The 144179-nt window shown below is 41.2% G+C and overlaps 1 protein-coding gene across 1 annotated transcript; it reads left to right on the plus strand.

Moving 5' to 3' along the window:
• Positions 1-19602: 19602 nt before the first annotated feature.
• steep1 (STING1 ER exit protein 1) lies at positions 19603-76329 on the plus strand. Its single transcript, XM_060832052.1, has 7 exons — positions 19603-19820; positions 43516-43633; positions 44076-44117; positions 49102-49240; positions 71932-72021; positions 74907-74999; positions 75941-76329. Exons 1-7 carry the CDS (start codon positions 19697-19699, stop codon positions 76001-76003), a joined length of 669 nt encoding a protein of 222 aa, XP_060688035.1. The 5' UTR covers positions 19603-19696; the 3' UTR covers positions 76004-76329.
• Positions 76330-144179: the final 67850 nt, after the last annotated feature.

The following is a 144179-nucleotide window of genomic DNA, read 5'->3' on the forward strand; positions in this document are numbered from 1 at the left end:
GAGCTAGCCTGGTGAAGCTATAATGCAGGACTATGTGCATGCTGAGCAGCAGAAGCAGCAAGTGATAGACAGGGTTAAGTTAATCCATCACCAATGGATCAGATCTAAGCTTTGCAGACCCACCTCATCCAGTTATGAATGGTGTTGAGCAATTAAGCAACTTTCTGCAGGAAGAGGGTCCACAAATATTGAATGGCAAAGAAGTTGGGCAAACCACCTTAGCCAATTACCACCTCACCTGTACATTCTCAGTAATCAGTAAAGTGATGGAAATGGACTACCGAGTAGCACTTGCTTAGCTATAATATGCTCATGATGCTCTGTTTAGGTTCTGCCATGCACTCAACTCATGCCTTGATACAGCCTCATTACAACCAAGGATAAAGGAACTGTTCTCCAGAAATAAGATTAGAGGGATTACACTTGTTAGCAAGTCTGTGTTTGACTGAGTTTGTATTAAGAAGCCCCAGCTGGTTGAAGTCATACCTGGCACATCAGAAGATGCAGTTGATGAAGATGAGTCATTTTGGTTCCAGGATAGCTCTGCAGGAGTTTCTCAGGGTAATGTCCTCGATTCAACCATGTTCAGTCTTCACCAATTACATTGTCTCCAACATAAGGTCAGAACTGGGGATGCCAGGTGATGATTGCATAACATCCAGCACCATTTGCAAATCCTCAGATACTGAAGTAGACTGTGCCTAAATGCAGCAAGAGATGAAAAATCCAGGTTTAGGCTAACAAGTGGAAAATAACATTTTTTATGCCACACAAATGCCAGCTCCAGCAAGAGAGAATCTAAACATTTCCCCTTGACAGTCAATGGCATTACCAACGCTGAATTCCCATATAAACATCCCAGATTTATCATCCATCAGGAACAGAACTGGACTCGCCATTAAATACTTGGCTAGAAGACCAGGTCCAAAGTTAAGAATCCTGTAGTGAGTAACTCATGTACTGACTCCCCAAACTCTGTCCACCATCCTCAAGGTATAAGTCAGGAGTCTGATGGGATATTTTCCACTGGTTTATCCTCAGAATAAAGCCCCTTCATCCTAAGATGTAAGCATATCTGTCCGTTAGTAAGGAGACTAACATTGTACAAAGTATTCTACATGTGGACTCACCAATGCCCTGTATGGATGTAGCATATCCTCCCACTTTAACCTCTATTCTCCTCATAAACTAATAAAGGCCAACATTCCAAGTGCCTTCCTAATTACTTTCTGCTCCTACAATCTATCTTTTTGTGTGATTAATGTACCAGGAAACACATGCTTCCAAACGTCAGTATTTTACAATCTCTCTATATTTCAATAATAGTCTGCTTACATATTATTTGTATAAACCAAGATGCTTCCTGCTAAAGTGGACAACATCCCATTTCCCACATTATGCATGTTATCTCCCAAATTTTCATTCACTCACTCAATCTATCTGCATCCCTTTACAAATTCTTTGATTCCCCCTCATTGCTTGCCTTCCTATTCATCTTCATTCATCGGTAGATTTGGCTGCAATGTAATCAGTAATGTCGTTAAGTTATTAGTATAGATCATAGATAGTTGAAGTCCAACCATGGATATCCATGGCACTCTACTAGTTATTGTTTGCAAATCTGATAAATGCCCATTTATCCCGATTCGTCATTTCTTGTAGTTAGCCAATGCTCCCTCCATATTAATATATAATGTAAAATGATTGAAAAGTTTAAACATTGTGGAATGATGTATAGTTAGAATTTAATGGTGTACTTAGCCATAAATTGTGATGAACAACCTTTTTGGGTCTATAAAGCTAATCTTATATTTTTAGAATGTCAAATGCCTGATGCTAAAATGAAATTAACATTGGGAAAACTGAAATTAATGCAACAAAGATTTCTATGGCTATATGATCTCTGATCCTTCAAGGTCAGCAGTAGATTACATTCACTTTATCATTGACAGAAAAATCTAATGATTGTGATGCTAACTATCAAACCATAAACTCCCTGATTTTCTTCTTAGCCATCATATTAAAACATTTTTCAGCACATAAATATCAATTTTTGGATGCTTTTAAAGGCTTGCCAGTTACTCTTCCATGAATATTATTCCTTCGATCACAATTCACTTAGAAGGTATGAACAGGATGATAAAAATATTTAAAAGTAAATTTCAAAACCTAAATTACTGTGACAGAAATATCTATGGAATAGAAATATTCTGATTAAAAATGAAGAACAACTTATTATCCCTTAATTGTTTGAAAATAATGACTCAAATTTGAGATTAGAATTTGTTTTTCACTTCAATCTGCATGTAGTTATTAATCTTCACTCTAGAATGTGCAATAATAATGCTAATCAAAATTCTAGAGACAGTGTTGAGACTGTTTCCCAGAACTATTCATCTGTTGTTTCTGGAGATAAGTTAATAGCCTATTTATAGAGTAGAACTACTCCAAGAAGTGTACCTGATATTTTGCCCTAGGTATATAATTAAAAGAACATATAGTAATTCATAAGAGAATAGAGAGAACTACAATGGTCAATGAAAGACAAGCAAAAACAGCTATCAGTGCTGATGACAGTACAGGAGCACAAATAACTCCCACCTCATGCGACTGACTGTGTGGAGTTTGCACGTTCTCCCCGTGTCTGCGTGGGTTTCCTCCGGGTACTCCGGTTTCCTCCCATAGTCCAAAGATGTGCGGGTCAGGTGAATTGGCCATGCTAAATTGCCCATAGTGTTAGGTAAGGGGTAAATGTAGGGGTATGAGTGGGTTGTGCTTCGGTGGGTCGGTGTGGACTTGTTGGGCCGAAGGGCCTGTTTCCACACTGTAAGTAATCTAATCTAAATAAGAAGCTAAAAACTAGGTATATTCAGTCTCACAAGCCTGTTCCAAGATTGAATGAAGTTGTGGCTAAAACTTTACATTTTTTATGTTTCTTGTCCTTTAGGTTTCTTGTCCTGTTCCCACATTACTTCATTCTTTTGGTTCTCACCAGTCTCTCAATACAATCTTGACGATATTTAACATGAATGGAACATCCACAGTCTGCTGTGGCAGAGGATTCCATAGATTCAGAGCCCTTCAAGTGAATAAATTTCTCGTATACCATACTTATAGCAATTCTGCAGAAGAGTCATGCTGGACTCAAAATAGTAACTCTGTTTAATAAATTATTAATAAGGCAATTAACTAAGTAGAGATGGCTGGGCAGGTGATGTGCTGTAGCTGTAAGATGCGGGAACTGGCTAATCCCATTGTGAACTGTAGCGACCACATCTGCAGCAAGTATTGGTTGCTGGAGAAACTCCAGCTCAGAGTTGATCATCTGGAATCTGAGCTTCAAACACTGCAGCATATCTGAGAGGCGAAGAAGTTCCTAGATGCTTTGTTTCAGGAGGCAGTTAGTGATCAGGGACAACAGGGTGTGTTTGCAAGAGAGGCTGGTAGGGGGATCCTGAGTTCGGGAATGGAGGACACTCAACTCTTGACCATATCCAACAGGTATGAGATGTTTGCTCCCTGCGTGGATGAGGAAAAGGACTGCAGGGAGGATGAGCCAGCTGACTATAGCACTATGGTGCAGAAGGCCAATCAAGAGGGGGGGAGCAAAAAGACAAGTGGTAGTTATAGGGGATTCTATAATTAGGGGGATAGATAGTATCCTTTGTGAGCCAGATGGGGAGTCCCACATGTTACATTGCCTGCCCAGTACCAGGGTGCAGGATGTCTCTGAGCAGTTGAAAGAATATTGGAGTGGAAGGGGGAGGATCCAGTTGTTGTGGTCCACATAGGACCACAACATAGTTGTTGGGGATGATCAAGCACGAAGAATGAAATTAAGGAACAGGCCATTAAGGGTTATAATCTTTGGATTACTGCCCAAGCCACATGCAACTTGGCGTAGGGATAAGAAAATTAGGGAAGCAAACATGTGGCTAAGGGTGTGATGTGGGAAGGAGGTATTCCATTTCATGGGTTATTGGTTTCAGTTTTGGAACAGGAGGGATCTGTACCGATGGGACGGTCTCCACCTGAACTAATCTGGAACCAGCATTCTAGCGAAAAGGATAAACACGGTCGTCGCTAAGACTTTAAACAAGTGAGTCGGGGGGAAGGGAAAGGGAAAACAACAGGAAGTATGATGCTAAGTGAAAAGATAAGCATCAGGTTAACATTTGTGCAGAAGGGTTTAAGCTTAAAGCAGACTATGAAAGAGGTAAAAAGGAAGGATAACTCTGGAGATATTACTGGAGATGTTGGAAATCAAGAGGGTATACAAACTCACTAAAGGGCACTTTACCTGAATGTTCAGCACAAATCATTGCAAATGATAATGATTTAGTAGTCATTACAGAGACGTAGTTACAGGATGGTCACAACTGGGATATCCAGAGGTATCAGACTATTTGGAAAGACAGACAGGAAGGTCAGGGAAATGGTGTAGCTCTGATATTGAAGGATGACATTAGGGCAGTGCTGAGAGATGATATAGGTTCAATGGAGAATAAAGTTGAATTCGTTTGCGTGGAAATTAGAAATTCTAAGAAGAAAAAGTCACTGATAGGGATAATCTATAGGCCACCAAATAATAACATCACATCGGGGCAGGCAATAAACAACGAAATAACAAATGGCTGTAAAAATGGATGGCAATTATCATGGGATATTTTAATCTACATGTCGATTGGTCGAACCAGCTTGGTCAGGGTAGCCTTGAGATGGAGTTCGTTAAGTGTATTTGCGATAGTTTTCTTCAATAGCATATAATGGAACCAACGAGGGAGAAAGCTATCCTAGATCTGAGCCTGTGTAACGAGACAGGAATAATTAATGATCTCATAGTTAAGGGTCCTCTTGGAAGGAGCAATCACAGTATGGTTGAATCTAGAATACAGATGGAGAGTGTGAAGATAAAATCCAATCCAATCCTGTGCTTATGCAAGGGAGACTACAATAGGATGAGGGAGGACTTGGCTAGACTGGAAACAAAGATTTTATGGTGGGACAATTGATGAGCTATAGAGGACTTTCAAAGCAATTTTTCAAAGTGCTCATCAAAAGTATATTCCAGTGAAAAGGAAGGACTGTAAGAAAAGGTGTAATCTGCTATGGGTGTCTAAGGAAATAAGGGAGGCTATCAAATTGAAAGAGAAGGCATACGAAGATCAGTGGGAAACTAGAAGGTTGGGAAACTTTAAAGATCAACAGAAAGCCACAAAAAGAGCTATACAGAAAAATAAGATAGAACATGAGAAAAAAAAACTAGCACAGAATATAAAGACAGATAGCAAAGGTTTCTCTAAATATATAAAATGAAAAAGACTGGCTAAAGTAAACATTGGTCATTTAGAGGATGAGAAGGGGCATTTAGTTATGGACATGATGAAATGGCCAAAGCATTGCATAGGTATTTTGAGTTCCTCGACATAGTGGAGGACACTAATGACAGAGACAAAGGTAGGTGACCTCCAGGAAACAATCATTATCATGGAAGAGCTAGTATAAGGGTAGACAATCTCCTCACCTGAATGTGATGCATCCCAGGGTACTAAAAGAGATGGAGGGAGAAATAACAAGTGCACTTGTGGTAATTTTCCAAAATTTGGTGGATTCTGTGGCAGTACCAGCAGATTGGAAAACAGCGAATGTCACACCACTGTTTAAAGGTGAGGTAGACATCAGATGGGGAATTATAGACTGCTTAGCTTAACTCCTGTATTGGGGAAGATCCTTGAGTTTATTATCAAGGAAGAAATAGCAAGGCATCTCGATAGAAATTGACCTGATGGGCAGACACAGCATGGTTTCATGAAGGGCAGATCATGCTTAACTAATTTTTGGAATTCTATGAAGACATTACGAGCAAGATGAACAATGGGGACCCAGTGGATGTAGTGTACCTAGATTTCCAAAAGGCCTTCGACAAGGTACCATATAAGAGTCTGCTGTGTAAGATAAGGATGCATGACTTTACAGATAATATATTAGTATGGATAGAGGATTGGTTGACTAACAAGAAGCAAAGGGTGGGGATAAATGAGTGCTATTCTGGCTGGCAATCAGTGACTGGTGGTGTGCCTCAGAGATTGGTATTGGGACCGCAATTATTCAAAATTTATATAGATTTGGAGTTGGGGACGACATGTAGTGTGTCAAAGTTTGCAGATGACACTAAGATGAGTAGCAGAGCAAAGTGTGCAGAGGACTGTGAAACTGTGCAGAGGACCATAGGTAATTTAAGTTAATGGGTAAAGGTCTGGCAGATGGAATACAATATTAATAAATGTGAAGTCATCCATTTTGGTATGAGTAACAGTAAAAAGGGTCTTTACTTGAATGGTTAAAAAGTTGCAGCATGCTGCAGTGCAGAGGGACCTGGGTGTCCTTGTGCATGAATTGCAGAGGGTTGGTCTGCAGGTACAGCAGATAATTAGGAAGGCAAATGGAATGTTGTCCTTCAATGCTAAAGGGATGGAATTTAAAAGCAGGGAGGTTAATGTTGAGGCTATATAGGGTGCTGGTAAGGTCACACCTGGATTACCATGCAGTTTTGGTCTCCTTACTTGAGAAAGGGTGTACTTGTACTAGAGGGGGTGCAGAAGACGTTCACCAGGTGGTTCTGGAGTTGAGGGGGTTGTCATATGAGGAGAGACTGAGTAGACTGGGATTTTATTCATTGTATTTTAGAAGAATGAGGAGGAATCTTCAAGAAACATATAAAATTATGAAGGGGATGGCTAACATAGAAGTAGAGAGGATGTTTCCACTGGCAGATGAAATTAGGAAAAGAGGGCATTGTCTGAAAATTAGGGTGAGCGGATTTAGGACTGAATAGAGAAGGAACCTCTTCACCCAGAGGATTATAAATCTATGGAAATCCCTGCCCAGTGAAGTAGTCGACATTACTTCAGTAAACATCTTTAAAGCTAAGATAGATTTTTTTTAACAATAAAGGAATGAAGGGATTCGATGAGAGGGTGGGTAGGTGGTGCTGAGTTCACAAAAAGATCAACCATGATCTTATTGAATGGCGGAGCAGGCTCAAAGAGCCAGAAGGCCCACTCCTGCTCCTAGTTCTTATGCTCTTAGGTTCTTATGTTTATATGTCCACAGATGCTGCCAGGCTTGGTGAGTTACTCCAGCATTCTCTGTGTTTGTCTCCTAAGTTTATATCGCCTCATTCTAGAATCCCCAGACAAGTTGTCACTGAAACATATCCATTTCAATGAAATTGCCTGTCATTCTTGTAAACACAAGAGAATATTGGCTTGCTTAAACTTTGAACTATAGTTTTTGATTTAAGTATACCACACTCAAACTTAATATGAAACTCTATTAAATTATGATTGCACTTCCACTGATGATCATATTGCATAAGATTACTAATTAACCTGCCCCATTACATGACATTAGCTTTGAAATAACTTGTTTTCTAGTTGCTTTGCCTACATGATATTAAGAAAATTTACTGGAGTACTTCCCACAAAACTTCCCGTAGTGGAAGGTGATAGTCTAATGGCATTATTACTGGCATGTTAAACCAAAAAGCCAAGTAATGTCTTGGGGATTCAGGTTCAAATGCTGCCATGGTAGATGGAGGCATTTGAATGTGATAAAAATCTGGAATTAAAAGTCTAATGATGACCACAGTTCAATTGTCAGGAAAAACACATCTGGTTTACTAATGTTCTTGAGGGAAGAAATTGTTACCTGGTATGGCCTACATGTGACTCCAGACCCACAGCAATGTTGTTGACTCTTTCTGGATAGTTAGAGTTGGAGAATAAGTGCTGGCCTAGCCTGTGTTGCCCACATCTCATGAATGAATGAGAACAAAAATTATGTCAGAAAAGATTTTTCAAATCCATTTTAGTATCTAGAAGACCAAAAAGGAATGTTAAATTCATTAAAAGATGTTGAGGAATCACATGAAGTTCCATTATATTTCAATGCTATTAAAGAGTATTTCTCATCAGTCTCCAAATTTTCAGAATCTTGTTTGATACCAGCTATATGTTTGATACCAGCTATATGTTTGACTGTAAATATAAAAAATCTGATAGTTGAGGTCACTATTCTAGGAAAAATAAAGAAATTTGAAATACATTAAGCTTAAAGTAGATTCAGATGCTGCTTCAGCTGATGTTCTCTCAAGGGTGAATAAGCAGATGAGATGTGTTTTGCAAGACCCTTAAGCATATCTTTAATAACATGCTGGAATCCAGAATTGTTCTGTCAGATTGCAACAATGTCATGCAGTTCTGAATGCTTTCAGTACAGCAAACTGTTATTATAATTGTTGACCATCAGCCAAACTTTGATATACCGAAGGAATTATTAGAGATGAAGGTTGTTTTACTTTTTAAGTCTCTGGTAGTTTTCTTTATCCTGTGTGATAAGCTTATCTTGGCCAAAGAGCGTGGTGCTGAAAAAGCACAGCCAGTTAGGCAGCATTAGAGGAGCAGGAGAATCAACATTTCCGGCATAAGCCCTTCATCAGGCCTTCATAAGCCCTTCATGATGAAGCACTGGTGGCATGGTCCACTTTCTATTTATGTGTTTATGTTTCCTTGGGTTGGTGATGTCATTTCCTGTGGTGCTGCCATTTCCTTTTTCTCAGGGGGCAGTAAATGGGATCCAAGTCAATGTGTTTGCTGATTGAGTTCGGTTGGAATGCCATGCTTCTAGGAATTCTTGTGCGTGTCTCTGTTTGGCTTGTCCTAGGATGGATGCGTTGTTCCAGTCGAAGTGATGTCCTTCTTCATCTGTCTCTAAGGATACTAGTGAGGGTGAGTCATCTGGAGGCTCACTGATGATGTTATGGTGATAAAACGTCTGAAAAAGAATCTTCCAGCTCACCGAGCAAACCTACATCAAGAACCTCAACCTGAGCTACAAATCTTCTCAAAAGTTGATAATGCCATGTATATTTAAATTACTCTATGGAAAAACATGAGGCTTTAGACTTACAGATAGGATTAAAAGAGCAGCTTCAATATCATATAAAGATCCTTTAAAACAAATGATCTTTTAAAATAAAATTGCAGTTGCCAAATTCATTTGTATAGTTTTTTTTAAGCAAGGAAGGCTACCTATAACAGGTGGTTTCTGAACAATGCTAGTCAGTCTCCTGGAGTGTGCAGAAAGTGTGTCTGGGGTCATGCATTGAGGAAATGGTTTAAACATGGAAATAAAGTTGACAGCTAAATTTTGTAACTTAATGCGCTTTATTCTCAATGGGCAGAAGCACACTGAAAAGCATGGCTTCCTCAACCAAAAAGGTGTTTCCTTCAATTTTGAAGTGTGGTTTTCTGAAGGAATTTTAAAAATTCATTCATAGGATGAGGGTGTTGCTGCAGGGCAGCATTTATTGCCGATCACCAATTGTCCAGGGGGCAGTTAAGAGTCAACCACATTGCTGTGGATCTGGAGTCACATATAGGCTAGACCAGGTAAGGATGACTGTTTTGTTCGGTAAAGGACATTGGCAAACCAAATTGGTTTATCCAACAAACGGCAATAGATTCATGGTCATCATAAGACTATTAAACCCTGATATTTATTGAATTCAAATTCCATCAGCTGCCATGGCAGGATTCAAACCCAGGACTCTGAAACTTTACCTGGAGCTCTGAATTAACAGTGCAGTGATAATACCACTAGGCCAATGTCTCCCCACGAATGAGACTCTAGATATGTACAATTACGTATTTTAGGGCCACTAAGATTTGATTCCTCTACTGTGTGGAAACAGGCCCTTCAGCCCAACAAATCTACACCAACCTTCCGAAGGGTAACCCACCTAGACCCATTTTCCCTCTGTGTGGGTTTCCTCCGGGTGCTCCAGTTTCCTCCCACAATCCAAAGATGTGCATGTTAGGTCAATTGGTCGTGCTAACTTGCCCATAGTGTTAGATGCATTGGGTACGGGAATGGGTCTAGTTGGGTTACTCTTCTGAGGGTCGATGTGGACTTTTTGGGCTCAATGGACTATTTTCATAAATAAATCTAATCTTTCTCCCAGACAAAAGCAGAATACTGAAGATGCTGCAAATACTGAGGATCTGAAAAAAATAAAAAGAACAGGAGTAAATTCATAATTCATCAACAAGGAGTGCAGTTTTGATTTCCAAATTTGAGGAAGGACATTTTGGTTATTGAGGGAGTGCAGCGTACGTTCACGAGGTCAATTCCCGGAATGGCGGGACTATCACATGTTGAAAGATTGGAGCAACTGGGCTTGTATACCCTTGAGTTTAGAAGACAGAGAGGGGATCTGATTGAGACGTATAAGATTATTAAAGGTCTGGACACTCTGGAGGCAGGAAGCATGTTTCCGCTGATGGGTGAGTCCCGAACCTGAGGACACAGTTTAAAAATAAGGGGTAGGCCATTTAGAACAGAGTTGAGGAAAAACTTCCTCACCCAGAGAGTTGTGGATATATGGAATGCTCTGCCCCAGATAACGGTGGGTGCCAAGTCTCTGGATACGTTCAAGAAAGAGATGGATAGAGCTCTAAAAGATAGTGGAATCAAGGGTTATGGGATTAGGCAGGAACAGGATACCGATTGTGGATGATCAGCCATGATCATAATGAATGGTGGTGCAGGCTCGAAGGGCCGATTGGTCTACTCCTGCACCTATTGTCTATTATAACTCAACAGATTAGGCAGCATCTGTGGAAAGAGAAACAGAATTAATGTTCCAAGTCTAACGTGACACTTATTCAGAATGGTAATGTCACAAGGATTCTTAACATATAGTTGACAAGGTGAGTGGGTTTCACTGAATGGATCATTCAGTGGGTTGAATTGCCTCTGCTTGATGAAGGGGTTCTGTCCAAATTGTCTCCTGCTCCTTGGATGCTGCCTGTCCTGCTATGTTTTTCCAGCATCACACTCTGGCCTCTGCCTCTGCCTCTGCTGTAAGATTCAACAATCCTGTGATTCTAATAATGAAAAGTAGAAACTGTGAATGAAAGAGGATTCGATCCTAGGTGCAGCGTGACCTGAGTTGGAATGTGACTAATATAAAGGTACCATCACTGTGATCTGAAATGGAGGGATATCAGATGCACTATTATTTAATGGATCTCCAGATATCTGTAAATTAGGTGAGCAACACTCTTGAGGTAGAAGGACCAAAGCTTTGTTGGCTACATTATGCATATGGAGAAAATGAGGACTGCAGATGCTGGAGATCAGAGTCGACAGTGTGGTGCTGGAAAAGCACAGCAGGTCAGGCAGCATCCAGGGACCAGGAGAATTGACATTTTGGGCATAAGCCTTTCATTAAGAATGAGCTCATTCTCCTGCTCCTTGGATGCTGCCTCTCCTGCTGTGCTTTTCCAGCACCACGCTTTTGACTACATTATACATATGCTGTGCAACTTTGTAGGGTTTTTTTGTAGATATTTTTATTGAAATTTAACATTTTTGCAAATTTACAAAAATAAACAAAACTCTCAAATACAAACATTGATGTACAATTAAATCATATATACAATAGTCATAATTTAACAAAGAAAAGAGAAAGAAAGAAAACAAAAAAAGAAAAAAAAAAGAAACGAAAAAAAGAAAGAAAAAAAAACTCAACTTTCTACTAATCTAACCTATAACTAACCAGAGTGTATACCTAAGTCTCTTACATGCTCGGAATGTATAAACATCAAATATAATAAAACCCGTATTCGCGCAGGATTCCTCTCCCAAGGGGCCCCGGAGCAGCCCGGTCTGAAATCTTCACTAAATAAAAGCCCTTGTTAGGATAGCCGAAATATCTGCATTTATATAATTCAAAAAGGGCTGCCATATTTTATAAAATAATTCAGTCTTTCGGTGCACCATATTTGTGAGGAAGTCAAGGGGGATATATTCCATAATTAATCTGTGCCAATTTGAAAGTCCAGGGGGGCCCTCAGCCACCCAGTTCACCAAAATATTTTTCCTTGCACAGAAAGAGAGAATAGAAAATAGTCTCTTCCCATGCATATCCAGAGATGAGAGGTTCGAAAAGCCCAAAAGGAGAGATACAGGGTCCACCCTAATTTCCGTCCCTAAAATTTCTGTCAGGGTATTTGCCACTTTAGTCCAGTATCTGCGGATTTTCTGACAAGTCCACAGACAATGTACAAGAGTACCCACCTCTATTTTGCATTTAGGACACATTGGAGATGCTCCTGCCTTAAATTTTGCCAGTCGAGCCGGAGCTATATGGGCCCTATGAAGTATCTTTAGTTGGATAGCCTGAGTTCTGTTACAGATAGCAATTCTTCTAGCATTTTCCCAAATGTCATTCCACATATCCTCAGAGATTTCTAGCCCCAAGTCCTGCTCCCATGTTTTAAGCAGGTCATCCATGTCTCCTGAGACTCCATCATGTAGCAAATGGTATATAGTACTAACGGAGGATGCCCCCGCTGGTCGTAAGACATTACGTTCTCTGTCTGATTTATAAAGACTATCTATTAATGTAGTCTTCCTCTGTATATAATCTCGAACTTGGAAGCAAAAAACATATCAATTCTTGTGTGACATTTATGTGGATTAGAGTAGAAAGAAAAATCTCTACCCTGTGGATGGAGACATCTCCATACATCTACCAATCCTAATTCTTTATTCAGGTCCGCCAGTTGTCTAGATCTGGGAGATACTCCAGCGGCACTCTTGGGAATCCTGTCTATTTCCGGATCCATAATACAATTAAAGTCTCCCCCTATAATTGTATGACGGGCACCAAAGGCCATCAGTTTTAAAAAAGCTTCCGTTATGAATTTAAAGGGGTGTGCCGGGGGGCAGTATACATTTAAGATCCCATATTCCTCTCCATTTATGAGGGCTTTAATCAAAATATATCGTCCAGATTCGTCTTTTATCTGATTTAGAATTTTCAAAGGGAAGTTCTTCCGGACAAGGATAACGACTCCCCTGCTTTTTGAATTAAAAGAGGAAAAAAAGGCCTGATCAAATCCGCCCTGTCGTAATTTTAAGTGTTCTTTATCCGACAGGTGTGTCTCCTGTAGGAGAGCTATATCAACTCTCTCCTTCTTAAGATTTGATAATATTTTCTTCCTTTTAACTGGCGAATTACTCCCCCTGACATTCCAGGTGCACCACTTAACCGACTGTTCAGCCATAATCATCTGGACAGATCCGAGACCCCTCGGGAGGGAAAACCCTATCTAGAACATCCCGAGCATGGAGCATACAAGATTTACAAAAGTAAAGACTCTCTGATACACTCAAAACAATATAACAAAAAACTCTTTCTAAGGATAAAAAATATAAAACATTCCGAATTGGAGATTTTCTCCCTTGTTCCCAGGGAGCGTCACTTCCTCTCCCACAGTCCATCTTACCCTCTTCCAACCAGTGCCCCACCCTTGACCCAGGTGTTCCTCAATAAAATGAGGAGAATTCAAATATAATATAAAGCTAGAGTTAACAGTGAACACCCCACCCCCACCCACACCCACATCTAAATATATTTGGGAATATTAATACCATATATAACTATAAGATTACAATCTCAACATGTAATACTTAAATATAATACCACAAAATAACAGGGGAAAGAAAAACAACCCCGCTCCTAAAAACAGAAGTAAAATAGACTAAGGTAACCACCTCTCCCCATCAACATTAACCAAACGCCCCAACATATATATATATACATACACACATAGGGGGAAAGATAAGAAAAGATGAAGGGATGTAAACCAAAATAATGGGAAAGGCAGACCAGCATCCACAATCTCTTACAGTTTATTTAAGAGAGTCCAAGAATTCCTTAGCCTTCTCCGGTGATCCGAAGTTATATATGGATCCTTCGTGGCTAAGGCGTAGCGTCGCTGGATATCGTAAGGAGTACTGGATATTTAAGTCCCTTAAACGCTTCTTCGCCTCATCGAATGCCTTCCTCTTTCGGACCAAAGCTGGGGAGAAGTCCTGGAACAGCATGATCCTGGATCCTTTGTGGGTCATAGCTTGGGGATCTTTTCCCAGATTTCTTGAGGCTTCCAGGAGCATCTGCCTCTCCCTATAGCTCTGCAGCTGGAACAGGACCAGGCGTGGGCGCTGGGTTGAGCCGGGCCCACGTACTGTGACCCGGTAGGCCCATTCCACCCTTACCCGGCCTGATCCATTATGCAGATTTAAAAGTTGTGGCAGCCAATGCTCTAAGAATGCTGTCAGCTGACCTCCCTCTTCCTGCTCGGGCAGGCCCAACAACCGAATATTTTTTCTACGACATCGATTTTCGAGGTCATCAATGTGGTTTTCTAGGTTCTGGACTCGATTCTCGAGAAAACGGATGTGGTTGGCTGTTGATTTTATCCCAGTCTCTGAGGCTGCGGCCTTCGACTCCACCTCTCTGACTCGGCACTCCAGTTCCTGAATGTCTCTGCCCTGCTTCTGCAGCTCGGCTGATAGTGCTTCTCTGCTCTGCCGAGACTCATCGATAAAAGCATCAATCTTCGCCTCCCACCTGGCAAACATCTCCTCAAAGCTCATCTTCGTTGGTAAATCTCCTGAAGTAGCTGAAGATACCTTTGTTGCAGATGAAGAGGGAGAGGGTGGGGGAGGGGTCCCTGCTTTCTTAGAGCCGCCTGTTCCCTTCCCTTTACTCATTTTCCAGCTAGTATTAGACTATTTAAATGTACTAATAGGTAACTATTTAAGGTTAACAACTATTATAAATGGTTTAGTGAGTGTGGTGGGGGTGGATAGCCCACTTTTCCCAAGTTTTGGGTAGAGCACTGTGGACTCAGTCTTGCTGGGTCGCCGCCATCTTGGATCCCCAACTTTGTAGGGTTAACCAGCCACTATATCTCAAAACTGGCACCAACTGTACATCTATCTACTATTTTAGTGAGGAGGTCAAATTAGACAAAACTTCTTAGTGTACAGCAAGGAGCAGATGTGCAGGCTTGCCGTATGATTACACAAATTTTGTAACAAAATGCGAAATGTAAAGGAAAGGCAGCAAAATATCCTACAGCATCTTCTGACTATCACAAATGGGGAATAAAACACTGAGTGGCTATGAAAGAAAAGAGCTTCAAAGGACAAATTGGGTGTCAAAACAGGGTACAAATGCCCTCTCCGCATCTGTCAATGCTTTGTTTCCCTTCAAAAAAGATATTGACTAAGCTGCATCTAATAGCTGCTTATGCTCTCTGAGTCAATTTTATGTGGTTTTCCATTAAATTTCAGCATACACTAACTGGGAGATCACATGGAATAAAATTTCTTTAATCCTGGAATTATTGTCAAAACACATAAATGTGCCAGGTCACATTTTTGAATATGTGTGAGCTGGAAGAAAATCCTGAAGAAGAACATTGTGTCACAGATTTTGAAGACAGAAAACAATCCTTGTGTTTTGGTGAACATTGAGGGGCTTTTTCCCAAAACGTTGATTTTCCTGCTCCTCGGATGCTGCCTGACCTGCTGTGCTTTTTCAGCACCACTCTATCTAGACTCTGGTTTCCAGCAGCTGCAGTCCTTGTTTTTACCCTTTTGGTGAACATTTCTGACTTCAGAACCTTTGCCATATATGAGAGGTGTCAACATGACTAGCAGTAGCTTGAGGGATAGTAAGAGCTATATACCCACATAGCCCTTAAGTATAATGATTGGTTCATGCTAAGTTATCTGAACTCAACCCGGATTGAATCGGGGGAAAAAGCTGACAACAAGCATTTCATACGTGTTGCAAGCAGTAGAGCTGAAATTTACAGAAGATGAAAGACCAGCTAGGAAAGCATGGCAATAGTTAAGTTGAGACGCATCCAAAGTTTAGATTAGGATTTCTGCAGCAAATGGGCTCAAGGCTATTATTTTGAGCAAAGAACAGCAATCACTACACTCATCTCTCATTGTTTGTGTGGTGAAGCTCTTCAGATGTCTTGAGGTTATTTCAATTTAAGTACAATTAATTTATTGCTGACTTTTATTAATATTTTTATATGAAAACAAAACCCTGCCAGATCATTGTGACATTTTACATTTATTTGAGAAGCTGAATTATTTTTGTGTTATGAAATTATTAAAAAAAAGCTAAAAATGGTAAATGTCAAATAAAGTGACATTTGCAATTTTATTTAAGATCATTTAGATTTCTTGTAGGGAAACTTTAGAATTTTTGTGCCTTATTAAAATAACATGCCATTTCTCCAGAATTGAATACATTTCCATTTGGGCGTGAACTCAAGACACATCAAGCATTCCCAGATCAGACAATATGATGCTTTTGTTATCCTTCTTTAGACATATACTTGAAACTCCAAAATGCATTGTTAATTCCAATGTTCTGATATGTTTTTCTCCCCCCACCCCCTCCACCCATTTACCCTACCAGACATCTATGGAGTACCTATAGATTATGTTGTCACTTTGTGCTATATCAGGCAATGTTGTGATGTGATATTATTCTCAAAGGAAACTGTTGAAATTGCTAAAATTAGTTTTATGAACATTTCTTGTATGCTATTAATGTATTTCAAATTCTGATGAGGAGTAAAGTTCCTCTTTAATAAGGCTTATCATGGGTTATCCACTTTGGTAAAGAAAAAAGACCAAGAAGATAGAGTCACAGAGATGTACAGCATGGAAGCAGACCCTTTAGCCCAACCCGTCAATGCTGACCAGATATCCCAACCCAATCGAGTCCCACCTGCCAGCACCTGGCCCATATCCCTCCAAACCCCTCCTATTCATATAATATTTCTTAAATGGCAAGACATTGGGAAATGGAGTCGAAAGGGACCTGGATGTTCTTCATGAATCATTGATACTTGGAATTCAAATGCAATAAGTAATAATGAAGGAAAATGGTATGTTTGCTTTCATTACAAGGAGATTTGAATATAGATTTCTAGCTGCAATTGTGTAGAGCCTTAATGGAGACACACTTGGAGTGCTTTGTATAGTTTTAGCCTCCTAATCCAATGAAGGCTTTATTTGCCAGAGAGTGAGCTCTACTAAGATTCACCAGATTACTTTTTCATAATGTAGGATTGTCCTAGGAGGAGAGATTGACAACACTGGGCCTACATTCTCAGTTTTGAAGAATGAAAGGTGATTGCATTGAAACATAGAAAATTCTTACAAGGCTGGGCAGGGTGAATACAGGTAGGTTGTTTCCCCTGTCTGTTGAAAATGTAATATAATTTCACAATAAGCAGTGGGCCATTAAAAACTAAGATTAGGAGGAATTTCTTTACCCAGAGGGCTTTGGAAGTTCAATCATCGAGGATGGTCAAGATAAAAATTGATAGATTTTTGGAGACTAATAGCAGGCTATTTCAACTGTAGTTTAAAAAAAAACACTAAAAAGAGAAAACAGAACATAACACTTGATAGCCTGGTAGTGACATGATCTAGTTGAAGAAGAGATACAAAAGAGAAAGATCCCCGCCTCAGGCGACTGACTGTGTGGAGTTTGCACATTCTCCCCGTGTCTGCGTGGGTTTCCTCCGGGTGCTCCGGTTTCCTCCCACAGTCCAAAGATGTGCAGGCCAGGTGAATTGGCCGTGCTAAATTGCTCGTAGTGTTAGGTGAAGGGGTAAATGTAGTGGAATGGGTCTGGGTGGGTTGCGCTTCGGCGGGTCGGTGTGGACTTGTTGGGCCGAAGGGCCTGTTTCCACACTGCAAGTAATCTAATCTAATCTAATCTAATCTAAACTTGACATTTTGGAACAAAGTTCAGGGAAGCAATGATGTGAGAATAATATTGAATAAGACTGAGACCTTGGATTGAGACAAATATGTTTTCTTTCACATTTTATAACCTGCTTCAGCATTATTCTCAGGTCATGTAGAATATGCAGGTGACTTAGTCTTTTTACATTAATTCATCAGACATGATCATTCGGGTTGGTTTTTATGCAAATTTGAAGGTAAATTCATCAGCGATGCCAGACATATGTTTTAGAGAATGTATTCAAAGCTGTATTATTGTTGGACTGTTAATCCACAGACCCAGACAGCGTTCTTGGAACCCAAGTTTGAAACCTGCCACAGTAAAACTAGAATTCAATAAAAGTTTGGAATTAGGAGTCTAATGACAACCATGAAACCAATTATTGGGGGAAAACCCATCTGGTTCACTACTGTCCTTTAGGGAAGGAAACTGCTTTCCTTACCAGGTCTAGTCTACATATGACCACAGAGCTGCAGAAATATGGTTGCCTCTTAAATTGTCCCCTGGAAATTAGGGGTGGACAATAAATGCTTGCCTGGGCAGCAATGCCATCATCTGAAAAACTGGATAATCTGACTCTTGAGCAAAGACCAATTATCTGGTTATTATTCAGCAGCCTGTCAGGTATCAGTAAAATATAACTCTCCAATGGACAGAAGAAGCCAGTGTTGAGCTGCCTTCTCAAACTGCTAGAGTCTTTTGGTGTAGGTAATCCCACAATACTGTTTAGGAGAGAATTCCAGGCTTTTGACCCAGTGAGTCTGAAGGAGAAGTGGCAAGTTTCCAAATCAGGATGGTGAGTGGCTTGGAGGGGGTGGTTCACAGGGTGCTGTTCCATGCATCTGCTACCCTTCTGTTTTTATAATTCATTCATGGGATATGTGAGTCACTGGCTGGGCTAGTAATTTTTGTTGACCTTGTCCTTCTAGATGGTAGTGGTCATGGGTTAAACAGTGTAAAAGGGAAACAATTTTATCTAGTATGGAAAAAAAATGCTGATTAGTTAGGCCAGTCATGACATTGTCCCTTTTTCAAACCTCTTTTCGAGTATTATTTCTGATAAGTACAAGACAAAAAGCTTCAACTTTTTGTCTCCTTTCTTTTCCAACTTTCATAACACTTTCAAGGTAACTGCCTGGGGCACACCACCTGGCATTCTGGTAGCAGTGGGATTCAAACCCATGACTGAATAAGGACAAGTAATTAAGTCTAGTATCTTAGACCATTTGGCCACACTAACACACAATTTGACCTGGAAAAAGGGTACCAAGGATGTTAGCAGGATTGGAGGGTTTGATCTCCAGGGAAAGGCTGGGGCATTTTATGCCTGGAGTGTCAGAGGGAGGTTTATAAAATAGTGAGGGGCATGAATAGGGTGAATAGTCAAGGTCTTTTCCCCAGGATAGGGCAGTCCAAAATTAGAGGGCATAGGTATAAGGTGAGAAGGAAAGGATTTAAATGGGACTGAAGGGGCAAAGTTTTCATTCAAAGGGTGGTGCGTGTCTCGAATAACTGCCAGAGGAAGTGGTGAAGGCTGGTACAATTATGATATTTAAATGGCATCTGGATGGGTATATGAATAGGAAGGGTTTAGAGCGATATGAGTCAAATGGGACTAAATTAATTTAGTATATCTGGTCGGCATTGAAGAGTTGGATCTCGGGTTCTGTTTTCGTGCTTTGCATCTCTATGACCTTTCAACAACGTTTACATTTTGTAAGGTTTTTTTATTGAAATTGTCCGTGACCCTTCTTTTCTCTTCGAATGATCTCTGTTATCACATTGTGAGAAATCATGATTGAAGCAGGAGGGAGAGAATGTGACCAGACCGGCGGGCACTTCCACTCAGCTGCACAATCCATAGGAGGATGTCTTGAGGGCTGGCTGCGATCCCACAATGCATCGGGTTTCTAACATGGCGGCGTGTGAATAGGCCCTATCTCCAGAGCGGGGTGGGGGACGGGACGGTTCGGTTCCTTCCTTTGAACCAAGATGCCGAAAGTGGTGTCTCGCAGTGTGGTGTGTTCCGACACCCGGGACCGCGAGGAATACGACGATGGCGAGAAACCCCTACATGTTTATTACTGTCTGTGCGGACAGATGGTGCTGGTCCTTGGTAAGCAAACTCGACAGGCCCTGAAGCCTCGGGCTCAAGTACTGAGTCCTTCCGGCTGAGCATGTCCCTCGCCAGGGCGTGTGAGATTGGGGTTTTATTGAAACATTTAATGCATGAGTAATGTTCATTTTTCTCGTTTTAGTGTATTTTTAAAAAAAATACTAAAGTTGAAGTTTACAATATTTTATGTTTGAGAGTTCATTAGTGTTATAAGCGAACCAAAATTATTATCGAAGTGAGAATCTGAACGCACGGCCTTGAAGTACAATGGGATGGTGTTTGTACATTTGAAGATGGTGTACAGCAAACTTGGTGAGTGACAGTGGCAGGTCTGACAAGACGTGATGTGGCAGCGTGAGAGTCTGAAATTAAACTAGTAAAATCTGGAAACAGAACAGGCTCATCCTGACCTGAGGGTGGAAATCAAGCTGACATTTTAGAGGGAGAAGGCTTGTCAGAAGTGACGCAAGAAAATAGGGACTGAAAACATCAATTACTGGAGATCATTGTGGGTCAGACAGCATCCATAGAAAGAAAGCAAGCTAACGTTCAGAGTCCAGATGACTCTTCATCAGAATATTTCTTGTTTTCAAAACTGGTTCCAGAATCTGCAGTAATTTGCTCCTACAGGAAAGTGGGGAAACTTCTTTAGGTATGTCAGGCTTTCTCATTTAGTGGCAGAACACTTGTCTCTTTAGTCTGAAGGTTGGGACTGGAAGATAGAATCTGCTCTGATCTATTTTTCTAATCAAAGATGTTGTTACACACCCCTGGAGCATGTGGGACTTGAACCCAGACTTCTTGGTCCAGAAGCCCACCAGAATCTACTCTCTCTAATGAAACATGAGGTGCACCTGTATGCTACAATTAGTTTAGTCCGTTCTTGGCAATTGTTCAAAGGAACTAATAAAGGCTGATTTAGTTTCACCATCTTTAAAAAAAACTCTCTTATTAACTCTCTACATTAAATCCAGAGCCATTGCTAACTCCATTCATGCTTATTTTAATGTCCATTCTAGTTTTATAAGAATGAATAAGGAGATAACTTTTCCACGACAGGAAAGTTAGTAACCAGAGCAAACAAGTTTAACATAATTGGAGAAGAGCCAGAGAGGAGAAGAGAGGTGTTTAATACAGTGAATTATTATGATCTGCCTGAGAGGATGGTAGAAGCAGATTTGATGGCAAGTTTAAAAAATAAATGAATAACGAATTTGTGGGGAGGCAGAGAGTGAGTGAGTGTGACTAACTGGTAGACAGAATGGCTTTTGGACTGACAGCATCATGCTGTTAGTGGAAAATAGCAGTCGTGTCCTGACTGCATAGTAGTAGAATGAAACAACTTGTTTAATCTAGACTCTTAGGTGTTGACAATAAAGGAGGAGGCTATTCACTCCAAAGTGTTCATGCTGGTCAACAAAGATCTGACTCCTCCACTCCTATTTTCCAGCCCTTGGTCCATTGCCTTGCTAGCTATGGCAACCAAGTGAATATCTAAAAACTGCTTAAATGTTACAAGGGTTTCTGATTCGACCACCTTTCCAGGCAGTGAATTTCAGATAGCTGTCATCCATAGGAGGAAAAGAAGTTCTCCTTGATTCCCCTCTTAGCCTTCTACCACTTACCATAAGTCCATGACCCAGTCATTGAAAGTGAAATAAAGTGCCTTCTTAACTATCTTGTTTATGTCCTACATAATCCCATACATCTCTATCAAGTCCTGTCTCAAAATCTGCTGCCACAAGGAAAACAACCCTATCCAATCATTTCTCAGACCATCCAATCCAGACAGCATTCTTGACCATTTCCTCTGCACCTTCTCCAGTGCAGTCACATCCTCCTTATAATGTGCTGATCTTGCTTTTACTTTACCCTCTGTCCGACTTAAGTACAAACTGGAAAAATCTTTAATTTTATTGATTTGGGGCAAACAACCAGACCTCCTTAACTCTCCAAAGCAATTCATTTATTTTTAAAGTTCTAAACCATTAGTTACCTTTTTTTAAGCTGTACTTATCACTTTGAATTAATATCCAATTAAGGAAGCAAATAAGAAATACCAATGAATGACCTGCTTGCTGTCCTGTAACATCACCATTTGATTTTGTTGAAGCAGTTGCACCACCATTCCGACTGTTTCTGGGATTTGTCAACTCTCGCTCTTTTCAATGTTGCTGCCGCTATTCCCAAATCCTACTAATGTCTGCCAGCAGCCTTTCTGGGACCTCTCAGCACTCACTGCTTCTTTTAATCTCACTGCTGCATTCAAGTATCAAACAGGTCTGCCACCAGGCTTTCCACTTCTGGACCCTTGTCTCTATTGATGCTCCCTTAACCTCACTGTCACTCCTCTCGAGACTCACACAGGTCCTTTTCCTAACTGTCTGCCTGTCTGTGAGAGCCTTACTAAACAGACATCATTCTCTGTAATAGAGCAAGAACCAATTCCAGTCAGCTTCAATGAATTCAGCTCTGTCTTTGAATGCCTTTTTTTCTTTTTCAAACATATACTTCAGACATAAAAATATCTTTTCATACATAGTTACTGAAGCAGTTTGATTCTGTACAGTTGCATCAGAAGAAACAAACAAACATTGAAGTTTGACTATCCAGCAAGCAAATCAAAGGCATTTCTTAATTGTACAAGACTATATTTACTTATATTTGAGGCATTCAGAGGCCTGAGAACTGAATTCCAACCCCCCCCCCCCTCCCCCGCCAACCATTTAACTTTGGCATATAAACCTCAGACAGTGCTCTTTCCCCACTGCACCTTAGCAGCAGCTGCCCCTAGTTTTAGTGTGTGCTTCAGCACATAGACATGGACCTTGGAATATGCCAGTCTGCAACATTCAGTTGAGATCAATTCCTTGCTCTAGATGACCAGCAAGTTTTAGGCAGATCAAAGAGTATCTTTTACCAACTTGATGGGTCTCCAGGCATAGTCCATGTTTGTCTTGGTGTGATGATGCTGTTCCTTTAACAAGTTATGCTGGCCTTGACATTTTTTTCAGAGAGGTCATAAAAGCAGTGATTCCACAAGGTCGAGGTTTGAAGGGTTTCAGAGTCAATTTGATTATAGCTAACAGATACTGCCTCAGGCAACAGGCTGTACAAGTTTAAAATAAAACACTTGTACAATGAAAGGGGAGCGGTGAGTTCTCCCAGCTCAGCTTTTCTCTGGTTTGGTTTGGTTTTTAGCAAACAGTTGTTGTGAAGCTGCTGGACCCAAAGTAGCAGGACCATGCTGATCCTCTCTCTTACATCTCTTCTGTAAGAACCTGTATTGGGTTTTTTTTTTAGTTTTTTGTAAAGGGGTGTTTATGGGGATTGTTGCATGTATTTGTAACAGCATCATTAAGTTGGCATAATTTATGGGTTTTCAGACAGGTAAAGTTATTCCATATTCTGTTCTTTTTTGTATGTGTTTCATTTGGTGATCTTGTAAATAGTTTTAATCAAAAACAGAATTTAAGTGGTTGGGCCAGCTGTATCACTCCTGGGGTATCCATCTCACACCTACTTAAAGCGACTAGCAAAGTTAGGATCCGGCCTAGTTCCTTGAAATGGTTTGAGGGGGCCTGGCCTGGTCCATAACACTCTATGGGGTACAGACCATAGAGTACAGACTCCTGCATCATAGAGTTGTGTGGGATAAACCTCAACAAAAACCCACTGCATCCTTTTTCAGACTTGATCCCATCTCATATTCTAGCAGGGATGTGTGACAGTCTCTACCCCACCATGCAGCGCTTTGAGGGCAGTGCGCAGTGGGTGCACAGAGTCCGGGTGTACATGAAGCATCTCGCTGATAGTATCCTCACCACCAGCAAACTAATGCCTTGGTGCTAGTTGGAAAATTCTGGTGATAAGCCATTCTGCTAAATGACCTTGTCAGTCTGCTAAAGGATCAACCCTCTCCTTTTCCTGCAGCGTCTTCAGGATGTTATGTACAGACCTCTTCCTAATGGACCTGTGGTCAAACGTGTTTTTCTTTACAAATTTCACCAGGAAGGACAGGTGATACGGAAGGGTCCAACTAAGCGAAGCATACCATGGAAACGAGGCCAGTCCCATCCTTCGCAACACCGGAGACAGGTAGACTCTTAGTGCTTGCATACTGAGAGTCTATGCACACTTGATACAGTCAAATGCCAAGGTGGCCATCAGGATGAGGGTGGCATTGGGTACAACTCACAAATAAAGCAGGAGAGAATGAGCAGCCCTGCCTGAGTTCAGATTTGATCAGGAAACTTTCTGGTTTTCACTCATTAACTGAGTCCACACTAACGATGTTGGTGTAGATTTTGTTCCCTAAAGGACATTAGTGAACCAGATGGATTTTTCTGCAACAATAGATTCATGGTTATCATTAGACCCTTAATTCACCACCATGGTAGGATTCGAACCCAGGACATTAGCTGAGTTTTTACATTGATAGGTTAGTAATAAAACCACTAGGCCATTGCCTCTCAACGATGTTGGTGTAGAACAGTCAGATCCAATTGCAGATTCCCTCCCCATAGCCCCTTTTGTAAAGCATATCCTATATGTGGGTGTGTGATATCCTGTCAAAGTATAGTGTGAGGCTCTGAGATTCTCCTGCTTGGTATGCCACAGTTGTTGTGGAACTGCTGGACCCAAAGAAGCAGGTCCATGCTGATCCTCCCTCTCTCTTACATCTGTTCTGTAAGAAGCTGTGTTGGATTTTTTTTGTTTTGGTAGGGGTGAATCACTGATCCTAGAGCAGGCTTCACCTGTTTGGCTATGACATTTTTTAATCTGCGTTCAACAGTGAAATTAGTCAGCCATTTCTAATTTTCTCCCCCTCCTCCTTCTGCTTGTGGATGAGGCTAATGATGCCTTTCCTCATGGATTCGCACGTGGTAACTGACTGAAGTATACGCCTCTAACAGGACCTTGTCAGTCAAGTCCCATGGAGCTGAAAGTGGCTTGGCCAGTAAGCTGTTGCTTTGGGGAGTTTTATTCTTTTCTAAGGACTTTAGGGCCTTGGTCAGCTCATCCAGAGGAAGTGGCTGCGGGGGGAACGAGACTGTCACACACCTCCTTCTGGAATGTGCCTATGCAAAGGAAGTCTGGAGAGGAATGCAGTTGTTTGTTGAGGTTCGTCCCAGCAGCTCCATGACGCAGGACTCTGTGCTCTACGGTGTTTCCCCGGGACGTGCACACAGATGAACATCAGCTGTTCCTGGAGGATCATCAACTCGGTGAAGGACGCTCTCTGGGCGGTTCGAAACCTGTTAATCCTCCAGCTGAAGGAGCTGACCCCCACTGAGTGTTGCAGAATGGCACATTCCAAGGTCCAGGACTACGTGTTGAGGGACGTGCTGAAGCTTAGGGCAGCTGCCGTCAAGGCACAGTGGGGAAAGACCACCAGGTAACGTCTGTTGGCTAAAGAAGAACAGGGGGCCCACTCAGTAAGTGGGCTCTGCTGAAGCCTCCGCTAAATATATGGATGGTAAACGTACAGATCTGTATATACGAATGATTAATTCCGATCTCTGTATGTAAAGAAATGCAAGGTGCACCTATGATTGGCACCACCAATTGACAGAAACTCAAAATATTTTATGAATAAAGTATATTTTTGAAATAAAAAAGAGGCTGATCCAGCCTCTCCCAAGTAATGTCATCTAGGACCTCCGTGTTAGAGAACATAAACATTTGGGAGGCTGTGCTGTCTGTGGGCTTTGTGTCATACAGTTTGACGTAATGGGACTTGCTGATTCTCTGAAATGATATTATTGAACCATCTTCTTCCTTGAGGCTGCTGAGCACAGAGCTCTTCCCGTGCACCTTCTGGGAGAAAAAACAAGAGCACATCTCTTCCTGCTCCTTGGTGCAACCCCTGGATTGGATTTTTATCTTGGAGGCTTCCAAGGCAAAGAGCAAGGCTTGCTGTCCCTTCACCTGGAGATCTTCCGTGACTTCAACTCCATCATCTGCAGGAGGAGTGGGTTCTGAATTCTTTTCTGGACTTTAGACAGTTTTCCCCATTGCGCTCTCACCTTCTGAGCAGCTTTGAGAATAAAGAAGTCCTTGATGTTCTCCTTTACTGTTTCCCACCAGTCCGCTGGAGACGCAAAGACGGGCTTCACAGTTCTCCAACCTGCGTAATCCCTTTTGAGCTCCTCAATGTTTTCCAGGGTCAGCAGTTTCACGTTCAACTTCCACATTTCCCTGCCAGCCTGCTGATTATCCTGGTGATAATCGGCCAGCAGGAAGCAGTGATCAGCTTGACATCATTGGATCTGACTGAGAATGTGTGGGACAAAAACAGGAAATTTATCCTTGTGGGTAGACCCGTCTGGCCATGACCTGGTGTACCTACAGTGCGCTACGTCTGCAGGGGTGCTGAAGATGTCATGCAGCTTAGTGATTTAACGTTTCCATGAGAAATTTCAATGTGGCGTCCAGTTTGCTGTCAGCCTGCCAAATTGTGCATATGTGTTGGTGATGAAGTCTTCAGCTCTATTTTTGACTGCCTGTCACAGGTCCTTCTCTTGCCTGCTACTCTTGATAATGCTGACTGATTGATTGTCTCAGGGTCCACGACTTGCCCACTCCTCTTGGTGATACTGACTGCCTCTGTCAGGATCCTCATGGATTGTCCGCATGGCTCCACTGCATCAGTTCAAACTTTTGAGATACTTCACCTTTCCACGATAATTTGAAGTTTAATTGCAGTTGATATTGAAGCATTTGACAAGGCCCCAGTGGTGGGCAGGTCAAGAAGATTAACTCACATGGACTCCATGGTGAGTTGGTAGGTTAGATACAAAATCGGCTTGGTCGTAGCAGAGTTGTGGCGGGCAGTGTTCTTCTGAGTTCTGAGCCGGACCCAAAGCATTAACTATGATTTCTTTTCACAAATGCTGCCAGACCAATTGAGCTTTTCCAGCAGCTTCTGTTCTTGTTTCTATCGAATAATGAAGGGCGATCTCATTGAAACTTACGGTACAGGTAGAAGATCCTTTATCTGAAATGCTCGGGACCAGCTGTTTTATGGAATTTGGAATTTTTTGGTTTTCAGAATAAGTGACAGTTTAATGGTGAAATTTTTAAAAATCTTACCAGAGAAGCAGACTGCTAAGTAAGGACGTGCTTGGCCCTCCCCCGCCCCCCCCCAAACGCCACTACATTGCATCTGAGTGACGTGTATCGGTGTCGACTTGGGGGTGTTCACCGAGAAACCCAAGGCCAATCCTTGCTTGGCCACGCCCCCCACGTCGCATCTGAGTGACACGCGTTGAGTGGGTGTCGACTTGGGTTAACTGTTTGCTTGCCAAACAACCTTGTTAATGAGAAAAAAATCTTCACAAAAATTCTTTGGATTTCACAGCTTTTCGGTTTTTGGATGTTTGGATAAAGGATCTTTTACCTGTATATGGAAAGGCTTGAATTGAGTAGACATGCAGAAGCGGGAGAAGCTGGTGCTCAAGGTCACAACCTCCGAGTGGAAGGATGACCCTTTCCAACTGAGATGAGGAGGAATTTCTTCTGTTAGAGGATGGTGAATCTGTGGAACTCATGGTTGCAGAGGGCTGTGGAGGCCAAGTCATTGAGTGTATTTAATACAGCGGTAGATAGGTTATTGATAAGGTAGATCATCAAAGGTTGTGGGGAGAAAGTAGGGGAATGGGGTTGAGAAACATACCAGCCATGATCGAATAGTGGAGCAGACCCAATGGCCATAGAGTCATAGAAATGTACAGCATGGAAACAGACCCTTCGGTCCAACCCGTCCATGCTGACCAGATATCCCAACCCAATCTAGTCCCACCTGCCAGCACCCGGCCCATATCCTTCCAAACCCTTTCTATTCATATACCCATCCAAATGCCTCTTAAATGTCACAATTGCACCAGCCTCCACCACATCCTCTGGCAGCTCATTCCATGCACGTACCACCCTCTGCGTGAAAAAGTTGCCCCTTAGGTCTGTTTTATATCTTTCCCCTCTCACCCTAAACCTATGCCCTCTAGTTCTGGACTCCCAAACCCCAGGGATAAGACTTTGTCTATTTATCCTATCCATGCCCCTCATAATTTTGTAAACCTCTATAAGATCACCCCTCAGCCTCCGACGTTCCAGGGAAAACAGACCCAACCCATTCAGCCTCTCCCTGTAGCTCAGATCCTCCAACCCTGGCAACATCCTTGTAAATCTTTTCTGAACCCTTTCAAGTTTCACCAAATCTTACCGATAGGCAGGAGACCAGAATTGCATGTAATATTCCAACAGTGGCCTAACCAATGTCCTGTACAGCCGCAACATGACCTTCCAACTCCTGTACTCAATACTCTGACCAATAAAGAAAAGTATACCAAATGCCGCCTTCACTATCCTATCTACCTGCGACTCCACTTTCAAGGAGCTATGAACCTGCACTCCCAAGTCTCTTTGTTCAGCAACACTCCCTAGGACCTTACCATTAAGTGTATAAGTCCTTCTAAGATTTGCTTTCCCAAATGCAGCACCTCGCATTTATCTGAATTGAACTCCATCTGCCACTTCTCAGCCCATTGGCTCATCTGGTCCAGATCCTGTTGTAATCTGAGGTAACCCTCTTCGCTGTCCACTACACCTCTAATTTCAAATTGTCTAATTCTGCTCCTATGCCTTATGGTCTTATAAGAAGGTGTTTGGCACGCTTGACTTCATTGGTTAGGACATTGCATGTAAAAGTTGGCAAGTCATGTTGCAGCTGTATAAAGCTTTAATTAGGTTACATTTGGAGAATTGTGTGTAGTTCTGATTGTCACACTATAAAAAATGTGGAGGTTTTGAAGAGGATCTTGCCTGGATTGAAGTATATTAGTTATAAGGAGAAGTTGGACAAGCCTGGATTGTTTTCGCCAGAGTATCGAAGGCTGAGGGGAGACCTGATAGATGTATATATAGTTGAGAGGCATAGGATGAATACTCAGAATCTTTTTCCCAGAGTGGAAATATCAGATACTAAGGACTTAGGTTAAGGTGAGAGGCACAGTGTTTAAAGGAGATGTGCAAGGCAGGTTTTTTAGACCGAGAGTAGTAGTGCCTGCAACAGGCTGCCCAGGGAGATGGTAGAAGCAGACTTGATTGCAGTGTTTCAGACGCATTTAGACAGATACTTGAACAGGCAGGAAATGTGAATGAATCAAAAAATTCCAGAAAATTAGTCAAGCATGATTTCCCCTTCATAAATCCATGCTGACTCTGACCTATCCTGTTACTACTATCCAGATGTGTCGGAATTTCATCCTTTATAATTGACTCCAGCATCTTTCCCACCACTGAGGTCAGACTAACTGGTCTATAATTCCCTGCTTTCTCTCTCCCTCCTTTCTTAAAAAGTGGGAAAACATTAGCCACCCGTCAATCCACAGGAACTGATCCTGAATCTATAGAACATTAGAAAATGATCACCAATGCATCCATGATTTCTAGAGCCATCTCCTTCAGTACCCTGGGATGTAGACCATCAGGTCCTGGGGACTTATCAGCCTTCAGACCTAACAGTCTCTCCAACACCATTTCCTGGCAAATATAAATTCCCTTCAGTTCAGGCACTAACAACAGTGGAGCTCAGAATGTGGCTTATTTAGGTTTGCTAAAAGCAAGGCACTTTCACAATCGGGGAAAAAAAAGAAACTGGATGCTAGAAATCTGAAACAAAAGCAAAAGTTATTGGAGAAACTTGGCAGGTCTAGAATCATATGTGGTGAAAAGGCAGAGTCAGCATTTTGGATCCAGTGACCCTTCTTCAATTCCAGTTCTGCTTTCTCCCCAAAGATACATTCATAATCTGGTACCAATTCTCTGCAAACAAAAGTAATATGTTCAAGCCTTGTGGTTTCTTTTGAATTACTCAGAAGCATGGGGAGACTGAAGTTCCCTAATGCTTTCTGTCTCATTAAATCATCGCCAATTATCATCCTTTTCTCCTGTCATATGAATTGTTGTGAAAGTTTGAAATGTGGCATTCTTGCATTCTTCATGGTCACTGCAAGATAAGCTTTGGTAGCGTATCAGTCTTTTCAGTATTCAACAAGTTCTGTACTACCAAGTGATGGAGAAAGTTTATTTTTTTTACCCAATACTTTCAAAATACAAGGCCTTAATAATGTTTGATAACATGAAAACAAAATTAATTCTTTGAGTGCGGAAATGTTAGTTGTTGACTGCAGATGCAAAGTAAATCGAAGAAACACCATGCTCAACAGCAAACTATTAATATTCTGTCTGTAGCGCATTAGTTATCTCTTCAGTCCAGCAGGTTTTAATCTGCTTTTGTGAAAATTCCACAAGTAGAGCTTATAGTATTTTTTTCTAAAGCAGCTATAGCTTCAGTAGAGATTTAATTTAATAAATAACTAACTGTGAAGGGATCTTTATTTTCCAGCTGCTTTATGATTTGCTATTGCGTTTCAATTAATTTCAATGCAATGTGATCTGGTGGAACCTTGCAGCATGCCCCAGCAAGGGGCTCTGGTAGCCTGAGATCCCTTTTCTTATATAGTGAGGGCATCATTGATCACCCTGATGCCATTTCAATTTCAGTGAAGTAAAGATTCAGTTTAATGCAGATGGACATCACCTTTTCCTTCTAAAAACTCTGCAACTTGTGGCCAGGTTCACTGGGTGCCTTAACAGAGCTGAGGATCTGGCCAAACATTTTCTGCTCCCACACTGGAAGTCTGTTGAGAGAGCAGGGATCACGAGTGATTAGAAACAGTGCTTGAGCCTCATGTACATCTAAGTGCTATTTTTGCTGTGTTTATTTTAATTTGTTCATGGGATGTAGGCATTGTTGGCTAGACCAGCATTTATTGACAATCTCTAATTGCCCAGACTCAGTTCAGAGTTAATCACATTGCTGTGGGTCTGGAGCCAGATTTAAGATTGATGGGTATGAGCAGCAGTTTCCTTCCCTAACGAACATTATTGAACCAGATGAATTTTTCCTGACGATTGATAGTGGTTTCATGGGCGGCACGGTGGCACAGTGGTTAGCACTGCTGTCTCACAGCGCCTGAGACCTGGGTTCAATTCCTGACTCAGGCGACTGACTGTGTGGAGTTTGCACGTTCTCCCCGTGTCTGCGTGGGTTTCCTCCGGGTGCTCCGGTTTCCTCCCACAGTCCAAAGATGTGCAGGTCAGGTGAATTGGCCTTGCTAAATTGTCCGTAGTGTTAGGTAGGGGTATGGGTTGGTTGCGCTTCGGCGGGTCGGTGTGGACTTGTTGGGCTGAAGGGCCTGTTTCCACACTGTAAGTAATCTAATCTAATCTAATTAGACTTTCAGTTCAACATCTTTTGTCATTGGTGTGATTCGAACCCAGGCCGCCAGAATGTTACCTGGGTCTCTGGATTCATAGTCTAGCGATTATCACTGAGCCATCGCCCTCCCCACTGTCATGCTTTTCTGTATGATTCCTGTGCTTGCAACTGCAGTGGAGCAGGTGGCTGATCTCGTTGCCTTTTTGGCTGGGATGACATTCTCAGCCATCCACCACCACCCTCAGTTTTGGAGGGCGCCCACATGTTGAGGGTCTGCTTAATAGGTGCCGCACCCTCGTTGGTACCATGACTACTGGAGATGTTGAGGCCCCTGGGGTTAGGTTCCACATTTACACTGAAGGCACTGGAGAGGATGCAGTGAAGATCTACAAAGTTGAAGTCAAAAATTTGTGCAAATGCATATCAAAAATGGATTGATAGGCTCAGTCTCTGCTCTCTGTAGCAAAAAGAAGGCTGAGGGGTGCCTGAAATTGTGAAAGTTTTGATTGAGTGGATCCATTTTGCCTTGTGGCCATAGCATAATTGGGGGATAGCAAACATAAGATAGTCAATGAGAAAGCCAGTAGAGAATACAGAAAGAAGTAATTTGCCCAGAAAATAGTGAGAAGATGAAACTAATTGCCACAGGAAGTGGTTGAGGCAACTAGTTTAAATACATTTAAGCAGAAACTAGGAATCAAATGTCAGAGAAGAAAATGTGGTTACAATAGTAGATTGATGGTTGACAGTGTGGGGTATGAAGGAGCCTATGCAAAACTGGGGTTCTTAGTAATTGGTTGAAAATGTGTTGCTGGTTAAAGCACAGCAGGTTAGGCAGCATCCAAGGAATAGGAAATTCGACGTTTCGGGCATAAGCCCTTCATCAGGAATGAGGAGAGTGTGCCAAGCAGGCTAAGATAAAAGGTAGGGAGGAGGGACTTGGGGGAGGGGCGATGGAGATGTGATAGGTGGAAGGAGGTCAAGGTGAGGGTGATAGGCCGGAGTGGGGTGGGGGCGGAGAGGTCAGGAAGAAGATTGCAGGTTAGGAGGGCAGTGCTGAGTTGAGGGAACCGACTGAGACAAGGTGGGGGGAGGGGAAATGAGCAAACTGGAGAAATCTGAGTTCATCCCTTGTGGTTGGAGGGTTCCCAGGCGGAAGATGAGGCGCTGCTCCTCCAGCCGTCGTGTTGTTATGTTTTGCCGGTGGAGGAGTCCAAGGACCTGCATGTCCTCGGTGGAGTGGGAGGGAGAGTTAAAGTGTTGAGCCACGGGGTGGTTGGGTTGGTTGGTCCGGGCGTCCCTGAGGTGTTCTCTGAAGCGTTCCGCAAGTAAGCGGCCTGTCTCCCCAATATAGAGGAGGCCACATCAGGTGCAGCGGATGCAATAGATGATGTGTGTGGAGGTACAGGTGAACTTGTGGCGGATATGGAAGGATCCCTTGGGGCCTTGGAGGGAAGTGAGGGAGGAGGTGTGGGCGCAAGTTTTACATTTCCTGCGGTTGCAGGGGAAGGTGCTGGGACTGGAGGTTGGGTTGGTGGGGAGTGTGGACCTGACGAGGGAGTCACGAAGGGAGTGGTCTTTGCGGAACGCTGATAGGGGAGGGGAGGGAAATATATCCCTGGTGGTGGGGTCCGTTTGGAGGTGGCGGAAATGACGGCGGATGATACGTTGTATACGGAGGTTGGTGGGGTAGTAGGTGAGAACCAGTGGGGTTCTGTCTTGGTTGCGGTTGGAGGAGCGGAGCTCAAGGGCGGAGGAGCGGGAAGTGGGGGAGATGCTGTGGAGGGCATCGTCGATCACGTTTGGGGGGAATCTGCGGTCCTTGAAGAAGGAGGCCATCTGGGCTGTGCGGTGTTGGAACTGGTCCTCCTGGGAGCAGATGCGGCGGAGACGAAGGAATTGGGAATATGGGATGGAGTTCTTACAGGGGGCAGGGTGGGAGGAGGTGTAGTCCAGATAGCTGTGGGAGTCAGTCGGTTTATAGTAGATGTCTGTGTTGAGTCGGTCACCTGAGATAGAAATAGAAAGGTCTAGGAAGGGGAGGGAGGAGTCTGAGACAGTCCAGGTGAATTTGAGGTCGGGATGGAAGGTGTTGGTAAAGTTGATGAACTGTTCAACCTCCTCGTGGGAGCATGAGGCAGCGCCGATACAGTCATCGATATAGCGGAGGAAAAGGTGGGTGGTGCCAGTGTAGTTGCGGAAGATGGACTGTTCCACATATCCTAGCTCTATGCCAGTTGAAGTCATACCTAATCCCAGGATAGCTCAACAACAAGTTCTTCTGGACAGTGTCCTAGAACCAGGAATCTTCAGCTGCTTCATCGATGACCTTTCCTCCAAAAAGGTCAGAAGTGGGAGTATTCACTAATGATTGTGTAATGTTCAGCACCATTTGCAACTTCTCAGGTACTGAAACAGTCCATGCTTAAATGGAGCAAGACCTGAACAATATTCACGCCTTGCATGGCAAGTGAAATTTGTGCCAATAGTGCCAACCAATGATCTTTGCCAACATGAGAAAATGTAAGCATTTCTCCTTGAAATTCCAGAAGTTATGGATCTGACTTGCCAATTTCCCTTACCTATGTTATTCTGACATGCCAGAGGCTGTTCACCTTGGAGAGCTGCTGTGAATATGCGTAGGGCACGGCATGAGATTTACACCATCTCCCCTGGATTTTCAAGGGCCATTAAGAGCTCATCGGACACTGCCAGAAAAACAACACTTTGATGCAGAGGGTGTGTATGTATGGAATGAGCTGTTAGAGAAAGTGGTGGAGACAATGACAACATTTAAAATGCATTTGGATGGGTATATGAATAGGAAGGGTTTTGAAGGATATAGACCAAATGCTGGCAAATGGGACTAGATTAATTTAGGATATCTGGTTGGCATGGGTGAGTTGGACCAAAAAGTCTGTTTCCATGCTGTGCTGCTCTATGACATTCAATCACTGAATTGCCCGTTGTCAGAAACCTCCAGGTGGTTATCATTGACCAGACGCTAAGCTGAGCTAGCCATATAAATCCTCAAGCACATAACGTGCCTCTTATCTCCCTAAAGCTCATCCATCATCAAGGTACACGTTAGATTATTTCTCAAGTGCCTGGATGAGTGCAGCTCCAACAAAATGCCATTTGAGTTCCATGTAAGCACATCTTTTCGTGATTTTCTTTTTTTTTGGAGCTAATGTACTCCTAAAGTTAGTGACAAATGTCTCGAGCGCAGAAATTTTCTCAGGATGTTGTAAAACCTATTGGGTGGGACTGCAGCTTTGGAATTTTGGCCAAGTTTGTATGCAAAAAATTTGGCTAGGCCTCTGATTTATTACATTTGTTATTCACCAGTATAAACAAACTACTGGCTAGAATTGATTTTGAATTACCCCTTCAAACTTTGGTAGATGTTATTGAATCATACACTCTACTTTAAGATTATGTCACAGTTACACGTAATGGAAACAGACTCCCCAGCTCTGAGTGATATAATTAATTGGTATTGATGGCCATCACTTCAAGCAGTATTCTCCTGAAAGGCCACTCTCAGCAATGTTGTAACTGTCACCTTCATCTAAACTGATGGGTGCCTGCCAGTTTGCTCTGCGTCATTTTCTGAGTTTTAAAAGAGCACTCTGGACAAGAGAGGAAGGTACTGGAATACCCGAGCTCTTAGCGATCTTTTCTCATTTCCTCTATGGATATCAGGAGAGCTTATCTTTTGACCGTGGTATCCTGATTTCTGTGAGTCTAGGGTGTTTGACAGAAGGAGCTAACTACGAATTCCAACCCTTGGCAATCTATGCTTAATAGAACAGCAACTATGCCCAGTGCTACAAGTGGAGGAGAAGTGATCTGCCAGTAACTCCTAGAGTGCAACGGATACCAGTGCTACTGGTAAATAGTGAGGAGGATAACTGGAAACTGCAGGAGGAAATCAAGGGATTGGTCAGCTGGGCAGAGCAATGGGAAATGTTCAACCTAAAAAGGTGTGAGGTAACGCACTTGGGGAGGCCTAACTAGGTAAGGGATTATACAATAAATGGTAGGACCCTAGAAAATACTGAAGACCAGAGGGATCTCATTGTGAATATCCACAGATTCCTGAATGTAGCAGGGCAAGTAAATAAGGTGATTAAGAAAGCATGTGGAATACTTGCCTTTATTCACTGAGGCATTGAATATAAGAGCTAAGAGGCTGTGCTGGAACTGTATAAATTGTTAAGCCATAACTGGAGTACAGCATGTGTTTCTAGAAACACATTATAAATGTAATTGCACTAGAGAGAATGCAAAAACGATTTACCAGCATGCTGCCTGGATTGGATGGCCTGAACTACAAAGAACTATTAAACAGGTTGCGATTGTTTTTCTTCAAGCGGCAAAGGTTGAGAGGGAACCTCCTGGAGATATACAAGATTATGGCTCTATTATGAGGAGCCTGGGGGTGGTAGATAGAAGGCACTTTTTCCATTAGTGGCAGACATTGCTTTAATGTAAGGCAGAAGACTAAGGGGAGAGTTGAGAAGATTTTTTTTTCATTCAGATGGTGAAGTTACTGTTTGAAAGGATGAGTCAGAATCTCTTGTAACATTTTAAGCAAGGTCAGAAGTCACACGACACCAGGTTTTAGTCCGCCAAGTTTATTTCAAATCACAAACTTTCGGAGAGTTGCTCCTTCGTCAGGTGAGGTGAAGAGAAGCACACTGGCACAGAATTTATAATTGGAGAGAGCAAAAGGTCATACAAATGGTGTGAATGGAATGTCAACAGGCTGAATAATAAATGTCTGCATTTATTAAGAGTGTCTGACGGTCTAAGTAAACTGTCAACAGCTGAATCACAAGTGAAGGGATAATCTATAATCTGATTAATCAAGGTATAGGGATAATTACAAAAAATTAAAAATAAGGTGGTGCTGGAGACTAACCAAATGATTAGAATAACATGATAGGTAGAAGAGTCACATGCAGAGGGTCTAACTAAAGTAACAGCTATGGAATATTGCCATAACCCAATTGTCATCAATTCTGTCAAGGCATGGAGAGCAATGCATCAGGGTGAGGGTACCATTTGAAGGGGGTACCTACACATCCTACAACCCTACTAACCATCCCAACCGCCCTCTTAACTCCTACCAGCTAGGGTCACACCACATACACCGACCACCCGGTAGAGAAAAAAAACCCAAGAGCAAGGTTAGGACTGTAGACAAATAAAAATAAATACGTCGCCCATTCCTTAACTTAATTTAGAAATTAGAAATAAATACTCTATCCATCCCGGGCATCATTCACTCAACTTATTACCAGAAAAGGAGACTCCACCAAGTCCCTTTTAAAGAAAAGCAAACCCAAACAGCTCTATCCTCTACGCCTATTCGGCCGTTCGACTCAAGTCATCATGTCCACAAAGATCTTCACTTTCTCTGATGAGTCAAACAAATATATAGATTCATTATAATTGATCTGAAGGACCGCTGGATATTTTAAAGAATACTGGATCCCAAGCTGTCTCAATCTCCTCTTGATGCCATTGTAGGACTTCTTTTTCCAAACCATTGTAGCCAAGAAGTCTTGAAAAAACATGACCCTGGAGCCACCACTTACCACTGCTTTCAGTTCCCTCCCCTGGGTTCTAGAGGCTTCCACGACCCACGGCTTATCTTTATAATGATGGAACCTTACCAGGACAGGGCATAATTTGCACCTGGCTTTCATGCTGCAATCTGGTGGGCACCTTTTCATTTGTTATTCTTCACTTCTGAGCCTCCAAGCCAAGGAACTCTGGGAACCACTCCTAGAAGAACTCCACTGGCCGCTCACCTTCCATCCTCTCTGGTATGCCAACAACATGCAAGTTCTCTCTTCTGCCCCTGTTTTTGAGATCGTCTACCAGATGTAACAGACCCCGGACCTGTGTTTCCAGGGCTTCAATCCAGCTCTTAGAGGAGTCAGTCTCTGCCTCTACCTCTCCAGCCCAGCACTCAAGCTCATCGGTCCTTCTTCCCAGGTCTTGCAGCATAGCAGCTACAGGAGCCAACTTCTCTTCAATTTTTTTTCCTGGATCTACCTCCCCAGGACCTCGCAGGATTTCACCAGGTCCTCAACCAGGGTTTGGTGAGTAAGCAAACCCGCTGCTTCAGAGGGCTGGACCGTGGCCCCGCCCCTGGGTGAGCTTCCTCCTTTCTTTGGCATTCTCCAGCTGCAAAGACACAGGTAAGTAAAATTTTTCAGGTTTCCAGCCCCTTTGCTGTGTTGTTACGCGCAATCAAATGTTTTGGATGGGTTCTGGCTCTCTGTCAGGTTGGTGTTGCAGCATGGAGCCCAGCGAACATGATTCTCCCAGGACGTCGCCATCTTGGATCCCCTCCTTGAGTGAATTTTAAACAGTTTTGCATGCCTGTTAATATTTCTGACCGACCTGGGAAATGCATGTTTTCACCAATCTGGATCCAGTGTTCTAGCAAAAGGTATAAATAGGGTGGTCACCAGGTCTTTAAACTAGTGAGTCAGGAAGAAGGGAAAAGGAAAACAAAGTATGATGATAAACAAAAAGTTAAGCAGCAGGTTAGCATGTGTGCAGGAGGGTTTAAGTTCAAGGCACGCTATGAAAGGAGTAAAAAGGAAAGATAATTCGGGAGATATTATTAGAGATGTTGGAAATCATGAGGGTAAGAAAACTAGCATAAAGACACTTTGCTCACAGCATTTGTAACAAGGTTGATCAGTTAACGGCACAAATCGTCGCGAATGAATATGATTTAGTAGTCATTATGGGGAGGTAGGTACAGGATGGTCATAACTGGGAGTGAAATATCCAGGGGTATCAGACTCTTTGGGAAGGATAGATAGGAAGGTAAGGAAGATGGTGTAGCTCTGACATTCAAGGACGACATTAGGGCAGTGCTGAGAAATTATATAGGTTCTGTGGAGAATAAGGTTGAATCCATTTGGGTGGAAATTAGAGATTCTAAGAAGAAGAAGTCACTGATAGGCTGGTGATGATAATAACATCACTTTGGGGCAGGCAATAAACAAAGAAATAAGTAATGCCTGTAAAAATGGTACGGCAATTATCATGGGGGATTTTAATCTACATGTTTGGGGTGGCATGGTGGCTCAGTGGTTAGCACTGCTGCATCACAGCGCCAGGGACCTGGGTTCAATTCCCGCCTCAGGCAATTATCCATGTGGAGTTTGCACATTCTCCCCGTGTCTGCGTGGGTTTGCTCCAGTTTCCTCCCACAGTCCAAAGATGTGTAGGTCAGGTGAATTGGCTACGCTAAATTGCCTGTAGTGTTAGATGGATTAGTCAGGGGTAAATATAGGGGAATAGGTCTGGGTGGGTTGCTCTTCGGAGGATCGGTGTGGACTTGTTGGGCCGAAGGGCCTGTTTCCACACTGTAGGGAATCTAATCTAATCATGTCGGTTGGTCGAACCAGCTCGGTCAGGGTAGCCTTGAGCAGGAGTTTGTTGAGTCACAGTCACTTGATAGTTTTTTCAAACAGCATGTAATAGAACAAACAAGGGAGCAAGCTATCCTTGATCTGGTCCTTTGTAATGAGACAGGAATAATTAATGATCTCAAAGCACCAGGGTCCCGGGTTCGATTCCAGCCTCAGGCAGACTGTCTGTGTGGAGTTCTGCACATTCTCCCCATGTCTGCGTGGGTTTCCTCCGGGTGCTCCAGTTTCCTTCCCCAGTCCAAAGATGTGCCGGTCAGGTGGATTGGCCATGCTAAATTGTCCATAGTACAAGGTGTATTAATGAGAGGGAAATGGGTCTGGATGGGTTACTCTTCAGAAGGTCGGTGTGGACTGGTTGGGCCAAAGGGCCTATTTCCATACTGTAGGGAATCTAATCTAATCAGTTAGGGATCCTCTTGAAAAGGGGAGAAAGTGAAGACTGCGAATATTGGAGATCAGAGTCGAAGACTGTGATGCTGGAAAAGCACAGCCGGTCAGGCAGCATCCGAGGAGCAGGAGATTCGAGCATAAGCTCTTCATCAGGAATGAAGGGGTGGCCCACGGGGGCTAAGAGATAAATGGGAGGAGGGGGGGGACATCCCTGAGAGGAAGATAGCTGAGAATGCAATAGGTGGATGAAGTTGGGGGTGAAGGTAATCGATGGGAGAGGAGGGTGGAGCGGATAGGTAAACCCATCAACTCCCACAGATACCTGTACTACACCACCTCCCACCCTGCCTCATGAAAAAACAATATCCCTTATTCCCTATTCCTCCACCTCCATTGCATCTGCTCCCAGGACGCCTGGTTCCAATGCAGAACACACCAGATGACCACCTTCTTCAAAGATCGCAAATTCCCCTTAGACTTGGTCGATGATGCCTTCCAGTGCAACTCATCTACTTCCCACACCTCTGCTCTCGAACCCCCTACCCCTCCACCCCCAACAATGACAGAACCCCCACCCCCTGGTCCTCCACCATCCACCTCAACAACCTCCGGACACATTGCATTAGCCTCTGCTCTTTTCACAACCTAGAAAAAAAGACTCCACCACCAGGGACATATTTCCTTCCCCACCCCTATCTGTGTTCTGTAAGGAGCATTCCCTCCGCGACTCCCTTGTTAGGTCCAGGCCCCCCCACCAAACCACCCTCCCTCCTGGCATCTTCTCCTGTCACCGCAAGAATTGTAAAATCTGCACCCACACCTCCCCCCTTACCTCCGTCCAAGGCCCCAAGCGATTTACCTGCACTTCTACACACATGATCTACAGTATTTGTTGCTCCCGATGTGGTCTCCTGTACACTGGGGAGACAGGACACCAACTTGCGGAATGCTTCAGAGAACATCACCAGGACATGTGCACAAAACAACCCCACTGCCCTGTAATCCAACGCTTTAGATCCCCCTCCCACTCTGCCAAGGACATGCAGGTCCCGGGCCTCCTCCACTGACGAACCCTTAACCACCCTATGCCTGGAGGAAGAATGCCTCATCTTCCACCTTGGAACACTCCAACCACATGAGATCAATGTGGATTTCACCGGTTTCCTCACTTCTTCCTCCCCCCCCCACCTTATCCCAGATCCAACCTTCCAATTTGGCACCACCCTCTTGACCTGTCCATCTTCCTTCCCACCTATCTGCTTCACTCTTCTCTCTGATCTATCACCTTCACCTCCAACTTCATCTACCTCTCGTATTCTCAGCTCCATCCCCTTCAGTCCCACCCTACTCCCATTTATCTCTCAGCCCCCTTGGACCACCCCTTCATTCCTGATGAAAAGCCTATGCTCGAAACGTCGAAACATTGATCCCCCTGCTCCCCGGCTGCTGCCTGACCGGCTGTGCTTTTCCGCACCACACTCTTCGACTCATCCACTTGGAAAGAGCAATCACTATGATGGAGAGTGTGAAGATAAAATTCAACACCGATGTCCTGTGCTTAAACAAAGGAGACTGCAATAGAATGAGGGAGGACTTGGCTAAAGTAGACTGGAAACAAAGATTTTAGAGTGGGACAGTTGACGAGCAGTGAAGGACTTTCAAGGCAATTTTTCAAAGTGCTCATCAAAAATATATTCCAGTGAAAAGGAAGGACTGTAAGAAAAGGGATAATTTGCCATGGGTGTCTAACGAAATAAGAGAGGCAATCAAATTGAAAAAGAAGGCATACAAAGTAATCAAGATCAGCAGGAAACCAGAAGATTGGGAAAGCTTTAAAGGTCAACAGAAAGCTACCAAAAGAGCTATGAAGAAAAATAAGATAGAACATGAGAAAAAACTAGCACAGAATATGAAGACAGATAACAAAAGTTTCTATAAATATGTAAAAAGAAAATGAGTGGCTAAAGTAAACATTGGTCCTTCAGAGGATGAGAAGGGGCATTTAGTAATGGGGGTATGATGAAATAGCCAATGCATTGAACAGGTATTTTGTGTCAGTCTTCACAGTGGAGTACACTAATAACATGCCAGAAATTGACAAAGAGACGAAGGTAGGTGAGGACCCGGAAACAATTGTTATTATGGAAGAGGTAGTGTTGGACAAGCTAATGGAGCTAAGGATAGACAAGTCTCCTGACCCTGATGGAATGCATCCCAGGATACTAAAAGAGATGGAGGGAGAAATAGCAAATGCACTGGCGGTAATTTTCCAAAAATTCGCTGGACTCTGGGGCAGTTCCAGCAGTTTGGAAAACAGCAAATGTGACACCACTGTTTAAAAAGGGAGGTAGACAAAAGATGGGAATTATAGACCGGTTAGATTAACCTCTGTCTTGGGGAAGATGCTTGAGTCTATTACCAAGGATGAAATAGCAAAACATCTAGGTAGAAATTGTTCTGTTAGGTAGACACAGCGTGGTTTCATGAAGGGCAGGTCATTCTTAACTAATTTTTTGGAATTCTGTGAAGACATTACGAGCAAGGTGGACAATGGGGATCCGGTGGATGTGGTGTACCTAGATTTCCAAAAGGCCTTTGACTGGCTGCTGCATAAGATAAGGATGTATGACATTACAGATAATGTGTTAGCATGGATAAAGGATTGGTTGACTAACAGGAAACAAAAAGTGGGGATAAATGAGTGCTATTCTGGCTGGCAATCAGTGACTGGTGGTGTACCTCAGAGATAGGTGTTGGGACCACAATTATTCACAATTTATATAGATGATGTGGAGTTGGCGACCACATGTAGTGTGTCAAAGTTTGCAGATCACACTACGATGAGTGGCAAAGCAAAGTATGCAGAGGAACATGGATACTTTAAGTGAGTAGGCAAAGTTCTGGCAGATGGAATATGATAATAAATGTGAAGTCATCCATTTTGGTAGGAGTAACAGTAAAAAGGGTTGTTACTTGAATGGTAAAAAGTTGCAGCATGCTGCTATGCAGAGGAACCTGGGTGTCCTTGTGCATGAAACACAGAGGGTTGGTCTGCAGGTACAGCAAATAATGAGGAAAGCAAATGGAAATTTGTCCTTCATTGCTAAAGGGATGGCGTTTAATAGCAGGGAGGTTATGTTGCAACTGTACAGTAGGCTGGTGAGGCCACACGTGGAGTATTGCATGCTGTTTTGGACGCCTTACTAGAGAAAGGATGTACTGGCACTGGAGGGAGTGCAGAAGCGGTTCACCTGGTTGATTCCAGAATTGAAATGGTTGGTTTATAAGGAGAGACTGAGTAGACTGGGATTTTATTCATTGGAATGCAGAAGACTGAGGCGGGGATGGGGTTGGGATGTTATAAAAACATGTAAAATTACGAAGGGAATTAAGTTGGAAGTAGAGAGGCAAGTTCTACTGGCAGGTGAAACTAGGAGAAGAGGGCATAGCCTCAAGATTAGAGGGAGCAGATTTAGGACTGAATTGCGAAGCAACATCTTCACCCAAAGGGTTGTATATCTATGGAATTCCTTGCCAGGGAAGTAGTTGAAGCGACTTCAGTAAATGTTTTTAAAGCTAAGGTAGTTTTTTTTTGAACAATATAGGAATTAAGGGATATGATGAGAGTGTGGGTAAGTGGCACTGAGTTCACAAAAAGGTCAACCATGATCTCATTGAATGACAGAGCAGGCTTGAAGGCCCTGGCGACCTACTCCTGCTCCTAGTTGTGTTCTTATGGTTTATCCTTTGAATTTCAGTTATATTTTATGAAATTCTCCACCTTTTTATTATTTATCACCAGGTGACATGCTTGTTTTACTTGCTGTTAAAGTAGTTTTCAATGGACTCCATTGAAAGAAAGCTATTGGAATGATTGATAAATGAATATTTGGTATAGTTTTCAGAGGCTGTTTCTTTGCTTCCATTCCCACTCCTAAAAATGTGATTGTTTGATGTAGAACCCACCCTGTGTGTCAGTGTGTCCTGGTTTTAAGATACCTCTCTCAAATCAGACAATCTCGAGGGCCTCCTAATCTATTACAATTTGTTTCTAAATTGGTTATTGTTTGAGTTGCAACTTGAAGGATGTTGCAATATGACTCCTTTCACTTTGGATGCAATGATATCGCAAGATTGAAAGTAAAAAGTGATGTATCTTTTCTTACAAGGATTACAGGTAAATGTGCATTTTCACAAAAAGATGTTTCTTAATTTCTCCCCATTCTGTCAGATTTACTCCCCTCTTATTACAAACTTCTGATAACTCACCATTGAGATGATGCTTCATGTACAATTGAGATGAATAATGTTGGTAGGCTGTTTGATTGTGAATGAAGCAGGAATCATACCTAATGTTTTATTTTCCTCCATAAGTTCCTAACCCAGGACCGCTAAGACACCCTTACCCTCTGCCCCTTTGCTGAAATCCATGAATGCCCTATAGATTAGGATAAAATTTGAGAGTTTTCTGGTTTATGTGGCTCATTCTCAGATTACTTAAGAAGTGATCAAGAAATGAAGTTTATATGTTTAACTTTTTTATTGCTTTCATTAGATTGTCATTTGGAGAAACTGCCCATGAGACCGCAAGACCGAGCACGTGTTATTGATGCATCCAAGCATGCTCATAAGTTCTGTAATGTTGAGGAAGATGAGAGCATTTATCTTCGACGGTACGTTGGCTGTGTCTTTTTGGGTAGTGGTAATGTTCTTTGGGTAGTTGAAAATGAAAGTGTCTACACTTGAATCAACAGTGACCTGTTGCAGTATGACAGATTTCTGGGCAAAAGATTTTACTGTCTGCTGTGAAGTGGTATTGTCCTCAGAAAAACATCACTTTATGATTTAGTTATAAAAGAAATCATCTGTGATGCAGGCACTTGAGCAGCTAAGGTAATGAAGAGAGATTTGCAGAATCTTCTTCATAAAAAGAAGTCTTAAGAGATAACTGACCAGCACATATGGTTGTGGGTAATTGAATTGCAGAAGCAATTTCCATTTCATTCATTACTTTCTTGAAACAAGTCAGGGTCATGTTACATGTATGTGCAAATGTGAATTCTGAATGAGTCTGATTGGTTCAAACATTCATCGTTTTATTTTTCCTGTTTGTAGGCCACAAGGGATAGAAAAACAATTCAGGAAAAAATGTGGAAAGTAAGTACCTGTCATTTAGTTATAATTGAATCATTTTTGTCAGTCCAACAGTGGTGTTGCACATGGGAAGTTGAGATCAAGTGCATTCAGAAATAAAGTGGGATCAACAGTGGTGGCTCTCTGGTTTAAAGTGCTACACTCTTGGGGAATAGCACTGTCATGGTAGTGACAATTTTATAAGCTTAAGAAATGTTGAAGTTTCATGAAAGCAGCTTTAGCAATGGAAGAAATAGTAAGACTCTGTGACAAGCAAATGAAATTTAAGGTAAGATGATGCTGTTAATTTTTATATGTGTGAAAAATTAGCAGAAAATTACTTGTTCCAAGAATTGAAAGAAACAACGTTTTTATTTTCTAATGGAAGATGTCAAATAAAATGGTTCCTTTTAAATTGTGAGAACACTAGTAGCCATGACTGTTGAGGTCATGCAATCTGCAGGAGGCTGATGAATGTAGAATTGAATTATCAGCAAGTAGTGGGTTTGAGAAAGTGTTATGTTTATCTTTTTCACAGTCCTCAATATGTTTCATTTATACAGACTTTGACAACCATTCTATGTGGTCAAAAATGTTTTATTTCGAGAGAAATGTAAGATATAGCTGGATACCAATGAGAAGTTATGGATATAAATTAAGAGAAATAGGGAGCAATTTCCAAAGCATGTGGTGGATAAGGGGGTTGAAGGGAGGGAAAGGGGAATATTGCACAAATACTGAATTCTGTAAAATGTTCGTGGTAGCACCCTTTATCAAAAGGCTTTGCATTCAAGCCGCATTGCAAAAACAAGGGCATTTCATCTAGTTGAGTGCAGCATTTAGGTATTGCTTTGTGGAAGGAGCCATTTTTGGATGAGAGGTAAAATAGACATCCTCTCCTCCTTGCATGGGGGGATGTAAACTTGGATCTTTCGGATGTACATTTACCCCTTGGCTGCAGTTACTTTTATCAAAGTCAAAGTTGTTTAGCTTTTCTTGTTGTTTGTGGAGCCTTGGCACTTGTAAAATGCTGGAGGAGAAAGTGAGGTCTGCAGATGCTGGAGATCAGAGCTGAAAATGTGTTGCTGGAAAATCGCAGCAGGTCAGGCAGCATCCAAGGAACAGGAAATTCGATGTTTCGGGCATAAGCCATTCCTGAAGAAGGACTTATGCCCGAAACGTCGAATTTCCTGTTCCTTGGATGCTGCCTGACCTGCTACGCTTTTCCAGCAACTTGTAAAATGCTGGCACATTTGACGACAGGAAATTGATTGTGAAGCATTTTGAGATGTCCACAACATGTGAAATTCACAATTTAGTTGCACGTTCTTTTCTTTCAGAAAGAAACTAGATAGCTAAGACTTTAGTTTTAGTTGGAAGGATTTGATTGGAGTTTATTTGGAAGTATCACTGTTTGTATTCAGGTATTTCATGTTTCTGTGCAGTGGCTACTCTTCATGGAATAATTTATAGATTGCTGAGAATAAATGGACTTCCAACCTAAATGTCATTACCATTACCCACTGAGCAATTAGATGAAAAATTGCACTATCTTTAACTAATTTTTAAAAATAAAATGAGTCAAGATTTCTGTCCAGTTGTCCAGGGGGTTTTTGTCTCAGTTTTTCTTAAGTTGATGAAACTTGTGCAAAGGATCTCAAAATTTTAGGTGCAGCTTAAGTGTGATCTTACATACCAGGTGAGAAAGCGTTCTATAAGAAACCAGCCCTGTGACCAAAGCCCTAGATTGGATTAAATACCATTTGAATTTCCACTAATAGCCGCAGCTTGCAGGTCTCTGAGGAAGACCTAAATGCTGAGCTTTCTTTTTAAATGCATGGACACTGGGAAAAAAAAACTTTTTTAAAAGCTTTTTAATGTGATTTTACTTGAATCTATTTAGAAACTAGCAGCTGGTTTTATTTAATTACCTTTCAGTTATTTAAAATCAGGTTACTCGTGGTGGCCTAGACAGTTTGATCAAATTGCTTTTTTCTTGTGATAAACCTATTTTAACTGCTTTATATAAATGACTCCAGGGCTCTTTAAAAATCAGTCAGAAACATTGCCCAACTGCAATGGAACGTAGCAGTCTGTGTGTTTAGTGATATGCAAATGAATTTGAGGAGAAAAATGTAAGGAAGACTAAAATCCAGTGCAACTTACGTCAGGACAGTCAGTTACACCCATGGCCGAAACACTGCTGCAGAGCCTGTTAATTTTTAAGTGGAAAGTTAGAATTTCACCATCTTTAAGTATTGGATAAGAATGAATTAGGCTTGACAGCTGGAAGTTTTGACCGAGGTGCATATATGAAGAGGCAAAATAGGCGAAGGAGGGCATACTTAGAGTGCATGATGAAAACAAAAAGCAAGTACAGGGTAATAATAACAATGAAATAACTCCTAGTGCTGAAAGGGTGGAGGCTTGATGGATGAAAAGAATGGCCTTTTAGGTAAAAGGCTTTCCCTTCTATTTTGTCTGGGGTTGTGCGTACGCTAGAATATTATCTTGTGAATTAAGAACAGCAATCAACTCCTAGACTGCTTTGAATTTTGGAAAGTTTGAAGTTATATTTTATGGTTTTCATAATGTTGTAGAGGCGCAGAAACCGACCCTTCGGGCCAACCAGTCCATGCCTATCATGATCCCAAACTAAACTATTTCCACCTGCCTGTTCCTGGCCCATATCCAAATGTCTTTTAAACATTGTAATTGTACCCACAACCACCATTCCCTCAGGAAGTTTATTCCACGTGCAAACCATCCTCTGTGTAAAAGAAATTTGCCTCTTCCGTCTATTATAAATGTCTCTCCTCTCTCACCGTAAAAGTGTACCCCTTAGTCTTGAAATTCTCCATTTTGGGTAAATGACAACTACCATTAAGTCTATCTATACCCCTCATTATTTTATAAACTTCTATAAGGTCACCTCAGAACTGCCTACACTCGACTGAAAAAAGTCCCAGCCTATCCAGCCTTTCTTTCATAACTCAAATCTTCCATACCTTGCAACATCTCTTCTGAACCCTCTCCAACTTGATAATATCCTTTCCAAAACTGGGTGAACAGAACTGAACACAGTATTCCAGAAGAGGCATCCCCAATGTTATTTGTAACCTCAGCATAACATCCCAACTGCTATACTCCAAGGACTGAACAATGAAGGCAAGCATGCCAAATGCCTTTTTAACCATCATATCTACATACGATGCAAACTTTAAAGAATTATGTAGCTGCATCCCTGGGTCCCTTTGTTCTAAAGCACCACCCATTAATTGTATAAGCCCTACCCTTGTTTGTTGTACCAAAATGCAATACCTTGAACTTTTCCAGATTGACCTCCATCGGCCATTTTTCAGCCCATTGACCAATTTGATCAAAATCCTTTTGTAGTCTTAGAAACCTTCTCCACTGTCTACTAGTCCACCAATTTTGGTGTCATTCGCAAACTTACTAACCATGTCCTCTATCTTCTCATCCAAATCATGTCATTAAACCGATTATGTATCCAATTGGCAAGCTCACCCTGAATCTCATGTGACCTGACTTTACTAATTAGTTGACCATGTGGAACCTTACTAAAATCCAAATAAACAACATTTGTCATCATCGACCTTTTTGGCAGCTTCCTCAAAAAACTCCATCAATTTTGAGAGACACTATTTTCCTCAAACAAAACTACGCTGACTATCCTTAATCAGTTTTTGCATATCTAAATGGCAATAAATACTATCTTTTATAATCATCTCCAACAATTTACCCACAACCGAAGTCAGACTCACAGGTCTGTAGTTCCCTGGTTTCTCCTTACAATCTTTCTTAAACAAAGGTACAACATTAGCCACCCTCAAGTCATGAGGCACAACCACCTGATGAAGGGGCAGTGCTCCGAAAGCTAGTGCTTGCAAATAAACCTGTTACACTATAACCTGGTGTTGTGGAATTGTTAAATTTCTGCAAGGGGTCTTGTAATTTCCTCCCTTCCTTCCCACAGCATTCCGGTACATTAGATCAGGTTGCGGAGATTTATCCACCATTATATTCTGAGACCTCTAGAACTTACTCTCCTGTAATTTAAACTGTTTTTAAAACATTAAAGTTTATTGAATTATTAATAAAAGTTACAATGAATTTGTTCATCAGATTATAAGATTTCAAAGGCAGTTGAAATGGGCCCCTTTGCAAGGTTAAAAGGGTGGTGCAGGAAGCAAGCTCATTTTAAGTTCTTACATTTCAAGAATCAAGTCAAATGAGTAGTAGAATGAAAACGATGTGATTACATAAAGTCTTTTCAACATTGTGAAGCTTCGAAAAAGTTTAATATCACAGCAAGCAAAAATAATTCCAAAAGTGCCTGTGGTATAATACATTCCTTAATGTTTAGGAACTACAAAAGGAATTTATCTTCAATGTCAAGAGTTATTTAGCCCACCTCATTTGTAAAATACATCTGTTGTGTTTGATTTGTTTCATTCCTTGTATAGAAGGAGGAAACATTTGACGAGATGATTACCAAAATAAACAGTTAAATTGGAATTTCTTGATTTTGTTTAATGGAAGTCTTGACGCTAATTTGTTAACAGCAAAGGAATGTTTGGCTCGTAACAAACCTTTATTAAATCATTTCAGTTTTTGACAGTGTTGACCTGCCCTTTTATTTTAAACTGTATTTTCATGTTTATAGCACTTTGTTTTTGCTGTGCGTGCTTCAATTGTTTAATTTACATGAAACGGCACCATGTTCCTTTCATAACCAGCTGAAAAATTCTGAAAGAAGCAACAGAATTTTGAGAATAAACTGTAAGGAGGTGATTATAAACTTTTAATTTTCTTTTGATTATTTAAGATTTTAATTATCTTTTAGCTGTTGATTTAAAAGATGTACTGTCTTTTCTAAGTATTTGGTTTATTTTTGAAATTTCACACGCTTAAGGCTTCTAGATATTTGTTTATCTCTTAGTTGTTAAAAAACCTATAAAAGTGTAATGACTGTGCAACTTTGCAGATGTGGACTGCTCCTCTTTTATCAGCATCAACAGAAGAATACTCCCGTTACATTTATTGTAGATGGTGCTTTGGTGAAATTTGGACAAGGATTTGGCACCACGAGTATATACAGCCAAAAGCAGGAACCACCAAAGAAGGTAATCCTTTAAAAATAAGGGAGAAATTTTGAATATTTATTTATTGCAATTTTCTGTCAACTGTTCAGACAATTAAAGGGTCACCTAACATCAACATTTATTTTCAGTAGAAAGCTGAAGATGTAGATAATAGACGAATAAAGGAAAGAAATATCCCAAAATAGTTGAATGTTATTCTAGCAAAGAAGACACTAAAGATTAGATTAGGTTCCTTACAGCGTGGAAACTGGCCCTTTGGCCCAACAAGTCCACACCGACCCTCTGAAGAGTAACCCACCCCATCCCATTTCCCTCTGACTAATGCATTTAACACTATGGGCAATTTAACATGGCCAATTCACCTAACCTGCACATCTTTGGATTGTGAGAGGAAACCAGAGCACCCGGAGGAAACCCATGTAAACACGGGGAGAATGTGCAAACTCCACACAGACAGTAGCCCGAGGCTGGATTCAAATCTAGGACGCTGGTGCTGTGAGGCAGCAGTGCTAACCACTGAGCCACCGTGCCGCCCTAAAGTGACTAACCCAGTAAAATATGTGTATGTATATTATCCATTATTAATCTCGAGACCCTGGTAAAGTCCTGAGGAGCCAGAATCAAAACCTGCCATGGCAGATGGTGGAATTAGAATCCAATGCAAATCTGGAATTAGGAGTTTAATAACAACAATAAAACCAATTCTAAATGTTAGAAAAACTCATCTGGTTCACTGATGTTCTTCAGGGAGGATAACTACCATTCTTAACTGAACAGAATTGAATTAGGTTTATTGTCACATGTACTCACATTAGTACATGAAAAGTTTCCAAGTGGCCACTTATGGCACCATCTTACATACGGAACCTAAGGTACAAAGAAAAATAAGGAAAAGAGAGTTTAAAAAGTTAACCATTACAGTCCTTCTTGCTAAAAAATGCAAAAACAAAGAAACATAGTTTACAGTTGAACACCACAGTCCATAAGTGCTTGGCCGTCCTGGCACGCCTTGCAAGGGCTCAACCTCCCCAGCTTTGGGCTCGGGCTCGACCTTGACCTTGCCCCTGCCGCCACCAGCTGCCTCCAACTGCCTGTTCCCGCTTTCCCTGCTGCCATCAGGATTTGTTTGCTCCCGCATTCCCGCAGGATTCCCATGCTGGTACCATTCTGGACCTCGAAGAAGCCATGATGCTGCTGAATGTCAGGATTCTGTGTGGGTGTATCAGCCACCTTACGGCTGACTGCCAAAACCCCCAGCTGCTGCTGTCGCCACTGCTGTCTCCATGACTGAGCTTCCATTTCCCCCCAACCAAAGTGAAGCAGTTGGAGGAGATAAGCTCTGGCTCTGGAGCATGCCTCCACCGCCATCTTGGGCCACCTGGTCTGGCCTACATGTGATTCCAGATCCACAGCAGTGTAGTTGACTCTTAGGCACTTAGGGATGGGCAGTAAGTGCCGGCTGAGCCAGTGAGACACACACATCCCACATCCTGTGAATCAATTTAAAAAATGGAAATTGACTTTTTGATTCTAAATAACATTTTGTGAAATGTGAGAGTCTCTAGAAAGACCAAGCTTTGTTGCCCACCCCTCATGTCCCCTTAACGTGGTGTGGAGCTTCCTTTTTGCACTGCTGCAGTTCAATTGTTCTCAAAACGCAGAGGCTCTTGTGGAGGTTTTCCAGGTGGTCTTTAAAATAAGTGTTTGAGAGACAATCGGAGACATCAAGTAAAAATCAGGTGGCTATCATGTCATTCATTAGCAACAAGTGTGTGAACTTCTGCATTTTTGTCTGAAACATCCTGCTCAGAGATGTCATGACCCACCTCTGGAGAAGGTGGGACTTGAACTCAAACCTCTTGGCTCAGTGTTAAATACAGTACTACTGCACCAGAAGAGTCCTGTAATGCTTTGCATCATTGTTGATAATTGTGAGCAACCAGTGATTACCCATGACTGTTCTAATCACCTGATTTCCAACCATCACTGCCATGATCCAGAAATGCTTCAAAAGCTCACGAATGTGCTGCTGTGACTGATCCACATTAAGCACAGCGTGACTTGCCACTGAACCACTGAAAACTTTGAGATGTATTTCTTGTATATCTTTTATAAATACTTTTCTATGAGCATGTGCAGCGGCAGGAAAAAGTGCAGAGTGATTTTGCTACAGCAGCCAAAGCAATAGGAAAATATCTTTTTCCAAATATCAAACAGCCAAAGAAACTGACCTGCATATTTCCTTAGAATAGTCTGAAGTAATATTACATTCTGTGTATTTAAATAGAAGTGCTATAATGAAGTATTATGATTTTAGATTGGGGTCTGTAACTATTAGTCCATTTAAACAGAGATTCTTCAACCAAAACAGTTTGAGTGCTACAGTCCCTGACTTAAGTTCAGCAATTCCTCCAGCTGGGAGCTTATCTCAATATTGTGAAGGAGGAGTAATTATCTGTACTACTTCCTCATCCCTTACTGAACTCCACATTTTTGGTGTTGGCCTCCATGGTTATATTGAACCATTGATGGAATTCCCGTAGATCGTTTAGTCTCATTTTTGATATAATGAAAACATACCCTTTTTGACAATACAGTAGCTAATTTTTTTCATTGTAAAGTATCCTTGCACTTGTTTGTTTCCTTTATTAATCAAATGGTAATGCAGCACACTATAACTCCCAACCTGCAGTTCCCGACACATCGTGTCCATCAGAGTCCATTATCCAGCTTCGTGGAGGTTATTACGGTGAAACCTGATTTTATTGTAACCTGGTGTTTTTTTTTCATCTTTTCGAGCTGGAGATTCTAGATAGCCATCCTTTGTTTTTGTCTTTCCTCTTTACCCTAGAGCTTTGAAAGCAACCATAGCATGGCCATCACCATGTGATGGCTGAGTTTACCTCACGGAGCAGATATTGAACTTGTGAACATGGTGGTGTCAATGCCATGTAACGCCTGTCCCTGTTGAGAGTTTGGAAGAACTCTTAGGTTCAACAGAAGGTCAAGCATTTGAGAACAGCAATTACTTGCATTTGCGTAATGCCTTTAACAACCTCAGATGCTTCAGAGGCATAAATGGACTTTGGGCTGAATTTTCCCATTTTCAGTTTTTGTTTTCTCAAATGAGATTCATGGTGCCTAGTCTGCAGTGGCTCATGGAGATTTTTCTCTCAAGTATTTTGATTTTCTCCTCAATAACGTAACTGGGCTCTTTGGTGCATTTTGTCGAAAGTGGGTACTGCAGATGCTGGAGATTAGAATCAGTAGCTGAAAATGTGTTGCTGGAAAAGCGCAGCAGGTCAGGCAGCATCCAAGGAGCAGGAAGAAGGGCTCATGCCCGAAATATCGATTCTCCTGCTCCTTGAATGCTACCTGACCTGCTGCACTTTTCCAGCAACACATTTTCAGCTCTGATCTCCAGCATCTGTAGTCCTCACTTTCTCCTCCGATTAGAATCAGTATTAGACTGACATTCCTGATGAAGGGTTTTTGCCTGAAAAGTCTATTTTCATGCTCCTTGGATGCTATCTGACCTGCTGTGCTTTTCCAGCACCACTCTAATCTTAACTGTTTGGTGCACTTTGCCCATCCATTTGTTCAAGAGTCGAGGTGGATATGCTTGCCATTGCTCAAACCATCCACCACTCATACCTCTGATGCCATATATAAAGTCAGTAGTGACAAATCACCAGGTTATAGTCCAACAGGTTTATTTGAAATCACAAACTTTCAGAGCACTGCTCCTTCATCAGGTCATGTCACTTCTCCTAATGAAGGAGCAGCTCTCCCCTTAGCTTGTGACTTCAAATAAACCTATTGGACTATAACCTGGTGTTGTGTGACTTCTGACCTTGTTCACCCCAATCCAACACCGGTGTCTCCACATCATGGCCATATTTAAAGCCCAGCTGCACATTCCATAAGGTGCTGCAACAAAGGAACTGTCCTTCACACGATCATCATTGAAGGTATGGCCCAGAAAGCAAAGCCCACTCCTCATTTCACAGATGGGGATGTGGAGGTGTTAGTGGACGGAATTATGGAGAGAAGGGCATTCGTTTCTCCTGATTACCACTGAAGGAGGCCATGCCAACAAAACTGGCCAGCTTGGACCCATTTGGCAACCTGGGTCAGTGTTATGCCCTGGGTTAAAAGAAATATCCAGCAGTGCAGGAAAAAAGTTCATGTAGGAGATGGGATGTCATGTTGCAGCTGTACAGGACATTGCTTCGACTACTTTTAGTGTATGGCATTCAATTCTGATCTCCCCTCTATAGGAAAGATACTATAACAAAATTACAACTTGAAAGGATTCAGAAAAGATTTACAAGGGTATTGCCGGTGTTGGAGGGCTTGAACGCGAGGGAGAGCCTGGGACTTTTTTTCCCTGAGGGGTGACCTTATAAAGGTTTATAAACTCTTGAAGGGCATGGATAGGGTGAATAGCTATGGTCTTTTTCCCAGTGGTGGAGAGTCCAAGATTAGAGGGCATTGAGTTAGGATGAGAGGAGAAAGATTTAAAAGGGACCTGACAGGCAACTTTTTTACACAGATGGAGTGCATGTGTGGAGTGAGCTGACCGAGGAAGTAATGGAGGTGGGTACAATTTAAAAGGCATCTGGATGAATACATGAATGGGCAGGTTTTAGAGGGATCTGGGCCAAATGCTAACAAATGGGACTGGATTAATTTAGGATGTCTGGTTGGCACGGATGAGTTGGACCTAAGGGTATGTTTTCATGCTGTATAACTCTATGACTCTAAGTGCCATCACCTTGTGTCTGCTATTTAATATTGACATTCTCTCAAACTCTGCCATCATACACTTACATTCTTAAGGCTCATGGACTACGACTCTCATGAGAATACACCCTTATCCTCCTAAATTACTGACCTTTCCTACCTCTGGCATTTCCTACTCACTCACTGAAAGCCGGTAACTACCTGTTCTGCTCCTGCATCACCACCAACTGCTGTTCCAAGCATTTACAGCACACTCAATCCCTCCCTTTGTGTCATCAAAGGCCATATTTTCTCAATCTGTCTGTTTTCACCCCCTCCCCCCCTCCACCACTACACCTGCATTAATGTCTCTCCAGTGCCTTGACAGACATTAGTGCTATCCCCCGTCTGCAGGACTAACCTTAGCACATTCTTTGGATTGCAATTTAACAAATCACTTGGACCCAAGTGCCTGACTAATCCCTGGGCTGCCATCAGATGAACATCATGGACTGACTGTGGATGTATCTCCTGACCAACTGTAGTCCCACTGAGGTCCATTAATGACAGCTGCCATTTGCTTTTGAGATATGGCCTTTTGATTGAGCCATATTTAGTGTGTTGGCTGAGCTTGCATACTGCAGATTTGACAGTGCTGTGCAGTGACTGCTTCATATCCTTGAATGTGCAATGCTTCCCAGTATGACAAATGGCCTACTACATCTTCTGCAGCAAAAAAAAATACATGCCACAGGTGTTGACAGTCTCCAAGTAAGTGCAAATTGAGTGAGCACTGACAGCCATAAGGTCCATCCTGTATAGATGCATTTGTGTGTCTGCAAGCAGTAATCTGACAGGAGCATACTGGTGTTGGGTGTCTCTGAGCTCTGAAGTAAACTGTTGAAAGACAGTTCATCTAAGAGCAAGCATGATGTGGTGAGCTGGTGGTTGCCCATTGCCCAACTTGTGTGGATAAAGTGTCATGGAGGATAGTGGCCATGGACTCCAAGGTCATTGGATAAAGACAGTTGATGGTTATGATAAGCACATGGTGAGCTGCAGTTGTCAGTGCCTCTCAGACTCTCTGTTGGGAAGTTGCACCATATAGTTACCAAGGACGGAAGAATAGAATTAGAAGTATAAATAAGACAAGGTGGACTTGTAACAAGATATAATGTGAGGAAATAAGGTAGTCACTGTCCAATAGCGAGATTGTGAAATCACGATTTAAAACTTTCGTGGCTAATCAGACTTTTCAGTGCCATTTGATTCAAAATGCTACTTAGTGCTCAACTCCAGCCTTTTCTCTGCACATCAATTAATTTAAATAACCCTATTGAATGCCTCAAGTGAACTGCCTTAGCCACACTTCGTGTATTTCAATTGATTATTTGGAAAAATCATTTATCTTACCTTGCATTTGCTTCTTTTGCTTTAAAATTGTGCCGTCTGGGTTTTGATCCTTTTACGAGCTGGGCCAGTTTCTCCCTATCTGCTGCGTCCACACCACTCAATTTTAAAAATTTCTATTAGATTCACTCTTAGCTTTCTTCTTTCCGAGGAAAACAGTCCTAATTTCTCTAATCTATCCTCATGGATTGAAGTGTCTCATTCCTGGAAATATTCTTGTAAACACCTTTTGCCTTCTGTCCACTGCACGGTAATTTTCTCAGTGATACCCAGAATTGTACACCGAATTCCAGCTGAGGTGTAAACTAGTGTCCTAAGTAAGTTCTTCATAATTTCTCTGCTCTTGAACTCTGTCCTCGTACAAATGAAGCCTATTGAATGCTTTATTAATGGCTCTCGCCATCAGTCCTGTCATCTTTAATGACTGAGTTATATATGCATTCTGGTGAACTACTTCTGCATATTCTTTACAAAAGTACCCTTGCCTCTACATGTTCTTTGCACCAAAGTGCATGATCTCTTGCTTCTCTGTATTGAACTCCATCCACGATCAATCTGCCCATTTTAGTATGGTCCTTTTGAAGTTCCTCAGTAGCCTTCTAATAGTTTACAATTCTCCCAAGTTTGTGATGTCTGCAAAGTTTGAAATTATCCCCTGTGCATCGCGATCATTTATATATCTTGGGGAAAAACGCTAGTCCTAATACTGACCGTTGAGAAATGTGTACACTCCTTTTAGTGTTTGAAAATGAATTGAGACAATTGCTCAAAATCGCAAAAAGGATTTTTTGAGAAGCATTTTGAGATATTTTATTCTTACCACTGCTCAAAAATTATTACAACTATCCCCTCAAAGAAAAGGAGTGAAAGAATTGCCCTATGTTTCATATTTCTACTCTTTCCTGGTTCTCTTTTTATTATAATTCCTAAATAAGCCATCTGTTGTTATCAGTGCACATATTCTTATCCTGATATAAACCAAAGTATTTACTTAGTCTGTTGAGCTAGAGGATCCTGGTTACTGAGTTTATTGCTTTTAATTTTTCAGACCAATGAGGGGGCAATTCTAGATGCACCTGTGGAAAGAGAAATAAACTTATGTTTTACGTTCAGTATCATTTCTTCAGAACTGAAGTTCAAGTTCAGATACTGCCAGCCTACTAAATTTCTTCAGCTCTTTCTGTGAGAATTTGAATTTTCAGCATTCACAGTAGTTTTTCTTTGAGCAGACTAATCAGGGGCTTGTTGAACTGTATTTTTGAATTTTTGCTGCCCCTGTCGAGTCTTTTTAAAATTTGTTTTCCCAGTTCCTTCCTAACCGGACTTCAGGTGAATGTGCAGAATGTGGAAGTACTTGTTCAAGAACTCCACACACCATCACCTTTTTGGCACACTGAGAATTGAGCAATACATGCTGGTTCCTATCAGCAGAGTGCTTACATCTTGTGGGGGAAAGTAAGTTAATCCAGTTAGTCTCATTGCCAAAAGTTTTGACTTTAAGAGCAATGCAGATTTTACAAAATGTTCCTTATGCTGTTTAGTAATAAAGTAAGTTTCAGATTTAGTAAACAGCAACCTAATACAACATGGTATATCATAGTATGTTCAATGTGTATTTCAGCTAACAATATGTTAGTTTTTATTTTTTAAAGGAACAAGGAGACATTTATACATGAATCAGGTTTCGTCCTGTGCACTAGGAATGATGACAGTGTTCATGACCAAAGTGTGAAGGAAATTACTTCGACCAAGGGGAGCGTATAAAGAAAGCTTACAATTGGAACCTTCCCAAAGCTTGGTCAACAATTGGGGACGTGAGGGAAAAGACATGATGGAATGGCTGTTAGGGACATTGAGGTTTTCAGTGTAGATTGGAAAAATGTAGATGGTCCAATGGAACATGTGGAAAAATATTGATCATTTCTCTTATTCGGTCAATCCCCTTTTCCAACAAATGTTCCTGCTTTTCACTGAAGGTACTGATTTGGATACGATGCCACAAGTAACAATCACTGTTTAATTCAAAAACCTAGATTGTGAGTGACGGTAGTAATTGGCTGTGCAAAGCACAGCAACTGATCACAAACCTACTCTTTGTTAATATAGTGGATGTTTTCATCAGGGCATATTGGATACAGCAGAGAGTGAAGGGTCTTGATAACTGATTTCCTGCAGATTACTTATACACAGGATATATATGTTGCATCTCACTGATATTCTGATGGCATGACTCAACTGCAAACTCAGTAGTACAAATGCTAACAGAACTATTGAGACACCTAATGTTGGTTGATTTTACAACCTGAGAGACAACAGTGTATTTGTGAGGCTTCAGTATTTTTGGGTTATTCTCAAGGAAGTTATTACAGAATGTAAGCAGTATTGTGTTATGAAGACTTGAGTTTGTAACAAGTTGGGCGGCACGGTGGCACAGTGGTTAGCACTGCTGCCTCACAGCGCCTGTAGACCCAGGTTCAATTCCCGACTCAGGCGACTGACTGTGTGGAGTTTGCACGTTCTCCCCGTGTCTGCGTGGGTTTCCTCCGGGTGCTCCGGTTTCCTCCCACAGTCACAAAGATGTGCGGGTCAGGTGAATTGGCCATGCTAAATTGCCCGTAGTGTTAGGTAAGGGGTAAAAGGGGTGTATGGGTGGGTTGCGCTTCGGCGGGTCGGTGTGGACTTGTTGGGCCGAAGGGCCTGTTTCCACACTGTAAGTCTAATCTAATCTAAGTTGTGGTGGACTGCTTTCAAATGACCCCAGCCAAACATCTTTATGAGAAAATAATTAAAGGCACCTTGACTGACCTATAAAGCTTAGAAATGTGTCTCTGGGACAAACTGAACTTATTTCCGAGGGTGTTTTTGACTATTGCTAGAATACTGCTAGCGTTTGTTTTGATCCTAACATTCTTCACTGCTGATAATAACACCTTGTTTAAAGCACAAACAAGAACTAAATCAACACAAGTTATTTACACCCCTACCCCTCAAGTTGTCTATTCACTATAACTGATGCAAAAGAGGTGCTTAAGTCACAATGCTTAGAGTTTGAAAAGCTGGCAAAAAATAATTTTGATGCTTTCTGTTATGCTTTGATGTAGTTGAAAATAAAGTATTAAAGTCCCAAATGCTTGGAAAAAAATAGCTGCTGCCAACCTGGCTGTTTGCTCTTTGTTTCCTGTTTTGTTGTTCCGTTGTAATTCTGAAGCCATTTTTGGGGAAGTTATATCCTTCATCAAAGTATTCAGTTGCGTATCAGGACTTTGTAACCACTGTTCGCAATGTTGCACATAGATTTTGGTTGTTGTGAGCACAGTTTTTTAAAAAATAATGATGTAGAGGAACCCCAGACAAGAGAGAGCCTGCAGAATAGTAATTTGGTTACAATAAGAGTAGTGACTACTTTATCCCTACCAGCAGCATTTTTATCCAGCTGATGGTGAAGCAGTTCCAAACCACAAATCACCAGTAGAAGGTGCAAAATGCAAATTCTCTCAGCCCAACACTGTATGAAACTTGAAAGTTTCTTTTATCTGCGTCAAGTTGATTGAGATTAACTTAGGTTCAGCATTTAACTTCTTATTGAACTTCAAAATGTGCATCTCAGAAAATCAAACACCTTAGTTCCCCCAGCCCCACACCCGCGGGGGATATGTTCCAAGACCTACTGTGGAAGCCTGAACCTGCAGATAAGAGCAAACCCGTTCATTTAAATGGGAAACATATCTTCCCAGCATCCCCGAATCCTTGGTTCTGGAATGTTTCCAGTAATATGTTCGGGTAACTGAAACCGCGGAAACCGGACCCGCATTTATAGTGGCCCGTCTGTAGTTGGTAGATGGCAAAGGAAGCTGCAGTGGCAAAGCTACACATATTAGCCATCCTTCATTTGCTTCAGAGCAATGATAAAGCCATTCTAGCTGATAAATAAGCAAGTGTTGGGCCCAGATGTTCACCATATCAGAGACAGTCTCTGCCTTGATGAAAATGATGGAAGATGTCCCAAATCCTAAGTCACCTCCCTCAAACCAGGCATTTTCATTTTTCTGGTCAGGATTGGGCTGGACCTTGGTTTTATGCATGTGTGGTTCTCACAGGTAGCTGACCTTGTAAATGATCACCTGTCTTCACTCTCATTTCATTTTGGAGCTCCTTCCCAGATATCTGAAATCTGAATTCAAGATTAGACTAGATTAGAGAAGGACTGTCCTCAGGGCTGTTCATTTGGATAGCCAGAGTACCCCTTTGGAGAAGTGAAGTGCCCATGTAGCTATGGTTCCAGGACTACTTCAGAATGGGGGAATCATGCGTTATTTGGGAATGGGGATCATGGACCCATTGGCATTTATGACAGTGGAGAAAATTTTGAATAAAAGGTGCAGAAAATCTTCAGAGCTATCCAACTTGTTAAGTCATGCCAAAGTCAGTCTAGTCCTGTCAAGCCATTCAACCTTGAACCCTTCAAACAGTGTCAAAGCAATTGAGACCCATCAAGATATTTTTTAATGAATGTGTTTTTTCTTGATAAGAGTGCAGTCTGAAAAATAGAACTTTGAGTGATAAATTTTAGTTTTTCTCCTATGTGCTTGGATTCATCTGGATACAAGATGAATTGGCAAAATAGGTGGAAAGAGGGAAAGTATGCTGGTGGAAATAGGCACAATGTTGACATAGGGAGTTTGAAGTGGTATGCAGAGTTGAGTGTTAGATCCCATTTCGGGATTTGAAAGTCTATGAGGATAGGTAGAAGGTGTAATATGGCATGGATGGGGAATGGGGGAGTGCACTTTATTCCTCATGTTGAAATAGAGTTATGGAATTGTACAGTACAGAAACAGTCTGTTCGGTCCAATGCGTCCATATCTTAAATTAATCTAGTCCCATTTATCAGCCAATATCCCTCTAAACCCTACCTATTTATGTACCCATCCGGATGCCTTTTTAAATGTTATAACTGTACCAGCCTCCATCATTTCCTTTAGCAGCTCATTCTATACATGCACCAGCCTCTGCTTGAAAATGTTGCCCCCCCAGTCCCTTTCAAATTATTCCCGCGTCACCTTAAACCTCTGCCCTCTAATTTTGGACTTTGCTCCCCTACGAAAAAGACCTTGGCTATTGACCGCATCCAGGTTCCTCATGATTTTATAAACCTCTATAAGGTCAGCCCTCAACTTCTAACCCTCCAGGGAAAACAGCCCCAGTCTTTTCAGCCTCTCCCTATAATTTTGATTAGATTAGATCACTTACAGTGTGGAAACAGGCCCTTTGGCCCAACAAGTCCACACCGACCCTCCGAAGCACAACCCACCCATTCCCCTACATTTACCCCTTTACCTAACACTACAGGCAATTTAGCATGGCCAATTCACCTGACCTGCACATTTTTGGACTGTGGGAGGAAACCGGAGCACCCGGAGGAAACCCACGCAGACATGGGGAGAATGTGCAAACTCCACACAGTCAGTCGCCTGAGTCGGGAATTGAACCCGGGTCTCTGGTGCTGTGAGGCAGCAGTGCTAACCACTGTGCCACCGTGCTGCCAAACCTGGCTAAACCACTAAACCTAGCAGTATCCTTGTAAATCTTTTCTGCATCCTTCCAAGTTTAACAACATTTTCCCTATAGCAGAATGACCAGAATTGAACACAGTATTCCTTTGGAAATAGTTTCACTGTTTTAGTTTGATATAAGGTGAACACCTAACCTAGCAAATTACTATTGGCCCAACTTTGTTCTCACTTAAAGCCAATGATTGATTGCAAACAAAGATGAAATGTCCCTCAAAGCAACACTATTTTTGTTTCAAGATCCAACAGATAGTAAACTTGTGCTGGAGTTCTATGCATCAAAATATCGTCAAAATTGAGAGACACAACAGGTTAACATCAACCTGAAAGAGAAATAGAGGTTAATGCACCAGCAGGACCTTTCATTCTACACCTGAAATGACGAAAATTGCTTTGGTCCCTTGGGTGTTGATTGACGTGCAGCATTTTCTATTATTTGTTTTTGAATTCCAAAAGTTTTACTTACATTTGGTAGATGTGGAGCCGAGGCAGGGAAATGGATTTAAAACACTGATTAGTCATGACCTAATTAAATAATGAAGCTAGCACAAAAGGCAAAATGGTCCACTACTGTTTCTAAATGAAACATCAGATCCATTTTAGTGTCAACTCTCGTGAACCTGACGCTTTATTCAAAAAACCAATTCATCCGTGTGAGCTTAGGTTCAGAAAAACTTGGCGATGTGTTCATGGCAAGTGCAAGCCATACTCAATGCATAGCAGAACACTAGAAAGCTCAGGAATCTTGGGGTGCTTGTCCACAAATCATTGAACGGTGAGTAGGGTAGTTAAGGAGGCAAATGGGACCCATTTATCACACAATGTTCTATAAGAAAAGGGAGGTGATGTTGGATGTTATGAAGATATGGGTGTACTGTCCTTTAAGAGAGTTAAAAGGAACAGAACTACCTGACAGAACCAAGTGTTCTGAAAAGGAATATAATGTAACATTTGGTTAAACAACTCGATTAGCTGGTTGCCTGGAAATGATAAAACAGATTCAAATTAGGCCAATCAATTCAAGTTATACACTGAAAAATACCAAACTCCAATCCAGTTTGAATTTAATACATTGACAATCTTAAAAGCCAATGACACAATCCAATGCTTTGGGAGTATAAGACCAGGGAAATTGAACAATTGAGAGGAGAACTGCCAAGTCCTAGCATGTAAAAAGACTGTCTGAAAGATAGCTCTCTTAAAGGTACCTTTACCGATCAGTAACCTGTGAAGTAGAAATCCCTAAGAAGAAGAAAAGAATACTGGAATTCGGAGAAAACAAAAGCTGCCTGGTTTGGAGATAAGTTTTGTTTTGTAAATCGTAATCGGGAGTTTTATTGGACTAGTATTATAGATGTGAAGCTAACTGATAGATTAGGGTAAGGAATTGTAAATAGTTGTTAGTTAATTATTCTCTGTTATACTTTAAGAAATAAAGTTGTTAATTTTTACTTTAGCTAGTCCATGGCCTATTGAATTTTCACAGAATATTGCATGTTTTAGATCATTTTGGTGTTGCTGGTTTTAAATTATGCAGGAGAGTTCACTCCATGTTGTAACATGGAGCTGTACAGTGCAGTTTTGGCAAGTGTACCAAATGAAGGAAGTGATTGAACTGAAGTGATGTGCAAAGGAGACTAACCAGGATGTTGTCTGAGATAAAACCCTTCATCTATGAAGCAAGGCTTGATAAGCCTGGGTTGTTTTATTTGGAGCAGAGAGGTTGAAGGGTTTGGATGGAGGTTAAAAGATTATGAGTGACATTAACAGCTTGGTTAGATGGCATTTGTTATGCTTAGTTTAAGGTCAACAACAAGGGTCACACAGTTTGATTGGATTTATTATTATCACATATCCTGAGATACAGTGTAAAGTATTGTTTTGCATGCTAACCAGACAAATCATATCTTGTATAACTACATTAGGACAAAAGAACAGAATGCAGATTACAGCATTATAGTTACAGAGAAAGATCAACTCTAACATATGTGAGATCAATTCTTAAGTCTGATGACAGCAGGGATGAAGCTTTGAGCGTGATTGAGAGGGGTTTTGAGCAAACCAAAACAGAAATTGCTAGAAAAGCGCAGCAGGTCTGGCAGCACATGTGGAGAGTAATCAGTTAACTTTTCAGGTCGAGTGACCCTTCCTCAGAGTGCAAAGGTCTTTTCACCCAGCAGATGCTTATGGGGTAATTGAGAAGGATAACCTCTCAACCTTGAAAAGTATTTGGATGACCACTTGAAGTACCACCACATTCAAGGCTATAGCTCAAATGCTGAAAAGTGGGAGTGGTGTAGATTTAGCATAGGTTGGGCGATACACGCTCAATGGGGTAAAGGGCCTCTTCAGTAATGTCTGATTCTAAGATTCATGTACCCCAGCTCCAAATATAAGCAAATCTGCTCAATTGCTGTAAATGGGGATCAAGCTCATTCTTTTGAAAACCTGATGCTAAACCACGATTTTCATTCCTGCGTCATGTGCACAGAGGTGGAAACAATCCACGTCCAGAATCCTCACCTTTAAAAATGGCCAGCACCACTTCTTATTTTCATTCTGATATTCAGGTTGGTTTCAGTGTCAGGCTAGGAGACCCAGGCAGAACTGAAGGAGCAGTCGGTTCCCGTTGTGGATTGGGTGGAAAGCCTGCCTCCTTGCTCAAACATCATGTTCAAAGGTCAAAACAAAAGAATAAAATGTAAAGAAATCCTCCAGCCCCTCATCCCAAATGTACCCCCATTCCACATTCATGCCACCAGTTCTACCTATCCCCATAAATCTTCAAATTCTCAAATGCTACCCTATACTCCACTCCTCATATCCTCTCATACTCCCTATTGCAACTTAATGCTTATTTCCATCCGCTGTCTTTTTTCCCCCTTTACCTACCATGTCCCTCAGCTAACATCCAGATGGATCCAAGTACAGGAGAAAACCTCACTTCGATTTTGCAGATTGCATATACTCTTTGGAAATTAGAGTCTATATTAAAACAGAGCAATGTGGTATACGGTGCAGAGTTGTTAGAAGACGAGAAATAGTAGCAGGAGTAAACATGGCCCACTGAGTTTGCTCTACCATTCGATATGATAACTGCTCATCTTGGGCTTCTTCTTACCTAGATAAAGTTGATGGAGCAGAATGAAAAAAAATTTTTTAATTAATTGCCTCCAGCTTTTTTTTTTAAAAACTTCGTTCACATGATGTGGGTTTGCACGCTGGGTCAGAATTTGTTGTCTCCCCCTAATGAGAAGCTAATGGTGAATTGCTGCTTTGAACTGATGCAGTCATTTTGTTGTAGGGACACCCACAGTTGTGTAATGGAGGTATTTCCAAGATTTTGGTCCATTGACAATGAAGCAGTGGCTATATATTTTCACGTCAGGATATTGAGTGGCTTGGAAGTAAACTTACAAGTCGTGGTGTTCCTGTGTGTCTGCTGCCTTTGTCCTTATTGATGATAGCACCTTCCAAACCTGTAAACTCTATCTATCAAGGGAGGTGTGGTGAGTTACTGCATTGGATGTTCAAGGTGGTAGACACTGGTGCCACTGTGTGTTGGTGGTGAAGACTGAATGTTGAAAGCAATGGATGGTGCCAATTCATTTGAATGCTGTTGTCCAATTTGAGAACATGCCATCATACTCATGCCTTTATGCCTTGTAGATGGTGAATGTACATTGGGTTGTTAGGAGCTGAGTTATTTACTGTAGAATTCCAGCCTGCGACTTTCTCTTGCAGCCAAAACATTTATCCAATTGTTCCAAATTAATATCTGGCTGATAGTAATTCCCCAGAACATTAACAATGAGGGATTCAGCAGTGGTATTGCTGTTGAACATTAAGAGATGATGGTTAGATTCTCTCTGTTGGAGGTGATCGTTATCCGGTACTTGTGTGGTGTCAGTGTTATTTGCCACATCAGCCCAAACCTGGAGTTATGTGAGAAGTCACAAATGATGCCGAACTGTGCAATCATCAGTGGATATCCCCAATTTTGACATTACGATGCAGGAAACGTCATGAATGAAACAACGGAGGATAATTGGCCTGTATCCTGAGGTACCTATGCAGTAGTATACTGCAATCGAATGACTCTCAACAACCACAATCATTTTACATTGTACTAAGTACAACTGGCAGAAAGTATTCCCTTGATTCCCATTTACTTCATTTTAGACTCAGTCAATAGCTGACTTGATGTCAAAGGGAGTCACTCTTATTTCACCTCATGTGTTCATCCGTTTTCTCTATGTTTGAACTAAGGCTAAGTTTACCCCAGTCCAACACTGGCACCTCCACATCATATTTGAACTAAGGTTGTAACGAGGTCAGGAGCTGAGTGACTGGCATTAACTAAACTGAGTGTCAGTGAGAGAGCCAAAATGGACCATCCTCTAGGCACTCCAGGCTAAAGATTATTGCAAATGCTTCAGCATTTTTTTAATGCATTGATGTGCAGGACTTCCCTGTTGTTGTGTATGAGGCTATTTGTGAATCATTCTCTTCCTGTTAGTTGGGTTAGGGTTAGGGTTTATTTCATTATTCACAACTGGATCTGTTCCATCGATCATCAGATTAGTAGTCTCTGTCTCTTTCGGTAGTGCTGCGATGCAACTTCAGATTGACGCCTCATTTTTAGCCCCACATGGTGCTGCTGCTGTTGTGCCTTCTTTATTTCAGTAAATATGTTAATGTATTTTTCTCTAGAAAACTTTTATTCCTGATTATTTGCAAATTATTTTACAATGACTCATGCTATTTTATGATAGGGAGTTGACCCCGAACCAAAAAAGCTAAGTGGAAGTAATCCAGATTTTTGCCAGAAATTACTACAGTCAAGCTGCAAGCCATTGAAATATGTGATCACTAATCTTCACCTTCGCCTCCATGCCTACTTCTTCAACCAGGATTCTCGCCCACCCTCTGACGACCCCTTCTCCCGCCTCCAACACACCCCATCCACCTGTACACCCCGTACTGGCCTCTTACCTGCCCTCGATCTCTTCATGGCCAACTGCCGCCGCGACATTAACCGCCTCAACCTCTCTACCCCTCTCACCCACTCCAACCTCTCACCCTCGGAACGTGCAGCCCTCCACTCCCTCCACTCCAACTCCAACCTCACTATCAAACCGGCAGACAAGGGAGGCACGGTAGTAGTTTGGCGCACCGACCTTTACACCGCTGTGGCTAAACGCCAGCTCGCGGACACCTCCTTCTACTGCCCCCTTGACCACGACCCACCTCCCACCACCAAACCATCATCTCCCATACCGTCCATAACCTCATCACCTCAGGGGATCTCCCATCCATCGCCTCCAATTTCATTGTCCCACAACCCCGCACCGCCCGTTTCTACCTCCTGCCCAAAATCCACAAACCTGACTGCCACGGCCGACCCATTGGATCAGCCTGCTTCTCTGCACCAAACTCATCTCTGCATACCTTGACATGGTCCTGTCCCCATTAGTCCAAGAACTCCCACCTACGTTCGGGACACCACCCACGCCCTCCACCTCCTCCATGATTTTCGCTTCCCCGGTCCCCAACGCCTTATCTTCACCATGGACATCCAGACCCTGTACACCTCCATCCCCCATCACGAAGGACTCAAAGCCCTCGGCTTCTTCCTTTCCCGCTGTACCAACCAGTACCCTTCCATTGACACCCTCCTTCGACTGACTGAACTGGTCCTCACCCTGAACTTCTCTTTCCAATCCTTCCACTTCCTCCAAACCAAAGGAGTAGCCATGGGCATCTGCATGGGCCCCAGCTATGCCTGCCTCTTCGTAGGATATGTGGATCAGTCCATCTTCCGTAGCTACACTAGCACCACCCCCCACCTTTTCCTCCGCTACATCGATGACTGTATCGGCGCTGCCTTGTGCTCCCACGAGGAGGTTGAACAGTTCATCCACTTTACCAACACCTTCCATCCCGACTTCAAATTTACCTGGACCGTCTCAGACTCCTCCCTCCCCTTCCTAGACGTCTCCATTTCTATCTCAGGCGACCGAATCAACACGGACATTTACTATAAACCGACCGACTCCCACAGCTACCTAGACTACACCTCCTCCCACCTGCCCCCTGTAAAAACGCCATCCCATACTCCCAATTCCTTTGTCTCCGCCGCATCTGCTCCCAGGAGGACCGGTTCCAATACCGTACTACCCAGATGGCCGCCTCCTTCAAAGACCGCAATTTTCCCCCCAGACATGATTGACGATGCCCTCCACTGCATCTCCTCCACTTCCCGCTCCTCTGCCCTTGAACCACGCCCCTCCAATTGCCACCAGGACAGAACCCCACTGGTCCTCACCTACCACCCATCAACCTCCATATACATCGTATCATCCGTCATCATTTCCAACACCACCAACCGAACCCCACCACCAGGGATATATTTCCCTTCCCTCCCCTACCAGCGTTCCAGAAAGATCACTCCCTCTTTGACTCCCTTGTCAGGTCCACACCCCTCACCAACCCAACCTCCACTCCTGGTACCTTCCCCTGCAACCGCAAGAAATGTAAAACTTGCGCCCGCACCTCCCCCCTTACTTCCCTCAAAGGCCCCAAGGGATCCTTCCATATCCGCTACAAATTCACCTGCACCTCCACACACATCATTTACTGCATCCACTGCACCCAATGTGGCCGCCTCTATATTGGGGAGACAGGCCGCCTATTTGCGGAACGTTTCAGAGAACACCTCTGGGACACCCGGACCAACCAACCCAACCATCCCCGGCTCAACACTTGAACTCCCCCTCCCACTCCACCAACCACATGCATGTCCTTGGACTCCTCCATCGCCAGACCATAGCAACATAACGGTTGGAGGAAGAGCGCCTCATCTTCTGCCTAGGAACCCTCCAACCACAAGGGATGAACTCAGATTTTTTTAGTTTCCTCATTTCCCCTCCCCCCACATTGTCTCAGTCAAATCTCTCGAACTCAGCACCGCCTTCCTAACCTATAAACCTCTTCCTGACCCCCCCAGCACCCACCCCCACTCCGGCCTATCACCCTCACCTTGACCTCCTTCCACCTATCGCATTTCCAACGCTCCTCCCCCAAGTCCCTCCTCCCTACCTTTTATCTTAGCCTGCTGGATGCACTTTCCTCATTCCTGAAGAAGGCTCATGCCCAAAACATTGATTCCCCTGCTCCTAGGATGCTGCCTGACCTGCTGTGCTTTTCCAACAACTCATTTTCAGCTCTGATCTCCAGCATCTGCAGTCGTCACTTTCTCCACTCATCTGAAATACTTTTGCATAGTTTCAACTGAACTTTCTCATGTTTCAATTCATCTTTCTCATATAGAGAATAGTTTTCTGCATTAAGATAAATTATTGAACCATTTAACCTGATGATTGTACTCAATGCCCTTCATATGCAATAGTGTTAATGCATGAGATTTGACAGTCATTGACTCTACTCAAGATTTATCAAATATTGATTTGTGGATGACTTTTAAAAATTTCTTCAACTTTGCCACTTAAAGACTGAAATAATGTTTTTGTTCCAAACTGTTACTTGGTTTAAGTACTGCTTTTTGTTTCAACATTTTTTATTGTGAAACTATTTTTCAGCGATCAAAATTGAAAAAGTAGAAAAATTTATGGATGCAATTTGACAATAAATATTTGTATTCTGATGTCTGAAAAGCTTGGATAGACATGCCTCTAGGTCAGCTAGTTTATTCGAGTGAATAGATAACATGTACAGATCAGGAAGTTCTCAAGCTTGATTTCTTGTGAAATCATGTTGATCCTATATGCGGATGCTATATTTGGCTTAATGTATCCCAACTTGGGTGATATTTGGGTTGATGCTTCAATTCTGACTCCCATTTTGACAGAGTACATGAGGGCAGTGCTATATTTGGTGCAGTTTGTTTAATCAGTTTTCTCTACTTCCTGGAACTATTCAGTTGCAAGTTTGGTACCTTAATGACAGTTACTGCTCTTTAAAGTAGTTTATTATGCCTGTTACATTTCAAACAAAGTTGAGAAGTATGATTGGAGCTGTACAATACTAGTCTTGTTTAAAGTCCACAGAATCCAAGACAAACTCAACCCTATTATTCATGGTAATGCTCCACTACATAAAGTTACAGGTAGTTCTTCTATGACACGATGGTTGCATTCTTGTACAACTCCGCATGATAGAAAAATTGTGCTTTAGAAACAGCACTTAAAGTGTTGATGATGTTATCACATGACAGCCAGCAAAAGTTTTAAAAAGTTCACGTTTTAGAAACAGTGTCCCCAATTCGTTAATCATATTACAATGAATTAGAGTTAACAAATCACACTTTATAGCAGATTGACCTGCACTCTGTTGTGTGTACAAAAGATGTAAATTCAGTCAGCATGGCATATATAGAAAATAGCAAAATTGAACTGAAGGTAGGATAATCGGAACACTGACGCAGCATGAAGAGAACTTGCATCTGTAACCGCCTGTGCACCCAGCCTCGAGTACTTCATTCCAACATATAAAATGGAAATTTGTTCCATTTCCACATGCTGAAGTTTTGTAGTGAGTGAATTGAGTAGATATGGGTAACAGTGGCACCTACAAAAAGAAGGTCTTCCAATCTGAAACCTAGCATTTGACCATTTAAATGTAATGCTAGAACACCCAAAGTAAGGAAAATCTTTTCCCAGTGAACCCAGGATGCAACTGAAAGTTAAAATTGACGGTCCGATTATTTTCGTAAACCAAAGCAAATTCTGCTCCTTCAGGGATATGGATTGTAGATTTCATTAGTATGGATCAGTAGGAACACTTCATCAATCTTAAATAAGCAATTACCTTTTTATGTTGCTGTATATGTTTCATAAAAGTGGTTCGATACTGACTTTCCAGAGCCTACCAATCCAGTTACAGCTCACCAGTTTTCTGCTACTGCTGATTTGAATTAAGTCAGTGAACCCATTTGTATTTACAACGATAGCTGTGGCAGGTTGTTGGTTGGTTGTTGTTTGTTGCACTTCTAAAGCCATAAAAGTGATTGCATGCTGTAATTGGAAGTCTGCACAGCAAGGGAGACGAGAAAAATAACTTTCTCATACATTTATTTTCCATTTCATAGCCAAATTATGGGAAGAATAATGTCATGAGATTCATTTGCTGATATATTTATAACTCCTTAAAGATTCTTCTAACTTTCCATTTCCCCAAGGAATTTAAAATAGTTTTGCGGTACAAGCAGATGTCACCAGGGACTTAGAAATGGATGATTTAGAGATTATATTTTACTTGACCTTGTCCCAATGTAATCTCATTCTGTCTCACATTCTTTAATATATTTGTTCTCCTCTACTTCTGGTATCTTGGCCTTCCCTGATTTTGCTTGCTGCATCATTGACCATGCATTTAGTTGCTTACACCCCAATAATGGAAAACCCTTCTCTCTCTATCTGTACCTCCCTTTAAGGCACGCTGTAAACTGTACCTCTTCAATCAAGCTTTTGATCATCTCATCTAATTCTGCAAACATAGCTGAACATTATACACTCATGCCTCATTATCAGCCGATTTGCTACCCATGGATCCATGAACTTGCGAGGTCAACCTCAGATCCGATTTCTTTTTGTTTCCCATCGATTCTTCCAGTCTGTTTGTACGAACCTTTGCAGTAGGTAGACGATTTACGCTGTATTTTTGTTAGCTGCGAGAGCTCCATGCCCCTATCTGCAGAATACAAGGATTTGGTGTACTTACTTTGTAAAGCTCCTGTGCAGCACATGGGAACATTTTGTCTTTGTAAATATGCTCTATGAATATAAGTTTTGTTGTGCAGTGATGTCAGTTAATTACTGTGTAATTGGAAAATTCTTCTGGATGGTCCAAAATTGTCACCTGATGATTTATCAACAACAATCTTATTTTGGTTGATTCTGATATTCATCTCAATAGTTAATTAGCAGTTTTATCTTGTATCAAAATGAGGATTATAAATCAGTTATTTTGGAGCACGGGTGATAGGGAAATTAGACCCAGTTTACGTAAGACCCAGGCAACAGACTTTTGGGTGATCTCAAAATTACAGAGAATGGAATATGCAGGACCAGCCGGAATACATTGGAATGGTGATGTATAGAACAGTGGAAAATGTCGCCTCTTTAAAATATTTCTAAACATAAGCAAACTCTATCTCTTCACCCCCATTCCCCTCTTTCCATTCCCCTCCCTCCCTCACTCCATCCCTTCTCCCTTCGTCCCTTCTCCCTTCATCCTTTCTCCCTTCCTTCCTCTCCCTCCCCTTCTCCCCTCACCCATATTGACATTGCAGCTTTGAAGTTTAAGCTGTAAGTCACCATGCCATAATTGCCTCTTTCTTTGATCTAATATAGTATTAAAATTCTTTCTAGCAGCAAATTGCTGAGATATATTTCTTTATTTTAAAATCAATAACCTTGCTGCTCTATGTCTATAAATTGTATATCCAGTTAGGCAAATTAATTAAGTTGCACCATTCAGGGAAAAAGATTAATAATATGTATGATGGTGCCCCTACAGGCAGTACTGAAATAATATTTATGTTATAGTACATTGTTAAATATACAATACAATATGTATTATATTTCAACTATAAAGTCAAGCACCCTGACTTGTGCTCCAACATTATGTGGCCTTGAGTAATGTACTGACCTAGGCTCGTAATCACTTTGATCAAAGGTGTGCTGACAGCAGGAGACCATGACCAAAGAATTGCCTGCAAGTTATCAAATCTGGGGCAGTGCATTTGTTCAGAATTGTTTCTGATTCAACAGCCTTGATTGGAGGCTTGGTACAGAATGCATAATATATTAGGAAAAATGTAAAACAAAAAGCAGTTGTTACATGAGAAATAAATAAATATGTCCGCAGAGATTCAAAATAAAACGCTCTATATTATCTCTTTTGAGTCATTTGCATATTGCTTTTTAATTTTGCAGTATGAAGCAGTATGTGACTTAATATCTGACTGGATTTTTGGTTCCACAGGTAATGATGACAAAGAGGACCAAAGACATGGGTAAATTCAGCTCTGTCACTGTGTCCACCATTGATGAAGAGGAAGAGGAGATCGAAGCAGTGAGTTTCTTCATAGCTCAAAACTCTTCTTTCAACTGATAGACTGGAATGTTAACTTTTGTGTTCTTTGCTACTTAGAAATTAAATCTAATAGTGAAATAATATTCATCATTAACAAATATTAATGTACAACTATATGATCTGCAAAATATTTCATGCATTTTAATTCTACTGGTAAATATCATATGCTTTTTTCTGCTTTTATTTTCTATGTCTCCATTCAAATGCTGTCAATGATTTTTAAGGAAAACAAATGATTAGTATAAATTTATGAAAAATAACATGAATTGGATCAGAAAGATGCAAATGACACTCCATTCTCCTAAGAAGTCAGGGAAAATCAATAAACTTTAGGCTTGTCAGTTTACTTTTTATTCCAGGTGAATCCTAAGTCACCAATATTATCAGTAGGGTATCTTTACCCAGGTAAAATTAACTAATTGTGATTCTTACTTTCTGTTGCCTTAATTACTGATCTTCAAAACTAGTTGTCTGAGATATATTGCCTTGAAACATGCATTGTTTCACTCACAGAATGAATCGTATATGTCCCAAAGTTGTTGTATTCAAAATTTGTTTAATTTCAGGCAGTGCCCCTTGTCACATACCCGTGTAGCTGATGCTTAACTAACCCACGTAAAAGCCTGAAAAAGAACACAGTTATGTCCTAATATATTTGGCACCACTAAGGATGGTCAATAAATACCAGTCTTGCCAGTGTTCCACCTCACACTCCAGGAATACATTGTGAAATAGTCAAAAAATAAAGTTTTAGCAATCAGCAGATTTTAAATTTTTTGTACAGATTGACCAAAGTAGAACTGTCCAAGTTGTTAAGACAATTAATTTAATACCAAAATGTATTTGAGACAGTTTTCGAGAATATTATTTTTAGAACTCAACAAGAAAGTGCACTGCACTGAATGTAATGCTAGGCAACAAGCCAATATTAGTTAATTAGCTGATGATAAGTGAGCATCTTGTGAATAGTGGCCTCATGATTGATATTAAGTTTGTGAGGAAGAGCCAGAAAACAAGGTTTTAAATTTAAAACAAGTTTTGAACAAATGAGAGTTGCACAGTAAGTTGAGCTGAACTGTTGACAGGTAAATCTGTAGCTAAAATGAGAAATATTTAAAGAAGTAATTGATATTTTATTTATTTATTCATTTTATGGGATGTGGGCATTGCCAGTTGGCCAGCATTTATTGCCCAACCCACTCATTTGTACACTTTAAGGACTTCACTACAGATGTGGAATCTTCAGCTTTTATGGATTTTGATCACAATTACACTTCCTTGCACCCTGCTTCCTGCAAGGATTCCATTCCCTTCTCCCAGTTTCTCTGTCATGTCAGTCCCAATGATGCCACCTCTTTGGGTGTCTCTGAAATGATCTTTTCCTCAGCCCTGGGCCCCCACATATCTTTCCCTCCATTATCAACATTCCACAAAGACCATTTCCTCCTCGATATCATGGTATGCCCTTCCATCAGTCTCCCACAGCACCTTCCCATGCATTCGCAGAAGATGTAACTCCTGTCTATTGACCTCCTTCCTCCTCACTCGGCAAGGTCTCAAACACAGCTCCCAGGTGAAACAGCATTTTACTTTTATTTCTTATAATCTAATCTGCTGTATTTGTTGCTGAAGTTACTCTAAACTACCGAGACCAAATGTAGATTACTGTTAGACCACTGAGATTCTCCAGTGCTTTGTTTTATTTCAGAATTCCAGTATCTGCAGTGTTTTGCTTTACAGCTGTGTTAGAGGATGGATTTTTAAAAATGTAATCACTAACTCCTCAGATTGTTATGGTTCATAACAATCATAAAATGGAAGCAAGTCAATGAACAGCTTCTTTCTGTCCTGTAACAATTCTGTGATTCTCTAAATCATAGAGTCATAGAGATGTACAGCATGGAAACAGACCCTTCGGTCCAACCAGATATCCCAACTCAATCTCGTCCCACCTGCCAGCACCCGGCCCGTATCCCTCCAAACCCTTCCTATTCATATACCCATCCAAATGCCTTTTAGATGTTGCAATTGTACCAGCCTCCACGACATCCTGTGGTAGCTCATTCCATACACGTACCACCCTCTGCGTGAAAAAGTTGCCCCTTAGGTCTCTTTTATACCTTTCCCCTCTCACCCTAAACCTATGCCCTCTAGTTCTGGACTTCCCAACCCCAGGGAAAAGACTTTGCCTATTTATCCTATCCATAATTTTGTAACCCTCTATAAGATCACCCCTCAGCCTCCGATGCTCCAGGGAAAACAGCCCCAGCCTATTCAGCCTCTTCCTGTAGCTCAGATCCTCAACCCTGGCAACATCCTTGTAAATCTTTTCTGAACCCTTTCAAGTTTCACAACATCTTTCCGATAGGAAGGAGACCAGAATTGCAGGCAATATTCCAACAGTGGCCTAACCAATGTCCTATACAGCTGCAACATGTCCTCCAACTCCTGTACTCAATACTCTGACCAATAAAGGAAAGCATACCAAACGCATTCTTCACTATCCTATTTACCTGTGACTCGACTTTCAGGGAGCTATGAACCTACACTCCAAGGTCTCTTTGTTGAGCAACACTCCCTACGACCTTACCATTAAGTGTGTAAGTCCTGCTAAGATTTGCTTTCCCAAAGTGCAGCACCTCCCATTTATCTGAATTGAACTCCATCTGCCACTTCTCAGCCCATTGGCCCATCTGGTCCAGATCCTGTTGTAATCTGAGGTAACTCTCTTTGCTGTCCACTAAAACAAAATTATTCTTTCACGGGCATTATATTGAAAGCTTACAATAATCCAGATATGTATGAATGTCAGAATTAGAAATTGTTACGAAATGACACTAACCTGTGATTTGTGCATTTGACAGAGGGAGATTGCTGATTCCTATGCACAGAACGCCAAAGTGATTGAGAAGCAGCTGGAAAGAAAAGGCATGAGCAAGAAGAGACTGCAGGAACTGGTAAATGTATTAGCAATTTTACCATCGCTCTTGTCAAGATCCATTAGGCCAGATTCAGGATCTGCTTTTCATATAAATGGGACCAAAATAAAATCTCCGCATAAACTGTGAGACCTATGAAAAACTAAAATGCTTCTCTAGTGTAATGCCACTGAAAAAGAAAGGGCTTATCCAAGATATTTTTAGTAGTGAAAGCCTGCTTGTGTAGCTTTTGCAATACCCAGTCATCCAGCTAGAATTTTGATGCTGGGCCAGATGTCTGATTTGTCAGTGGTATTCCACAAGTATGAATGCAACCTGTACTAACTCAGGCTTGACAGCCAGTGCATTCAAGCTTCCTTCCCCTTTTGCCATCACTGCAATCAACAAATAGCAGAAGGTTTTTGGAACTGATGCTGAGTCCATACCCACTGCATACTTAGCTAATGTTTTTCCTGGACCTCATTCTGGGAAACAAAGCATGCAATAGGTTAAATATTTGTTCTTATTGAGAAATAAATTCATCAAAAATAAACTGAACCCCCACCATTCCAACGTCCTCTGAATGGCTGTAAGTTATTGTAAATCTACAAAGTGTGGTGCTGGAAAAAGTACAGTAGGTCAGGCAACATCTGAGGAGTGAGGGAGTTGACCTTTCAGGCGTAACCCTTCTTCAGTCCTAATAAAGGCTTGTGCCTGAAATGTCGACTGTCTTGCTCCTCGGGTTCTGCCTGACCTGCTGTGCCTTTTCTAGTGTCACACTTTATCGACCCTGACCTTCCAGCATCTGCAGCCCTCCCTATCTCGTAGTTATCGTAAATCCACAGTATTAATGTGATTGCAAGGAGAAAAAGTCAAGCTATTTAGTTGTCATGACACTGTTAATCAATTTATAATTATTGGTTTCACCAAATAGTGGGTTAAAGGCTCCTGTAAAGATCCGTCTTCTCCTTTCTTTGCAGGCGGAATTAGAGGCAAAGAAAGCCAAGATGAAAGGTACCCTGATCGACAATCAGTTTAAGTGATCACCGTCATAGACTCCTGGTGGATTCTTCCTACAATCTCAATGACAAGTGGTCAACCAAACATCTTCAGAGATTCTGTTATTGGATGAAGTAGCTTTAAATTAAAGAGGATCACTTTAATCTGTTTCATTTAATCTGTAGAGACTAAAGATGGGCAATGAAAAGGAAGAACTTATAGATGTTTGAATGTTGTTGATTCTCTATTAAGGCTGTGCTTTGTATAAAAAAGGACTGTCATGCATTTTTTAATTTGCATTTGTATAATTATCTAAGTGTGTACGTCATGTAATTGACATAATCTTAGATAAACGGTATACAAGTGTGTTTGAGTATCTGCTGTACTTTAATAAATTATTTTTTTCATTGTCTTGAGCAGCTGTACACTTCTGTCTTGTTAAAATCCTTTGCATCAGATGACCTGATGACCCGTTTTCGGGTCTCCTATTGCTTATGGACCGTTTGCTGTGTTACAACAAAATCAGTTAGGGAGAGCAGTTACGTCCATTCCCAGTCATTCTTCGAAATCCCAGCAAAGGTGGAATAAGCTCTGTTCTGCTCCACAGTTTACGTTATTATCCGTGTGTTGAACATTACATTGGAGTTTATTCTTGATTGGCATCTGATGATCTCTTCTTGAAATGTGTGTGTGTATTATCACCATTTGTGATCCTCGTAATTAAAAGAAATACACTGCATTGATTCTCACATGAAGAATGGCCTCTGGTCCAGTGGCATGGCAACCAGTACCTACTGAGCTGTATTCTTGCATCTATTGATAGCCTCTTTCAGTGGATGAGAACAGAAATACTTCCTAACCACTCCTTTGCTAGCATTTTGGAAACAGTGATCATAACTCCTTAAGTTTTCAGATAAGTATGAACAAAGATAAGTCCGGACCTCGCGAAAAGATACTAAATTGGGGAAGGCAAATTATGTCAGTATTAGGAAGAAGGGAGGGAGTGTTAATTGAAGGGAGCTGTTAGCAGATAAGTCCACATTTAACATATGGGAATTGTTTGAAGTCCTGCTGATGAGAGATCAAGACTAGCAAGTTCCAATAAGGAGGAATGACAAGGATAGCAAAGTAAGGAATTTTTGGATATCAAGGGAGATTGTGAATTTAGTCAGAAGGAAAAAAAGAAGGATATGTATATGTAAGTTTAAGAAGCTAAAATCGAACAGTGCCTGTGAGGAATATAAGGAAAGCAGGGATTTAGGGGAGCAAGAAAGGGCCATGAAATACTGGCCTGGTCGTCAGATGCTGCCTGACGTGCTGCGCTATTCCAGCGCCACACTTTTCGACTCTGACACTCCAGCATCTGCAGTCCTTGCTTTCTCCATAAAATGACCTTGACAAGTAGTGTTAAAGAATCCCGAAGCAAATGGATAGCTAGAAGAAGGTCGGACCACTCAAGCATAAAGTAGAGAACTTGTGCTTGGAGGCAGAGGACGTGGGTGAGATCTTAAATGATTACTTTGTGTCGGTATTCACCCTGGGGAAGGATATGGAGGATGGTGAGATGTGTGTGGAATGTGCTAATAGGGCACTTTAAGATCAAGAAAGAAGTGGTGTTGGATCTCTTGATGAACATTTATTCCCCATGATATTTACCCTGTATTACTGAGAGAAGCAAGAGAGGAGACTGCTGGGGCCTTGACCAAGATATTTGTATTCTCACTAGCCACTGGAGGACTGGTGAGTAACTAATGTTGTTCTTCTGTTCAAGAAAGGAAATAGGGATAATCCAGGAAACTATAAGACTGGTGTGTCTTACCTCGGTGGTTGGGAAGCTATTGGAGAGAAGTCTTAGGGATAGGATTTACACACATTTGGAAAAGCATGACCTAATTAGGGACAGTCAGCATGGCTTTGTGTGGGTCAGGTCATTCTTCCTAGCTTGATTGAATTTTTTGAGGAGGTGGCACAGGTGATCGATGAGGGTAGAGCTGTGGATGTTGTCCACGTGGATTTTAAACAGGCTTTCAATAAGATCCTTCATGGTAGACTCATCCAGAAAATTAAGAGGCATGGGATCCACGGTGACTTGGCCGCGCGGGTTCAGAATTGGCTTGCCCATAGAAGGCAGAGATTAGAGGTGGAAGGGTAGTTTTCAGGCTGGAGACCCATGACTCCTGGTGTTCTGCAGGAACCTCTGTTGTTTGTGATATATATAAATGGCTTTGATTAAAATGTAAATGGGTGGGTTAGAAAGGTTTTGAATGACACAAAAATTGGTGGAGTTATGGATCGTGTTGAAAATTGTCAAAGGATACATTGGGTATAGATCAGTCACAGATATGGGTGAAGAAAAGGCAGAAGGAGTTTAATCCACGTAAGTGTGAGGTACTTTGGGAGATCAAATGTTAAGGGAAAGTACAGAGGAGATAGCAGGGCTCTGAACAGTATTGACGTACCGAAGAATCTTGGGGTAAAGTCCATAGCTCCCTGAAAGTGACCATGCATGTAGATAGGGTAATAACAAAGGCATGTGGCATGTTCACCTTTGTTGGTCGGGGATTGAGTACAAGAGTCAGGATGTCATGTTGCAGCTTTACAAGACTTTGGTTAGGCTATATTTAGAGTATTGCATTCACTTCTGTTCGCCACATTGCAGGAAAGATTTGGGAGGCTTTGGAGAGGATGCAGAAGATGTTTGCCAGGAGTGCTGCCTGGATCTGAGGACATGAGATATGAGGAGAGACTGGAAAACTCAAGTTTGTTGTTTCTGGGGCAGTGGAGGCTGAGGGGAGACTTGATAGACATCTACAAAATTATGAGATGCATAGATCTGGTTGACAGTCAGAACTATTTTCCCAGTGTTGAAATGTCAGGTAGGCGTTTAAGGTGAGATGGGGAAAGTTCAAAGGTGACGTGAGTGGCAAGTGTTTTACAGAGAGTGTTGGGGGTCTGGAATGCACTGCCGGGGTGCTGGTTGAGGTAGATACAATAAGGGCATTTAAATGACTTTTAGATAAGCACATGAATATGTAAAGAATGGCAGTATATGGGCCAAGGGCAGGCAGAAGGGAATAGTTTAATTTGGCATCATGTTTGGCACAACATCATGGGCCAAAGGGCATGTTCCTATGCTGTTCAGTTGTCTGTATTTTATGGGTCAGCTGTCTAATTCTACACAAGTTCCATCTTAAATCTTAACCAAAACTATAATGTCCAATAATTTCATCTTTCTAATATTCTTGTACATTCTCTGAGTTAGCATTCTTCACATTAGAGAAAATTTATCTCTCTAATGTGCTTTTTTTTTTAGCTTTAAAAGCCACTTCATGGGCATGAAAATATTCAGACCTACTAATAACTCACACTACTAAAGAAAACAGTTTTATGCTTTTTTTTTAAATGGAAAATTGAAGACGTTGAAGCTTGGCAATGTTGCATTTTAACATGGGCACTTGCCTGAAGACTTCAGTGAACCCCAAGCAATTAATGAAAATGTGACTACACTGTGCAGCGGCCAATTCAGATATTATTCATGTTAAAAATGAGATTGGACTTAAAAGGAGTGTATCTTTTATAAAGTCAAAAGTGTTTGAAATCTGAATTAAAAATGGGCCATACTGAGAATCAGCCTCCGAAAGAAATATGTGATCAGGTGCCACCAGAAGCTGGGTTGTATTTTCTTATGTTTTTGATTTCTAATTTTTCTTTGATTTAGCTTGACATAGAAGTTCAGAAGTTTTTCCTTGTTTGGAATTTAGATATATTTTTAACTTGAACATCAAATAAATTATGTAAAAGCAATTGGAAAATTCAGAAAAGGATGGGTAAACATGACATTTGCAACAGACTGTTTTAAGGGAGAACACATTGCAAGTTTGGCTAGAAATTACATTGTTAGTGTCTGTCTACTGTGGTGCTGTAAATCACACTGTGCTGTTCAACGGTTGCCAGTTTCAATCAGTGCACTTGTATTTTAAAACAAAATTTTTCTCCAGTATCTTGTAGTCTTAAGTGGAACATTCCAACCATTTTACAATAAATCTTAATAAATGAGATTTATTTATCTTATTCACAAAACCAACAGCAGTGACAAAGTCTTCACAAAAGGACAAAAGAGAGGTAAACGTGGACATTGGATCACTGGAAAATAAATCTGGAGAAATAGTAGTAGGGAACAAGGAAATGGCCGAGGAACTGAATAATTACTTTGCGTCAGTCTTCATGGCGGAAGACATGAGTAATACCCCAACAATTCAAGAAAGACAGGGGGCAGAGCTGAGTATGGTGGCCGTCACCAAGAAGAAGGTGCTAGAAAAACTGAAAGGTCTGAAAGTGGATAAATCATGTGAACCAGATGGACTATATTCCAGAGTTTGAAAGAGATAGTGGAGGTGTTAGTGGTAATCTTTCAGGAATCACTAGAGTTCAGGAATATCTCAAAAGACTGGAAAAATCACTAACATGATATCCCTGTTTAAAAAAGGTGTAAAGCAAAAGATGGAAAGTTACAGGCCAATTAGCCTAACCTTGGTAGTGCGTGGATTTTGGTGTCCACTGTGAAGGATGAGATTTCCGAATACTTGGAAGCGTATGGCAAAAGAGGGCAAAGTCAGCATGGTTTCATCAAAGGGAAGTGATCTGTTAGAATTCTTTGAGGAGATAATGAGCCAGTTAGACCAAGGAGAGCCAATGGATGTTACCTACCTGGACTCCAAGAAAGTCTTTGACAAGGTGCCACACAAGTCATGTCTGAAGCATAAAGAGACTTGTGAGTTCTAGTCCAGGATTCTCTCAAGGTAAACTTGCAAGTTAAGTCAATGTTGGTGTTTATTTTGAATATAATAGCAGGAATATATCTCTGGGATTCTAAAAGTCTCTGGTCAAACCACATTTAGAGTATTGTGCACGGTTTTGCGGCCCGTACCTTAGGAAGGATGTATTGGCCCTAAAATGGGTCAGATGAGGTTCACAAGAATGGTCCCTGGAATGAAAAGCTTAACATATGAGGAATGCTTGAGGTTTCTGGGACTATATTTGATGGAGTTTAGAAAGATGATGGGGGGAGGATCTAATTGAAACTAAGGGAAGACCATTTTGAATGGAGGTAAGGAGAAACTTCTTTAGCCAGAGAGTGGTGAATCTATGAATTTCATTGTCACGGAAGTCTGTGGAGGCCAGATCATTGAATATGTTTAAGACTGAGATAGATAGATTCTTGATTGTTAAGGGAATCATGAGTTAGAGGGAGAAAGCAGGAGAATGGAGTTGAGAAATTTATTAGCCATGATTGAATGGTGGAGCAGACATGATGGGCTGAATGGCCTAATTTCTGCTCCAACGTCTTATGGTCTTCTCTTGTAAAGATTAGTTAACTTGCTATGAGGTAAAATCAATAAGATAATTTTATCATAGAAACTATTATTTGATTTGTGTGTCATTGGAAATGTTTCTCACTAGGTTGGAGTTTGTGATCTGTGCTTATCACTGGAAAAACAAAGCTGTTTTTTTTGTTTTTAAAATATTCTTTCATGGGATATGGACATCACTGGCTAGTGATTGCCCTTGAGAAAGTAGTGTTAAGCTGCCTTTTTGAACTGCTGTTTGGATACAGCCAAAGGGGAAGGGTCCTGATATTTGGGCCCAGCGACAGTGCAGGAATGACGATATAGCTATGGTGGTGTTGCCATCTTTGCTCGTAGAAATCACTGCATTTTAAATTTACTAATGGGTAAGCTGATCAAGAGGAAAACATGGAGCATAAGGTGATTGAACATCAAAACAAAATGTTGACTACAGTAGAATATCTTGGTCATAGAGTCATAGAGATGCACAGCACGGGTACAGACCCTTCGGTCCAACTCGTCCATGCCGACCAGATATCCCATGCCAATCTAGTTCCACCTGCCATCATCCGGCCCATATCCCTCCAAACCCTTCCTATTCATATACTCATCCAGATGCCTTTTAAATGTTGCAATTGTACCAGCCCCCACCACTTCCTCTGGCAGTTCATTCCATACACGGACCACCCTCTGCCCCTTAATGAAAAAGTTGCCCCTTAGGTCTCTTTTATATCTTTCTCCTCTCACCCTAAACCTATGCCCTCTAGTTGTGGACTCTCTCACCCCAGGAAATAGACTCTGTTTATTTACCTTATCCATGCCTCTCAAGTTTTTATAAACCTCTATATGGTAGAAAGAAAGATAAAACCTCAATAAGGTCACCCCTCAGCCTCCGACGCTCCAGGGAAAGCAGCTCTAGCCTATTTATTCTCTCCCTATAGCTCAAATCCTCCAACTCTGGAAATATCCTTGTAAATCTTTTCTGAACCCTTTCAAGTTTCACAACATCATTCCAATAGGAAGGAAACCAGAATTGCATGCAATATTCCAAAAGTGGCCTAGCCAATGTCCTGTACAGCTGCAACATGACCTCCCAACCCCTGTACTCAATACTCTGACCAATAAAGGAAAACATACCAAATCCCTTTTTCAGTATCCTATCTACCTGCAACTCCACTTTCAAGGAACTATGAACCTACACTCCAAGATTCAGCAACACTCCTGAGGACCTTAGCATTAAGTGTATAAATCCTGGTAAGATTTGATTTCCCAAAATGCAACATCTCACATTTATCTAAATTAAACTCTATCTGCCACTTCTCAGCCCATTGGCCCATCTGATCAAGAACCCAGTGTAACCTGAGGTAACCTTCTTCGCTGTCCACTACACCTCCAATTTTGATGTCATCTCCAAACTTGCTAACTATACTTCTTAGGCTCATATCCAAGTCATTTATGTAAATGACGAAAAGCAGTGGACCCAGCACCTATTCTGTGGCACTCCACTGGTCACAGGACTACAGTCTGAAAAACAACCCTCCACCACCACCCTCTGCCTTCTAACTTTGAGCTAGTTCTGTATCCAAATGGCTAGTTCTCCCTGTATTGCATGAGATCTAACTTGCCTAACAGTCTCCCATGAGGAACCTTGTCGAACGTCTTACTAAAGTCCATATAGATCACATCTACTGCTCTGCCCTCATCAATCCCCTTTGTTAATTCTTCAAAAACACAATGAAGTTTGTGAGACATGATTTCCCACACACAAAGACATGTTGACTATCCCTAATCAGTCCTTGCCTTTCCAAATATATGTACATCCTGTCCCTCAGGATTCTCTCCAACAACTTGCCCACTGACGTCAGGCTCACTGGTCTATAGTTCCCTGGCTTGTCCTTACCACCTTTCTTAAATAATAATTGAAACTAAAAGGATTTATGAGGATAATACCAGTATTGCAAATTTCTAGCTATTCAGAAAGGATTAATGGGCTGGGGCTCTTTTTAGTTGAAAGCAAAAGCATTCGGGATGACCTAGTGAAAATATTTTAAAATTATGTAAAACATTAATAGAGTAGACAAAGAGGCAAGATAGAATGGCAAAATGGAGATCATCAATGTAAACAAAATATTAAAAATGCAAAAGGAATTCTAAAGAATGTCAATTTGTAATTTTTTTAGTTTGGTTTGCTATTGTACAAATTAGGAAGCTCAGTGTGTTGCACTGAGATTAAGGCATTCCATTGAATCGTAATAAAGGCGTTTTCTTCGTGACATGGGAAGATGTCATCCTGGGACCAGATGTGGAAGATATGTCCACTCTTTTTAAACTGATGTGCCTGACTTTTATCAGAAAAAAGTCTCTTGCACTAATGTATATGAATGAGCATTGCAAATATCCTTTCATTATTATTAGATGTGGCTCTTAAACATTTGATGAGGTAACTAAAGTAGTTGGTGAACTATATGTAAATGGCACAGGCTACCAATGGGAAAAGTTAGGAACTATTTGGCATGAGTATTGTAAACATGGAAGGTGACTTTAGTTGGGATTTGTAAATTTATCATGGGGATTATTTTTTATAGCTATAATATTTGGATTTACTAGTGAAGAAAATCTGCCTGGCAGATTAGTTCAGAGCAAAAGTTATGTTTGAAGACAAATCTGTCTCTCTTCCAGGGTTACCTTAAAATTTATTTTTCATACTACATAGAACAGTACAAGACAGGAATGAGCCCTTCAGCCCACAATGTTGTGCCATTCATGACACCAAATTAAACCATTCCCTTCCACTCACCATTGGTCCATATCCCTCCATTCCTTACATATTCATGTGCTTATCTAAAAGTCCCTTAAATGCCTCTACCATATCCTCACCTGCAGCGCCTTCCAGACTACTGCCACTCTCTGTGTAAAAACACTTGCCTCTCACATCTCCTTTGAACTTTCCCCCTCTCACCTTCCCTCTAGTTTTGGACATTCCAACTTTGTGGAAAAAAAGATTTTGACCATCAACGCTATATATAGACCTCATAATTTTATAGACATTTATCAAGTCTCCCCTCAGCCTCCGCCACACCAGAGAAAACAACCCGAGATTTTCTAGTCCCTCCTCTTGACTCATACCCTCTAATCCAGGCAGCATCCTGGTAAACCTCTTCTGCGCCTTCTCCAAAGGCTGTACATCCTTCCTGGAATGTGGAAACTGGAATTAAACACCATACTCTTTAGTGTGACCTAAACAAAGTCTTATAAAGCTGCAACTTGACATCCTGACTCTTGTGCTCAATTCCCCAAAAGATAAAGGCAAGCATGCCACCCTTTGTACTTGTGTGCAACTTTCAGGGAACTATGGACTTGAACCCCAAGATCCTTCTGTGCATCAGTGCTGTACAGGATCCTGCCATTAACTGTATAGTTTGTCTAAACTTTGATTTCCTAAAGTGCAGCACCTCACATTTAACAGGATATAACTCCATCTGTCATTTCTCCATCAATATCTGCAACTGATCTCATTCCCTCTGTATTCTTTGGGAACCTTCTACCCTATCCACAGTTCTACACAAGCTAGCCATCTATATTTTCATCCAAGTAACTTATATATATTTCAAGCAACATTGCTCCCAGTACAATCCCAGCAGAACACCACTGGTCACAGACTTCCAGTCTGAAAAATACCCTTTCATCACTAATCTCTACCTTCAATGGTAAGATATTTCTGAATCCAAGTGGCCAAGTCACCATGGGTCCCATGCATCTTAATCTTCTGGCTGAGCCTATCATGAGAGACCTTATTGAAAGTCTTACTAAAACCCATGTAGACAACATCCACTGCTCCAATGTCACCGATCACCTTTGTCACCTCCTCAAAAATTCAATTAAGTTAGTAAGACATGGCCTGTTCTGCACAAAGTTGTGTTTACTGTGCCTAATTAGGCCATGCTTTTCCAAATGTGAGTAAATCTTATCCTTAAGAATTGTCTCCAATATCTTCGCAACCTACAGTCTATAGTTTCCTGGATTATCCCTATTTTCCTTCTTGAACAGAGGAACAATGTTAGCTACTCGCCAGTCCTCCAGGACCTCTCCAGTGGCTAGTGAGGATGCAAACATCTAATGTTCCATCGAATGTCTTGACTGTTGATGCTATGTGTTGATTGACCTTCCACAAAATTCAACCATACCACAGTCTCCAAACCATGTGATCATGCCTCACGTTAAGATGAGTAAAGACCGGACTACAAGAGGTGTCCAAAAAGATATTGATGGATTAAGTAAGTGGGCAAATGTTGGCAAATAGAGTATAGTGCGGGAAACGTGAAGTTTTTCATTTTGGAAGGGAGAACAAAAGAGCTATTATTTAAATGGAGAAAAGCTGCAACACAATGTGTCTTGGGGTACTTATGTACAAGACACAGAAAACTAGCACACAGATGCAGCAGGTAATCAGGAAGCTAATGAAATGTTGGTTCTTATTTTTAAGGATTTGAAGTATCAGAATAGGTAAGTCTCACTACAACTGATAAGGTTCTAGTGAGACCACATCTGGAGTGCTGTGAAAACATTTGGTCCTCTTCTTTAAGGAAAGATATTATTTCTTTGAAGGTAGTTCAGAGAAGGTTCACTCAGATGATCCCTGATATGGAGAGATTGTCTTATGAACAAAGGTTAAACAAGTTGGGACTCTAATCTTTGGAGTTTACAAGAATGCGAGGTGATCACATTGAAACATTATAAGATTCTTAAGGAGCTTGACAGAGTAAATTCTGAGACGGTGTTTCCCCCTTGTGGGAGACTCTACGATCAGCGGGCATAGTCTCAGAATACAGGAGGACAAATTTAAGACTGAGATAAGGAGGAATTTCTTCTGTCACAGGGTTGAGTGTCTTAAGACCATAAGATGTAGGGGTGGAAGTAAGGCCATTCGGCCCATTGAGTCCACTCCGCCATTCAATCATGGCTGATGGGCATTTCAACTCCACTTACCAGCATTCTCCCCATAGCCCTTAATTCCTTGTGACATCAAGAATTTATCAATCTCTGCCTTGAAGACATTTAGCGTTCCGACCTCCACTGCACTCTGCGGCAATGAATTCCACAGGCCCACCACTCTCTGGCTGAAGAAATGTCTCCGCATTTCTGTTCTGAATTTATCCCCTCTAATTCTAAGGCTGTGTCCACGGGTCCTAGTCTCCTCGCCTAACGGAAACAATTTCCTATCATCCACCCTTTCCAAGCCATGTATTATCTTGTAAGTTTCTATTAAATTTCCCCTTAATCTTCTAAACTCCAATGAATACAATCCCAGGATCCTCAGCCGTTCCTCGTATGTTAGACTTACCATTCCAGGGATCATCCATGTGAATCTCCGCTGGACACGCTCCAGTGCCAGTATGTCCTTCCTGAGGTATGGGGACCAAAATGGACACAGTATTCCAAATAGGGCCTAACCAGAGCTTTATACAGTCTCAGTAGCACAACGGTGCTTTTATATTCCAACCCTCTTGAGATAAATGACAACATTACATTCGCTTTCTTAATCATGGACTCAACCTGTATGTTTACCTTTAGAGAATCCTTGACTAGTACTCCCAGATTCCTTTGTACTTTGGCTTTACGAATTTTCTCACCGTTTAGAAAGTAGTCTATGCTTGTATTCTTTTTTCCAAAGTGCAAGACCTCGCATTTGCTTACGTTGAATTCCATCAGCCATTTCCTGGACCACTCTCCCAAACTGTCTAGATCCTTCTGCAGCCTCCCCACTTCCTCAGTACTACCTGCCTGTCCACCTAACTTTGTATCATCGGCAAACTTCGCTAGGATGCCCCCAGTCCCTTCATCCAGATCATTAATATACAACATGAACAGCTGCAACCCCAACACTGAACCCTGTGGGACACCGCTGGTCACCGGCTGCCATTCCGATAAAGAACCTTTTATCCCAACTCTCTGCCTTCTGTCAGACAGCCAATCCTCAATCCATACCAGTAGCTCACCTTGAAACCATGGGCCCTCACCTTGCTCAGCAGCCTCTCATGTGGCATCTTATCAAAGGCCTTTTGGAAGTCTAGATAGACCACATCCACTGGGTTTCCCTGGTCTAACCTACTTGTCACCTCTTCAAAGAATTCCAACAGGTTTGTCAGGCACGACCTCCCCTTACTAAATCCATGTTGACTTGTCCTAATCAGACTCTGCTCTTCCAAGAATTTAGAAACCTCATCCTTAATGATGGATTCTAGAATTTTATCAACAACCAAGGTTAGGCTAATTGTTCTATAATTTTCCATCTTTTGTCTCGATCCTTTCTTGAACAAGGGGGTTACAACAGCGATCTTCCAATCATCGGGACATTCCCTGACTCCAGTGACTTTTGAAAGATCTCAACCAATGCCTCCGCTATTTCCTCAGCCACGTCCCTCAGAACTCTAGGATGTAGCCCATCAGGGCCAGGAGATTTATCAATTTTAAGACCTTTTAGCTTTTCTAGCACTTTCTCTTTTGTAATGGCAACCATACTCAACTCAGCCCCCTGACTCCCTTTAATTGTTGGGACATTACTCATGTCTTCCACTGTGAAGACTAGCGCAAAGTACTTATTAAGTTCTCCTGCTATTTCCTTATCTCCCATCACTAGGCTTCCTGCATCAGTTTGAAGTGGCCCAATGTCTACTTTTGCCTGGCGTTTGTTTCTTATGTATTGAAAGAAACTTTTACTATCATTTCTAATATTACTGGCTAGCCTACCTTCATATTTGATCCTCTCCTTCCTTATTTCTCTCTTTGTTATCCTCTGCTTGTTTTTGTAGCCTTCCCAATTTTCTCATTTCCCAGTGCTCTTGGCCACTTTATAGGATCTCTCTTTTTCTTTAATACATTTCCTGACTTCCTTTGTCAGCCATGGCTGTCTAATCCCTCCCCGGATAATCTTTCTTTTCTTGGGGATGAACCTCTATACAGTGTCCTCAATTATATCCTCAAACTCCTGCCATTTTTGCTCTACTGTCTTTCCCACTAGGCTCTGCTTCCAATCTATTTTTGTCAGTTCCTCTCTCATGTCTTAATTTAATTACCTTTATTTAACTGTAACGCCATTACATCCGATTTTGCCTTCTCTCTTTCAAACTGCAGACTGAACTCTACCATATTATGATCGCTGCTTCCTAAGTGTTCCCTTACTTTAAGATTTTTTATAAAGTCTGGTTTATAACATAGCACAAGGTCCAGAATAGCCTGCTCCCTTGTGGGCTCCATGACAAGCTGTTCCAAAAAGCCATCCTGTAAGCATTCCATGAATTCCCTTTCTTTGGATCCACTGGCAACATTATTTACCCAGTCCACCTGCATATTGAAGTCTCCCATGATCACCGTGACCTTGCCTTTCTGACATGCCTTCTCTATTTCCTGGTACATGTTGCACCGCTGGTCCTGACCACTGTTCGGAGGTCTGTACATAGTCTTTCCATAGAGAGCTTTGGAAGCAACAAATGCATGAGAATTGTACCACATGCAAGTTCTGCTCTAAATCTGACACTGTCCTGACTTTTTTTATATTCATTCACAGGATGAGGGCATCCCCAGCTAGGCCAACATATATTGCTTATCTGTAATTGTCCAGAGTTAAGAGTTAACCACATTGCAGTGGGTCTGGAGTCACATGTCGGCCAGACCAGGTCAGGATTGTAGTTTCCTTCCCTTCAGGACATTTGTGAACAAGATGAGGTTTTCCTGACAAGCAGCAATATATTCATTAGATTCTTAATTCCAGATTTTTATTGAATTCAAATTCCACTATCGGCTGTGGCAGAATTCGAAACTGAATCCCCAGGACATTACTTGGGTATCTGGAATAACAGTCCAGCGATAATGCCTAGAAATATGCTGCTCTTACCTTGCGGGATCAATACCTTGGAAATCCCTCCTGACTTTTTTATTCACTCACAGGACGCGGGTGCCTCTAGGTATATAAATATTTATTGTCCATCTCTAATTTCCAGTTGAATTGACTGGCTTGCTAGGACCATTTCAAAGGGCAGTTAAGAGTTAACAACAATGCAGTGAGTTTGGAGTCACGTGGAGGACAGACCTTGTAAGAGTGGCAGGTTTCTTTCTCTAAAGGAGATTGCTAACAGATGGGTTTTTTTTACAACAATTGACAATGGTTACAGGGTTGCCATTAGATTAACATTTAATTTCAGCTGTTTATTGACTAAAATGTTGCCATCTGCCATGATGGAATTCAAGGTGATGTCCTCAGACCATTCACCTCAGTCTACTGGAATACCAGTCTAGTCACAATACCACTAGCGAAAGTGAGGACTGCAGATGCTGGAGATCAGAGTCAAGATTAGAGTGGTGCTGGAAAAGCACAGCAGGTCAGGCAGCATCCAAGGAGCAGGAAAATCAATGTTTCAGGCAGTGATTCGTAATGAAGGGCTCCTGCCCGAAACATCGATTTAACTGCTCCTTGGATGCTGCCTGACCTGTAGTGCTTTTCCAGCACCACTCTACTCTAGTCATAATACCACCGCCTCCCCTAACTGTGTATGTACCTTCAGCATATGGACTGCAGTGTGCCAAGAAGATTGCTCGGCATGTATTTCTCAAGGACACCTCAGGAATGGCAAAAAATGATGGCCCTGCCAGCAATACGCACATCACATAAAATAATCTTAAATAAAAAGGCTCATTAATTTTCACTTTGACCCTTTTTGAAATTCTAAAGTTAATCAGCTGGTTTATTTCAGAAATATCCCATTGATGCTTGGTATTTATTTTTCTAGTCAAAAGAAATTGAAAGAAGGAAATTGAGAGTTTATATCTATGAGGACACCTTGTATCAGATGGAGTAGGAAAAAGCAATTGAAAATGTGTTGCTGGTTAAAGCACAGCAGGTTAGGCAGCATCCAAGGAATAGGAAATTCGACGTTTCGGGCATAAGCCCTTCATCAGGCTTATGCCCGAAACGTCAAATTTCCTATTCCTTGGATGCTGCCTAACCTGCTGTGCTTTAACCAGCAACACATTTTCAGCTGTGATCTCCAGCATCTGCAGACCTCATTTTTTACCCTTATAGGAAAAAGCAATGTATAGTGAGCTATTGATAAATATTTGAAGTAAAGAAGAAAATTCAAACTCTGGGCAGGGAACAAAAGTGGGGTAGACATGACAAGGTGCATGGTCTCCTGTGCTTTTACTGTTTTTTCCTACATTCATTAGTATCAAACTACCACAAGAAACTGTTCCAGTGTTTGGGCGGCACGGTGGCACAGTGGTTAGCACTGCTGCCTCACAGCGCCTGTAGACCCGGGTTCAATTCCCGACTCAGGCGACTGACTGTGTGGAGTTTGCACGTTCTCCCCGTGTCTGCGTGGGTTTCCTCCGGGTGCTCTGGTTTCCTCCCACAGTCCAAAGATGTGCGGGTCAGGTGAATTGGCCAAGCTAAATTGCCTGTAGTGTTAGGTAAGGGGTAATGTAGGGGTATGGGTGGGTTACGCTTCGGCGGGTCGGTGTGGACTTGTTGGGCCGAAGGGCCTGTTTCCACACTGTAAATCTAATCTAAAAATGAACTCTTCTTTGTTGTTCCAGGCCAAAATGTTGCTATGCAAAGGATATTAATGCTGGAATGAGCACTTTCAAAGAGTTATTTGTTGGCGCAATTGGTCAAGTGGCATCCTCCTGTGTCATAAATGATTCTGTTAACAAGACAGTGCTGGTGTAGGCAAGGTCAGAAAGCACATTAAACCAGGTCCAGCAGGTTTATTAAAAATTACAAGCTTTTGGAGCATGGCCTGTTCATCAGGTGAAGTGAAGGAAAGCACAAAGGCACTGAATTTATAGGTAGAGCGATCAGTTGGGCAGAGAGATCAAAAGATCATTCAAATGGTGTGAGTAGACTGTCAGTAGGCTGAATAAGTCATCGATACGGATACAACCATCACATGTGGGAACATCAGCTAACATGTACATGGCCGATACTCATGTGATTTGGCCAATGTTGTCTTACTCATATGCCGTAGACAAGGATTCCACGAGGCATGGTATATTGGTGAAACCACAAGATGCTACAACAATGGATGCATTGACACCATGCAACAATCACCAATCAAGAATGTTCCATCCCACTTCAGTGGTCATGGACATTCAGCCTCCGATCTTCAGGTACGTGTCCTCCAAGGCAGCCTTTGAGATACACAACAACATGAAATCACTGAGCAGAAACTGATAGCTAAGTTCCGTACCCATGAAGATGGCCTAAACCATGATCTTGGGTTCATGCCACGTTATATATAACCCCACCATACTGTTCTATATCTATAAAATCTTCCTTACTGTCCTATTTTAACACCATCATCTTCGTAACATGTTATGATCTCTCTACCTTAATTAGTTTGTACAGTTTTGGATTACTTGTTAATTTGGTGAGACCCTCAGCAAGCAATTCTTCTACCTATCACGTTATTCCAGCTGTTTGGTTTGTCTCCAGCACCACCTTATTTTTAATTGTTTTGTAATTATCTCTCTGCCTCAATTAATCAGATTATAGATCATGCCTTCACTTACTATTCAGCTGTTGACACTTTATTCACACTCGCTGACACTTTTGATCACCTGCAGCGATGTATTCAGCCTATCAACACTCCATTCACACCATTGGTATGATTTTTTGATGTCTCTGCTTTTCTTCACTTCAGCTGATGAAGAGGCAGTGCTCTGAAAACTTGTGATTTCAAGTAAGCCTGTTGGACTAAAACCTGGTGTGGTGTGACTTCTGACCCAGTACAAAAAGTGCAGGCTGGAATAAATTTTCTCCACCCTCAGTAAGGTACCTGACTCCCATCTTGCCACTTACTGATAAATTTATATATGTTTCATTCATGTATCAATCATTATGACATTTCTTACATATGCTGCAGATATGTTGCTGTGAACCCATGCCTACTCAAGACTCACTAGCTAATCTTATTTTAAAAAGGACCTTTTAAACGTCTGGGCCAGACTTTCAATTCTTTTTATCTGAGTAAGGATTGAAACAAGGTTCCATTGATCAAAGCCAAGCAACTAGTTCAGATTTCCTCCCATTCTCTTGACTGCCTGAATTTAATGCTGTAGAGAATGGTTTGGTTGAATGAAATATGTTGACTATTGTTCTATACCCAGGCAGGCGCTGTGACAGGAAGCAATTGCCAAGATTAACAATGTGACTAGTGACCACATGGATCACCTAGAGTTGATGAAAGAATACCTTCAACATAAGTCCCTTTGCAATTCCCACATGCAAATATAAAGAGAAATTACTGAAAACCAACCACCAAATGACACAAAGGAGTGCAAACAATGTTGTGCTCTTGGAAACTGAGCCTGAAAGGCACTTATAAGATTCAAACAAAATGTTCCACCAAAGTTTATTCTCAGTGCTTTCAGTTTTAGCTTTTCATTTACAAATAACACCAAAGGTTTATAAAGATATTACTCACACATTTGTGGAGAGGCTGTTGGCAGCCTCAGTGTTGCAATGCTAACTGTTTTTGGCCCAAATGCACCATAGGACTTTAAAAGGAGCCGTTTTTTAATTGGGTGATGACACAAAAGTAACGTGTTTTCAGACTAGATCGCAAAAGGAATTTTTGGTGTTTGTCTTTCCTTTTTATGGGAATTCTTGGTGCAAGTTTCGCTGCATTTTTATCTCTTTCACCCACCTTCCATTTGACCTGCTAGTCACAGACAAGAGTGTAAATGCAACTCTCTATGTATTTAACATACTTTATAGATTAAACAATGGTATAACCATGTTAAATCTTTGTTTTCATGATTCTTGATATCAGGCTAATCCCTCAGTATATTACAGCTGTTTGTATTAATTATGCAAAACTTTAAAAGCTATTGTTTGCTGTAAGATTCATTTCCAGATGTCTGCTATGATATATCTGCTATTATCCCATGTTTGCTTTGAATTCATTTATTCTTATTTTTATGAAGATTCCTCCTATCTACTCAGTGTTTGTGAATGAAATTGTGTCTATAATATTATTTATAATTTTTCTTGATGATAAATCTTTGTGGACAGATATTGAGGGGAAAGCAGATTAATTGTTTTCAGTGAGAGTTGGATTAATTATGTATGTAGTATAGATGGCCAAAACCAAGAGTATCAGATGCTATCAAAACTGAAAGAAGTACAAGAAAAATGTCAGGAGATTTGGTGATAGCAAACTTTAGTTCAAAGCCTGCAGATTATAGATAAAAGCAAAGGAATTCCTTCATTGTGCATTGCGATGGTCAAGAAGGCACAATAATGAGTCTTCTTCCCCAAGTGGTTTAGGAAATTCGACAGGTCCATAAGGTTCCTCACCAACTTTTAAAAATGCAGCACAGAAGCATACTATCCAGGTGTATAATGGCTTGGTATGGCAACTGCTCTGCCCAGGACCATAAGAAACTATAAAAGGTTGTGTGCACAGCCCAGACCAAATTGGAAGCCAACCTTCCTTCCACGGACTCCATTTACACTTCGTGTTGCTATGGAAAGGCTGCCAACATCATCAAAGACTCTTCCCACCCCAGCAATGCTCTCTTACAACATCTTCCATCAGGCAGAAGATTCAGAAACTTTAGCACACAGCAGCTTCTTCCCTGCTGTTATTAGACTGGTGAATGGACTCTCCAACTTCAAATAATGCTGACTTGGTTAATGTTATTCTTGCTTCACACACCTCCTGTGCAGTTAACCTATATGCTTCACTCTGTCTAATCAACCTATGGTCTGTATGTCCTTGCCTATTGTGGTCTGCCCGTAATGCTTGCAAACACAGCTTTCCAATGTGCTTAGGTACACGTGACTACAATAAATCAAAACAAATTCCTGGGATAGAATAAGAAGAGGAGAAAGTGAGGACTGCAGATGCTGGAGATCAGAGTCAAAGAGTGTCATGCTAGAAATGCACAGCAGGTCAGGCAGCATCCAAGGAGCAGGAGGGATTGAGTAGACTGGAATTGTACTCATTGGAATTTAGAAGAATGAGGGGAGTTCTTAGGGAAACATAAAATTATTAAGGGAATAGATAGGATATAACTAGTGGGTGTAAGTAAAACTGGGGGGGGGGGGCATAGCCTCAAAATAAGGGGGAATAGATGTAGCATTGATTTGAGGAGGTTCTTCTTCACAGGTTGTGAATCTGTGGAATTCCATGCCCAGTAAAGCAATTGAGGCTAACCTGTTAAAAGCTTTTAAGGGAAAGATAGATAGAACAGTAAAGAAATGAAGGGTTATGGTGAGAGGACGGGTAAGTGGAGCTGAGTCTATGAAAAGATCAGGTATGATCTTATTGAATGGTGGAGCACGCTCGAAGGGCCAAATGGCCTACTCCTGCTCCGAGTTCTCATGTTCTTGTGTTCTTTTCAATCTTGCTGTGTTTCCCCATATTTCTCACATAGCCCATTCCACTCAAACTTCTTCTCATTATCTTTTGACTCAGAGGCAAGAGTGTTAATTATTCATCCTCATCTGGTTGAACGAGTGGTCAGAAATTCTGTTCTGTTATCGCAGGCGATGTACCAAACCTTGGAGAGACAGGAAAGTGGATCTGTCTTTTGATTTCTTTCTCACTGAAGATGTTTTCCTTCTTTCCTGCTTCCAAACAGGCAGATCAGAAATTGACAGCATAAGGAGTCACATCACAGGACCATGCTATTTTGTGGTGGATGGGGCAGGAGTGCATGAATAAGCTGGCCTCTTGCCCATTGCCGTTATTTCAGTTTCACTCAGTGGGAACCAGAGTTACAATAAGATCTTTCAATATTACAAACAGGAAAGAAAAATATGCTTCCTTGCATGTAAAAGGGTCAAAATCTATATGCAATGCCTATCCAAAGTCAGAACATTAAATAGTGATAAAGAATAGAGAATATATGATTAGAATAGATTACCTACAGTATGGAAACAGGGTCTTTGGCCCAACAAGTCCCCACCAACCCTCTGAAGAGTAACACACCCAGACTCATTCCCCCACAACATTATAGACACTTTAGCACAGCCAATTCACTTGACCTGCACATCTTTGGATTGTGGGAGGAAAACGGAGCACCCAGACGAAACCCACACAGACACAGTGAGAATGTGTAAGATCCACTGTCCACAGTTGCCCAAGGCGTGAATTGAACCCGGGCCCCTGGTGCTCTGAGGCAGCAGTGCTAACCATTGAGCCACCGTGCCACCCATCATGATCCTGGCACCAGGATATATAGAGAATCCGCACTATAATACTGCAATTTGTGGGCAAAACAAATGAACAATGGGGAAAAGTAAATTATTTTAATAGTATCCAAGTTCAACAATACGCACTGTCTCGAAATGTCAACTTTTATTTTTATATGGCAGCAGTTCTGGCACCTTTTGCCATTTGTATCATAAACTAAAACTTGAAAAGTAGAAATGTATCATTCATCATTGGAACTCTTGTACACAGCCCCACACTGTTGCCTTAAAATGTTAATGTCTGCACATGTCCATTTATGTGCACCATGAGATTTTTAACACCTAAAATGTGTATTAGAGACTTGCCTCACTGACAGTGCATTCAGATCTAATCAGCCAGCTGCCGAGAGCCCATGCTAAAACCTAGAGACAGCAAACACACTTTGACAGCACGGTTCTTACAACATAGAAACTTGAGTAGATAAGAGACAAGCAATTAATTCACTCAGTTGTGTGATGCAATCATTTTGTTTGGAAAAGCTTGTCAGGCTGGCTAATGATGTATTTCTGACCTAAATATAGACAGTGTTAAGGAGGGTCAGTGGTGTAGATAGTGCTGAGTGATGGAGCTATGCCTTGGCAATATTGTAAGCATTGTCCATGAAGGTGAGGAGTGCCCCTGGACTAGACATAAGCAGCTTCAAAGGCAGACTGTGTCTACCTAATATGGGCAATGGACAGCCGTACCTAATATGGGCAATGGACAGCCAAGGAAGGCTCTGGGCTGGGTACGAACAGCATAGCAGATGGTTGGTTCTGTATCTGAGCTGGATTGGCCAGTATAGACCAGGTTTGATGCAGTCTGGGATGGGTCTGAGAATTGTTAGACAGAGGCATGTGCTGTCTCTGGGATGGTTATTGGCAACAAGGTTAGTCCTATTCTTGGGCTGGATATAGACAGTATGACTAGTGGTTGGTGGTATTGGTGCTATATCTGGGATGGGAATGTACAATGAATAGGAGGCCTATGAATGTGCCTTGGCTGGATAAGAGCAGTATAAAGGGGTGCCAGGGCCTTGTCTAGGCTGGTATAGGATAAGATGATTTCAAGTTTCAAAGTAGGCCTGTTTTAAAAGGACAAATGATAGAGAAGAAGATAATTAACTCAAAGAAAGGAGCAGCTTAAGGACATAATAGCTAAGTTCAGAACAAGGAAGGTGAGCAAGTTTCAGAGTAAAAGAAAAACAAAAGAAGACTTTACAAAGAAAGAGAGTGAAAAGGGTAAAATTGTGGGACTGTGTACAAGAGCTCCAATGATTAGATTAGATTCCCCACAGTGTGGAAACAGGCCCTTCAGCCCAACCAATCCACACTGACCCTCCGAAGAGTAACCCACCCAGACCCATTTCCCTCTGACTAATGCACCTAACACTATGGGCAATTTAGCATGGCCAATTCACTTGACCTGCACATCTTTCGACTGTGGGAGGAAACCGGAGCACCCGGAGGAAACCCACACAGACACGGGCAGAACTTCACACAGACAGTCGCCTGAGGCTGGAATTGAACCTGGGACGCTGGTGCTGTGATATGTTTCTATCTTTATTGCACTTCTCAAGTTTCAATTTATGATACAAATGGTGTTATGGTACCAGAGCTGCTGCTGTGTGAATGCTCTAAAAGACGAAGAAATAGAGGTTGAAAGGACTGTGTCAAGGAATTCCTGAGTTATTGAGATACCATGGAACACCACAGATGCAAATAAACATTTTATTTTTCTTGTGTTTAAGGTACTTACTTCTTAATCAGTTTATTAGTTCTCATGTTGCAGTGTGACAAAATAAGAGCAATATTTCGTTGATGCTTGATATAAAGGAGTTCTGTAAAGGAATAGTAATTGAACAGATGGAGTCAGAGTAAGAGAAACAGTAATGAAGTCTAACTCAGGGTTACCACACATCCACATGTGAAGGTGAAGAATGTGATCAAGAGATTGTTAAGTTGGAGCTGCAGGTTACCCTGTGGAAATGCAATGTAGTGGCTACAACTGAGATCTTGATCAAAAAAATGACAGGACACCTTACTATTCCTGTGCAGGAAAGGAAGAAAGTAAGGAGGAGTGGAGGTATTGATTAAGGAGAGCACTTCTGTGCTGGAGAAGTGAATGTTCCAGCGTGGTAGAACATAGAAATTATATAGCTCGATCTAATGAACAAAACATATATAGCTCAGTGTTGACTCTAAGCCACCAAATAGTGGGAAAAATGTACAGTAACAAATTTGCAAAGAAATTTCAGTAAACTGAAAAAAAACCACAATCATTGAGGGGATTTTAATTATCTGATAATGCACTGGGATAACAGTTATGTAAAGGGTAGTGAGAGGCATGAATTTCCAGTGTGTTCGCATTCCAGTAAGAAAGGAAGCACTACTAGACCCCATGGATCTTGGGAATGAGATGGGCAAAGTAGATCAAGAAGAGAACAGTAGGGAATATGAGCTATCTATTGAAATGGATAAAGACCAATCCAGAGTAAGAACAATTAACGAGTGAAAGCTAACCTCAATGAGGTAGGATCAGATCTGGGCCAAATAAATAGGAGGTAATGTTTGGCAGACAAAATTGGAGCTGTTCATTGGGAAATCATCAAAGAAGTGTTTCAGAGCAGCCAAGGTAAATTTCCTCGAAAAGAAAAAGTAGAGCAACCAAAACTAGAGCTCTCTGGATGACTGACGTCAAGCAGAAGAAGTGTGCTTAATGACTGATGTCAGGCAGGTATAATTGAGAAGTAAGCTTAAAATAGAAGGTTCAGAGATGAAACAAATAATCATAGCATCCCTAGATGAAAGAGGCCATTCAGTCCATCGAGTCTGCCATGATCCTCCGAAGAGAATCCCACCCAGATTGAGATCCCCCCTCTATTCCTGTAACCCTGTGCTAATCCAACAAGCCTGCACACCTTTGGATGAGCAAAGAGGGATTTTGAAAAGGGATTAGCAGCTAATATTAAAGGGAATTGCACAGTTTTTTAAAAAAGGGACTGATAATGAATGCTAGTAGGAAGAGTAGGGATGATTAGGAACCAAAAAACGCATTTATTCATGGAGACAGAGGTCATATCTGAGGTAATAAATTAATGTGTTCTAGCTTTCTTTACCCAGGAAGAAAATATTATTCAGACCATAGAGAAAGAACAGATAGGTCAGACAATTGAAGGGTTTAAAATTGATAGGGAGATGGTCTTAGATTGGCTTTCTGTATTTCAGGTGGATAAGATACCAGTGCCAGATGAGGTCCATCTAAGGACACTAAGAGAATTGAGATTGTATCTTTCTAAGCACTGGCAATAGTTTTTGAGACTCAAATGAAGTGCTAAAAATTGGAAAATTGCAAATGTTCCACTTTTATTTGTAAAAAGGTGTAAAGATAAGCCTAGCAACAAAGGTAGTCAATTTAACTTTGATGGTGGGGACTTCGAGAAGCAATAATTTGGGATATAATTGATAGTCATGGGACAAATGCAAATTCATTAAAGAGTGTCAGCAGAGGTTTCTTAAGAGTGAAACATGTTCAATTAACTTGTTGGATTTTTTGAAGTGGTTATGAGGGCATGAAGCAATGATGTTGATGTGGTGCATGTTGATTTCCAAAAGGTGTTTAATATAGTGCCATAGATGGAAATGGTGAGCAATGTGATGACTCATAGAATATAGGCAACAGAGTGACAGGCAACAAAGTGTAATGGTTAAGCAATGATTTTCAGGCTGGAGGAAGGTGTGTTTGGCAGAATTCTTCCAGAATCTCTATTAAAACCCTCGCATTTCCTGAGATACAGTGATGATCTAGAGCTGGGTTGCAGGACAAAATATCAAGAGTGTAGATTAATCAAAACTTGGGAGCATTGTAAATTCTTAGCAGGATAGTGCAAAACTTCAAATGGATATGGATAAGTTGGTGTAATGGGCAGACTGGGAGCACACACAACTCAATTTTGAGAAATGTGAATTGAATCATTTTGAAAGGAAGAATCTGGACAGATAATACAAATAAATGGTCCAATCTTTAAAAGGGGTTCAGGAGCAGAGCAATCTGGATGTATTCATACCTAAGTCATTGAAGGTGGCAGGACAGGTTGAGAGAATAGTTAATAAGGGATAAGGTATCCTAGGCATTATTATTAAAACTAGAAAGTACAGTGGCAAGGGGTATGCTAAATTTGTATAAAACACTGGTTTTGGCCAGGAGACAGAGAGAGTGAGAGATCTTACAGCCTTGCTGCAAAGTGTTCCAGCAATTAAGGGTAGTAAACCCTTTTTATATTCGAAAGTGTCCAAACAGTTCAATATCTTCTCAGTATTTCTTTTCACATAGTTCATCAATATATGTGTTTCTGACACCATCTCTGGAGAGAGTGAGGATTGCAGATGCTGGAGATCAGAATCAAGAGTGTGGTGCTGGAAAAGCACAGCTAATCAGGCAGCGTCCGAGGACCTGGAGAATTGACATTTTGAGCATAAGCTCTTTATCAGGAATGAGGCTGGTGAAGAGCTTATGCTTGAAACATTGATTCTCCTGCTCCAAGGATGCTGCCTGACCAACCATCAGGAGAGATTCATGCTGTCCTCTGTTGCACTTGTTTGACAAGTTGGTTGCCTTGCTGCTGGTAACTGTCACTCAACATCACCATGCAATCATCATTAAATTCTGAAGAAGGTCACTGGACCCAAAACATGAACTCTACTTTCTTTCCACAGATGCTGCCAAGCCTGTTGAGTTTTTCCAGTAATTTCTGTTTGTGATTCTGATTTCTAGCATCTGCAGTTCCTTGGTATTTTCATCATCGTCAAAGTGTACTTCCTCACTCTCTTTGTACATGATTGGTGTGTCATATATTGAGCTAAGTTGGTTTCTCTTTGGTTACAATGTAGTACTGTGGTCTGTAATGACTGTGTATGATCCTGGCTGGTTGCACGTTCAAGAAACCTTCCAGTATCCAGTATTCTGCTAAAAGTTAAATCTAAAAACTAAAACAAGCTAAAAAAAATTGAAAGCCTGATCTGTGAGAGCTGGCCACACCCAACCTACTTCCATTGTTTCAACTTTTAAAAAAAACCCAAGGCCTCACAGATTGTTTACTTTGTTACAGACAGCCCTGCGCCTTTGCCTTTAAAAAAAAAGGATAAAATAATCTCTCAAACTGACAGCATTGTCACTCAGATACATCAAGTCAGTGCGTTCTGGTTCCGATCGATGGCCAGCACACTCACTCTGCAAGTTTAGGATGTAGGAAAGACTTCCCTTTGCCTTTCATTACATTAAAGGGCAACAAAGTGCTCTTTAACTCTTGGAGAGCAGGGAGGTGTGGGTGGGTCATGAGAGGAAAATGGACAAGGGGGCCCAATGGAGGAAGGCACAGGTGGTGGTAGACACGGTGTTTCACAGAATCCACCCTTGATCTAAAATGCAGCAGCCACCCACCATCAGCATCCGAGCAGTTGATGCTCATCTGAGATCGAAGGGAGAGCTGGTCAAATTGCTCCCATGCTGTTATGAAGATTGGCATCTAGAAAGTGCAATTGAAGTGGAGTGAAAAGCCCCAGGTATTAAGAAATGGCCTTAAAAGTGTTAGAAATTGCATATGAAAAAGAAATACCAGCTCCGGTCCCATCAGAAAAAGATTGCATGTCTTCCTCTTTAGATTAGATTACTTACAGTGTGGAAACAGGCCTTACGGCCCAACAAGTCCACACCGACCCTCTGAAGTGCAACCCACCCAGACCCATTCCCCTACACCTAATACTACGGGCAATTTAACATGGCCAATTCACCTAACCTACACATTTTTGGGCTGTGGGAGGAAACCGGAGCATCCAGAGGAAACCCACGCAGACATGGGGAGAATGTGAAAACTCCACACAGACAGTCTCCTGAGGCAGGAAATGAACGTGGGTCTCTGGAGCTGTGAGGCAGCAGTGCTAACCACTGTGCCACCATGCTGAAGTGTTCTTGCATACATTTGAATATTTTTTGCAGTCATCAATCCCACAATGCTCTTGCCTTGTAGACCCTGGAGAATTTCACATAAGCTGTGAAGTCTCTCTCCTGTCTGTTAAAACCAACGTTATGAGTTAAATCTCCAGCAATTTATTTTTAACAATCAATGAGCCAATTGCATCACGTATGCCAACAATTCAAAAATGCTTCACATTTTTCCTCAATACCATTGAAATCTTGTGAAAAGTAAAATTCCACTTGAGAAGCATCAAATGTACCAAAGGGATGTTAGACCAGCTTAACCGGCCTTCATTATTCAGACACCATTCATACAATACATGGTGTACCTTATTCATCTAAGGTTATGTTCCACTAATTGAGATATTTTACATTGAGTGGACTGATGCAGATGAATATATTAATTAACCAGAGATCAAGGAAGTTCAATTACTCTGTCCATGCCCATTGATCACTTTGAAAAATTGTGTTTTTTAATTTAAACATCCATCTGCTGAGCTGTCAGAGCATTCATCCTCCTTTTTGACCTCAACTGCTTAGCCATGTTCACTCTGAGCCCAGAGAGCTGGAAAATAGGAGTGCACCAGATTGCATTCACACCCACAGTTGTGGCTCACTGTGCATTGTATAATCGGGCTCCATGCCACCATTTATTCTGCTAATTGTAACCATTTAACGTACCCTCAGAGGATGCTTTTTGCAAGAGATGTAATTCTTCAATTGGTTAGAGAACCAGCTCACCCCACAACCCCTCCCTCACCACCTTCAGCCAGACAATGTCACCTGTGAGTAGGAGAATTGTCTGCCATTCCTATCATGTCTGTCATTGCAGTGCTAATGTCAGTCCAACAAGTGTTTCTAATGGAAGTTCAGCTTTCCTCACTGCTCTGAGTTTCCTGCCTTGTTTAGTGTGTGGTGGAAGTGATGGGGTGAGTACAGGGCTTGAGCTGGTGGCTGAGCAGGACGCAGATCCTACGATGGTACCTTTTAATCTTGCATTTTTCTTTAGGATTTCTGCATTATTTTGTAATATTCTTTGGAACTCCAATCCTCTCTCCCCTATCTCTGGAAAGGTAGCCAGAGTCCCAGAAGGGTGAAAGACAGCTGGTGGTGGTTTAATTGGATGGTTACCACACCTCAGGCAAAGTTGAGAAGATGGAAACTTAATAATAATCTTAACCAGGACAGGAATTTAACCTGTGCTCTTAGTGTTACTCTCTGTGTCACAAACCAGCAGTCCAGTCAACTGAGTTAATGAATCCACATCGTCATAGGTTATGAGACAAAGTAGCTGAAAATGTGTTGCTGGTCAAAGCACAGCAGGCCAGGCAGCATCTCAGGAATAGAGAATTCGATGTTTCGAGCATAAGCCCTTCATCAGGAAAGGGCTGATGAAGGGCTTATGCTCGAAACGTCGAATTCTCTATTCCTGAGATGCTGCCTGGCCTGCTGTGCTTTGACCAGCAACACATTTTCAGCTGTGATCTCCAGCATCTGCAGACCTCATTTTTTACTATGAGACAAAGTAAATGAGTGAGTTATTATTTTGGTTACTTTTTAAGAACAATTTGTCTTGAAAATGCCAGCATTGTTGAAAGAAACACTATGTTGAAGGTTTCCATTTTGCATTCATCAGGATGATTTCCACACCATCAAGGGGAAACCAACATATAGACTGAATGAGCGGAAAGTGCTGATTGGTTGGCAGGTGGACTCTGATTGACACTAGCATTGCCATGGAGAATGTAGCTGTTACTGATGATTGACTATTAGCTACTAGGCATTGTTTAGATTTTAAACCAATGGGTGGCATGGTGGCACAGTGGTTAGCACTGTTGCCTCACAGCGCCAGAGACCTGGGTTCAATTCCCACCTTGGGTGTCTGTGTGGAGTTTGCACATTCTCCCCGTGTCATGTGGGTATCCTCTGGGTGCTCCGGTTTCCTCCCACAGTCCAAAAGATGTGCAGGTTAGGTGAATTGGCCATGCTAAATTGCCCATAGTGTTAGGTGTAGAGGAATAGGGTGGGTTGCTCTTCAGAGGGTCAGTGTGGACTTGTTGGGCCGAAGGGCCTGTTGCCACACTGTAAGTAATCTAATCAAGGAGGTTGATTCTGATTGGTAAGGGCTTTGCTCTGAGAAATGAGCCAATGAATAGATGCCACCTGTTTTGTTGATTTGAAGCAGGTATGTATGTGTTCTTTCCTTCTCCAAAGAACAGGGTCCTGAATATCAATATATGTAGCTTCAAGCATAAACAAGTGCAGCCACACTGCAAACCTGACTGGCAATGCTTAATTGGTTGTCAGTGTAATACTTCACACAACCTGGATTATGAAAAATGGAAAAAATTGATACATTTTTCACATTATCTAAAAATTGTGTGGAATCCTTTAGGAATGCTCACTGAATCCTTGGGCTCTGGGAATTCTAGGAATTGGTTGAAGAACGCTATCATAAAAGAATGAGGTAACAAAGGCTAATGCCTTTATGAGGCCAGATATGAGGTCAGCATACCTCTAGGCTGTTTCTGCGAAACTGCCAGTTACCTCTTCATTCATTCCCTTCCTTGCTTTCCTGAAATAGAATTGTGTACGTTTTAAGAGCTTATTGTTTTTCATGTTTTACAGTACTTCCTCAACTGGCATCAAATAACATTGAAAATTCAATAATGACAGTGGAAAATGTGGATGGAAAGAAGCTGTTAGGTGAAAAAGCAATGTTGTACAATTTGGTCCAACACAATGGCAAGCAGCAATATACTTTGTTTTTATCGAGCCTTTAATGTATGGCACCCCAAGGCAGTAACAGCTACATTCTCCATAAATATAATATGGCCCACCAAACCTGCACCAACAGATGATGCCTTTCTGAACAAAAAACATTTTGCCTCCAAGCATTCCATAGCGCTCTATTCCCTGTCTATTCATTGATCTGTCAAGATGCTTCTTAAATATTGCTATTATAGATGGTTCTACTACCTCCTCTGACAATGCATTGTGTAAGAAAACTTGCCTCCCACTTCTCCTTTAAACTTTCCCCTTTTACCTTAAACACATGTCCCCTTGTAATTGATATTTCTACCCTGAGACAAAGACTCCAACGACCCATCCTACCCATATTTCTCTTAATTTTATAAACCTCTATCAGGTTGTCCTTCGGCTTCCAATGTTGAATTGAAAACAAATCAAGTTTGTCCAATCTCTCCTCATAACTAATACCCTCCAAACCAGGAAAAATCCTGATAATCCTTTTCTGTATCTGCTCCAATGTGGATACTGGGAATGATGAGCAACAGCTCGGCTGAAGAGCTATGTCTTAAGGAGTTCCATAAAGTTGCAGGGGGAGGTAGTACAGTTCAGGGAGGGAAATCTATTCTTGGCAGGTGAAGGCATGGCAGAAATATGGAATATCAAGATGCCAGAGTTAGAGGAATGCAAGATAACCCAAAAGGCTATAGGACTAGAAATTATTTCAGATATGGAAAAGGGCAAGGTTATGCACAATTTATAAGCAAAGATAAGAATTGTAAAATCAAGCTGTTCCTATACTGAGCATTAGTGTTGGTCATCAAACCTGGGGAAAATGGGTGAACAGGACTTAGTGTGAGTTATGACGTCGGCAGTACAGTATAATTTGTCTTGGAATCCACAACCCCTAGGGAGTGTCTGGAGAGGGGTATTGCTGGGATAGAACTGAGTACTGACAGCATACATGTGGAAATTTGGACTGCCTTTTCAGATGGTATCACTGTTGGGAAACACCATAGATTTACAATAACAGGGTGTCAGGGATTGATTTTACAGGGCAGGTGAGGTAACAGTGAAGAAGCAAGAAAAGACGCTAATGCAGGTAATTTTCTGACTATGATTGGTTACAAAGGAATGGAGCTAAGCAGTTGGAATCCTGCTGTGGAAGAATGAGGATGGTGTGAACAATCATATCAGAGACTGCAGACAAGTGAAAAGGACCGAAAAGAGATTGTTTCATGCTCTTTGCATTTCAGGGAATGTATCGAGTATTATTTTTAAAAAGGACCCCAGTTGAAATCCATCAATTCAGCTCAGTGAAATGAAATGGAATCCCATTTGCCTTAAAAGTTTCATCTTGATCCTCGAAGTGAAATTGGTAGTTTGCATTTTTGAGCAAAAGGCGATGAGAGTAAACAGATTTGAGTGGAACCATCACCATATAACTTTAAGAAGTTAAGTTTAGACAAAGCAATTAACAAACTGTCAATCAGAGTTAATAGCTTATGACTTAAGGTGTAATGTCAGTACATTGGGTCTTGATAAATAATTCTGTGCATTTATTTTCCGCAACTATGTCCGTCTGACTTTATGAAGGCATGTTTAAAAAAAACTTATCTTGATTGCTAGTTTTGCTTCCTTCCCTTTTCCTGACTGAAGATCATTTGACATGAAATTGTCTGTGAATTTCCTGCTCAGAGCTCAGTTACAATTGCAGGCAGGAGTTAATGAAATCTCCCAGGAATAACCCTGTTGAATTCCGAAGGGCGCCTTTGCCATTTGCTTAGACTGAGAAAAGGCTGAGAACAAAATGTGATGAGTTTCAGACGAGACTTTGATGGATACGTCAGTCGGTTGAATCTCAGAATGTCAGCATCCAGGTTAAGCAAGTAATACAGAAGGCAATGGGAATGCTGGTGATTATTTCAAAAGGAATGGAGTATAAAAATAGAGAGGTCTTGTTAAAATGATACAAGGCATTGGTCAGACCATTGCTGGAATACTGTGAACAGATTTGATCCTTTATAAAGTCATAGAGATGTACAGCATGGAAAAAGATCCTTCAGTCCAACCTGTCCATGCCGACCAGATATCCCAACCCAATCTAGTCCCACCTGCCAGTACCCGGCCCATATCTCTCCAAACCCTTCCTATTCATATACCCATCCAAATGCCTTTTAAATGTTGCAATTGTACCAGCCTCCACCACATCCTCTGGCAGCTCATTCCATACACGTACCACCCTCTCTGTGAGAACGTTGCCCCTTTGGTCTCTTTTATATCTTTCCCCTCTCACCCTAAACCTATGCCCTCTAGTTCTGGACTCCCCGACCCCAGGGGAAAAAAGCTTTGTCTATTTATCCTATCCATGCTCCTCATAGTTTTGTAAACCTCTATTTAGTCACCCCTCAGCCTCTGACATTCCAGTGAAAACAGCCCCAGCCTGTTCAGCCTCTCCTTATAGCTCAAATCCTCCAACCCTGGCAACATCCTTGGGAAAGATATTCTGGCCCAGCCTCTGATGCCCATTTTTCATAAGCGATTTTTTTTAAAGTAGGCAACAAAAATGGTTTCCACATCACGTGACTTCTGCAAGTTCAAGCAAGGATGATCTGACTTTTTTTCCAATCGCCCCATGTTGTTGTTTGACACTCTGTTTTTGATGACCTGTGTTATATAAATACATGCATGATATGCAAACATACAAATTCAAAGTAGTAGTAGGCCTTTCGGCCCTCAGGCATACACCATCATTCAATAAGACCGAGGCTGATCTCTTTCTGTTTCGAATTCCACATTCCATCTGCCTCGGATAACCTTTGATTCCCCTGCCTTACAAGAATGTATCCCCTGCCGCATTGAAAGTATTCCGTGACCCACTCCATTGCTTCTGAGGCCTTTATGTTTGAGTGCGCTATTCAAATTGAAATTTCCATTCCGAATTAGTTCCGGGGAGGCATCGATTTAACACCAGCCTGAAATGTCTCTTTTGCTTCCTCATGAGACATGGGAGGGAATTCGATTCATGAAAGAAAGCAGGTGACCCTCAGGTGGCCAATTGTTGCAACCTTTTATTTTAGTTTTAAAAATACAAAATATTGATTGAAAACTCAGAATATACCAGAATATGGCAGTAGAATGAATTGTACTTTATTTCAGACAGTACATTTATTATTCTGACCACTAAGCATTAAAGGTCACAATGTTTTGTTATTGTATTGTTAATGAACAAAAACAAAACCTACATTTATGTAATACTTTTCATGACTACTGGACATAGCAAAGTGCCACTTTGGGATTTTTTTGGTGTAGTCGTCAACTGTAATGCAGGAAACTAATATATTATATAATGGAAAAAAAACAACCTTTTTACAAGTGGAATTTGCTACTATATCAAATATTTGAGGTGAATGGCATAAATGTTTGTGACGTGAGGTTTACACTACGGAATAAAAGAGAAAGAAACAGAAGGTTCTGCTAATACAATGTACTGAAATAATTAAGAAGGGTCATGTGTGAAGAATAAACATTGGCACAGATTGGTAATTCTGAACATTTCTATGTTATAATTTCTATGTAACCGCTTATAGGCAAGTGAGATGTCACGTAATATTGAAATATTGCCTAACAGGGCTATTTCCTGACTTAAAACTTCTAGAGGATAGAAATGGTGGAGAGATGGATTACTGGACTGAAAGGCTTCCTTCCAGGAAGCGGTTATAGAAGTCCTGTTCTGGAGGGGTTGAAGGGAAAGATAATCTCAGGAGAAAAAGATGCATAATTTTCTGGACAGCACTTTGAAAACTGCATCCAAACACGTAGGAGATAGAATGAAACGTTCCTCCTGTTACAAGAACTCAGGAGTGAATGTTGTGACAAAAATGTGCCTTTTAGAGATGTGTTTTGTCCTGTTTCTCTTGCAGAAGGGTTTTGTCACAGTGGTGCTGAGGTGTCTCCTCCCGGCAGGCAAAATATTGTTATCACATAGTCTGCTATGACACACAGCCCTGGTTAGACATGAATAGTCTCCATTACCAGGTATTCATTCTCCTAGGCTAACCATTATCCACGCCTTCATCTGTTCTTCTCTGTTTTTGGGCTCTTTCCCCTCCTATAATTTACTCCTTACCTCCTCCCCCCACTATATCTTCTGCATACAAACTGACATTTTCCTAGCCTCCATCAATTCTGAGGAAAAGGTCACTTGACCTGAAATATTAACTCTGCTTTCTCTGCATAGAGGCTGCCAGATTTGCTGAGTTTTTCCAACAATTTCTGTTTTTGTTTGTAAATAGTTTTGGGTTTCTCCCTGAGTGTCTTTTTCAGAATAAGACAAAAGAATCATGAGTGGGCAGCCTCAGGTTCACATGAACTCTGAGGACTTTTGCTTTGCTTTCAGTTTGCTCTGGTTTTTTTTGTTAGTTAGCTGCTGGAGTTCTCTCTACTGCGAGATCTAAAACTTAGTCAGAGAGTTTCTTCTTAGAAATCAAAAGTGCGGGTTTTTTCTTTCAGTGTTTTTTTCTACTGGATTGGAGCGAGACAGCACATGAAATGATTACTGCTTTCCTGCGTTGCATTTTGCAAAAGGGCATGTTTATGTGATTCTGCCTATATTGGATTTGTTGATGATTAAAGGTTAAATACATTGTCTTGTTAACTATGTCAATGGAATAAAGTTAGACCCATACTTTGTTTTGTTGCATTTTAATTTCACTGTAAGAATAAAGTGAATTTTGATTAAAGCTTATTGATGGATCAATTGAAGCACATCTGGATCACAGTGCCTTACACTTGGCCTTTAAAACAAAATAAACGCTAACGTCCAGGCAATCTCCACAAAACATTTTTAGGGTGGGGGGAGATGTTCTGGTCTCTAATATGGGATTGCACTGTCTTGGTCTTCAAGTCTTTCTTTGTCCATTTCTCCATAAGAGGATTTTATGCTAATATTACATTTAATTCATTTGAATGGAAGAGCTTACTAGAGGCACAGAGTCATACAGCACAGAAACAGACCTTCAGGTCCAACCAATCCATACTGAACACAATCCAAACTAAACTAGTCCCACCTGCCTGCTCCAGGCCCTTATCCCTCCAAACCTTTCCTATTCATGTACTTATCTAAGTGTCTTTTGAACATTAAAACTGTGCATGCATACACCACTTCCTCAGAAAGTTCATTCCACATGCAAACCAACATTGTTTAAAAAAATTGCCCTAACTGTCTGTCCTTTCACCTTATAAATATGCTCCCCTGTTTTGAAATTCTATCAATACCCCTTATGGTTTTATAAACATCTATAAGATCACTTCTGAACCTCCTACATTCCAGTGAAAAATGTTCCAGCCTGTCTAGCCTTTCTTTATAACTCAAACCTGGCAACACCCTGGTACATCTATTCTGAAACCTTTTTTGCTTAATAATATCCTTCCTATAACAGGGTGACCAGAACTGGACACAGTGCTCCAGACGAGGTCTTACCAATGTCCTATTGTTTGATGGCTGGCTCAGGCAAGAAATCCTTAATAAAGATATCACTGAGGCTTCTGCTGCGCCAGAGTTCTTGTTGTGCCTATTATTAGATGAAAAAGACAGGCAGCAAGTGAAATCTTATCAAGAAAACATATTTCTCATCTTCATTAACTTCATTCACACCATGGTGCAACTATTTAGCATTTTATGCTTGTTTAATCCAATTAGTGCTATCGCCCCAGATAACAGTGGATAATTGAGATTTATTTAACATTCTGTAAAAATTTTCAAAGTGTAGCTGACGGAAGGATCTGTGATTCTAATTAATGAAAGCTGTGCTAAAGGCTGTTAAAGACCTGACTTTCTAAATGCCCATTAGGACTTTCAGATATGTAATTTATATATTAATAGGATTGAATAGAGAATAGAGCAGACCATCATATTATTGGGGTAGCTTGAGGCAAGTTCAGAAATAGAACATAGAACATAAAAAAGTACAGCACCGTACAGCCCTTTGGCCCATGATGCTGTGCCGAGAATTAATCCTAATGTAGAATAAAATAACTTAATCTATGCATCCCTCAATTCACTGCTCTCCATGTGCATGTCCAGCAGTCGCTTAAATGTCCCTAATGGCTCTGCTTCCCCCACCACCGCTGGCAACGCATTCCATGCATTTACAACTATCTGCGTAAAGAACCTACCTCTGACATCCCCTCTACACCTTTCTACTCATATCTTAAAACTATGACCCCTCGTGCCAGTCAATCCTGACCTGGGGAAATGTCTCTGGCTATTGACTCTAGCCATTCCTCTCATTATCTTGTATACCTCAATCAGGTCACCTCTCTTCCTCCTTCTCTCCAGAGAGAAAAGTCTCTGTATCTTTCCTATAGCAGGGCGACCAGAACTGGACACAATATTCCACATGTGGTCTCACCAGGAACTTGTAAAGCTCTGGCAAAAACACAGCCTCTTAAACTCAGATGCTTCCTGTTAATGAAAGCCAAAACCCCCATATGCATTTTTAACAAACCTATCCATTTAGTTGGCAACTTTGAGGGATCTATGTACTTGAACAGCTTTCATTAATTAAAATCGCAGATTCTTCTGTCAGCTAGACTTTAAAATTTTTATAGGATGTTAAATAAATCTCAATTATCCACTGTTATCTGGGGCGATAGCATTAATTGGATTAAACAAGCATAAAAGGGATGAAGAAAATTGGAGAGGGGAGATAGCCGTGAATAAGTATTGTCTTGAGTGAGATAGCATGGCTTTAGCTTGTGACCCTTTTGCTTTCCTGAAGAAGAGCTCATGCCCGAAATGTCGACTCTCCTGCTCCTTGGATGCTGCCTGACCTGCTGCGCTTTTCCAGCAACACATTTTCAACCCTTTTGTCTTATCCATTTTACCTGCAAGAAGAGATGGATACAGTCCAAGAGTTCCTGTGTTGGGAGGTGTCATATCGGGAATATTTCCTCAAAGAGCTTAAACATCTTGAACTTCAGCTGTCTCTGCCATCTCCATAGAATATGTTTCCTCGTGTAATTTCAAAGTGGAGTTAGGAATTTTGACATTAAGTCACCCTGTCACATTATGCTCAAAGCAACACTCACAGTTGAAAAACCCGCAGACTGTAGTGACACCACATTTTTAGCACATTGGTGGAAGTTGTCTATATTAATCAATTTTTTTAAAGTGCTTTTTGCAGAACAAAGCTTACTTTGAGATCTAATTATATCTCATAAGCTAAAATGAATTTCAAAAGCTGAAGGTGTAATTAAAACTATTTATATATGTTCAAACAATATACTGTATAAGAGGCTCTTACCTTAGAGGCATCAATGTGGTCTACAATGATTGGCTTGACAGCTATGGTTCATTTACAGCTCTTGGTAGTTACATATTGGGAGTTATGTGCATTTGTAAAGTCCAATTTTGCCCAAATGTTGACAAATATTTAAAAGCAATTTGAAGAACAATAGAATAGAAAATAATTAAAACATGATTTACTTAGTTCTCTGGATCTAATTTGTTTTCTTCATTTTCATAACTAACAAGTTTCTTCTCTGGATCCATTCCAGTGCCAGTACATCTTTCCTTAGATAATGAGGCAAAAGCTATTCAGAGCATTCCAATGTAGTTTGACTGGTGCCTTGTGTAGATTTAACAAAATGTCCCTATGTTTATACCTCATTCCCTTTGCAAAATAAGACCAACTATCCATTCGCTTCCTCTATTATATGCTGAACTGGGATGCTAACATTTTACGATTCTTGCAAAAGGATCTCCAAATCCATCCACGCTGCAGCTTTGCACAGTCTTTCCCCATTATATTCCATGTGCCAAGTTTTACCCCCAGTCTGTGCACTTCTGCAGACTCCTGTCATCCTCAGCACTCACCTTCCCACCTATTTTTGTGTTATCCATAAGTTTGGCAATAGTATATTCACTTGCCTTGTCCAAACATGAAAATATAGTGGAATTAATGGTGACCCCAGCACTGATCTGTGTAGTTCTTCACTAATTACAGGTTGTCATTCTGAAAATGTGCCCTTTTCAGTCAAAGGGTTAGAAAGCACACTGTTTACATCTAAGTATATCAGTCAGACACAGAATACAGGAGCACATAAATTCTGTCCATGATGCAACCCTATAAAATGTCAATATTCACACACAGTAGATGGGTATCTTAATAAAGATGTATTTATTGAAACCACATCTCAAAAATATTACAGTGTAAAAGCTGAAGAATTCAATAAAAGTTCTGTTTACATCATAAAATCTCTTCAACTCTAGTCTAATAGCTTTTATCTCTTAATTACTTCCCTTTAGTTAACTTGCTTCAATTTTCTTTTTGACTACACAATATGATATGGAAACCATTGACTGGATTTCTTTGTGTTCCATTGAAATAAAACTATTTGAGCGCAGTGAAAAATAAAACAACTATGTAATGGGGACAAGGCGAGACATGATTTTTGTAAGCCAAAACTTTGTCAAAAGTTTGAAAGCTTATGCACTTTCGAGTTGTTTTAGAAACATAGAAATAGAGAATGTAGGAGTAGACTAGGCAGCCCTTCAAGCCTATTCCAATATTCAATATTATCAAGGCTAATCATTGAAATCAGTTCTGGCGTTTGCCCCATATCCTCTGATCTCTTTGGCCCTAAGAATTATATCTAACTCCTTGCGAACAGTCAATGCTTTAGCCTCAATCACTCTCTGTGGCAGAGGATTTAACAGACACTCTGGGTAACAAAATTTCTTCTCTTGTCTATACTAAAAAGCGTACCATTTATCTTTAGATTGTGACCCCAGATTGTGGACTCCCTAGTCGTTGAGGACATCCTTCCTGCATCTACTCCGTCTAATCCTGATTGAATTTTATAGGTTTTTGTGAGATCACCTCTAATTCATCTAAACTAGTGAATATAGTTCTAACCAATCCAGTCTGCCCCCGTATATCAGACCTGCCATCCCAGGAATTAGTCTGGACATCCTTCCTCAGATAAGGAGACAAACACTGCATGCAGGTGTGGTCTCACTAAGATTCTGTACAAGTGCAGTAAGACATCCCTGCTCTTGCACACATGTCCTCTTGCAAGGAAGGCCTTAGATTGTACTTTAGAAGTTTACAGTATAGAAGGAGGCCATTTGACTCATCATGTCTCTACTGGTTTCCAAAAGAGCTACCCAGCTAGTCCCATTCTCCAGTCCTATCTCTACAACCCTAGAAATTAATTTCAAATATATATCTTTGCAAATGTCCTTTAGAATCTGCCTCCACCACTCTCCCAGGCAGTGTAGTAATTCTCTGAATAAAGAAATTTCTCCCCATCTCACTCCTAGCTCTCCGACAAGACAGTCTTGAAACTTTGATCCCTGTTACTAATATACCAACTAGTGAAAACAGAATCTGTTTCTTTACCCTGTCAAAATTGTTCATAATTTTGAAGACCTCAATAAGGTCCCTCTTCATCTTCTCTGCTCCAAGGAGGTTAAGCTAATTCTTTCTTATCATTCCTTGTATCTAAAGTCCCTCATTCCAGGTATCATTCTTGTACATCTCCTTTGTAGTCTCTTCAGGGCTTTAACATCCTTCCTTAATAAAGTACCCAGCTGAACACAATGCTGCAAATGCGGTCTGACCAATGATTTGTAGAGGTGAAGCATCATTTTTTTTGCTCTTCTACTCTCTGCCCCTATTTATGAAACCTTTTTAACAATGTTTTAATTTGGCTGTCCAACTTCAGAAAATTATCGTATTAACACAATGAAGGGGATTTCTGCTGAGATATGAGACAAGTTACAGTGAAACCTGACAGCATCAAAGGACAGCAACGATAAGACATACATTGGCACATCCATAAAGCAACATTGAGTGGTAAGGTAGAACATAGAAAGTAGAACAATACAGCACAGTACAAGCTCTTCGATCCTTGATGTTGCGCTGACTCTACTCTAAGATCAAACTAACCTACATACCCTTCATTGTACTATCATCCATGTGCTTATCCAGAAGACGGAAACACAGAAAATGCTGGAGAAATTCAGCAGGTCTGGCAGCATTGGTGGAGAGAGAAACAGTTAATATTTTGAGTCTGATATGACTCTTCTTCAGATTTGAAAGAGGCTGGAAAATGATGGTTATTACACTTTTGACAGAGGCAGGGGAGGGATGAGGGAAATAGATGGTTAGAGGACCAGTGCAAAAGAGAAAGGTATTGCTAACTGGAGGTGAAAGAGAAATACAGATATAAACTAAGATGTGGAAAGTTGAAAAAGGCTTATGTTGGCTGAGGACAAAGTAAATAAGACAAAAACAAGACAAGCCTGTGCGAGAGGGAGGGGGAAAGGGGGAGAAGAATGTCAAAAAAAGGAAGACAAACATCATGTGGCCAAGATATGAAGCTGTGGAATTCAATATTGAGTCTGAGAGATTGTAAAGTGCTGAAATGGGCAATGAAGTGTTTCTCCTCAAGTTTGTATTGGGACTTTGCAGCAAGCCCAGGACACATATGTTAGAATGAGAGAAAGACGGTTTGTTGAAATTCACAAGTAGTTAGAAGGTTGGGGTTCATTCCTACGGACAGAGTGGAGGCACTCTACAAGGCAGGACCCCAATCTACACATGGCCTCACCAATGTAAAGGAAGACCATATTATGAGCAGTGAATACAGTAGACTGGATTGAATGAAATATGTATAAAACGCTGCTCCACCTGTAGGGTGTGTTTGGGACCTTGGATAGTGAGGCGGAAGGAGATGAATGGGTAGTTTTTATACCTTCTGCAATTGCATGGGAAGATGCTATGAGTTTTAATTGTACTTTGTTCAACCTAGTTCACTTTTCTATTAAAGCACTGTATATCAAGTCTCTCCAGCATTTTCTGTATTTGTTTCAGATTTCCAACATCCACAGTATATATAAGGTAGAAGGTTCCCGATCTTGGAAAACAATGTTAGCCACTTTTTCATTTTCAATTCCTCCTTCTGATCCCAGGCATGTCTCTATACCTTAAAACATTATGGAAACACCATCACCACAAAATTCAAGAAGGCCACCATCAATTAGTGCCGGGCAATGAATGTAGCTTTGCCAGTGAACTTCATGCTTCACACGATGTGTGTATGTTTGCACAGTCAAACCTTATCCAAGCCAAATGGGACTCTTTTAATAGATGCCTCACAGTGTGGAAATAGGCCATTCAGCCCAACATGTCTACACTGACTTTTCAAAGATCATCCCACCCCATCCATGTTACCCTGCATTTCCCATGGCTAATCCACACACCCTTAATCTACACACCCTTAGATATTGTGGGCAATTTAACATGGCTAATTCCTCTCGCTTGCACATCTCTGAATTGTGAGAGGAAACCCATGCAGACATGGGAAGAATGCACAAACTCCACACTGACAGTCATCCAAGGCTGCAATTGAACCCAGGTCCCTGGTGCTGTGAGGCAGCAGTGCTAATCACTGAGCCACTGCATCACCCCTTTCTATAGAATGTCAAGTTTTAATTGTTTGTGTTTGTTTCAATCTGAAATCCTTAGGGCATTTACTATAAGAAACACAAAACATACTCTTTCTTCTTGCCTGTTTGCAGCCTCCTAGAATAAATTGCTGTTTATTAAGTGACTGTCTGTACTCGTTGGACAGTTGAACAGTTTCAGAATCCAGGGAATTAGAGGCACTGAACAGTCCTCTGAGAGGGAGTGGAAGGTGATTTTAACAAGTGACATTGATGAATGAGTTCTCCTGAGGAATAAAAACTGCTACAGCAATACGACAACAAGGGGAGCCAAATGAGAATTTTCTTTCTCATGTTTGGTTCAATATTTTATCCATTGGGATGTGAATTAGACCTATCCCAGATTCTATTCTTAGGACACAAACATTCTAAGTTTCCAAGGGCACAGGTTTTTTATCTGGCTTTCAGGAACTGCTATTTAATTTTACAGGTTACCCAGATGGCAGAAATACTGCTGTATTGATGCCACAGTGTTAACTTTTAGCAGTCACATGGCATATTCATGTAAAACAGTGCAGTTTGAGCTCAGGTTTTTAGCTGCTGACTCGAACCATGGGTATAGGTCTGAGTAATAGAAGCTCTGCATTGGAATAATGCAAAGCACGGCAGTCAGGGCTTATCTGGAAAAGTTGAGGTTGTGTAGTGAGAACCGGACTTGCCCAGCCATTGTTCATTTCGAAGCTTGCAATTTTGAGCAGTAAATCGTAAGAGCTGGACAAAAAAAAAACACATGAGGATGTAAGAAAAAAGGAATAGGAGATCATGTGTGAAGACCATGATCAGAGTTCTTCTCAAGCTTATTCTCGTTTCCCACGTACAGGATCTTTTGTAAATCAAAATCGTAAGATTCATTGTTGTCAATCACAATGCCAACCAACAAATCTTCTCTTCACTTGGGTCCCCTGCCCACAGTGGTTCTCCTTGCCCTTCAGTAGCCAATTACTACATGGTGCTTAAGAGCATATAACCCGTCTCCATCAACCTTTGATTTTCTGCACAGATCCCAGAGCATTGTGGTGTACATTCTGCCTAGCCCATTTGCAGGGATCTCTTAAAATGATTTATCATTTGATGGTGCAGTCAATATTATTTGTGGCCCCCAGCTGTGCAACATTAAAAATATTTGCTGAACAATTTTCAGCATTAACAATGCCTCCTCTTTAAGTAGAATGATCTATGACCTTTAAACTTTCACTTTACAGTTTAATGTTGCAGAAAGATTTATGGATCTGGCTTAAACAACTTTCTCTCCATGAGCTTCATTTATTTTATTTAATTAATCCCTTTTAATTTGGTTTAATGATACAGTTAATTATATTTTTAGTGATTTGAGATTAGGCTTGTGTCATTAAAGTGCTGCGTTTATTTGACTTGACGGTTACTGGGTGAGAGTCTCTCAGCAAGGTCAGCATTAAGTCTTTATTAGCTTTTGGAAGTTTATCTTAGACATTGTGACAAACTATTTATCAATATTACTCTTGATTCAATTTGGGAATCAACACCTTGACAAATACAACCTAATGGTTATTGCTTTAACATCAGTTAACTAATCTGACATGGTTCTAGAGTCAATTGAGGCTGCTCTGGAAGATACAGTGCAGCAACTCACCGTGGCCCCTTTGTCACCTTCCAAACCCATGACATCTACCATCTAGAAAGGTAAGAGCTAGAAACACATGAGAATACCACCACTTGAAAGTTCTCCTCTCAACCACACACCATATCATTATCTATTCACTGTCACTGCATTGGGTTTAAAACCTAGACCTCCCTCCCTGACAGTACTTCAAAGAGGTGGCTCACAACCACATTTTAAAAGCAATTAGCAATGGGTAATAAATTATGGGCTTAATGCGCACAGTCTAAGAACAAATATAAAATAATCACTGTGCAATGAGTGCTGGGCTGCTATTAGCAACTTCATTGCTTTAACTACTGGATTTCCACATTGCACTGTGGCTGTAGCATAACTGTACCATTACTATTTTTGTACTGCAACATATATAGATAGAAGCCTTACTAACATCTACTCCCATAGTGTTCTGAGTGATTTATGTCTAGGAATGTGCCATATTGTTCCGATTCCAGATATTAAAATATAGTGGGCATTACAGTAAGATACTCCTCTGAACTGGAGATTGTAGATTTTACTCAGGATCTCACATACTCTTCTGCAATCTTTTCAAGTATTTATTGAAAGACCTGGTGAGTCAACGTTCACGTATGAATCAATATGAATGTGCTTTTTCTCATAGGCAGCAAATAACCAGCAAATCAAAGCATTGATGATGTTACCTAGTATCGTGATGAAACATCTGAAAATGAACCTCCCAGCTCAGTGAGCAAACTTACAACCAGATCAAAGCAAGTTCTAGTTACCTACATCCATAATACTTGTCTCACAAGAAATAGTTTTCTTTCTATGCAACCTTCTATTTTATAGCTTCAGACCCAGGACTAAACCTCACAAACTCTTAATTGTTTTGGTCTGATTTTCCATGTACCTTGGTTGGAGAAATGCATCTGTATACAGTGCAGTCACTGCCTTGTGGTAGACATATGGACTGTACCACTGCTGTAACTCGTTTTCACCTTGATTTGGGGAAGGCATTAAACACATTACTTGAAATTTGGTATCAGAAGTGACAAACTGAGATTGTGGGAGTTTTCAGAGCTATTGTAAGATACCAACAAGAATAATCAAAAATGTAGTCTGCAACTTTGAAATGCTGGCAGAGTCAGAATTACTGTGAATCTTCCATTCCCTGCTGCTATGGGAATGAAGGGAGATATGAGAAAGAATTGAATTTTTTTTCCACCAACTTTTCAATGCTTCTTTGAAATTTCTCAACCTCACAATTTACAATTCTTCCAAGTCTAGTGTCATCTGCAAACTTTGATATTGTCTTCTCTGCATCAAGATCCAGATTACTAACACATATCAGGAAAAGCAAGGGTCCCAGTGATGCACTCCCGAGAACCCTACTGCAACCTTTTCTCCAGCCCAAGAAATATCCATTGACCAAGCCTCTGTTCCTTTCAATTTGGAGTCAATTTTGCATCCATATTACTACTGTGTTTTTATACCACGATGTATAGCATTCCCATCCTCTATGAATCTATATATACCACATTAATAGTGTAACCCTCATTGCCACTTTCTGTTACACTTCCAGAAACTCCAGCGTGTTAATTAAAGATTATTTTCCCTTTAAAAGTCCATGCTGACTCTTCCTAATCAACGCATCTTTGTCTGTGTGATTACTAATACAATCTCTAATAATTGTTTCTAGAAGAAATTAAGATAACAGAGCTATAATTGCTGGAATTATTCTTACAACCTTTGTTGAACAAGGCCGTTATGTTTGCAATTCTGCAGTGTTCTGGCTCCTAGCTCAAGTCGAGGGAAAAATGAAAGATTATGGCTAACGCCCTCTCAATTGCTACGCTCACTTATTTCAAAATCCTTGAATGTATCTCATCCAGTCTTGGTGCCTTGTTCAGTTGAACTGGCAACAATTTGTCTAAGAATTCTTCCTTCGAATTCTCATCCCAAGCCATGATTAAATGGCAGTGTATTCCTTCTGTGCCAGGTTCTAAAAAATGCCCACCCAGGGGATGTTATGACGTATCTCTAGAGTACTGATTTGGAGATGCCAGTGTTGGACTGGGGTGTACAAAGTTAAAAATCACGCAACACCAGGTTATAGTCCAACAGGTTTAATTGAAAGCACACTAGCTTATCACCTGATGAAGGAGCATCGCTCCAAAAGCTAGTGTGCTTCCAATTAAACCTGTTGGACTATAACTAGGCGTTGTGTGATTTGTATCTCTAGAGTAAGTGGGTATGAGTCCAGGCCATCTCTTTCAGAGATAGGGATATTACCACTGCATTAAAACAGCCCAATTCCCACTTTCCTCTTTACCTGGAATTTTATTCAGCTCCATGTCACAATGACCCCAACAGGAAGCCACTGTATACAGAACTCTACATTTAAGCCAAACCAAACATTGACCACCTGTTTAAAATTAGTTTTGCTTTGTACATTTGAACACTTTCTCCTAGGTAATTCCTCATGTGAGAAGTTCACCAATTGTCCCCACTTATTCCCTGATGGATGTTTCTCAATTATGACAGCAATGTTCTATAAAGTTTTATGAGCTATTCAGCTGGTTCTGTGAACTGGAAATCAGCCAATGCAGTGTGCTGCTTGTTTTAACCTTTATTTCTCAATGGCCTTTCACTGGTAAGACCAGTATTTGTTGCCCATTCCTGTTGCCCTTTGAACTGACTGGGTGGAAGGTCTTTTCAGAAGGCAGCTAAGAGTTAACCACGTTATTACAGATTTGGAGTCACATGTCGGCCAGACCAGGTAAAAACAGCAAGTTTTCTTCAAAGAACAAAGAACAAAGAAAATTTACAGCTCAGGAACATGCCCTTTGGCCCTTCAAGCCTGAGCCGATCCAAATACACTGTCTAAAACTATCGCCCAATTCCTAAGCATTTGTATTCCTCTGCTCCCCACCTACTCATGCATTTGTCCAGACACACCTTAAATGAATCTACCGTGCCTGTCTCTACTACCTCTGCTGGCAACGCATCCAGGCACCTACCACCCTCTGCGTAAAATACTTGCCGCGTATATCCCCCTTAAACTTTTCACCTCTCACCTTGAATGCGTAACCTCTCATTACAGGTTTCACAATGGCTGAAGATAGCTTAATGTTTCATTGCTGAGAGCAGTTTGATATTAGCTTAGATTCCCTACAATGTGAAACAGGCTCTTTGGCCCAACAAGTCCACACTGACCCTCCGAAGAGTAACCCACCCAGACCCACTTCCCTCTGACTAACGTACCTTTCGCTATGGGCAATTTAGCTTGGCCAATTCACCTGACCTGCACATTTTTGGATTGTGGGAAGAAACCGGAGCACAGACACAGGGAGAATGCGCAAACTCCACACAGACAGTCACCCAAGGCTGGAATCGAACGTGGAACCCTGGTGCTGTGAGGAAGCAGTGTTAACCACTGAGTCATCGTACCACCCCATTGTGGAACATGAGTCCGGTGATATTAGACTATAACACTGTCTGCCCATGGGACTACATGTGATGAGCTGTGGCAACATATGGTTTTGTAACCAAAGTACAGATTGCACAATAAATACAACTGCATAACCTGAAAATACAGAATTCATATAGATTCTTTGAGAACTTGAGCTAAAACATTTAAAAATCTGAAAGTGCTGCATCAATAAGAGTCAGCATGAAGTTGTTAGGTTGTCATAAAAACTTAATTGGCTCATTTATATTTTTCAGGGAAAGAATATGTTTGGCCTGGCCTATTATGTGACTCCATTCCCACTCCAATGCTGGGGACTCTTAACTCTCCTCAACCACTCAGTTGTAGACATTTTTAAATCAACCAGTTTTAGACATGTTATAACACACCTCTAGGCCAGATAGGACTTGAACCCAGGCTGCCTGGCTCAGAGGGAAGGGCACTACCACTGCAGCACTAGTGTCCTGGCTCCTCAGCTTTACCAAACCACAACAGCTGCTTACCAGCACCTTCTTGTGGTAATTATAAAATGCCAATTAATACCAGTCTTGCATCCCGAAAAAGTTAAAGTATCTGCAAATCAGAACAATTGAATCTGCTACAAAACACTCTGAGATTATAACAAGATGCAAATGTGATTTTTTTTTGTTCTTCTTTGTTGTTGCTGCTTAATGACTAAATTTGATTTTTGATTTAATTCTGACTTTAATTTGGGATGTGAGAGTAATGAGCATGGGCCAGAGGAACAGAGAAACCTCCATGAGGTCTGTGCTGGGCCACCATTGGACATCTGGTGTAAAACTATTCCTGGAGTGAAGCAAGGGATGAACTGGGTGGGGGATATGGGAAAGGCCATTCAGAGGGGATCAATATTGCTTGTGGTAACCTAGGGAATATCAAACTTACTATTCTGGAAACAGGAAGAGACCGAAGTCAAGAAGAGCACAGGAAATGTTTGGAGTTGCACTGGAGATCATATAGAATTTATGGATAATGGTCCAATGTAAGCTTTACTTACTGAGTGTGAAGGAAATGAATGTTTAAACTCTGAAGACTTCAGATCAATATTGGAAACAGTGGGAGGTGGAAGAGATGAGGGGTTGCATGGAGTCGGGGTGTGAAATGATTTAATGTTTCTGTGTGAGAAAGGCTGGCCAGCAAGTGAGCAGTGTGTTTTGGAAGGGGAGAAAGAGAAATGAGAGTTACTCAGGATGACTGATAGAGGAAAGTACAAGCCTCCAGAGAAAGCCAGTGAGCTGATGGTGCCTATAGTCTCTAGTCTATGACTGGAATCGCAACATTATCTACCTTACACCCAATTGAACTAGCTGCACTGTTCCTGCCAGCCAGACAGGAGTGAAAACAGGCTGCTGAATTCTACATGGATACTTTATGTTAACCAGAGCTGGTTATTTCAAATAACACTTATTGTTGATCCACAGCTATGATAGTATAGACTTTCTACTCCTTCCCATTTGTAGGTTTGTCTACCTTTATAACAAGCATGTGATTAAATACTCTCCCCTACAATCTTTAACCTGATTACTTTCCAAAATGTTATGAAGTGTGATGTGTGAGACACTAGAGCCTTTGTTAGATCGGTCTGTGTTTTGTACGGAATGGCTCTTTGTGAAAAACGCTGTAATGCCAGCTTTTCTTTTCCAGAGCTGAAAGCATTGCCATTAGGTCACAATAGTACAAAAATATTTAATTATAACTTTTCTCCGAGTTAATGTCATTTCATTTTGATTTGTTTTGTTTTGTTCTGATTTTTTAAATAGGTGTGCTGATGACTAAGTTTATGAAGACAAAGGATATTGAACCATACAATTGAAGAAGGTTTGAGTTTGATAATTAGTCTGTGCTGACCTTGTTGTCCTCAAGTTTGCAGTAGGGAACAAAAACAGGCCTTAGTACCCCTGAACTATGGAGTGGTGCAAGTATGTAATGAGGCACGGTTTTGATTAGCTAAGGGATTTTGGACTAACTCTTGACAATTCTGGCACTTGAGTGGTGGTGTCTATTTTAATGAACGGTATCTTGTGTGTTCCTTCAATAACAATAATTGTAAAAAGACTGAGAGGAATTTTGACTTTGTACTGAATTGTTGCTCATTTTACATGTTATGTATTTTCCTGTTCTAATGCCACTGAAGCCAACAGATGCTGATGTTTGGTGCTGTGTTAAACTGGCATTGCATTTGATCCTGTGGGTTTCCTGACCAATCTCTCTCCTTCCCCTCCAGATGAGTTATCTTTGAGAGGTTGAAAAGCTATCAGATTAAATATTGCAGGGGACAGTATTTAATCATACATTTGTTCTAAAGGTAGACAAACCTACAACTTGGAAGGAGGAGGACGTCTTAGTGAACACAATTGTGGATCAAACTGTGAAACAAGTGGCTCTGGCTAACATCTTGTATCCATGTGGAACTCAGCAGCCTGTTTGTAACTCTCTCTTGGAGTGGTCAGAGAGATGAGGAGGAGACCCATCAGAGAAAGTATGGCACTATCTTTGTAGGATTTTTTTTCTTTGACCCTGTCTCTCTATTTCTTAAACACTGATATTGAGCCAAGCCTGGCTGAACTTGACATAGTGAGGCCCTTACATCATCATGAACAAGCTTCTCATGAAAGCAGCATTAAGCTGCAGTACATTTCAAGTCTCATTCAGCCATTACTCTCCTATCCTTACATTGACTCCCAGTCAAAAAAACACTCATCCCAATTTTCAATGCCTCACTCCAAATTTTCATGCACTTGCCCTTCCCTTTGTCTATTCTCTCCTCCAGCCTCAAAACCCTCTGCACTCACTTTGTTCTTGAACATCTCCAATTTTAATCATTTCACTATTCCTTACCATTCTTTTAATCATTTAGCCCTTAAACTCTGGAGTTCCTTCTTTAACCCTCTGCCTCACCAGCTCCTCTGAAATCTTCCTTGTAATCGTCCTTGTAGCCCAGGGTTTTTGATCATTTCCTCAGTATCTAATTATAGAATTTGATAAGTGTGTAAGTTAGCTCGTTGAGCTGGAAAGTTTTTTTCAGACATTTCGTAACCATGACTAGCTAACATCATCAGTGAGAGTCATGGTGACAAAACATTTGAAAGCAACCCTTCCAGCTCAGCGAGCTAACTTACATACTTATCATCAATCTGAGCTACAAATCCTTCCAAAAATTGCTATGTAATTTGATGTTGAATTTTGTTTTATAAGACTCCTGTGGTGTCTTGGGATGATTTTAATTTCATTAAGTATGCTATATAATTGTATTTTGTTGTTGGAGTACTATTTCAACCGTGTATGTGAAAATAAATTTACATTTGTTCCTGGTGTTTTATAAGTAACCTGTTCAGAGATGTTATCTCCGCAGCAGGCAGAACTTGAATCCAGGCCTCTTGGTTTAGAGGAGAAAGTGAGGTCTGCAGATGCTGGAGATCAGAGCTGAAAATATGTTGCTGGAAAAGCGCAGCAGGTCAGGCAGCATCCAAGGAACAGGAGATTCGACTTTTCGGGCATAAGCCCTTCTTCAGGACTCCTGAAGAAGGGCTTATGCCCGAAACGTCAAATCTCCTGTTCCTTGGATGCTGCCTGACCTGCTGCGCTTTTCCAGCAACACATTTTCAGCTCTTGGTTTAGAGATAAGGACACAAATGCTACACTACAATAGCTCTTTTAACATTCCTTATCAAGTTAGCTTGTGTGATAAGAGTTAACTTTGTGAGGCCTCCTTAAGATGCCTAACATTTCTGTAAAGAGGCACCAAGTTCAAGGCAAGAAATGTTTGCAAGAACCTTATATTGAGTCTGCTGCTCGGAAACAGCCAATTGACCTAAACGTTTGTTTGAATGGATGAAAGATCTTTCAACCAGTATAGTTTGCTTTCAAAGTAATGGTGCTAAAATGCTTATGAAACAAGTGTTGCCAGTGTCTGAAATAGGATTCTGTCACTGACCATACATTTCTTGTCATCTGTTAAAAAAGAAAACCCGCATCTATATCATTATTTCTTTCTATTTTCAACTCTGTGTAATCCTACTGATTTTCTAGTGCAATGATCTATCAACAGCTGAGCTTTGTAGACTGCAATATTAAAGTTTGGAATAACTGCAACTGATATACAATGGGGGAAAAGAGTCTTCCAGCTTCTGCACGGCGAGAGGCTGGCAACTGTGTGGAACCCAAGACCACATATGGAAAGATGACCAAACTTGAGCCATTCACTCTGTTTCTCTCCCCAGATGCTACCTGACCTGCACATCTTTGGATTGTGGGAATAATCCAGAGCACCCGGAGGAAATTCCATGCAAACACAGGGAGAATGTGCAAACTCCACACTGGCAGTTGCCTGAAGCTGGAATCGAACCCAAGCCCCTGGTGCTGTGAGGCAGCAGTGCCAGCCACTGTGCTGCCTTCTTATCCCTTAGCTTTAGGAAATAACCTATCAATATTCTAATAGGACTAGACAGGGGAAACACAGGTAGAATTTCCCCCATAAGCTGGGAAGCCCAGACCTGGTGGTCAGCATAAGGTTATTGAGGACTGCGATGAAGAGAAATGGCTTCATCTAGAGAGTGGAGAACTTGTGGAATTCTCCATCACCGATGGTGGTTGAGGTCAAAATATTGAATGTTTTCAAGAAGGAGTTAGGTGTAGTTCATAGGGCTGAATGGATCAAAGGGTATGGGGAGAAAGGAGCATGGGCCTGAGTTGGATGAATTGCCATGATCATATTGTTCCTTTATTGATCAGACCATTGAGTTTAGGAGTTGGAAGGTCATGTTGCAGCTGTATAGGACATTAGTTAGGCCTTTTTGGAATATTGCAAGCAATTCTGGTCTTCTTCCTATCGGAAGGATGTTGTGAAACTTGAAAGTGTTCAGAAAAGATTTACAAGACTGTTGCCAGGATTGGAGGATTTGAGCTACGGGGAGAGGCGGGGTAGGCTGGGGCTGTTTTTCCCTGGAGTGTTGGAGGCTGAGGGGGGTGATATTATAGCGGTTTATAAAATCATGAGGGGCATGGATAGGGTAATTAGACAAGGTATTTTCTCTCGGATGGGGAGTCCAGAACTGGAGGGCATGGGTTGAGGGTGAGGGGGGAAAATTTTAAAAGGGACCTAAGAGGCAACATTTTCATAGAAGGTGGTGCATGTATGGAATGAGTTGCCAGAGGAAGTGATGGAGGCTATTAGAATTACAACAATTAAAAGGCCTCTGGATGGGTATATGAATAGGAAGGGTTTATAGGGATATGGGGCAAGTGCTGGAAAATGGGACTAGATTAATTTAAGAAATCTGGTCAGCATGGATGAGTTGGACCGAAGGTTTTGTTTCTGAACTGTACGTCTCTATGGCTCGAAGTTAAAATCTTGCACTTGTTGGGATTAGTGCACAAGAAACTAAACTCCTTTAAAATTACACAATGTGAGAATAGATACTGATTGGTTGGACCACCATTGGCAACAGGGAATTAAATCTTAAATTGGTTTAGGGTCATTCTTAACACAGTAGAGATTTATGTATATCAGATAAGCTTGATTGTGCTGGAAAGTATATATATTCCCACACAGGACCCTGCACTTTGTAAACAACAGGAATGTGTCCATACTTTGAACCTGTCATTGAGGAAAATATTATGCAGACTTCCTAACCTGTTGCATTTCCAGGGCAATACAATCAGACTCTACTTGCATGCTCTGTGTCTAATCAGCCGTAATTGACATTTAACAGATATTGTTGCATCTCCATCACAAACACAGTTCAACAATAAATACCTGCTCATCTTGCTATTAACCCTTTCCAAGATTAGTTTCTTATGTCTCTGTCCTGATAAATACAAAATTAAAACCAGCAACTCTTTATGCCCTTTTTTTTAGCAGTTTAAGATATCAGTATTAAGAGAGATTGGTTGCAATCTATGGTTTGAGGATGTGCCCTGCTTGATTGTCACACTTCATGGTACATCTTCAAAGAGCTGCAAAATTGTCGGAGTGCTTTATGTAGGTTAGTAATAAAAAATGCAACAGATTAGCAGGAACACGTTGATCAGATACATTCGTAAACAGCTGTTTCGCTTTGAAAACTGCAGCTTATCCTCTCCTTGACAACTTTCCTGAGATCTGCCATTTTCTACCTCAATGCAGCTACATTCTCTGGGTGTTGCATTCAAGATTCATTGTGCCTGCGAACTCATGTCAGGCATTTTGTGTGGGTCTTCTGAGGACAATGCTCTGGAGTCTGCTCCTTTGCTTCATTTCATGGAGCACGAGATTCAACAGATTGACTGGAAGATTTCACTTCAGTCCAGCTTTTATCTTCAGTCACTAAAGTGTCCATGTTAGGAGAGATCACAATCTTTAGCTGCATCTTTATAAGTAACTGCAGCGTGTTTTATATTTCTTGGGAGCTATGCACACAAGAAGCCTGGCAGACTGCTTTATGTATAGACGCCTGACACAATTAAAGCAAAACATTCAAACTATGTTGCCTTAGTAGGTTTAACCATCCATTATAAATCACTAGATGTGTCACAGAGCAATGTACACAAATATACAGTCTTAACATTAGAACAGTCCCAGTTTAAAGAAAAAGACACAGGAAAATATTCTTCACATAAGCAATGGGATGAATGTATTACTTTAGAAGGTGAAAAGGATTCATATACATGAAATGGAGAAAGAAGGACATTCATGAAAATAGAAGAAAACTGGAAATTTAGATTCAGGAGATTGAATTCTTATGGCCTAGAAAATAGTGGAAACAGCTTCAAAAAGTGAATAACCTACTTCCATTCATTGATTTGGACTCAATAAAATCCAAAAGACTTGTGGATGCTGGAAACAAAGTAGACATTGCTGGAAAGGCTCAGCAGGTCTGGCTGTATCCCCATAGTCTTCATTAGTAGCTATTCACTTTCCTAGGCTGATCGTTATCCACTCCCTTGTCTGTCCAATTGTTCTAACTATTTGGTCTCTATCTCCACATATCATTTACTCCTTACCCCCTCTCTACACCCTATCTTCTGCATAAAGCACAATTGTTTACTAGCTACCATCAGTTCTGAGGAAGGATCACTGGACCTGAAATGTTTACTCTGATTTCTCTCCACATGCTGCCAGACCTGCTGTGATTTTCCAGCAATTTCTGTTTTTGTTTGTGAGTAATTTTCAACCTCAGTTGCCAGCTGACAATGTTACTCATCTTACTTCCTTACTTCTTCACTGCACACATTTGAATTCCAATCCAATAGCTCTTGACATTAAATGCTTCCTATCAATGATATCTATAGTAGGAAAAGTGTCCACCTGAGTCCAGTTCAGATATGTCACTGCCTTTATTTCTGTTCACTTAAAGGAAGAGAGCAGCAACCAACCTTCGGCTTAAAGTTAACATCAGAAGAAAGTCAACGTGCTGCACCATCTGTGCATGTTGGGCACTTTATAAACATGAGGAATTTTTAGAAGCACTTATACACAAAAGACGGATTTGAACTGAAGTTTAAGACTGAACACAGATCCCATATTAGGAAGTTGGAACAATAATAAAATTGTCTTACTTCACCTTTTTCAAGAAGTCTTAAATTTAAAATGAATTATTTTTGTGAACTGCATTTGGCTTTATTTCACCTTTACCTCTTGTGGCTGAGATTTATCTGATCTTATTCTTCCAATTTATTTTCAACGTCTGAGATTGTGGACATTCTTCAGCTCCAGGTCAGTGCTTTGACTCCTGTTTTGTATTTTCCTTCTGGTCCTCTTCTGAGACATTGACTCCTTATTGCATCAAGGCACTGTCATAACAGACATTGTGTGGTATCACAGTAATCAAAACTTGAGTACTTCCAGAGTGGATGCTGGATATTTGCTAAAGCCACTGCTTCATGCTAGTCATTTCCATTTGGTAAACATTTGCATTTCCAAGTTGCTAAGGGCCTAAAACTGGAGTTGATGACCTCCCCTCACATTAATATCGCATGTTCGGTTAATCTCCATAGATATATGAGACTATAAACTATTAATTAATTCATTCATTCATTCATTCATTCAATCTTTCTTTTCACTCTTTTAATGTTAATCAGCCCAGTTTACCCTTTGTGGGGACAGAATCCTCTTTTCTATTCTTAAACAAAATGATAATTAGGTTAGAAAGCCCCTAGTCAGACTCCTCTTCTTTAGATGTTTTTAGTTAAAATTATCACACAAGACCAGGTTACAGTCCAACAGGTTTATTTGGAATCATCAGCTTTAGGAGCACAGCTCCTTCATCAGCTACCGGATGAACCTGATGTTATATGGTTTTTAACTTTGTCCATCCTGGTCCAAAACTGGCACCTCCACTATTTAGATGTTTTAATAAACCTGTTCAGGTGTGTAATGACACACCCCTGGATCTTGAACCCAATCCTCCTGGTCCAGAGGTAAGGGCATTACTACTGTGTCACAACAGCACAGCCCTGCCTAACGTCTTTCCACTCTTAAAACAAAAGTTCAATTCAGTTAAACAGCCCCTGGGCTCTGTAACAGAAACATAGTCAAATGGTCAATGGAAACTTACAGTAGCAGAACAGAAACTGATTGAATTGAAAGAACATTGCCTGGGGTGACAATGTACCTCAGGGATGTACAGTCTCATGCTAGTGAACACTACATGCTACCTCTCAATGTCTTCGGTCTGTTCAGGCACGTGTTTGGAGCAGATGGGACTTGAACCAGGTCTCCTGGTCCAGAGTTGGGAATAAACTACGATTCCACCACACGAGCCCTGGCCCTTCCTTACTGTACTTGGCTCAGAAGTCTAAACATGGTGGAAAATGAACCACTAATGATTCTTAAGGGAAAAGACACTTGTCTTAACTGGATGTTGTTGCATGGCAGCAAAAGGTATGAGTTAAATTGGCTGTTGTACTTAATAATTATCAAGAGACATTAATGACACGTATCTCTTCATCAGGATCTCATGCTCGACTTCTCTTTGTCACCCAAGATTGTACGACATTATCATCAGATTGGGTGAAGCATAATACAACGTCCAACACTATTAATTCTTTCAGGGTCATTACCTTATATTTTTAATTCCAACGATTGGCCTACAAGAACTTTCACTGGGAGCCCTGCCTGAAACAAATTGGAGACTTCCTCCCCCTACTTACTGACTGTACCTCTTGTTTCTTTGTTGTGTATTGTTCACTCATTTCAGCGTATGGGTCTTTTTTTTCACAGCCGCTGAGTAACAGGGGTCTGCTTGAGCCTCTCTGATGAACAGGCTTGTTGGCTTCTATGCAGCATCACAGCCATTGAGTTTGGAGGGAACATTTATCCTAATGATATATTTATAGCACCTATTGCAAGTTAAGGCATGTTTGACAGGATGTGTTGCAAACATGCCTCCTATGTATCATGGAGTGCTTGCTGATTGGGGAAGGATTTTTAAACAAAGCAAAAGAGCCTCTGTAATAAGTACTGTTGATTGATGTGCCCTGCTTGGCCACCCCACCCCTCTCCGCCCCCATAAAGTCAGCACAGAAACAGGCCATTCAGCCCAACTGGTCTATGGTTGTGGTGCAGCACATGGCAGCTTGTTGATGGAGGACAAGAGCTATGTCCACTTTACCAAATATTGGAAAACGTCAAGGAAGACAAGAACTCATAATGCACTACTCTCACAATCACAGAATATGCCATTCATGACTTTGCCCATGGATCACATTAGTGATCTGATTGGGCCAAAAAAGGAAAATAAGTATATAAAACTCAGTGTAGAAAAAGATATATGAGAATCAATAAATAAACCAGTGAGTAGAAATAAAAGTGAGAACTAAATTAAAGAGAAAGATCGGGGCTAGATTTGTGTTTAAAGTTGTTTAATTTCCAATGATAATGCAGTTCAAGTGTAATTTTTTTTTGTTGTTGTTTGATTTCAGTTCTGAAAATACTTAATAAACTGTACTTTGTTATGATCTTGTTTGATAGAGAATGATCGTTCAAAGAATAGAAGCATGGAAGAACCAAGAAAATAAGCAGAATTCCAGAGTTGAATTGAAAAGCTACAACAATAATCTTTATTATACAAACTTGAACAAAGCATACATAAAGAATTATGCCTAAATATGTCTGCTGAATAGGTGAGGTAATGGTTCTAAGCATTGTATAATTTAAATGGAAACTCAAATTTAGTGTTGAGGATTAACATGGGGTACCTATGAGTTAAAAGACAAATTGTGATTGAAGATTCAACAGACTGCATTTTAAATGGCTGATGTGGTTAAAAAAAAAATCCACCCAGACTTTTGGAATGCTGTGAGCATCAAAATGCATTTAAACCCTTAATCCTTTACAAGAGATTTCAATTCTTAAATTTCAAAGTTCTAGCTTGGAGTCTCTCTGATGAGTAAAGCCTCAGTGACTGTTCATTTCTTAGTAGTTCAATCTCTTTTCCTGAGACCAGGTTTGTTAAGACTTCTGGCATTGCTCCGAAGTGTTGAATTGCCTGCACAATTCCAGCTTTTATAAAACAGCCTTCACCAAGTTTCTTTTGAATTTCTTTAACTGGCAATCTTCCTCAACTGCACCAAGCAAATACTGCTTGTGGGCATCCTTCAGCCCACCTTCAGCAGGACTTAATTACCATTGTCTTCTAGGAACTTGTCTTTGTCTGAATACCTGCTAACCTGGAATCTGCTAACAGCAATATTTGTATTGCCTGAAGCTACATTTCTTTTGTTTAAAACCCTCTGAGCTGTAAACTGCAACTAACCAATTCCCTTCTAGAAAACAGACTGATAAAATTGAAACCAGAGAACCCTCTTAAGCTTCAGTTAGCTCCATAATACTAAAGTTTGATCCAAGCTGTCTTTCACCTAATTTTTAGCATTTAATATCCCATATATACAATTCTTTCTTTGAACTGATAAACTAAATGTGTTTTAAAACATTTCAAAGTTCACTGAAATACTTGTAATGTACAGCAATATTCTTTTAATGGGCACCTGAATCAGCAAAAATTATGTACCTGAAATATTTGAAGTTTACCGTATTATCATAATTTTCACCATGTCTGAGTATTCAGTTGAGGGTGTGAGTGAGAAGGCTTTCTGCCAATAGGTTTTATTTAAGGCAACTATAATACAGTCTAACAGTGATGTGTACACCCCCTGCATAACTTTTCGATTACAGATACTTAGTGTTTGTACATTGATTATGTGGACCTCTTCATCAACTGAAATATTTGATCAACCAGCACACTCCTGGTCCCATAGGTGCCAGATAATAAAAGGTTTGCTATAATTGAACTCCAAAATGAAACAAATCTCGGAATTGTGCAATTTTGACAGCAGTGTAGACAACACAGGCAGAATTTTATAGGGGTGTGAGCATCATGATTTATGGCAAGATGTATGACAGAAATGTCTGGCAAAGTTGATCCAGATGTTGAGATAATTTCGCTCCACCTTTATACTTTTCACAAGGAGCATGACAAATTCTTGCAAGGCAGAGGTTAGTTGCCAAGCTTCTTGTTGATGGCCTTGTTAATATTCTGCTTCTAATCTTGTCAAACTCACCCAATAAATTAATTGTTTGGGAACCCTGACATGGAAATCAGACTGGGTAACTGGCAGATTCAGCTCGCCACTTCGTCTGAATGATTGCCATGTTGCGCACAACCCAACAGCAACTCAAGGCACAATCCACAGGCACCAGCTGCACATAACCTTTCTCCATGGACATTGGCATCTGAGATTCAATGAACCTTCACCACCTGGCTGATATCACTCCAATGCACCCTGAAAGCCCAGTATTGCATTTGAGGGCACACCAGCAACTAGTAGTGCATGGCTGCATTGAGCACAGATATCTGACAGGGACAGGTACCCAGTCCACAGCGTGGACTAGGCTGCTTATCAGGGCTGCTTGCTTGCTCTCTTAGTATGAATTCACCTGGCACCTACCAGCAGGCTCACAGCAGGCATACCTTGCCTTGCAGTGCCAATTGGTGCAGTCACACAATCAGACTATACACCATATCAGTACAACACTAGTATCATGTGGCAACAGCATTCACACCAAAGACACAGTATCTGTGGTAAGTAGTCAATCCCAGGTCTCAAAGCTCTAGGAGAGTAGTCTTTAGTGAAGTCCATGGAGACACCTGGCAGTTGGTGGGGCTGGGCACATTTAAAGGCAGCCTTCAATACTAGTCTAAGGGTTTGGCCACAAACAGACCGAATCTTCCCTCATGCTGTGGGGGCTGTGCAGCCACTTGGAGGTTCCATGATCAGCATGCCAACACATTGGCTTGCTCATCTGGTAGCTGCTGGCATGTATAGATTTCAGACATTCACACAATGAGGATAGAAATTACTGGGAACCCGTGTAGTGAAGGATGCCATAGGGACAAGGTCAACAATTAACGTGACAAGTTTGATATGATACAGTCAGTAAACTCGCTGGGCCTCACAATGAGCTTCCCTCTACAAGCCTGACTTAACCTGGACTTAGCCAAGAAAATGCAAGATTTAGCCTGATGTCTTGTGTCTTGAGCAGCTGTTTCATGATCCTAACTTTTTAACCGTTAGTCTCTTAGCAACAAGGCCCAACCTTTTCAGTGCAATAGATTTCAGGGTACTTTAATTGCATTTGTTGCATTGTCTACAGTTAACTTTTAAATTCTTAAAACTAAAATGATTTAATCAATACATGTGCCATTAACTAGATATTCACTAATTGTACATTAATGTTAACATAGAACAATAAAATTACTCCTGACATTTTAGTAGCTGTAATAATAGAGCTTGTTTCTGACTAGCATGCAAGGTAAAACATAAATAAGCTAGCATTAGCAAAGAAATACTATAACTTCCCTGGTTTTGTGTGCAGACTAAAGATTAAACCCTTAACATCCCTATTAAATATAATTATATCTGCATAGATAGGTTGAATTAGTTCTCATTCAACTATGTTATTGTCAAGTGGATATTCCAATATACAATATTGTACAATTCCCTTTCACAACACAAGATTAGATTAAACAATCTACTTACATCTTACTTATATTCTTTACTTACATTCAGCTTCCAATCTTCGGGTAAGTGTCCTTCAAGATACACAACAACACTGAATCGCCGAGCAGAAACTGAGAGCCAAGTTCCGTACCCATGTATGTTGCACTATATGTGGCCCCACCAGACTGTTCTGTATCTGTAAAATCTTCCTTACTGTCCTGTTTTGACACCATCTTCTTGATAATTTATTATGATCTCTCTACCTGAATTGGTTTGTACAGTTTTGGTTTACTTCGGTTAGACCTACGGCATGTGATCTAATACCTATTATGCTATTCTAGTCACTTGGTTTGTTATTCAGCTGTTGACACTTTACTCACACCATCTGATACTCATGATCACCTGCAGAGACCTATTGTTCGCCCTGTTGACACTCCATTCACACCATTTGTATGATCTTTTGATCTCTCTGCCTATTGATGTCTCTGGCAGTAGGTTCAATGCATGTGTGCTTCTCTCTCACTTCATCTGATGAAGGGGGATGTTCTGAAAGCTTCTGATTTCAAATAAACACATTGGACGATAACCTGGTGTCATGTGACTTCTAACCTTGTCCACCCCAGTCCAACACTGGCACCTCCACAGAATACTTACTTTTAGCCATCTGAATTGATCACAAAGTTATCACTAATACTAACTACCTTCAGGAAACTAGACTGTTCAAACTGGAGTTGGAAACCTCTAGATTCTGTTTGTCAAACTGTGTCACAAGGGTTATGGAATTTTAAACCACTCCCGTGTTATCAGAATAATATTGTCAAAAAACTTTTTAAAGCTAATATAGAACTAAACGTTTGGTCATTGGTTGATTTACTGGGGTTTGTAAATTAAATTCAAAGCAATTGTCTTGCAAGCCAATCTGTGAGATGTCAGTTATAAGATATCAGTCTTTCATCATTTAATATCACGTTTTCCCTTAAAATCCAAACAAAGATTAGCTCTCATAGTCCATTAATCAAATAGTGAAAGTGAAATCGGTCATCGTGACTCATTTTTCAGTGAAAGGCTTGAAGTAATTGTTCAAATCTGTCAGAAATTACCATGTCAAGACTGACAGTAATTATAGGCTGTATTACTTCAGAATGTGACATAACTAGGTCTAACTTTCTCAACATAAGACGAAAGCCTGCAGACCGAGGCATGAAATAAAATAAAGTAACTCACAATGCTGAGATTTATTGAAAAAAGTAGCATTTCAGACTTAATTTTACAGAAAGCTTGTTTTTAGTATAATAACAGTTTCAGGAAGGAGAAATCTTTCTCTTAATCCAACCCACCCACCGCAGTGGCTGACCTGGGTGCATTTCTAAAAACTTGCACAAAGGAAAATCAATGGCACTGACATAGAAATGAACCAGAAGTTGGAAGCTAAAGGAACAAGAACAAAGAAAATTTACAGCACAAGAACAGGCCCTTCAGCCTTCCAAGCATGAGTCGATCCAAATGTACTGTCTAAACCTGTCGGTCAATTCCTAAGCTCCCCATCTACTCATGCATCTGTCCAGATGCATCTTAAATGAATCTACCATGCCTGCCTCTACCATCTCCGCTGGCAGCTCGTTCCAAATGCCTACCACCCTCTGTGTAAAATACTTGCCGCGTGTATCCCCCTTAAACTTTCCACCTCTCACCGTGAAAGCATGACTTCTCGTTATTGAATCCTTCACCCTGGGAAAAAGCTTGTTGCTATGCACCCTGTCTATACCCTTCATGATTTTGTAAACCTCAATCAGGTCCCCCCCCCCAATCTCCTTTTTTCTAGTGAAAATAAACCTAACCTACTCAACTTCTCTTCATAGCTAGCACCTTCCATATTAGGCAACATCCTCTTAAACCTTCTCTTCACCCTGTCCAAAGTGTCTACATCCTTTTGGTAATGTGGCGACCAGAACTGTACACAGTATTCCAAATGCGGCCGAACCATTGTTTTGTACAATTTTAACATGACTTGCCAGCTCTTATACTCAATACCCTGTCCAATGAAGGCCTATATGCCTTCTTGACCACTCTATCCACCTTTAGAATACAATGGACCTGAACTCCCAGATCTCTCTGCCCATCAACTTTTCCGAAGGCTCTTCCATTCATTGTATAATTCGCTCTAAAATTAGACTTGCCGAAATGCATCACCTCACATTTGACTGGATTGAAAGCCATCTGCCACATTTCTGCCCAACTCTCCAGTCTATCTATATCCTCCTGTATTCTCTGACAGTCCCTTATGCTTTCTGCTACTCCACCAATCTATGTATCATCTGCAAACTTGCTGATCATACCAACGGTGCCCTCTTCTAGATAAATTATGTATATTACAAACAACAGTGGCCCCAATACTGAACCCTGTGGAACACCACTGGTCACCTTTCTCCATTTTGAGAAACTCCCTTCAACTACTACTGTCTGTCTCCTGTGGTCAACCAGTTCTTTATCCACCTAGCTAGAACACCCTGCACACCATGTGACTTCACTTTCTCCATTAGTCTACAATGGGGAACCTTATCAAACACCTTACTAAAGTCCATGTATATGACATCAACAGCCGTTCCTTCATTTAACAATATGGTCACTTCCTCGAAGAACACTATTAAGTTGGTAAGGCACGATCTCCCCCGCACAAAACCATGTTGCCTATCACTGATAAGCTCATTCTTTTCTAAATATAAATATATCCAGCTCTCAGTAACCTCTCCAGCAACTTTCCCACCACTGACATCAGGCTGACTGGTCTGTAGTTATTCGGAATATCCCAACTACCTTTCTTGTACAGGGGGGCAACATGAGTAAGCTTCCAGTCCTCTGGCACCTCACCAGAGTGTTTAAGAATGCCACAAAGATATCTGTCAGAGTCCCAGCAATTTCCTCTCTCGCCTCCCTCAGCAACCTGGGATAGATCCCATCTGGTCCTGGGGATTTGTCCACCTTAATAACCTCTAGCGTACCCAACACATCCTCTCTACTTATGCCAACGTGATCCAGACTAATCAAACTTTTATCTCTAATCTCAACATTCATCATGTTCCTCTCCTCGGTGAACACTGATACAAAGTAATCATTCAGAATCTCATCCATTCTCTCAGGTTCAGCACATAGCCTTCCTTCATTTACTTTTAGTGGACCAATCCTTTCTCTAGCTTGCTTCTTATATAAGAATAAAATGCTCTGGGATTTTCCTTAATTCTGCTAGCTAAAGCTATTTCATGACCTCTTTTGGCCCACTTGATTCCTTGTTTAAAACTTGTCCTACACTTCCAATATTCCTCCAAGGCCCATTCTGTTCTTAGCTGCCTAGACCTTATGTACGCTTCCCTTTTCCTCTTGGCTAGTTGGACAATTTCTCCTGTCATCCACGGTTCACAAATCTTGCCCTTCCTATCTTTTGCCTTCAACGGGACATACATATCCTGCACTATCTTTAACTTTTCTTTGAAAGCCTCCAACATCTCAAATGTGGACTTCCCTTCAAATAGCTGTGTCCAATCCACATTTCCCTGCTCCTGCCTAATTTTGATATAATTGGCCTTGGCCCAGTTTAGTACTCTTCCCTTAGGACCACTCTCTTCTTTATCTACGAGTATTCTAAAACTTACAGGATTGTGGTCACTGTTTCCAAAGAAATCCCCCACTGCAACTTCTACCACTTGCCCTGGCTCGTTCCCAGTACCAGGTCCAATATGGCCCCTTCCCTCGTCGGACTATTCACGTACTGCTCCAGAAATCTCACCTGGACGCTTTGTACAAATTCTACTCCATCCAGACCTCTGATGCTAAGTGTATTCCAGTCAATGTTGGGAAAGTTAAAATCTCCCATCACCACTACCCTATTGCCTCTACATCTATTCATAATCTGTTTACCTATTTGTTCTTCTACCTCATGCTCACTGTTGGGAGGTCTGTAATTCAGCCCCAACAATGTAACTGTACCCTTCTTATTTCTCAGCTCCACCCATAATGCCTCACGGCCCAAGACCACCATAGTGTCCTCCTTTAGCACAGCCGTGATATCGTCCCTGACCAGCAATGCAACTCCATCCCCTCTTTTACTTCCCTCCCTGTCCTGTCTGAAGCGTCTATATCCCGAAACATTTAGTTGCCAATCATCATGCTCTTCCTTCAACCAAGTCTCTGTGATGGCAATATCCGGGCACCAATCCAAGCCTTACACACTATACTCCTTGCATTAAAGTAGATTCACTTCAGGCCACCAGTTCTTTTGTGTTCACCTGCTCTCCGCCTATTCTTCCCTTTATTAATGCTATCTTCATGATTCTTACAGTCTCCAGTTTCCATCTCGCTGCCTACTTGTTTTCTCTTCTGGTTCCCAGCCCCCTGCCACATTAGTTTAAAACCTCAACAAGAGCAGTAGCAAAAACTCCCCTAAGGACATTGGTTTTGGTCTGGTTCAGATGTAGACCATCGCTTTTGTTATAGTCCTATCTTCCCCAGAACCGGTCCCAACGTCCAACAAATCTGAATCCCTCCCTCTTACACTATCTCTCAAGCCACGTGTTCATCCTGCCTATTTTTTCATTTCTACACTGGCTAGAACGTGGCACTGGTAGTAATCCCGAGATCACTACCTTTGAAGTCCTCCCCTTTAATTTCTCTCCTAGCTCCCTGACTTCTTCTTTCAGGAACTCATCTTGCTTTCTACTTATATCATTGGTGTATCATATGCATCAAGACAAATGGCTGTTCACCCTCCCTTTTTAGAATGCTCTGCAGCCAATCGGTGACATCCCTGACCCGAGCACCTGGGAGGCAACATACCATCCGGGAGTCCCGTTTTCAGCTACAGAACCACCTATGTCCTCCCCTCACAATAGAATCCTCTATGACTATGGCCCTACAAGTCTTTTTCCTGCCCTTCTGAGCAGCAGTGCCCGCCACGGTGCCATGATCATGACAACTGCTGCCTCCCCTGGTGAGCCATCTCTCCTAACAGTATCCAAAACGGCATTCTTATTATTTGTGTATGATATATGGGCATTGCCAACAAAATCAGCATGTATAGCCCATTCCTAATTACCCAGAGGACAGTTAACAGTCAGTCAACCACATTATTGTGAATCTGGAGTCACATGTAGGCCAGAAGATTTCCTGCCCTAAAAGACGTTTGTGAACCCCGTGGACTTTTACAAAATTGACAGTAATTATACGGTCACCATTAGCGTAGCTTCTTTTATTTCACATTTTCATTCATTCAAATTTCACCACCTGTCACGGTGGGATACTGCAATGGTTTCAAATGCACCTAACCCTTTTAAAATCCATCTCCACAACAATGAGAGTCACATAGGCCTCCTATCCAGGTAGACATGTTGATTAGCTAACCTTTAGATTCCCAACTTCATTCTATCTTGAAATTAAATTGGCTGAAGAATTACAAAATTTTACATTCTTGATACCTTCTTGAGATTTGAAGACCAATAGTTGATTCATTGTCAGCACATGTGCTTTTGCCTTTCTATATTTTTCCCAAACTGGGCTGTTCTTCAGTCTTTAAAAATCAAACTATACAAATTTGCTATCAGTAGGATCAGAACAGATCACAGGATCCCTTTTACACTAACTTAAGAACATAGTCCAAAAACTTAACAATCTGAACTAAAGGAAGAAGGAATATCTGCTTATATAATACTTTTCACAACCTCAAGATAACGCAAATGAAAATGTTTTTGAAGTATAGGCAATGTTGTAATTTAGGAAATGCCACAATCCCAAAAAGCAATGCGATAAGTGACCTTTTTCAGTGTCATTATCTGAGGAATGAAAATAGTTTAGGACACCAGAGAGAATTTTCCTAGTTGTTTTTCCCAGTAGGAAACTTATGAGGATGTTCAGCCCAACAGACTTTTTTTCTATTTCAAAAATATGCTTTATTCATAAAATAATTTCATGGTCTGTACAGTTGGTCATGTCATACATACGTAAACATTCGCATACAGAGATCAGAATTTATCATTTGTAGATACGGTCTGTACTCAATCATATGTCCATATATTTAGCTGAGGCGTCAGCAGAGCCCAAATGACTGTGTGGGCCCCCTGTTCTTCTTTGGCAGGCAGATGTTACACAGTGGTCTTTCCCCACCGCGCCTTGGCAGCAGCTGCCCCAAGCTTCAGCGCGTCCCTCAACATGTAACCCTGGACCTTGGAATGTGCCAGTCTGCAACACTCAGTCGGGGTCAACTCAGCTAGAAGATCAACAGGTTTCGGACCGCCCAGAGAGTGTCCTTCACCGAGTTGATGATCCTCCAGGCACAGTTGATGTTCGTCTTGGTGTGCTTTCGGGGGAACAGACAGTACAGTACGGAGTCCCGCGTCACGGCACTGCTCGGGACAAACCTTGACAAATACCACTGCATTCCTCTCCAGACTTCTTCTGCGTAGGCTCATAGAACATAGAACATAGAACATAGAAGGATACAGCGCAGTACAGGCCCTTCGGCCCTCGATGTTGCGCCGACCGAATCCTACCTAACCTATACTAGCCCAATAACTTCCAAATGCCTATCCAATGCCCGCTTAAATGACCATAAAGAAGGAGAGATCACCACTGATACGGGCAGGGCATTCCATGAACTCACAACCCGCTGTGTGAAGAATCTACCCCTAACATCTGTCCTATACCTACCACCCCTTAATTTAAAGCTATGTCCCCTAGTAACACCTGACTCCATTAGCGGTAAAAGGTTCTTAGTATCTACCCTATCTAAACCCCTAATCATCTTATACACTTCTATCAGATCTCCCCTAAACCTTCTCTTCTCCAATGAGAACAGCCCCAAGTGCCTCAGCCTTTCCTCATAAGATTTTCCTACCATTCCAGGCAACATCCTGGTAAACCTCCTCTGCACTCGTTCTAAAGCTTCCACATCCTTCCTATAGTATGGCGACCAAAACTGCACACAATACTCCAGATGAGGCCTCACCAGAGTCTTATACAACTGCAACATGACCTCAGGACTCCGGAACTCAATTCCTCTGCCAATAAAGCCCAGTACACCATATGCCTTCCTCACAGCACTATTTACCTGGGTGGCAACTTTCAGAGATCTGTGTACATAGACACCAAGATCCCTCTGCTCATCCACACTACCAAGTAGCCTACCATTAGCCCAGTAATCCATCATCTTGTTATTCCTACCAAAGTGAACGACTTCGCACTTAGCTACATTGAATTCCATTTGCCACATTTCCGCCCAGCTCTGCAACTTATCAGAGCTCATTCCAGAAGGAGGTGTGTGACAGTCTTGTCCCCCCCGCAGCCACTTCGAGGGCAGTGTGCGGAGCAGCTGAGAGTCCAGGCGTGCATAAAGGATCTCACAGACAGAGCCCTTCTCACCACCAGCCAAGCCATGTCTTGGTGCTTGTTGGAAAGTTCTGGTGATGAGGCATTCTGCCAAATGACTTTGACAGTCTGCTCAGGGAACCGCTCAATAGGATTCCCCCTCTCCTTTTCCCGATGGGTCTCAAGGATACTATTTACTGATCACTTCCTGATGGACTTGTGGTGAAAGGTGTTTTTCTTCATAAATTTCTCCACGAAGGACAGGTGATATGGAATGGTCCAACTACCCGGAGCATTCCACGGCAGCGAGGCCAGGCTCATCCTTCGCAACACCGGGGACGGATAGAACTTCAGTACGTAGAGACAGTACATAGTCAGCCCAACAGACCATAGAAAGGGAGGGAATTAGAAAGGCAAATGATCAGCTGGTCTCAGTCTTAGTGACAAAGGAGTCCATAAGTTCCTCACACTTATTATTGAAGGTAAGGATGGATAAAATAAGTACTTGGTTAATGGCAGAACAGAGAAGCCAAGGGTTCTTTGTGATTTAGAAAAAATCCAGGAATATTGAGCAATTTGACAGAGAAGAGCAAGAAACAGCAGTATATAGTTTGGTCCAGATCTGTTGATGAATAGCTAAACCAATTGACTGCCAAAGAGCCCCAAGACTGCATTCTTTGGCCTTAATGGAGTAGAGGTGAGAACATTCCAGAGGAACAATCAGGTTGAAAGAGAGGGAATTGTTTTCTGCTCATTTTCCAGAAGGCCTATGTGACAAACAGTACTGGATGAATAGAAATTTCCTCCAAACAAATATTGGAAAGTCTGAAAGCACTGTCTTCAATCCTCCTCCAAATTCTGTTCCCTAGCCATTAGCTCTGTTCTTGTCCCTGGCTATCGCAATAGGCTGGATCAGATTGTTCATAAACTTACCATTGCACTTGACCCTGTTCTGAGCTCCTGACCACAGATCTACTCCATTATCATTTATACTTGCTTCCAATTCCATCACTGCCTGTTCCTGCTTTTGCTTCAGTTGGTCACTGGCTGAAGTACTCTACTATGCCTTTGTGACATCTAATATCATGAGCTCCTCACAAATCTCCTATGTTCTGCTCCTCAGAAGCTTGATCTCATCCATAGCTGTGCTGCCCTCATCCTAGTTCTCATCAAAGCCAGCTCCCTCATTTCCCTGAACTCATTTACATACACTGCCTCTTTATCTGAAAACACCTTGATTTTAGAATGCTCATCTGTCAGCCTCTGAGTCTCTGAGCACGTCTAATTCCTGCCACTTGATCTTTTCCAGTTTCCATTGGTGACCATTGGTTGTTGTGTCTTCAGCTGCTTATACCCAAGTTATGCGATTTTCTCCCTCAATCTTTCCACCACTCTACATCTTTTTCTTTCTTAAAATTTTCTTTAAAATGTCACAGTTCAATGAAACTTTAATCCATCTGCCCTATTATCCTCTTAGGTCAATCGAGGTCAAATTTTGTGAAGCATTTTTGCATGCTTTACAACACTGAAGCTTCTACATAAGGCAATTTGCTTTTGTTATACACATTTGTTACTGTAAAAGATGAATGTTGTTACAACTCTTATCAATAGAAGAAAAGTATTTAATTCAATGCTGACCAGTTATTACTAAATACTGTAATTTAAATGTGACTAAATGTGAATTTAAGAAACCATTTCGTGATGAACATCAACCTTTTCTTCGGCTGGAGTACAACTATTGATTTCATTACATTGGACATAGATGTCTGAATAGAACTTAATGAAATCCTAGATCTAACTGATGCAAAACACTCTGTTAATGCTCTACATACAATTTCAAATAGACCTTTGCAGGAAAAGGAAAGAGAATTTGGACATTTCGGAACAAGATCTAAGATTTGAATTTCTCTGCTGATTGAAAAGTGAAACATATAACTATGATTTGGTTATGAATGCAGTCAAAAGCAAGAACCCAATTGTGTTCCTGCTGCCTACTCACACTCAATCACATTAAAACAAAGAGTGATTTTGACAAGTCAACAACTCTGAACGGTAATGCTGACTCCATTAATTTAATAATAATTACTATAGACAGAGATAAACATACAAAATAGAACAAAATGACACTATCTGGCCCCTCTAGCCTGTTCTACCATTCAATAGGATCATAGCTGCTCTGCTTGTGCTTTTAATTCCATAGTCCTCCAATAATCCTTAATTCCTTTACAAATAAGAATCTATCAATGTGGTTTTAAAAAGTTCAGACTGCAGTTCCACCACCTTCTGAGGCAAAGAGTTCCAAAGTCACACAACCCTCTGAAAAAAATCTTCTCATCCCTGTCCTGAAAGGGTAACCCCTAATTATAAATCAATGTCCCTTAGTTCTAGACTCACCCGTAATAGGAAACATCTTTTCCACATCCATCCTGTAAAGATCATTCTGTATCTTATACACTTCAATCAAATCACACTTTACTTTTTAAAATGCTAGTGGTCCGACCTCTCCAATCTATTTTCATAAGGACAACCACTCACTCCAGGTATCAATTTAGTAAACATCCTCTTAACCATCTCCATGCATTTACAACCTCCCTCTAATAAAGTGTCCAAAACTGCGCACAGTATTCAATATGTCGTCTCATCAATGTGCCATATAACTAAAACATAAAATCCATACTTAAATGTTAAATTCATCTCATAATAAACTATAAAATACAATTCACTTTCTTGGTAATGTTCTGCACCTGAGTATCAAGTTCTTGTGACTCATCTACCAAAACACCTAAATCCACCTTGGAATTCTGCAGTTGTTCTCCACCTAAGCAATGCTCTTTTTTATTAATCTTGCCAAAGCAAACAAATTCACATTTTGCCACATTGTCCATCTGCTAAATTTTTTCTCCTCGATCAACTTATATAAATCTTTATGCAGTCTTCCCAACATACTCTCCTAACTAAAATAACAACAGAAAAACTGTTGGAGAAATGCGCCA

This window comes from Hemiscyllium ocellatum, chromosome 11 (genome assembly GCF_020745735.1).
Source record: "Hemiscyllium ocellatum isolate sHemOce1 chromosome 11, sHemOce1.pat.X.cur, whole genome shotgun sequence".
Taxonomy (NCBI): domain Eukaryota; kingdom Metazoa; phylum Chordata; class Chondrichthyes; order Orectolobiformes; family Hemiscylliidae; genus Hemiscyllium; species Hemiscyllium ocellatum.

What these genes read in the sequence shown, in the direction of transcription:
- steep1 (XM_060832052.1), top strand. Translation starts at nt 19,697, where the DNA reads ATGCCGAAAGTGGTGTCTCGCAGTGTGGTGTGTTCCGACACCCGGGAC. An exon ending in ACAGATGGTGCTGGTCCTTG is followed by an intron (nt 19,821 to 43,515) that starts GTAAGCAAACTC and finishes TGCTTTCATTAG; the next exon opens with ATTGTCATTTGGAGAAACTG. An exon ending in TTCAGGAAAAAATGTGGAAA is followed by an intron (nt 44,118 to 49,101) that starts GTAAGTACCTGT and finishes GCAACTTTGCAG; the next exon opens with ATGTGGACTGCTCCTCTTTT.